Raw genomic sequence first — 121,896 nt, 5'->3', positions numbered from 1 at the left:
TTTTCCCCTCTGGTTGCACATTTAACAAGAACACTTGAGGCTGTAATCGCTGCCAAAGGTGCTTCAACAAAGTACTGCGTAAAGGGTGTGAATACAAAAAATAGCTTTGTCATTATGGGGTATTGTGTGTGTAAACTATTTTATCAATTTTAGAATAACGCTGTAACCTAACAAAATGTGGAAAAAGTCAAGGGGTTGAATACTTTCCCAATGCACTGTAAGATGACATTTGAATAAAAACAGGCCGGCCATAAGCATTGGCCACTTCTCACAGCCCCATCTCATCTCGCACCCTCATTCATGCAATATTCTACCAGACCAGTGCACCTTTGGTGTTGATCATCTGTAAAGGGAATTTGAAATGTTGTGTCCTGAATATAACCTTGGACAAATGTGTTATATCGTCGCTTGCTGCCTTTGCCTTGCATGTACAGTAGATCAGAGGCCCCCAAACATACTACATAAAAAAATCTCTCTCTCTCGCCAATGTTTTCATTTTAATTTTCACCAATCACCTTTGTAGTCTAAGCATGCAAGGACTGAACTGATAGTTTGAATTCCCCTGTGGTTTTACTGTCTGGGCCTGCTCTGCAGGGATGTAACGTTTTTGCTGATCAGACATCTGGACAGCAAAAGAGATGATTCTACTTCAAAGGCACTAAAAAGGCCCTTTCTGTTGTCTTTGATGTTACTATTATTATTTTTTATTTTTTGTTATTGCTGGATAACAATGCAAGGGAGAGGATATCAGAGCTAGACTTATACAGATGTTTGCTTGTTTGTTGAATTGTTGTGTGAGTAATTAAAAGAGATTCTGAACAATATGTTTTTTACCCTCTGTCTATGATTGGTAATGAAAAGAAACTCATCATGCCAGGCCTGATCAACAAGGGGAGTCAGAATGCTCTGCCTCTCAGTGTCTCCGAGATAACTTCCTGTGTCAGAGGTTACACTCTGGCCCTGACAGCATCCATGACCTACAACAACTTCGAGGACAATCCTATTGAGGGTGAGAACCTCATTTGTTATTACAAATATAAAACTAAGTAAGATCATTCCTACAAGTTATCATGAACATTCTCTGGAGGCCTTATACAAGTGTGTTTATGATTCTGAATTTCCTTCCCTTGTCTGTGAGGTAGCCTCCAGAGCTTCCACAGTGCTTCTCAATATCAATAATTACTTGAGCACTGTCCACGGCCTGTATTGACATAATTTAGTTAGTTTTACATAATTGCCTGTTTGTCTCTGGTTAATGTAAACTGTCTTCATTTGATGTAGGTATCTTCATTTACCCGCTGGAAGAATGCTCTACCGTGGTGGGATTTGAAGCTATGATCTCCAACCAGATAATAACCGTGCAAATCAAAGACAAGTCCAAGATTGATGATTGTTACTTTGATTGCTGCACTACAGCTAATGGCGCCCTTCAGAGTGGCAGTGGTAAGGATGGGTCTCGTGTCAAGTACTGTGGTCAGTGGTGACAATAGGAGATGTTAAGACAACACAAACAGAGACCAGGCTAGTGGTTTTGGGTCCAACTATCTCGATTCCTAGTCCAATCAATAAGGATAATATTGCTCTGAAAAATACAAAACATGACCATTTATGTGAGTTGTTCTGCTATGATATTCCAGGACATATCGTGCTGGACGAGGACTTGGAGAGGACAGTGTTGGTGGTTAACCTGGGGGTCATCCCCCCTCTGGAGACAGTCAACGTGTTGGTCAGCACCTCCTCTGAGCTGCCCACCCTGCCCAACGGGGGCATCCGGGTCACCTCACCCACTGTGTGCACCCCCAGGGTCCAGAGGACCATCAACGAGGAGCAGGGACTCTCCCCAAACTTCCAGAACAGAACGTAAGAATGCCGTGACAGTGTGTCATCATCATAACCACAACAGAATGTCACCACTGTGTCACTGCTGAATGTCAACGCTGTGTCACTGCTGAATGTCAACGCTGTGTTACTGCTGAATGTCAACGCTGTGTTACGGCTGAATGTCAACGCTGTGTCACTGCTGAATGTCAACGCTGTGTCACTGCTGAATGTCAACGCTGTGTTACGGCTGAATGTCAACGCTGTGTCACTGCTGAATGTCAACGCTGTGTTACTGCTGAATGTCAACGCTGTGTTACGGCTGAATGTCAATGCTGTGTTACTGCTGAATGTCAACGCTGTGTCACTGCTGAATGTCAACGCTGTGTCACTGCTGAATGTCAACGCTGTGTCACTGCTGAATGTCAACGCTGTCTTGTCCAAATCAAAACTCTATAGGGCCATTTTGATCTTTAAAGGCAACTTGAACTCTAATTGGTAACTTGGAAGATAAGTCATTCACAGCATGCCTGCATTAGACATCAGTTATTTCAAATGTTAAAGACAGAGAGATAGCCGATTGGTGGACAAGACTATGAATTCACTGACTGTGATTTTCTATTGTGGTATTTTCTGGCACAGGCGGGACAGCAGGCATAATTGTGCCCTGGATCCACATGAGCAGACTCCTATCACCCCCCAGCTGTACATGGCCCAGCTGCTGGAGGAAGAGGCCATCAACTCCATCGACTATGAGTTTAGCTTCCAGCTGGAGATCAGAGCCCCCTATCTCCTTGCAGGTCAGAGACACAACATACAAGCATCTACACGTTGCAGTTTATTTGTATTATAAATACAATTTATATCCCACTGACCAACAGGGATTTGCATACCGATATAGACATCCTTCCACTATGAGTACAAAGCTACCTCCACACACACAAGCAAGATTCATTTGAGTTTTTTTGTGATATCTTGCTCTTGTATTTTCATGTGATTCTACCGTTTATTCTACACTGTAGATGCTTTAGAGGTGTCTTTTTGTGCAGGTGTGGAGAGCCCCTCTCATGCCATCCGGGCCGACGCAGACCCCCTGGCCCGCTCAGCCACCAGCGTCGTCATCACACTGGCTGACAAGTACACCTACGACTGCCCTGTGGAGATCCTCATCTACCCCAGTGGTGGGTACAGTACTGTTGTAGACACACCACCCACCATTCAGCCTGCCAGGCACTACCATTACTCACGCCTATTCAAAATACAATATCACATACACAGAATAGACCAGTGTTTACATTTACGTTTTAGTCATTTAGCAGACGCTCTTATCCAGAGCGACTGGATAGCTAGGTGAGACAACAACACATCACAATCGTATCATGTACATTTTCCCTCAACAAAGTATTTATCAGCAAAGTCAATGCTAGTGGGAAAATAATTGACTATCCGCTGCAAACAATTCACCCTGTTATTTATATGTGGACAGTTAATCAGATCACACGGGAGTTTAATCATCAGCCTATCTATCTCTCTCTGCATATCTCAGGCTCCCCCGCTCTCTCTCTCTCTCTCTCTCTCTCTCTCTATATATATATATATATATATATACATACACCACCGTTCAAAGGTTTGGGGTCACTTAGAAATGTCCTTGTTTTTGAAAGAAAATGAATATTTTTGTCCATTAAAATAACATCAAATTGAAATACAGTGTAGACATTGTTAATGTTGTAAATGGCTATTGTAGCTGGAAACGGCTGATTTTTTAAAATGGAATATCTACATAGGTGTACAGAGTCCCATTATCAGCAACTATCAGGCCTGTGTTCCAATGGCACGTTGTGTTTGCTAATCCAAGTTTATCATTTTAAAAGGCTAATTGATCATTAGAAAACCCTTTTGCAATTATGTTAACACAGCTGAAAACTGTTGTGCTGATTAAAAAAGCAATACAACTGGCCTTCTTGAGATTAGTTGAGTATCTGGAGCATCAGCAATTGTGGGTTCGATTACAGGCTCAAAATGGCCAGAAACAAATAACTTTCTTCTGAAACTCGTCAGTCTATTCTTGTTCTGAGAAATGAAGGCTATTCCATGCGAGAAATTGAAACTGTCTCTAAGCAGAATAGAAAGAGGAGTGGGAGGCCCCGGTGAAAATGTTTTTTTTCAATTTACAATCTGTAGAAACAATGAGAATAGAAAGGTTCAGAACGTTTGTAAAACATCACAGTACAGTTGAAAAATATATGGCAAATAGAAATCCTATATGGATGGTGTTAAGAGATAGATGGGTGGTGTTGAATGGAGTTGAAGGATGGGACTAATAACAACTAACAACAACTAATAACAAGATAACTAATAATGTAAGCATACTGTGTCCATAATAAGTATATAGGTTGTAGGTTGGGAGCTTTTGTGAAAGAGCACAGTTAGAAAGATATGGCATATAGAAGCAAACCGGATGGACATCATGAAAATGATTGGAGAGGTTGAGAGCAGAAGAAGTTCAGGAGAAAAAACAAACAAAATATAATTATTGTAAAATTGACTGTGTCCATAAAATGTATATAGTAAGTATAAGCTGGAAGTAGAGGCCTAAGCATTGTTGTTCACTAGTTTGCTCCAATTAGGGAAAGGGTGGTGGGGTTGGAAAGTAATGAAGGGGAATATATATTTTTTAAAGGATACAGTGAGGGAAAAAAAGTATTTGATTCCCTGCTGATTTTGTACGTTTGCCCACTGACAAATAAATTATCCGTCTATAATTTTAATGGTAGGTTTTTTTGAACAGTGAGAGACAGAATAACAACAACAAAATCTAGAAAAACGCATGTCAAAAATGTTTTGCATTTTAATGAGGGAAATAAGTATTTGACCCCCTCTCAATTAGAAAGATTTCTGGCTCCCAGGTGTCTTTTATACAGGTAACGAGCTGAGATTAGGAGCACACTCTTAAAGGGAGTGTTCTTAATCTCAGCTTGTTACCTGTATAAAAGACACCTGTCCACAGAAGCAATCAATCAATCCGATTCCAAACTCTCCACCATGGCCAAGACCAAAGAGCTCTCCAAGGATGTCAGGGACAAGATTGTAGACCTACACAAGGCTGGAATGGGCTACAAGACCATCGCCAAGCAGCTTGGTGAGAAGGTGACAACAGTTGGTGCGATTATTCGCAAATGGAAGAAACACAAAAGAACTGTCAATCTCCCTCGGCCTGGGGCTCCATGCAAGATCTCACCTCATGGAGTTGCAATGATCATGAGAACGGTGAGGAATCAGCCCAGAACTACACGGGAGGATCTTGTCAATGATCTCAAGGCAGCTGGGACAATAGTCACCAAGAAAACAATTGGTAACACACTACGCCGTGAAGGACTGAAATCCTGCAGCGCCCACAAGGTCCCCCTGCTCAAAAAAGCACATATACAGTGGGGAGAACAAGTATTTGATACACTGCCTATTTTGCAGGTTTTCCTATTTACAAAGCATGTAGAGGTCTGTAATTTTTATCATAGGTACACTTCAACTGTGAGAGACGGAATCTAAAACAAAAATCCAGAAAATCACATTGTATGATTTTTAAGTAATTAATTTGCATTTTATTGCATGACATAAGTATTTGATCACCTACCAACCAGTAAGAATTCCGGCTCTCACAGACCTGTTAGTTTTTCTTTAAGAAGCCCTCCTGTTCTCCACTCATACATTACCTGTATTAACTGCACCTGTTTGAACTCGTTACCTGTATAAAAGACACCTGTCCACACACTCAATCAAACAGATTCCAACCTCTCCACAATGGCCAAGACCAGAGAGCTGTGTAAGGACATCAGGGATAAAATTGTAGACCTGCACAAGGCTGGGATGGGCTACAGGACAATAGGCAAGCAGCTTGGTGAGAAGGCAACAACTGTTGGCGCAATTATTAGAAAATGGAAGAAGTTCAAGATGACGGTCAATCACCCTCAGTCTGGGGCTCCATGCAAGATCTCACCTCGTGGGGCATCAATGATCATGAGGAAGGTGAGGGATCAGCCCAGAACTACACGGCAGGACCTGGTCAATGACCTGAAGAGAGCTGGGACCACAGTCTCAAAGAAAACCATTAGTAACACACTACGCCGTCATGGATTAAAATCCTGCAGCGCACGCAAGGTCCCCCTGCTCAAGCCAGCGCATGTCCAGGCCCGTCTGAAGTTTGCCAATGACCATCTGGATGATCCAGAGGAGGAATGGGAGAAGGTTATGTGGTCTGATGAGACAAAAATAGAGCTTTTTGGTCTAAACTCCACTCGCCGTGTTTGGAGGAAGAAGAAGGATGAGTACAACCCCAAGAACACCATCCCAACCGTGAAGCATGGAGGTGGAAACATCATTCTTTGGGGATGCTTTTCTGCAAAGGGGACAGGACGACTGCACCGTATTGAGGGAAGGATGGATGGGGCCATGTATCGCAAGATCTTGGCCAACAACCTCCTTCCCTCAGTAAGAGCATTGAAGATGGGTCGTGGCTGAGTCTTCCAGCATGACAACGACCCGAAACACACAGCCAGGGCAACTAAGGAGTGGCTCCGTAAGAAGCATCTCAAGGTCCTGGAGTGGCCTAGCCAGTCTCCAGACCTGAACCCAATAGAAAATCTTTGGAGGGAGCTGAAAGTCCGTATTGCCCAGTGACAGCCCCGAAACCTGAAGGATCTGGAGAAGGTCTGTATGGAGGAGTGGGCCAAAATCTCTGCTGCAGTGTGTGCAAACCTGGTCAAGACCTACAGGAAACGTATGATCTCTGTAATTGCAAACAAAGGTTTCTTTACCAAATATTAAGTTCTGCTTTTCTGATGTATCAAATACTTATGTCATGCAATAAAATGCAAATTAATTACTTAAAAATCATACAATGTGATTTTCTGTAAGATTCCGTCTCTCACAGTTGAAGTGTACCTATGATAAAAATTACAGCCCTCTACATGCTTTGTAAGTAGGAAAACCTGCAAAATCGGCAGTGTATGAAATACTTGTTCTCCCCACTGTGTATATATATATATATATATATATATATATATATATATATATAAACATGGGGGATTGGAAGTGATGCAGACAATTACATTGATGGAAGTTACAATCTATCTGCAATATTAAGCTGATCTACCCCCTAAATTTTTTTTGATAAAATAATAAGGGATTAAAAAAATATATATACTAATAATATTTGTTTTTTAAATACAGACGCCTAACAGGTCCTCAACTGGCAGCTTCATTCAATAGTACCCGCAAAACACCAGTCTCTAGGCAGAGTTGCAAAGAAAAAGCCAAATCTCAGACTGGCCAATAAAAATAAAATATTAAGATGGGCAGTCTGAGATATGGCTTTTTCTTTGCAACTCTGCCTAGAAGGTCAGCATCCTGGAGTCGCCTCTTCACTGTTGACGTTGAGACTGGTGTTTTGCGGGTACTATTTAATGAAGCTGCCAGTTGAGGACCTGTAAGGCGTCTGTTTCTCAAATTAGACACTAATGTATTTGTCCTCTTGCTCAGTTGTGCACCAGGGCCTCCCACTCCTCTTACTATTCTGATTAGAGACAGTTTGCGCTGTTCTGTGAAGGGAGTAGTACACAGCGTTGTACGAGATCTTCAGTTTCTTGGCAATTTCTCGCATGGAATAGCCTTCATTTATCAGAACAAGAATAGACTGACGAGTTACAGAAGAAAGTTCTTTGTTTCTGGCCATTTTGAGCCTGTAATCTAACCTACAATTGCTGATGCTCCAGATACTCAACTAGTCTCAAGAAGGCCAGTTTTATTGCTTCTTTAATCAGCACAACAGTTTTCAGCTGTGCTAACATAATTGCAAAAGGGTTTTCTAATGATCAATTAGCCTTTTAAAATGATAAACTTGGATTAGCAAACACAACGTGCCATTGGAACACAGGACTGATGGTTGCTGATAATGGGCCTCTGTACGCCTATGTAGATATTCCATAAAAATCAGCCGTTTCCAGCTACAATAGCCATTTACAACATTAACAATGTCTACACTGTATTTATGATCAATTTGAGGTTATTTTAATGGACAAAAAAATTGCTTTTCTTTCAAAAACAAGGACATTTCAAAGTGACCCCAATCTTTTGAACGGTAGTGTGTGTGTGTGTGTATATATATATATATATATATATATATATACACACTACCGGTCAAAAGTTTTAGAACACCTACTCATTCAAGGGTTTCTCTTTATTTTTACTATTTTCTACATTGTAGAATAATAGTGAAGACATCAAAACTATGAAATAACACATATGGAATCATGTAGTAACCAAAAAAGTGTTATTTATATTTGAGATTCACCTGGAATGCATTTCAATTAACAGGTGTGCCTTCTTAGGATAAGTTCATTAGAGTTACCAGCTTCAGAAATTGCAGCCCAAATAAATGCTTCACAGAGTTCAAGTAACAGACACATCTCGACATCAACTGTTCAGAGGAGACTGTGTGAATCAGGCCTTCATGGTCGAATTGCTGCAAAGAAACCACTACTAAAGGACACAAATTTGAAGAAGAGAGTTGCTTGGGCCAAGAAATACGAGCAATGGACATTAGACCGGTGGAAATCTGTCCTTTGGTCTGGAGTCCAAATTTGAGATTTTTGGTTCCAACCGCTGTGTCTTTGTGAGACGCGGTGTGGTTGAACGGATGATCTCTGCATGTGTATTTCCCACCGTAAAGCATGGAGGAGGAGGTGTTATGGTGTGGGGGTGCTTTGCTGGTGACACTGTCTGTGATTTATTTAGAATTCAAGGCACACTTAACCAGCATGGCTACCACAGCATTCTGCAGCGATATGCCATCCCATCTGGTTTGGGCTTAGTGGGTCTATCATTTGTTTTTCAACAGGACAATGACCCAACACACCTCCAGGCTGTGTAAGGGCTATTTGACCAAGAAGGAGAGTGATGGATTGCTGCATCAGATGACCTGGCCACTACAATCCCCCGACCTCAACCAAATTGAGATGGTTTGGGATGAGTCGGACCACAGAGTGAAGGAAAAGCAGCCAACAAGTGCTCAGCATATGTGGGAACTGCTTCAAACTGTTTTTAAAAGCATTCCAGGTGAAGATGGTTGAGAGAATGCCAAGAGTGTGCAAAGCTGTCATCAAGGCAAAGGGTGGCTATTTGAAGAATCTCAAATATCTGTCACGCCCTGGCTCTGGGGACACTGTTATGTTGAGCCAGGGTGTGTAATTCTATGTTTGTATTTCTATGTTGGCCTGAGTGACTCCCAATCAGAGGCAACGAGGGTCAGCTGGTTGTCTCTGATTGGGAGCCATATTTAACTGTCTGTCTTTCACTTTGTGTTTGTGGTTTCTTGTTCTTGTTCGGTTTGTGTTCAACCGTAGACATCACGTTTTCGTCTGTTGTTTTGATCGTGTGATCATTCTAATAAATATAATGTTCGCATTCAACGCTGCGCCTTGGTCTCTCCCTGACGATCGTGACAGAAGAAACCACCAAAACCGGACCAAGCAGCGTGTCCAGGAGCCATCGCTAGCAGATCTCCGTGGCAACCTCGACTGGGTCAAGCCTAGTGAGGAGCAGAGAGGGTGGACTTGGGAACAGTTGAGGAAGAGCTTCGACTGGGTCAAGCCCATTGAGGAGCTGAATAGCGGGAGTTGGAGACAGAAGAGCGAGAGTTGGGCGAGAACGATAGAGGCCTGGCCCACGGGGAGGAGAGACCCCCAGAAAATTTTTAGGGGGGGGCTCACGACGTCGGGGCAGCAGGAGGCCGCGATAGAGCGGTCCAGCGGGTTGGCAGAGGAGGCCGCCAGGTTACGGGGGCCACTGGTCGAAGAGGGGATGGAAGGTGGAGAGGCACGGCGAGAGGTACTGGGGTGTGTTACCAGTCCGGTCCGGCCCGTTCCAGATCCCGATGTAGGGCCAGTGGTGTGTGTCCCCAGTACGGTCCGGTCTGTTCCTGCTCCCCGCACCAAGTCAGTGGTGCGCTTCGTCAGCCCGGCTCGGCCCGTTCCTGCTCCCCGCACCAAGTCAGTGGTGCGCTTCGTCAGCCCGGCTCGGTCCGTTCCTGCTCCCCGCACCAAGTCAGTGGTGCGCTTCGTCAGCCCGGCTCGGCCCATTCCTGCTCCCCGCACCAAGTCTGTGGTGCGTGTCGTCAGCCCTGTCCGGCCCGTTCCTGCTCTCCGCACCAAGTCTGTGGTGCGCGTCGCCAGCCCAGTCCGGCCCATTCCTGCTCCCCGCACCAAGTCTGTGGTGCGCGTCGCCAGCCCAGTCCGGCCCATTCCTGCTCCCCGCACCAAGTCTGTGGTGCGTTTCGTCAGCCCGGCTCGGCCCGTTCCTGCTCCCCGCACCAAGTCTACGGTGCGTGTCGCCAGCCCTGTCCGGCCCGCTCCTGCTCCCCACACCAAGCCAGTGGTGTGCGTCGTCAGTCCAGCACGGCCCGTGCCTGTTCCCCACACCAAGCCAGTGGTGTGCGTCGTCGGTCCAGCACGGCCCGTGCCTGTTCCACTGGTGCCTGGTCCGGCACCGGTCAGATGCGTTACGCCGGAGCTAGAGCAATCCGCTCCATCAGTGTGCAGTCCAGCTCCGGCCAGCGGGGCCAGACCGGACCAGGGGTACTTTGGGGGGTTGGAGAGGGAGTGGGGATCAGGCCCGGAGCCGGATCCGCCGCCAAGGCGGAGTGCCCACCCGGTCCCTCCCCTGTGGTATTTAGTTGGCGCGGTCGGAGTCCGCGCCTTTAGGGGGGGGTACTGTCACGCCCTGGCTCTGGTGACACTGTTATGTTGAGCCAGGGTGTGTAATTCTATGTTTGTATTTCTATGTTGGCCTGAGTGACTCCCAATCAGAGGCAACGAGGGTCAGCTGGTTGTCTCTGATTGGGAGACATATTTAACTGTCTGTCTTTCACTTTGTGTTTGTGGTTTCTTGTTCTTGTTCGGTTTGTGTTCAACCGTAGACATCACGTTTTCGTCTGTTGTTTTGATCGTGTGATCATTCTAATAAATATAATGTTCGCATTCAACGCTGCGCCTTGGTCTCTCCCTGACGATCGTGACAATATCAAATATATTTTGATTTGTTTAACACTTTTTTGGTTACTACATGATTCCATAAGTGTTATTTCATAGTTTTGATGTCTTCACTATTATTCTACAATGTAGAAAATAGTAAAAATAAAGAAAAACCCTTGAATGAGTAGGTGTTCTAAAACTTTTGACCGGTAGTGTATATATATATATATATATATATATATATATATACATTCAGTGGGGGGGGAAAGTATTTAGTCAGCCACCAATTGTGCAAGTTCTCCCACTTAAAAAGATGAGAGAGGCCTGTAATTTTCATTACACGTCAACTATGACAGACAAAATGAGAAAAAAAAATCCAGAAAATCACATTGTAGGATTTTTAATGAATTTATTTGCAAATTATGGTGGAAAAAAAGTATTTGGTCAATAACAAAAGTTTCTCAATACTTTGTTATATACCCTTTGTTGGCAATGACACAGGTCAAACGTTTTCTGTAAGTCTTCACAAGGTTTTCACACACTGTTGCTGGTATTTTGGCCCATTCCTCCATGCAGATCTCCTCTAGAGCAGTGATGTTTTGGGGCTGTCGCTGGGCAACACGGACTTTCAACTCCCTCCAAAGATTTTCTATGGGGTTGAGATCTGGAGACTGGCTAGGCCACTCCAGGACCTTGAAATGCTTCTTACGAAGCCACTCCTTTGTTGCCCGGGCGGTGTGTTTGGGATCATTGTCATGCTGAAAGACCCAGCCACGTTTCATCTTCAATGCCCTTGCTGATGGAAGGAGGTTTTCACTCAAAATCTCACGATACATGGCCCCATTCATTCTTTCCTTTACACGGATCAGTCGTCCTGGTCCCTTTGCAGAAAAACAGCCCCAAAGCATGATGTTTCCACCCCCATGCTTCACAGTAGGTATGGTGTTCTTTGGATGCAACTCAGCATTCTTTGTCCTCCAAACACGACGAGTTGAGTTTTTACCAAAAGGTTCTATTTTGGTTTCATCTGACCATATGACATTCTCCCAATCCTCTTCTGGATCATCCAAATGCACTCTAGCAAACTTCAGACGGGCCTGGACATGTACTGGCTTAAGCAGGGGGAGACGTCTGGCGGCGCAGTGTGTTACTGATGGTAGGCTTTGTTACTTTGGTCCCAGCTCTCTGCAGGTCATTTACTACGTCCCCCCGTGTGGTTCTGGGATTTTTGCTCACCGTTCTTGTGATCATTTTGACCCCACGGGGTGAGATCTTGCGTGGAGCCCCAGATCGAGGGAGATTATCAGTGGTCTTGTATGTCTTCCATTTCCTAATAATTGCTCCCACAGTTGATTTCTTCAAACCAAGCTGCTTACCTATTGCAGATTCAGTCTTCCCAGCCTGGTGCAGGTCTACAATTTTGTTTCTGGTGTCCTTTGACAGCTCTTTGGTCTTGGCCATAGTGGAGTTTGGAGTGTGACTGTTTGAGGTTGTGGACAGGTGTCTTTTATACTGATAACAAGTTCAAACAGGTGCCATTAATACAGGTAACGAGTGGAGGACAGAGGAGCCTCTTAAAGAAGAAGTTACAGGTCTGTGAGAGCCAGAAATCTTGCTTGTTTGTAGGTGACCAAATACTTATTTTCCACCATAATTTGCAAATAAATTCATAAAAAATCCTACAATGTGATTTTCTGGATTTTTTTTCTCAATTTGTCTGTCATAGTTGACATGTACCTATGATGAAAATTACAGGCCTCTCTCATCTTTTTAAGTGGGAGAACTTGCACAATTGGTGGCTGACTAAATACTTTTTTCCCCCACTGTGTATGTATATATATATATATATATATATATATATATATATATATATATACCTTACTTTCTTCTTCTCTCCTCCCCCCTCTCTCTCTCTCTCTCTCTCTCTCTCTCTCTCTCTCTCTCTCTCTCTCTCTCTCTCTCCTCCTCTCTCTCTCTCTCTTCCCCTCTCTCTCTCTCTCTCTCTCTCTCTCTCTCAATTTCAATTCAATTTAAGGGCTTTATTGGCATGGAAAACGTATGTTAACATTGCCAAAGCAAGTGAAGTAGATAGTAAACAAAAGTGAAATAAATATTAACAGTAAACATTACACTCAGAAGTTCCAAAAGAATAAAGACATTTCAAATGTAATATTATGTATATATACAGTGTTGTAACAATGTGCAAATAGTTGAAGTACAAATGGGAAAATAAATAAACATAAATATGGGTTGTATTTACAATGGTGTTTGTTCTTCACTGGTTGCCCTTTTCTTGTGGCAACAGGTCACAAATATTTCTGCTGTGATGGCACACTGTGGTTTTTCACCCAGTAGATAAGGGAGTTTATCAAAAACTGTTGTTGTTTTTTTGAATTCTTTGTGGATCTCTGTAATCTGAGGGAAATATGTGTCTCTAATATGGTCATACATTTGGCAGGAGGTTAGGAAGTGCAGCTCAGTTTCCACCTCATTTTGTGGGCAGTGTGCACATAGCCTGTCTTCTCTTGAGAGCCAGGTCTGCCTTCGGCGGCCTTTCTCAATAGCAAGGCTATGCTCACTGAGTCTGTACATAGTCAAAGCTTTCCTTAAGTTTGGGTCAGTCACAGTGGTCAGGTATTCTGCCGCTGTGTACTCTCTGTTTAGAGCCAAATAGCATTCTAGTTTGCTCTGTTTTTTTGTTAATTCTTTCCAATGTGTCAAGTAATTCTCTTTTAGTTTTCTCATGATTTGGTTGGGTCTAATTGTGTAGTTGTTGTTGTCCTGGGGCTCTGTGGGGTCGGTTTGTGTTTGTGAACAGAGCCCCAGTACCAGCTTACTTAGGGGACTCTTCTCCAAGTTCATCTCTCTGTAGGTGATGGCTTTGTTATGGAAGGTTTGGGAATCGCTTCCTTTTAAGTGGTTATAGAATTTAACGGCTCTTTTCTGGATTTTGATAATTAGCGGGTATCGGCTTAATTCTGCTCTGCATGCATTATTTGGTGTTTTTCGTTGTACACAGAGGATATTTTTGCAGAATTCTGCATGCAGAGTCTCAATTTGGTGTTTGTCCCATTTTGTGAATTCTTGGTTGGTGAGCGGACCCCAGACCTCACAACCATAAAGGCCAATGGGTTCTATAACTGATTCAAGTATTTTTTGCCAGATCCTAATTGGTATGTCAAATTTTATGTTCCTTTTGATGGCATAGAAGGCCCTTCTTGCCTTGTCTCTCAGATCGTTCACAGCTTTGTGGAAGCTATCTCTCTCTCTCTTTCTTTTAACCCCCCCCCCCCCCCCTCTCTCTTTCTCTCTCTTAGTCCTCTCCTGGTTGTCTTAATCTCTGCGTGGGCTAGTTGTCTCCCAGAGGCAGGAATTAGTCCCCAGATTTCCTATCCAATAGGCTCTAAAGAGATGGCTTTGTCTACAAACGGACCTGGGGCCAGTTGGGCTTGCTGTGCAATTCAATTCAGCCCACTGTGGGACTGGGGTTTCAATCTCATCAAGGAGACTGCTGAGCACAACCAGATGGCCATGGCAATAAAGAGATGGAAGGAGTGCTTGCCGGAAGCAGTTTTCCCTGAGTTTTTGTATAGCGAATTCACTTAAAATGATTTTAAAAAGTGATTGTTGGACGGTTTTCATCAAAAGCTTGATTTACTAAATGGTCAATAAAAACAGCTCGCCGTGAAGGTCACTGCAGAGAGATGTATTGAGAGATGCCTGTGGAGAGAAGAATATGAGCAGAAAATAGCAAAGCACTTTCAATCACAGTAGTGGAGCTGGTAAATTGACTTGACAACAGCAGCATTTCTCTGGAATCAAAATCCAAGAGGGACCTCAGTCTGACTAATCACTCATGGACAAACTACGTAAACATAAATGGTACCGTAGATCTGTCATGATAAAACGGGATGCGTGAGTTAACAAGCAGCATTAGTTCCGGTGCTCAGGACAAATCACGATTTCGCTGGTATTAGCATTTTTTGAATTTCGGAAGTGGAGGGGACATTTGTAAGTCGCTCTGGATAAGAGCGTCTGCTAAATGACGAAAATGTAAAAATGTAAAATGTAATTTGGCCAATAGACTTTGGCTCGTAACTTGCAAAGAGAGTGGGTGGAGCTCTTCATTACGGTTCCTTTCCTCGTTCTATCTCTTCTCTTAACACCCAGAACTTAATCGAGCACCTGACCATTTACGCAAGACTTTAGTTATGGGTTAACCGAGATTAGTCTGTGACAGAAATATATACTACTTGGCCACGTCTGCCTTTTCTCTGACAGGTGTTTGCAGGAATTGTGTATTGTACCCTTCTATCAGTGTTATGGCTTACACTGAAACCTGCTTGTTGTCAAGGTGATACTGTACCATATTAGTCTAGTGCCCATTGTTTCCTGCTAGATCCTCATCTGCCACATGTGCTGATTGAGGATGGAGACATGACACTGGAGGAGTACGATGAACACCTCACAGGGAAGAGTGACTACATCAAGGCCATCAAGAAGGACTCCAGTAATGAAAAGAAAGTGAGTGCTGCATCTGATCTGATGTGATCAGCGTCTTACCAAGTAGCCTTATTGAGTGACAGCTGTCTGAGAAGACTCACATAGATTAAAGAGGCTTCGTAAAATGGCAAGATGCTGCTTATAATTAGAGCAGAAAAGCATATAGAATCATGAATATTCAATAACAACAGATAATGAGATCTCCCTTACAAGAAAATATACCAGTTTTGAAACTGCAGTAAAAGTGCAGTAACTGCAGTCGACTGTGGTATTTTGGATGCAGTAATTGCAGAATAACTGCAGTTGAACTGCAGTTATACTGCACTGTAACTGCAGTTACACTGCAAAATTACTGCAGTAAGAAAACAGTGTTATTTTGGAAGCAGTATTTGTAGCATACTGCAGTTATACTACAGTGTACTGCAGTTATACTGCACACTGACTACAGTTATACTACAGTGTACTGCAGTTATACTGCACACTGACTACAGTTATACTACAGTGAACTGCAGTTATACTGCACTCTGACTACAGTTATACAACAGTGTACTGCAGTTATACTGCACTTGTTGTGGAAATTAATCACTATACTTTATCAAAATGTCACGCCCTGACTCAGGGGACGTTTATTTGTTGAGTCAGGGTGTGTATATTCCGTGTTGTGTTTGTTCATTGTTGTAGAATCTAGTATGTCTAGATCTATGTTGGCCGGTGTGGTTCTCAATCAGAGGCAGCTGTCGCTCGTTGTCTCTGATTGGGGACAATACTTAGGCAGCCTATTGGCACTAGTGGGTTGTGGGATCTTGTTCCGTGTAAGGTATGTTGTTTGTGTGCTACCTTGGACTTCACGTTTCGTTTGCTGTTTTGTTGTGTGTTTATTCAATATAAATAAACATGTATGCATATCACGCTGCGCCTTGGTCCGTCCCGTCTATAAACGAACGTGACAGAAGATCCCACCAAACGAGGACCAAGCAGCGTGTCCAAGAGCAGACAGCCTGGACCTGGGAGGAGATACTGGACGGTAAGGGATCTTGGACTTGGGAGGAGATTCAGGCCGGGATGGATCGCCGTCCTTGGGAGGAGACAGTGGAGGCGCGGTATAGAGAGGAGCAGCGGCAACGCAGAAGGTGCCGGCCGAGGAAGAAGCCCGAGAGACAGCCCCAAGAAAAAAATTTTTGGGGGCTAAAAGGGTGGTTGGCGGAGCCTAGTGTTAGAGCAGAGCCAACTCCCCGTACTCACGCGAGGAAGCGTGTGACTGGGCAGGCTCCGTGTTATGCGGCGCTACGTACTGTGTCGCCAGTGTTCAGGCACTGTCCTGTACGTCCTGTGCTAGCACCACGCACGTGTCGTGCGAAGTTGGGCATTCAGCCAGGACGGGGTGTGACGGCTCAACGCTCCTGGTCTCCAGTACGCCTCCTCGGTCCCGCATATCCTGCGCCTGTTCTACGAGCTGTATCGTCAGTGCGCGTGCACAGCCCAGTGCATCCTGTGCCAGCGCCCCGCATGTGTAGTGCGAAAGTGGGCAGCCAGCCAGGACGGGTTGTGCCAGCTCTCCGCTCCAGACCTCCAGTCCGCCTTCGCAGTCCGGTCCGGCCCGTTCCTGCTCCTCGCACCAAACCAGTGGTGCGCGTTCCCAGCCCGGCCCGGCCTGTTCCTGCTCCTCGCACCAAGCCAGTGGTGCGCGTCGCCAGCCCAGCCCGGCCTGTTCCTGCTCCCCGCACCAGGCCAGTGGTGCGCGTCGCCAGTCCGGTACGACCCGTTCCTGCTCCCCGCACCAAGCCAGTGGTGCGCGTCGTCAGCCCGGTCCGGCCCGTTCCTGCTCCCCGCACCAAGCCAGTGGTGCGTGTGTCCAGTCCGGCACGGCCCGTGCCTGTTCCACCGGTGCCTGGTCCGGCACCGGTCAGCTGCTCCACTCCGGAGCCAGAGCAGTCCGCTCCACTGGTGCCCAGTTCAGCTCCGGTCAGCTGCTCCACTCCGGAGCCAGAGCAATCCGCTCCACCGGGGTCAGGTCCAGCTCCGGTCAGCGGATCCACTCCGGAGCCAGAGCAGTCCACTCCACCGGTGCCCAGTTCAGCTCCGGTCAGCTGCTCCACTCCGGAGCCAGAGCAATCCGCTCCACCGGGGTCCAGTCCAGCTCCGGTCAGCGGCTCCACTCCGGAGCCAGAGCAGTCCGCTCCACCGGTGTCTGATCCAGCTCCGGTCAGCGGCTCCACTCCGGAGCCAGAGCAGTTTGCTCCACCGTCGTCGGGTCCAGCTCCAGTCAGCGGTTCCAGTCCAGACCCAGACGTCAGCCTCTCTCCAGGTTCGGGGTCTCCCACACCAGGGTCCAGACAGGGCTTGGTACTTCATGGGAGGAAGGAGAGGGGAAGCAGCGCGCCGAGGTCCAGACCTGACCAGGGGCGCAACAGGGAGGCGGAGAATAGGTGGTGGTCACGCCCGGAGCCGGATCCGCCTCCGAGGCGGAAAGTCCACCTGGCCCCTACCCTGTTATGTTTCTGTGGCGCGGTCGGAGTCCGCACCTTTGGGGGGGGGGGTACTGTCACGCCCTGACTCAGGGGACGTTTATTTGTTGAGTCAGGGTGTGTATATTCCGTGTTGTGTTTGTTCATTGTTGTAGAATCTAGTATGTCTAGATCTATGTTGGCCGGTGTGGTTCTCAATCAGAGGCAGCTGTCGCTCTTTGTCTCTGATTGGGGACCATACTTAGGCAGCCTATTGGCACTAGTGGGTTGTGGGATCTTGTTCCGTGTAAGGTGTGTGCTACCTTGGACTTCACGTTTCGTTTGTTGTTTTGTTGTGTGTTTATTCGTTAAATAAACATGTTGGCATATCACGCTGCGCCTTGGTCCGTCCCATCTATAAACGATCTTGACACAAAAATCAAAGTCCTTCCAGAGTTTTTGTAGAATCAAGAGTGACTTTATTTCAATTCAACAAAGCCTGTGCTGGTCTGTAGAGTAGCCCCCCTCTCACTCTTTCTATCCCTCTATATATAGTCTCCTTCACCCACATCCTAGCTTAAAATCCCTCCCTCTTTAGTTTCCCGCTCTTTATCGCTCCGTCCACTTCCTTTGTCTATGATGGCGGCTAAATTCGACTTTCATTCAGTTCAGAATCAATAGTAATACAATCAATCAATCCCTTATCTTGCAAAAATACTCATGTTTAGTTTAAACTCTGTTCAACTCCGGCTCTCCCGGGCTTGACCTGAAGACTGATTGTTGGACATGACAGGTCCATACTTAAATCTTTCAAACATACACAAAACCCCACCCCATCATGCTTTAATCAATCAAGAAGATACCCCAGGAGAGACAAAGGTTTAGCCTGAACTCTTCCCTACCCTGGCCGCTCCTTCCGCTTTGTTTGAGGAGAGAGGCAAAAGGCCACAGTCTGGTTTCAGTCTCTCTGATAAAATAGGACAGCCATGGATTTAAGTAAGAGCGAGCAATTCGACCCTAGGTCAGATTCCCACTTTACCCCCACACACACAGTGAAATTACCCAATTAAGTTCCTGGCCCAGCAACAAAGAATTCTAACTCTATGTTCGTGATTAACCCAGTTTTATCTCATAGTCCACTAAAAAATATCCATCACACTCTGACTTCAGTTATACTACAGTGTACTGCCATTATATTGTACCCTGACTACAGTTACAGTGGGGGAAAAAAGTATTTAGTCAGCCACCAATTGTGCAAGTTCTCCCACAAAAAGATGAGAGAGGCCTGTACTTTTCATCATAGGTACACGTCAACTATGACAGACAAATTGAGGGAAAAAAATCCAGAAAATCACATTGTAGGGTTTTTAATGAATTTATTTGCAAATTATGGTGGAAAATAAGTATTTGGTCACCTACAAACAAGCAAGATTTCTGGCTCTCACAGACCTGTAACTTCTTCTTTAAGAGGCTCCTCTGTCCTCCACTCGTTACCTGTATTAATGGCACCTGTTTGAACTTGTTATCAGTATAAAAGACACCTGTCCACAACCTCAAACAGTCACACTCCAAACTCCACTATGGCCAAGACCAAAGAGCTGTCAAAGGACACCAGAAACAAAATTGTAGACCTGCACCAGGCTGGGAAGACTGAATCTGCAATAGGTAAGCAGCTTGGTTTGAAGAAATCAACTGTGGGAGCAATTATTAGGAAATGGAAGACATACAAGACCACTGATAATCTCCCTCGATCTGGGGCTCCACGCAAGATCTCACCCCGTGGGGTCAAAATGATCACAAGAACGGTGAGCAAAAATCCCAGAACCACACGGGGGGACCTAGTGAATGACCTGCAGAGAGCTGGGACCAAAGTAACAAAGCCTACCATCAGTAACACACTACGCCGCCAGGGACTCAAATCCTGCAGTGCCAGACGTGTCCCCCTGCTTAAGCCAGTACATGTCCAGGCCCGTCTGAAGTTTGCTAGAGTGCATTTGGATGATCCAGAAGAGGATTGGGAGAATGTCATATGGTCAGATGAAGCCAAAATAGAACTTTTGGGTCAAAACTCAACTCGTTGTGTTTGGAGGACAAAGAATGCTGAGTTGCATCCAAAGAACACCATACCTACTGTGAAGCATGGGGGTGGAAACATCATGCTTTGGGGCTGTTTTTCTGCAAAGGGACCAGGACGACTGATCCGTGTAAAGGAAAGAATGAATGGGGCCATGTATCATGAGATTTTGAGTGAAAACCTCCTTCCATCAGCAAGGGCATTGAAGATGAAACGTGGCTGGGTCTTTCAGCATGACAATGATCCCAAACACACCGCCCGGGCAACGAAGGAGTGGCTTCGTAAGAAGCATTTCAAGGTCCTGGAGTGGCCTAGCCAGTCTCCAGATCTCAACCCCATAGAAAATCTTTGGAGGGAGTTGAAAGTCCGTGTTGCCCAGCGACAGCCCCAAAACATCACTGCTCTAGAGGAGATCTGCATGGAGGAATGGGCCAAAATACCAGCAACAGTGTGTGAAAACCTTGCGAAGACACAGGTCAAACGTTTTCTGTAAGTCTTCACAAGGTTTTCACACACTGTTGCACACTGTTTCACACACTGTTGCAGATTTTCTATGGGGTTGAGATCTGGAGACTGGCTAGGCCACTCCAGGACCTTGAAATGCTTCTTACGAAGCCACTCCTTCGTTGCCCGGGCGGTGTGTTTGGGATCATTGTCATGCTGAAAGACCCAGCCACGTTTCATCTTCAATGCCCTTGCTGATGGAAGGAGGTTTTCATTCAAAATCTCACGATACATGGCCCCATTAATTCTTTCCTTTACACGGATCAGTCGTCCTGGTCCCTTTGCAGAAAAACAGCCCCAAAGCATGATGTTTCCACCCCCATGCTTCACAGTAGGTATGGTGTTCTTTGGATGCAACTCAGTATTCTTTGTCCTCCAAACACGACGAGTTGAGTTTTGACCCAAAAGTTATATTTTGGCTTCATCTGACCATATGACATTCTCCCAATCCTCTTCTGGATCATCCAAATGCACTCTAGCAAACTTCAGACGGGCCTGGACATGTACTGGCTTAAGCAGGGGGACACATCTGCACTGCAGGATTTGAGTCCCTGGCGGCGTAGTGTGTTACTGATGGTAGGCTTTGTTACTTTGGTCCCAGCTCTCTGCAGGTCATTCACTAGGTCCCCCCGTGTGGTTCTGGGATTTTTGCTCACCGTTCTTGTGATCATTTTGACCCCATGGGGTGAGATCTTGTGTGGAGCCCCAGATCGAGGGAGATTATCAGTGGTCTTGTATGTCTTCCATTTCCTAATAATTGCTCCCACTGTTGATTTCTTCAAACCAAGCTGCTTACCTATTGCAGATTCAGTCTTCCCAGCCTGGTGCAGGTCTACAATTTTGTTTCTGGTGTCCTTTGACAGCTCTTTGGTCTTGGCCATAGTGGAGTTTGGAGTGTGACTGTTTGAGGTTGTGGACAGGTGTCTTTTATACTGATAACAAGTTCAAACAGGTGCCATTTATACAGGTAACGAGTGGAGGACAGAGGAGCCTCTTAAAGAAGAAGTTACAGGTCTGTGAGAGCCAGAAATCTTGCTTGTTTGTAGGTGACCAAATACTTATTTTCCACCATAATTTGCAAATAAATTCATAAAAAATCCTACAATGTGATTTTCTGGATTTTCTTTTCTCAATTTGTCTGTCATAGTTGACGTGTACCTATGATGAAAATTACAGGCCTCTCTCATCTTTTTAAGTGGGAGAACTTGCACAATTGGTGGCTGACTAAATACCTTTTTCCCCCACTGTATACTACAGTGTACTGCAGTTATACTGCACTCTGACTACAGTTATACTACAGTGTACTGCAGTTATACTACACACTGACTACAGTTATACTACAGTGTACTGCAGTTATACTGCACACTAACTACAGTTATACTACAGTGTACTGCAGTTATACTGCACACTAACTACAGTTATACCACAGTGTACTGCAGTTATACTGCACACTAACTACAGTTATACTACAGTGTACTGCAGTTATACTGCACTCTGACTGCAATTTTCTTTCCGTAAGGGTGTGCATATCCACACCTTTTGCCCATTTTGCATGATTTGGTAGACCTGGTTTGGCCTGTATTAGTAGTGTTTTCCATTATTCTTGTGTCCATTATTATTATATGAAAGCAATTTATTTATTTCAACCTATCTGAGATAATTTTAAAACCACATATGAATGATACACATTGGAGATACAGTATGTTGTTTGAATGGTGAGTTTATTATTTTTCTTGAGGTGAAATCGTGTCAGTACAGATTGTACCTTATTCTCCACATGTCTGAATGGCACTACGGTGGTAGATACAATTACATCCTTAAGTGACCAGTAGACCTCAATGGGAGGGAGAGAGAGGACACTTAGCCTAAAATGATGTGTGGGATAAAAAGGGGTTACTATGGAAACCACCAATGGTCCTCAGTGTTCTGCTTGGAATTTCTACCTGCAAGAACACATGCACCAATTGATCGAGTGCCCTTTCTCTCTCAAATAATTTGGGTCCAATTTAAAACAAATTCCCAACCATAATTACCTTGAATTATACATTTTTATTTAAGAAGCATAGATGAAATCAGCTTATCAAAAACGTTCCATATGGAGAATATTTTAGTGTTAGATCTACGTATCTAATGCATCTTAGCATGAAGGAAACAGCTGTGTTGTAGAGCTATAGCTCCTTTTAATAAAACCATAATGCTTTTCTTATCAAATGTGATATGTAAGTTATGTATAAAAAAATTACATGTACAAAGTTATTGCTGAATGTGAATATGGCTCTTATTCAAAGCTTGCATGATGTGATTGGGATCTCATTCTCTTTCTTTAACCCTTTTCTTACTGCATCCTCTGACCATGTGTAGACTAGATCTCAAGCACTTCTCTCACCCTCTCATCATGTTATCCTCTGACCATGTATAGACTAGATCTCAAGCACTTCTCTCACCCTCTCATCATGTTATCCTCTGACCATGTGGCCAAGTGAAGGTGGATATCATTCGTAAGCGTCTCTACAAGGACATCCTCCACAACCCTGCGGTTATGCTCAACTTCTGCCCAGACCTCAAGTCCATGACCTCTGACCTGACGAAGGTGCATGGAGAGTTCATCTTCCTCATCGACCGCAGTGGGAGCATGAGCGGGGTCAACATCAGCTGTGTCAAGGTACTGTCATGACTTCATAACACATTCATAACCCATACGTAACCTATTCATAAGAAGTGCATAAGCATAATGAACTGAAACAGTGTAGTTAGACTTAAGGGCAACTAAATGATGAAGGAATAACGTAGTTTACTAATTAGATATGTAAGAGGCTATGCATTCATATTGTGCTATTAATGACTCAAAGACTCACTGGTCATTTGATGGAAAGGTCAATGGAAACTCATCTCATCTCAGCCTTTATTTGCCAGGGTAGTGGGTTCGATCCCCGGGACCACCCATACACAAAAATGTATGCACGCATGACTGTAAGTCGCTTTGGATAAAAGCGTCTGCTAAGTGGCATATTATTTATTTATTTATTTCCAGTGCATCTGACTGTAATGTTACCTGATTAGGCTGGGCTGAGACAGTGATGTTTGACTAACCCCTGTTGTTCTGTTACGCACAGCAGGGTAGCGTGACTCATACTCAGACATCTTCTGATTGGGGAGAGATGGGCCTCCTCTCCCTATGACATCTTGACACTTAAAGGCCCAGCCAGGTCAGACCGGTGATGATGTAATCATTTCTCCTCAGTTTCTTTAATCTGCCAGAAAGTCCCCCAAAATGCCAGGCCCCAATGTGATAGTGTCTTTGACTGAATATAAGGAGAAAGAGAGATTTCTATGACCTCAAAATGCCAGCGACCCCAAAATGCTAGCGAGCACCAATTTGATACCACCTTTGAAAATGAAGGGGGAGAAAGAGCAGTGGAGATTTTTTATGTTCACAACGACTTGAAATGGACAAAAAACATTGAACTTTCCTGTGAGCTGTCTCTCTAATCAATCTCTGGTATAACCTTCCCTATTGACTTTCTCTGTATTGCTGCATGTCATGAAGAAAGTACATTACATATAACACGTGCTTCATACGTGCATGCTTTATGACAGAGAAAATGCCATTACTGTTACTGGGTCAGAGGAGAGTTGTATTTATGTATTTTAGAGAGTAAAAGAAAGGAAATCATTTCTGTAAACTTTTTGTCATACCAACACAGAAATTACAGGATTTACTTTCTCTTCACCATTACACACTGAGTGTACAAAACATTAAGAACACCTGCTCTTTCCATGATATAGACTGGCCAGGTGAATTCAGGTGAAAGCTATGATACGTTATTGATATCACCTGTTAAATCCACTTCAATCAGTGTAGATGAAGGGGAGGAGACAGGTTAAAGAAGGATTTTTAAGCCTTGAGACAATTGAGACATGGGATTGTGAATGTGTGCCATTCAGAGGGTATTTAAGTGTCTTTGAACGGGGTATGGTAGTAGGTGCCAGGCGCACCGGTTTGAGTGTGTCAAGAACTGCAACGTTGCTGGGTTTTTCACGCTCAACAGTTTCCCGTGTGTATCAAGAATGGACCACCACCCAAAGGACATCCAGCCAACATGACTCAACTGTGGGAAGCATTGGAGTCAACATGGGCCAGCATCCCTGTAGAGTCCCTTGTAAGTCCATGCCCCAATGAATTGAGGCTGTTCTGAGGGCAAAAGGATGTGAAACTCAATACTAGGAAGGTGTTCTTAATGATTTGTGTACTCAGTGTATATATTTATATTCCGGTCGTTCTGATATTTCTTAATTTCTTTAGTTTTTTGGATTATGTGTATAGTATTATTTTATTTTATTTTATTATTGCTAGGTATTACTGCAGTGTTGGAGCTGGTAACACAAGCATTTCACTGCACCTGCGATAACATCTGCAAATCTGTTTACGCGACCAATAAATTTTGATTTGAATTGGTTTTTCCAGTCATAAATAAATAAAACTTTCACATTGAAAGGGTATTAAATACACAATATGGTGTAAAAAAAATATATACATAATACAGTGAAATATGATTACAGCCAAACTTGGAATGAATGGTTTGTAATTGAACATACTCTTTTTAATAATACACTGGCCCGCACCTCTGTCACACAGAGATAATCATAATTATATGGCACTTCTCTAGTGCACCACAAAGACGCTCTCCAGTGTATAATAACCAGCCTGCTGAGAAGATGGCTTAGAGTTGTAATCTGGTCAAACTGCTGCAGCCGAAAATGTTTGAAGGTCAAGAAGAACACTTGCAGCCAGGTGAACAAGGCTGGTTGTTAGAGAATGTCTTAAAGATTGACTGTCTTGTTCTTCTTCCTTTTATTTTCTTGCCCTCTCTCTCTCTCTCTGTCCCTCTCTCTCTCTCTCCCCCTCTCCCTCTCTCTCTCTTTCCCTCTCTCTGTCTCCATCTCTCTTTCCCTCTCTCTCCCTCCCCCCCTCTCTCTCTCCCTCTCTCTCTCTCCCTCTCTCTCTCGCTTTCCCTCTCTCTCTCTCCCTCTCTCGTTCCCTCTCTCTCGCTTTCTCTTGCTCTCTCTCTCTCCCTCCCTCTCTTTCCCTCTCCCTCTCTCTCTCCCTCTTTCTCTCTTTCCCTCTCTCTCTCCCTCTTTCTCTCTCTCCCTCTCTCTCTCCCTCTCTCTCTCTCTCTCTCTCTCCATATTTCCCCCTTTTTTCATTCTCCTCTCCTTCATCTTGACCTTCTGTTTCTGTCATGTCTGTTCTGTTCCCAGGATGCCATGGTAGTGATCCTGAAGAGCATTGTGCCTGCCAGTCTCTTCAACATCATCGGCTTCGGCTCCACATTCAAAACACTGTTTACTACCAGTCAGAGCTATGATGAGGTATGAGGCAGGCAGAACATATAGTGTTTATTTTTTCAATATTATTGAACTGCTTGTCAGTGATAAAATCTCTATTAGTAAATGCTTAATCTTGCATGCCAGATTCCACAGCTACAAGTAGTACAGGTAGGGGCGACAGGTAGCATAGCGGTTAAGAGCGTTGGGCCAGTAACCAAAATATCGCTGGTTCGAATCCCTGAGCCAACAAGGTGAAAAATCTGTCAATGTGCCCTTGAGCAAGGCACTTAACCCTAATTGCTCCTGTAAGTCGTTCTGGATAAGAGCGTCTGCTAAATGTCAAAAAATATAACTGTAAATGTAGTCGTAGTGTGAGTATAAGTCACAGACACGCTTGTCTGCCTCTGTACAAGTGTCTGTCACAAGAGACTTGAGACTAGTAAAATGCTTCTCCCCTGTCATCTCCATGCTTCAGGAAACAGTAACCATGGCTTGTGAGTACATCAGGAAGATCCGAGCTGACATGGGCGGCACCAACATCCTGGCACCACTCAACTGGATCCTGAGGCAGCCCATGCACGTGGGTCATCCACGCATGCTCTTCCTGCTCACAGATGGGGCCGTCAGCAACACAGGGAAGGTCATCGAGCTCGTCCGCAGCCATGCCCGCTACACCAGGTAAACACACCATCAACTTACTTAACTTTGTTGTCTCCAATTGCTATAGACCACCCTATTCAAAATGATGGCATTTCCATCGAAAAGAACCCATGAGCACCAACATGTGAAGTTCATAGGAGCATATAAAATTGGATGTCAAATGATAGCTAAGAGTCTATATTCTGGGGAGTACAGATCAGGTAACCATAATGTAATTCCGTTACCGTGGAATTGCCCATAGCACCTTGCATACACAGTCTCATGAGCTATACAGTTTACAGTTTTTAGCTCCAGCGCTGTTAAAAACGCTATTAACGGGAGATTACATGCACCTGCAGGCTAAACTAAGCTTGATTGAAACGAAAAACCCACAAGGATAAACCAGCAAATCAGTTGATCTGTCGTTGTTACAGTGTCTAGTGATTATGATACCAGACAGCTGGTCTAGATTCTCTACTCCCGCCCCCAATGAAATATCGACCTATCAGGAACATCGGAAGCTGTAAGGCTGATGAATGTAAAAATACTAATTAGAATATAAGTATATAGAAGTAGTAGGCCTATATTTCATTCAAACATTTCACCAATGGAAAAATTATATAATATATGCCATTTGAAATAACTTTATACACTACATTTTAATTTGATTAAAAAAATAGATTAATTTATTACATTTACATAATTTAGCAGACGCTCTTATCCAGAGCGACTTATAAATTGGTGCATTCAACTTATGATAGCCAGTGGGACATCCACCTTTTTTTTATGGGGGATGGGGGAAGGCCCTCAAAATTGTCAAAGACTCCAGCCACCCTAGTCATAGACTGTTCTCTCTGCTGCCGCACGGCAAGCGGTACCGGAGTGCCAAGTCTAGGTCCAAAAGACTTCTCAACAGCTTCTACCCCCAAGCCATAAGACTCCTGAACAGCTAATCATGGCTACCCGGACTATTTGCACTGCCCCCCCACCCCATCCTTTTTACGCTGCTGCTACTCTGTTAAGTATTTATGCATAGTCACTTTAACTCTACCCACATGTACATATTACCTCAACTACCTCAACTAGCCGGTGCCCCCGCACATTGACTCTGCAACGGTACCCCCCTGTATATATAGCCTCCCTACTGTCACTTTATTTTACTTCTGCTCTTTTTTTCTCAACACTTTTTTTGTTGTTGTTTTATTCTTACTTTTTTTGTTTAAAATAAATGCACTGTTGGTTAAGGGCTGTAAGTAAGCATTTCACTGTAATGTCTGCACCTGTTGTATTCGGCGCATGTGACCAATACAATTTGATTTGATTTGATTTGATTTGATTTGATTTGAAGATTACAGTGCATTCAGAAAGTATTCAGACACCTTGACTTTTTCCACATTTTGTTAGGTTACAGCCTTATTCTAAAATGGATTAAATAAATATAAATCCTCATCAATCTGCACACAATACCCAATAATGACAAAGCAAAAACAGGTTTTTATAAATGATTGTGTATTACAATTTTAAAAACAGAAATATCATATTTACATAAGTATTCAGACCCTTTACTCAGTACTTTGTTGAAGCACCTTTGGCAGCGATTAGAGCCTCTAGTCTTCTTGGGGATGACGCTACAAGCTTGGCACACCTATATTTGGGGGGTTTCTCCCATTCTTCTAGGCAGATCCTCTCAAGCTCTGTCAGGTTGGATGGGGAGTGTTGCTGCACAGCTATTTTCAGGTCTCTCCAGAGATGTTCGATCAGGTTCAAGTCCGGGCTCTGGCTGGGCCACTCAAGGACATTCAGATACTTGTCCCGAAGCCACTTCTGCGTTGTCTTGGCTGTGTGCTTAGGGTCGTTGTCCTGTTGGAAGGTGAACCTTTGCCCCAGTCTGAGATCCTGAGCGCTCTGGAGCAGGTTTTCATCAAGGATCTAATATAATAATATTTTAATATACTTTGCTCCATTCATCTTTCCCTCGATCCGGACTAGTCTCCCAGTCCCTGCCGCTGCAAAACATCCCCACAACATGATGCTGCCACCACCTTGCTTCACCGTAGGGATGGTGCCAGGTTTACTCCAGACGTGACGCTTGGCATTCAGGCCAAAGAGTTCAATTTTGGTGTCATCAGACCAGATAATCTTGTTTCTCATGGTCTGAGAGTCCTTTAAGTGAAGTTTGGCAAACTCCAAGTGGGCTGTCATGTGTCTTTTACTGAGGAGTGGCTTCCGTCTGGCCACTCTACCATAAAGACCTGATTGGTGGAGTGCTGCAGAGATGGTTGTCCTTCTGGAAGGTTCTCCCATCTCCACAGAGGAACTCTGGAGCTCTGTCAGAGTGACCATCGGGTTCTTGGTCACCTCCCTGACCAAGGCCCTTCTCCCCCGATTGCTCAGTTTGGCCGGGCAGCCAGCTCTAGGAAGAGTCTTGGTGGTTGCAAACATCTTCCATTTAAGAAGGATGGAGGCCACTGTGTTCTTGGGAACCTTCAATGCTGCAGAAATGTTTTGGTACCCTTCCCCAGATCTGTGCAATCCTGTCTCGGAGCTCTATGGAAAATTCCTTCAACCTCAAGGCTTGGTTTTTGGTCTGACATGCACTGTCAACTGTGGGACCTTATATAGACAGGATTGTGCCTTTCCAAATGATGTCCAATCAATTGAATTTACCACAGGTGGACTCCAATCAAGTTGTAGAAACATGGATGATCAATGGAAACAGGATGCACCTGAGCTCAATTTTGAGTCTCATAGCAAAGGGTCTGAGTACTTCTGTTTTTAATTTTTAATACATTTGCAAACATTTCTAAAAACCTGTTTTCGCTTTGATATTATGGGGTATTGTGTGTAGATTGATGAGGATTTTAAAAAAATGTAATCCATTTTTGAATAAGGCTGTAACGTAACAAAATGTCGAAAAACGGAAGGGATCTGAATACTTTCCGAATGCACTGTATGTACAGTACCAGTCAAAAATGTGGACACACCTGCTCATTCAAGGGTTTTTCTTTATTCTTTATAACTCATGAAGCTGGTTGAGAGAATGCCAAGAGTGTGCAAAGCTGTCATCAAGGCAAAGGGTGGCTACTTTGAAGAATATAAAATATATTTTGATTTGTTTAACACTTTTTTTGTTACTACATGATTCCATATGTGTTATTTCATAGTTTTAATTTTAATTTTAATTTTATTTTTATTTCACCTTTATTTAACCAGGTAAGCCAGTTGAGAAAAAGTTCTCATTTACAACTGCGACCTGGCAGTTGATGTCTTCACTATTATTCTACAATGTAGAAAAAAGTCAAAATAAAGAAAAACCCTTGAATGAGTAGGTGTGTCCAAACTTTTGACTGGTATATATTCTTTTTTTTCACGGACCCCCTGCAGTACATTCACAGACCCCTAAGGGGCCACGGACCCCTGGTTGAATACCCCTGGTTTACACCATCAACATTAGTTTTCCATTCGTACAACGTGTTGGGTAAATTGCCACAGTAGATTTGATCATGGTAAACAAGGAAATACTTTATTTCAGTTGTACGGAATGATTGTCAAATAGATAAATCACCCTTAGTCTGCTCAAAAAGTATGACTGTTGTTCCGATAATATTACCAACCAAAGGGCGAAATAGTCTTGGAAAATGTTGGCTGCAATCAAGACTAGAAGAGAATCTCGACATGGTTGCAATTGAGTTCAGCTGTGCGGGTGATTTTAGAGCATATTGATGGTTTAACAAGAGATCAGATGGCGATAATCTGGTGGCTTTCGATGGTTGCAATTAGCCCATTCAATATGATGAGGCTTGCTAATGCATGCCCCCTCTTGTTCATGCTTATTATGCTCACAGCAAATGCACAACAAGCCATTCAGACATGTAATCAAGGCTAGGGGATTGGAGGGAGCTTAAGTGCAAAACCTTGTTTTTGCTCAGTAATCCTTTTAAAATGAAGCTTGGAAATATGCACCTTATGTTTGCACAGTTCTTGATATTATTCGGTGTGACTACAATGTCATATGTTATTGGTAATGGTAATATTTTCAAACACTGCAACACGCTGACGCTCCGAACATGCCCCTGCAGAATCATAACACCAGCTGTTGATAGACCAAGAACGCCAATAACACAGTACTCTCTGCAGGGAATGGGTTATTGTTTCACTTTGGTTGTTGCATCTGCAATCTCAGTCCGCAGTCATCCTCTCCTGAACCACTCCTGATTTAATGACTTTAAGTCTTCCCCTTTTTAATGGATGAATGCCCCTAGATGATTGGATTAGATACACAGTGATCCGGCCAATCCGCCCACGCATCCAGAATGATTATGGCTCCACACTCACAAATCAGCACACCCCCGGTCAGTGGACAGAGCAAATACTAATGAATCTCTGCTACCAGGACTGCGTCCCAAATGGCACCCTATTCCCTACGTAGTGCACTACCTTTTGGGACATTTGGGACACCGCCCAGGAGTCCACGTCAGACAGGTAGCTATGCTAAAGGATGCTTTTCCTTTTTAATCCCCACTGTTTGACCTCATCAATTATGCAGAGGAGCATTGCTGGTGCATCTACTGGTGTTCAGCCATCTCTAATTCATCCTCAGTATGAGGTGTGAAGTGTAATTGACAAACCTAATGAGAAAACTGATGAGATGCAACATTAGACTGGATGATGAAAATAGACCTTCATCAGCCAAGTCCGATCATTTCTCTCTCTCCCTTTCTCTCGATCTCTCGATCTCTCTCTCTCGATCTCTCAATCTCTCTCTCTCACTCTCGCTCTCTCTTTCGGTCTCTCACTCTCTCTCTCTCTCTCTCTCTCTCTCTCTCTCTCTCTCGCTCTCGCTCTCCTTTTCAAGAAACTCACTCCCCAGGCACGTCTTGGCTTTCAAGACTGAAATACAATTTCCAGTTTGGCATCTTAGTTTTCTGCTACGATGCGCTGCAAATTACATTACTGATAAAACCCAATACTTTGAGGGGGGGCTGTTTTGTAATATAGCATCACCACTATGTACCACCAGACCATCTCAATAGGTCTGTCACTGTAAGGGAATGCATGTTTCTCTGAGAGATAAGGTGTGTGACTTTTATTAGGCTCAGATACAGATAGATCTTTTCAGGTCTTTCTCTAAGCCTGAGCTAAGGAGATGTGTATCTTGTGTTGGCAGGTGCTACACTTTCGGCATCGGTCAGAGTGCTTGCAGGAGACTGGTGACTGGACTGGCTACTGTTTCCAAAGGAACGGCACAGTTCTTGGCAGAAGGGGAGAGACTGCAGCCCAAGGTCTTAATTTCCAATGACATGTTTATCCTCCTCTCTGCGACAACCAGCTATTCTTAATGTCATAGAGGAGGGTCATTATGCAGTGGATGCAAATTATTCAGACAGAGAGCTCTCTACTGTTACCAATTACCAATTAATTTTGTTGAGCAAAACACCCATTAGAATCAGTCTGCTCCACAGCATACTTTTGAAAGAATGAATTATTCCATTCTCACAGGCTTACAGGCTTGTTTTCTCATTACCAATATGTAAAACTCAAGGCAACAGAGACATGCAGACATACAATGTCACAATTTTATTGTACAGGCAGAGGGTTACTGGGTATGTCGTAATAATTTCAATAGATCTCTATTCTATGCCATCTGTAGTCTCACGAGCCCAAACGCGGAATGCTATGTTTTTGCGATCCGTACTTAACTTCTATAACGTTGGAACTCAAGGCTATGTCACCTGCATCTCTCTGTCTATATGCGGCAGGTAGCCTAGCGGTTAGAGCGTTGGGCCAGCAACCAGATAGTTGCTAGTTTGAATCCCCGAGCCAACAAGGTGAAAAATCTGTCAATGTGCCGTTGAGCAAGGCAATTAACCCTAATTGCTCCAGGATCGTTGATAATGGCAGACCCTGGCCGTGACCCCACTCTCTGAGGGGGTCTCAGGGAGAGTTGGAATATGCAAAAAATGAATTTCCAATTCACACATGCTTATAATACACACTTGTTCATGTGTGAAATAGGACAAATATAAGCACCCACCAATGTAGTATTATTATTAACCCTCCCGTTGTCCTAGGGTCAAAATGACCCGCCACTGTGTTGAACCAACTTTATTTAATTTTTATATTTTTGGGATCATTTGTGAGAAGGAGGCAGTGAGACTTTAAAGAAAGTATCACTGCCTCCTTCTCACAAATAATCCAAAAAATATAAAAAATTAAATAAAGTTGGTTCAACACAGTGGCGGGTCATTTTGACCCTAGGACAACGGGAGGGTTAAGTCACTGAAAATAATAATTTCAATAGATCTCTCTTTCTATTCTATTTCAACTGTATATCTGTCTATTTATATTCTCCCAGATGATCAAGTCTCTGAAGAAGACCATGGCCCCAGTGCTGAGTGACATTGCCATCGACTGGTTGTTCCCTGAGACCAAGGAAGTGTTGCTTTCCCCTGTAGGCTCCACCTTCCTGTTCCCTGGGGACCGTCTGATTGGCTACAGCGTTGTCTGTGACACCACACGCTACCATCCCAACCCCAAGTCTGTAAGTAGGCCTACATCTTGACAAAAAGTGGCTATGTAATATGTATTCATATAGTGTGTTTAACATATTGAGTATTCTCAGTCCTGAATGTGACTGTATCTGTTCCCCGCTATTTCAATTCAATAGGTATTCTCTGGTTGTCACGATCGTCATAATGATTGGACCAAGGCGCAGCGTGATATGCGTACATCTTTTTAATAGTGTACTGGCAACACGATGCAAAATACAAAACAACCAAACGAAACGTGAAGTCCTCGGTTATGAACACAAACCAACACGGAACAAGATCCCACAAAACACAAGTGCACAACAGGCTGCCTAAGTATGGTTCCCAATCAGAGACAACAAGCAACAGCTGATTCTCGTTGCCTCTGATTGAGAACCACCCCGGCCAACATAGAAACACATAACCTAGAACAGAACATAGAAAACGAAACATAGACACTACACAAAGAAACTAACACCCTGGCTCAACATACAAGAGTCCCCAGAGCCAGGGCGTGACACTGGTCTCTATTTTCGGTTGGCGTTAAGGCGGCGCTAGTGTCAAACGCACATTAGTTTGCAATATCGTCATGTAAAAACTGGCGCACTGGCATTTTCTAGCCCTAACGCCAAGTTCGGCAATTTACCTGTCTAAAATCAGCACGCTTGCGCTCAGATGGGAGGGGTGGAAATATTTGAGGCGTGTCCTTAAAACATGATCCAAGTGCTAATTTCAGGCAGCGCTGGTAGGGATATTTAAGACTAACCAAAAGCTGGTTTTAGCAGTAACACAGTTGGTTATGGCATGCATTTTGACAGTGGAAACGCAGTCTATCCAGCGGTGATGAACACTGCCCAATATGTGATTTGGTGCCTGTATGCTTCGCATTCAATTAATTATTTTTTTATTTGTGTCCTGCCCAATGTAATCATGTAGGCTAGTCAAGACCACCAATAAAGTGTTTGGCTCGTCATGAGACTGCTTGGAAATACATCTTAATCACCAAAGCTTTATTAAAATATCAAGTTTGAGAGGAGCAAAACAGTGACTTGACATTTCCTTTTTATCTATGTACTGTAGGCAGGCCTACATTATTTTAGCCATGCTTTGGACGTGCATAAAAACCCCTCAATGATGTAGGCTATATGTTTCCATGCCCATCATGAAACGAGAGATGAGAACCTCTGTGTTTGTTTCCGGTTCATAAAAAAAGAAAAAAAAAGAAGCCCTCCGTAGGCCACCCTTACCCTATAAGCCTACTATAACGAAGCAATGCATCCTGTCTTTTTTTATGATGCCGATTTTATGATATCATAAAATTTTACATGTACAGTGCCTTCGGGAAAGTATTCAGACCCCTTGACTTTATCCACATTTTGTAACGTTACAGCCTTATTCTAAAATTGATTAAATATTTATTTATTCTCAGCAATCTACACACAATACCCCATACTGACAAAGCGAAAACAGGTTTTTAGAAACTTTTGCAAATTTCTTAAATTTTTTAAACAGAAATACCTTATTTACATAAGTATTCAGACCCTTTGCTATGAGACTCGAAATTGAGGTCAGGTGCATCCTGTTTCCATTGATCATCCTTGAGATGTTTCTACAACTTGATTGGAGTCCACCTGTGGTAAATTCAATTGATTGGACATGATTTGGAAAGGCACACATCTGTCTATATAAGGTTTCACAGTTGACAGTGCATGTCAGAGCAAAAACCAAGCCATGAGGTCGAAGGAATTGTCTGTAGAGCTCCGAGACAGGAGCTCCCCAAGAACACAGTGGCCTCCATCATTCTTAAATGGAAGCAGTTTGCAACCACCAAGACTCTTCCTAGAGCTGACCGCCCGGCCAAACTGAGCAATCGGGGGAGAAGGGCCTTGGTCAGGTAGGTGACCAAGAACCTGATGGTCACTCTGACAGAGCTCTAGAGTTCCTCTGTGGAGATGGGAGAACCTTCCAGAAGGACAACCATCTCTGCAGCACTCCACCAATCAGGCCTTTATGGTAGAGTGGCCAGACGGAAGCCACTCCTCAGTAAAAGGCACATGATAGCCCGCTTGGAGTTTGCCAAAAGGCACCTGAAAACTCTCAGACCATGAGAAACAAGATTATCTGGTCTGATGAAACCAAGATTGAACTCTTTGGCCTGAATGCCAAGCGTCACATCTGGAATAAACCTGGAACCATCCCTACGGTGAAGCATGGTGGTGGCAGCATCATGCTGTGGTGATGTTTTTCAGCGGCAGGGACTGGGAGACAAGTCAGGATCGAGGGAAAGATGAACAGAAAAAAGTATAGAGAGATCCTTGATGAAAACCTGCTCCAGAGCGCTCCGGACCTCAGACTGGCGCGAAGGTTCACCTTCCAACAGGACAACAACCCTAAGCACACAGCCAAGACAACGCAGGAGTGGCTTCGGGATAAGTCTCTGAATGTCCTTGAGTGGCCCAGCCAGAGCCCGGACTTGAACCCGATCTAACATCTCTGGAGAGACCTGAAAATAGCTCTGTAGCAACGCTCCCCATCCAACATGACAGAGCTTGAGAGGATCTGCAGAGAAGAATGGGAGAAATTCCCCAAATACAAGTGTGCCAAGCTTGTGGCGTCATACCCAAGAAGACTCTATGCTGTAATCGCTGCCAAAGGTGCTTCAACAAAGTACTGAGTAAAGGGTCAGAATACTTATGTAAATGTATTATTTCCGTTTTTTTATTTTCAATAAATTAGCAACACTTTCTAAAAACTTGATTTTGCTTTGTCATTATGGGGTATTGTGTGTAGATTGATGAGATTTCAATTTTTTTAAATCTATTTCAGAATAAAGCTGTAACGTAACAAAATGTGAAAAAGTCAAGGGGTCTGAATACTTTCCAAAGGTACTGTATTTATCGTTGTTGAAAAAAATGAACAGATTGCTTATTTTATGTTGAATTGTATTAAAACCAAACTTATTAGAATGATTAGTTTTATGTTGAGAATGTCGCTGGCATGCATGCAATGCAACTTCTGGAGGTGTGAAAACAATCTGTAAGATGGTTCCAATATGTACACTGAACGAAAATATAAACGCAACATGTAAAGTGTTGGTCCCATGTTTCATGAGCTGAAATATATGATCCCAGAAATGCTGGAGCTGGACTGGACATCGTAGGAGCGGATTGCTTCAGCTCCAGTGTGGAGCAGCTGACCGGTACCTGACCAGGCACCGGTGACCCAGGCACGGGTTGTGCCGGACTGACGACGCACACCCCTGGCTTGGTGCGTGGAACAGAAACGGGCCGGACCGGGCTGACGATGCGCACCCCTGGCTTGGTGCGTGGAGCAGCAACGGACCGGACCGGGCTGACGATGCGCACCCCTGGCTTGGTGCGTGGAGCAGGAACGGGCCGGACCGGGCTGACGATGCGCACCCCTGGCTTGGTGCGTGGAGCAGCTACGGGCCGGACCGGGCTGACGATGCGCACCCCTGGCTTGGTGCGTGGAGCCGGAACGGGCCGTACCGGGCTGACGACTCGCACCCCTGGCTTGGTGCGTGGAGCAGGAACGGGCCGGACCGGGCTGACGACGCACACCCCTGGCTTGGTGCGTGGAGCAGGAACAGGCCGGACCGGGCTGACGACGCGCACCCCTGGCTTGGTGCGTGGAGCAGGAACGGGCCGGACCGGGCTGACGATGCACACCCCTGGCTTGGTGCGTGGAGCAGGAACGGGCCGGACCGGGCTGACGATGCACACCCCTGGCTTGGTGCGTGGAGCAGGAACGGGCCGGACCGGGCTGACGACTCGCACCCCTGGCTTGGTGCGTAGAGCAGGAACGGGCCGGACCGGGCTGACGACTCGCACCCCTGGCTTCGTGCGTGGAGCAGGAACAGTCCGGGCCGGGCTGGCGACGCGCACCGTAGGCTTGGTGCGAGTGGCAGGAACAGGCCGGGCCGGGCTGGCGACGCGCACCGTAGGCTTGGTGCGAGTGGCAGGAACAGGCCGGGCCGGGCTGGCGACGCGCACCGTAGGCTTGGTGCGAGTGGCAGGAACAGGCTGGGCCGGGCTGGCGACGCGCACCGTAGGCTTGGTGCGAGTGGCAGGAACAGGCCGCGCCGGGCTGGCGCCGCGCACCATTAGCTTGGTGCGGGGAGCAGGAACAGGCCGGGCTGGGCTGGCGACGCACACCGTTAGCTTGGTGCGGGGAGCAGGAGCAGGCCGGGCTGGCGACGCGCACCGTAGGCTTGGTGCGGGGAGCAGGAACAGGCCGGGCTGGGCTGGCGACGCGCACCGTAGGCTTGGTGCGAGGAGCAGGAACAGACCGAGCCGGGCTGGCGACGCGCACCGTAGGCTTGGTGCGAGGAGCAGGAACAGGCCGAGCCGGGCTGGCGACGCACACCGTAGGCTTGGTGCGAGGAGTAGGAACAGGCCGGGCCGGGCTGGCGACGCGCATCATTACCTTGGTGCGGGGAGCAGGAACAGACCGGACCGTACTGGGGACACACACCACTGGCCCTACGCAGGGATCTGGAACGGGCCGGACCGGACTGGTAACACACCCCAGTACCTCTCGCCGTGCCTCTACATCTTCCTTCCCCTCTTTGACCAGTGGCCCCCGTAACCTGGCGGCCTCCTCTGCCAACCTCCCAATTCGCCCTGTGGCAGCCTCCTGCTGCCCAGTCGCCCATGCCGTGTGCCCCCCCCTAAAAATTTTTTGGGGTTGCCTCTCGTCCGTCCGACGACGACACTGTTGATGCCGTTGCTCCTCTCTCGCCAGGGCCTTAATCTTAGCCCATGGCCCTTTTCCCCCGAGCATGTCCTCCCAGGACCACACTTTGCCCACCTGGGCCATCGCCAACCTCTCCAGCTCCTTTCCCGGCGCTTCCTCCCATGTCCAGGCTGCCTGCTCCTGGACACGCTGCTTGGTCCTGGTATGGTGGGATCTTCTGTCACGATCGTTGAACTGAGTAGACCAAGGCGCAGCATGATGAACGAACATACTTCTTTTATTTAATGAATGCACGAACAACAAAACAACAAACGATAACGTGACGTCCTATGTTAAACACCACAAACACGGAACACACCGAAAGGAACAAGATCCCACAAACACTAAGGGAAAACAGACTGTTTAAATATGGCTCCCAATCAGAGACAACCAGCAACAGCTGACACTCGTTGCCTCTGATTGGGAACCACTCTGGCCAACATAGAAATACAAGAACTAGACTGTGAACATAGAACAAAACACATAGAAACTACACACCCTGGCTCAACATATAGAGTCCCCAGAGCCAGGGTGTGACACCTACACCTTCACAATAAATCCCTTATTTATTTTAGACAGGTCTAAAGAAGCATGATAGGGCGGCAGGTAGCTTAGTGGGTAAGAGCGTTGTGCCAGTAACCGAAAGGTCGCTGGTTCTAATCCCCGAGCCGACTAGGTGAAAAATCTGTCGATGTGCCCTTGAGCAAGGCACTTAACCCTAATTGCTCCTGTAAGTCGCTCTGGATAAGAGCGTCTGCTAAATGACCAAAAAAAAAAAAATAATAATAATAATAATAAATGTAGTCTATTTCAGAAGAAAAGAATAGCATACTCTGAGTTGTCCTTATGTTAGGTCCTGATGTGACTATGCCAAATGGCTGTGGGCTACACTAGTTCATTTAGCAGACAAGATTTGCTTATAATTCCATGGCTTTATTTTATATTATTTTATGGTATGAAGAATCCAATTGAACAAAGCTGAATAAAATATAAATATTTTCTCCAAATGATTTGAACGGTTAACAAATAAATAGGTACTCCTATATTCTTAATTTAGAGTTATTCATGTAACTTTAGTTGTTCTACAAACGTTGGGCTGTATGTTTTGATTTTTAATACATTGTAAGGTTGCATGATGAGACTCTAATGATGGTTTGAAAAAGTTGCTTGAAAGGCATGAGCTCTGCTTAGTTTTTTGCGCAGGCTGTACACACTCCAATAGTCTCTCATTCACAATTTGACAAGCACTTGATAATGCCTCGAATTTCACGGCGGCATCCCCTTCGTGGCCATAATGCACCCTAAAATAATCCATGCCTTTTGCGGCTGGGAGTGCTGCGTTGTGCCCTTCTCCCTGAGTGTGCTGCGCAATCCGAAGCGTCTCTCACTCTCACCGCTCTCCGTCACTTGATCGGGTCTTTCTCACAGGCTACAAGTTAAGACAGACACATCGGGGACGCAACTGTGCGCATCCTTATCCAATTCCAAGGTGCATATTGAAGATATTGGAAGAACTGTCACTTACACATTTACTTTTCGTCAGCCAACAAGATGAGTAGGCCTAACGAACAGCAAAAGCACTAGCCTATGTCAATCTACTATCCCCCATAGTACAAAAGTTGACCTATTCTATTCTGTGCGAGAAATAAATATTCCAAACATAGTCTGGGACAGTTGTGGGATGCGATAGATCCCAAATTAATAGAACCACTAGCATCAAAAAACCTTTTTTATACAATGTGGCTGACACAACAGATCAGAATGTTTAGCTTAAAATGTTGATAAACTATTAGGCTATTTCTTCACATTATAAGCGCAGCAATGCGCACATGGTAGTAGGCTATAAGCGCGAAAGTTCCATTAGCGGAAAACACCATTATCAAAAGTGACCGCAAATGCAATTATGCATGTAACGCTTTTATTATAAAGGTGCATTTTTATGGTGAAAATAATCTTCCCCCAACTTGAAACTCATGCGCTGCTTATATATGCCAGTTAGGCTCTACACCCCTTGTAAAGCGGATTAATGTGCTAAATTTTAAGAAGTTATTTGGCCACTTTAGTTGTGATACAAACCTTATTAAAACATATAGGTGTCACGGATTCAGCCGAGGCTGCTCCTCCTCCTTGCTCGGGCAGGCTTTGGCGTTCGTCGTCCCCGGAGTGCTAGCTACTGCCGATCGATGTTTCGGTGTTTGTCTTGTTTGGTCTTTATTGTTTACACCTGTTTCCCATTATGTTGGATTGTATTCCCTATATTACCCCCTTTCTCTCATTGGTTATTGTGTGTGATTGTTCTTTGTCATTCCGGCAGTTGCTTTGGTGTACGGGTTATTGTGTTTTCCTCCCTGTTTGGAGGTTTGTTGTTTTTGTACTTTTTTTACTGTGTTCAGTAAAAGTACGTTGCCAGCCGCTCTGTGTCCTGCGTTTGACTTCACTGACCACATACACGTCGCGTGACAGAATCACACACCACGACATGGAGTCAGCAGGAGCGGCGGTGCCAGCTGGATCAAAGGAGGAGCGCGTAGCACAACAAGCGGCCATGATCCAGGCTCTCGGCACCGCCATGGAACGGGTGGTGAACACCATGGAGCGATGGGAAAGAGGAGGTTTGCCCACACCTCCTCCGACGATACTACCACCATCAGCTATACCCATCGCTTCACCTCCGGGGTCCAGTGGGATTCGGCTCTCGCTCCCGAGGGCTTATGATGGCACAGCGGCCGGGTGTCAGGGTTTCCTGCTCCAAGTGGAACTCTACCTGGCAACCATCCACCCGGTGCCCTCGGGATACGAGAGCGTGTCCGCCCTCATCTCCTGTCTGTCCGGCAAGGCGCTGGAGTGGGCCAACGCTGAGTTGGGGGGAATAGACGCCGCTACGGTCAACTATGCGGAGTTCACCCGCCGCTTCAGGGCGGTGTTCGATCATTCCCCAGAGGGGAAGGCGGCGGGTGAGCGTCTGTTCCACCTCAGACATGGGAAGAGGAGCGCGCAGGAGTTCGTACTGGACTTCCGGACTCTGGCTACCAACGCGGGATGGAATGAGAGGGCCCTCATCGACCACTACAGGTGTAGCCTGAGGGAGGACATGCGTCGGGAATTGGCCTGCAGGGACACCAACCTAAGCTTCGATCAGCTGGTGGACATGTCGATTCGCCTAGATACCCTGTTGGCTACCCGCGGACGTCCGGAGTCGGGGCCGTCCATTCCATCCCCCAGCACTTCCGAGCCGAGCCCTATGGAGCTCGGGGGTGCTGGTGCTAGGGAGACCAGGAGAGAGACCAGGAGAGAGGCCGTCCCCTGCACCAACTGTGGCCGCAGAGGACACACTGCGGGTCAGTGCTGGGGAGGGTCTCCTAGGAATCGAGGCAGTAGGCAGCGCACTGATGAGTCATTCCAGGTGAGTAAGCACCCAACTCACCCAAAGCTCTCTGTTGCGCATATGTGTATTAAAGTTGTGTTTCCCGAGGTTTCTCCTCACTCCCAGCATAAGGCGCTAGTAGATTCAGGCGCAGCTGGGAATTTTATCGATCGCCAGTTCACGTATAAGTTAGGGATTCCTATTGTACCAGTTGATGTGCCCTTCCCAATCCATGCCCTAGGGGGTCGGGATTGATTAGGGAGGTCACAGCACCACTTAAGATGAAGACGCAGGAGGGCCATGAGGAGATTAAACGGTTATATTTGATTGATTCTCCTGCGTTTCCTGTGGTGTTGGGGCTTCCCTGGTTAACATCTCATGACCCCAACATTTCATGGCAACAGAGGGCTCTCAAGGGATGGTCTGATCAGTGTGTCGGGCGGTGTGTAGGTGTTTCCGTAGGGGCAACGACGGTTGAAAGCCCGAACCAAGTTCCCACCATGCACATTCCTCCTGAGTATGCCGATTTGGCACTCGCCTTCTGTAAAAAGAAGGCGACTCAATTACCACCTCATCGACAGGGGGATTGTGCGATAGACCTCCAGGTAGGCGCTGCGCTTCCTCGTAGTCATGTGTATCCTCTGTCTCAGGAGGAGACGGCGGCTATGGAGACATACGTCACCGAATCTCTGAGACAGGGATACATACGATCGTCCACTTCCCCTGCGTCCTCGAGTTTCTTTTTTGTGAAGAAGAAGGATGGGGGTTTACACCCGTGTATTGATTACCGTGGTCTCAATCAGATTACAATCAAATACAGCTATCCTCTCCCTCTGATTGCTAGTATGACGGAGTCATTACACGGGGCGCGATTCTTCACAAAATTGGATCTCAGGAGCGCGTACAACCTGGTGCGCATTAGGGAGGGAGATGAGTGGTAGACAGCATTCAGTACCACCTCGGGTCATTATGAGTACCTCGTCTTGCCATACAGTTTAATGAATGCTCCTTCAGTCTTCCAGTCGTTTGTGGACGAGATTTTCCGGGATTTGCATGGACAGGGTGTAGTGGTGTATATTGATGACATTCTAATATACTCCGCTACACGAGCCGAGCATGTGTCCCTGGTGCGTCGGGTGCTTGGTAGACTGTTGGAGCATGACCTGTATGCGAAGGCGGAGAAATGTCTGTTCTTCCAGGAGTCCATCTCCTTCCTGGGACATCGGTTGTCCGCGTCAGGGGTGGAGATGGAGATTGACCGCGTTTCAGCCGTGCGTAATTGGCAGACTCCCACCACGGTGAAGGAGGTGCAGCGGTTCTTGGGTTTTGCCAATTACTACCGGAGGTTTATCCGGGGCTTTGGACAGGTAGCAGCTCCCATCACCTCCCTGCTAAAGGGGGGCCGTGTGTGTCTGCAGTGGTCGGCTGAGGCGGACAGGGCGTTTAGACATCTGAAGGACCTGTTCACCTCGGCTCCGGTGCTGGCACATCCGGATCCCTCTTTGGCGTTCCAAGTTGAGGTGGATGCGTCCGAGGCGGGGATCGTGCTATACTGTCTCAGCGCTTGGATACGCCACCAAAACTCTGCCCCTGTGCTTTCTATTCTAAGAAGCTCAGTCCGGCGGAGCGCAATTATGATGTGGGGGACAGGGAGCTGCTAGCGGTGGTTCAAGCCCTGAAGGTGTGGAGGCATTGGCTTGAGGGGGCTAAACACCCTTTTCTCATTCTGACTGATCATCGTAACCTGGAGTACATCCGGGCAGCGAGGAGACTGAACCCTCGCCAGGCTAGGTGGGCCATGTTTCTTACCCGATTTGTATTTAAGCTCACCTATAGACCAGGGTCACAGAACGCTAAGGCAGACGCCCTGTCCCGATAATATGACACAGAGGAGAGGTCCATTGAGCCCACTCCCATACTTCCGGAGTCTTGTCTGGTGGCACCGGTGGTGTGGGAGGTCGATGCGGACATCGAACGGGCGTTACGTGCCGACCCTACTCCCCCACAGTGTCCAGAGGGACGGAAGTACGTGCCGCTCGAGGTTCGTGATCGACTGATATATTGGGCTCACACGTCACCCTCCTCTGGTCATCCTGGTATTGGTTGGACAGTGCACTGCCTTAGTGGGAAGTACTGGTGGCCCACTTTAACTAGGGACGTGAGGGTTTACGTTTCCTCCTGCTCGGTGTGCGCCCAGTGTAAGGCGCCTAGACACCTGCCCAGAGGGAAGTTACAACCCCTACCCGTTCCACAACGGCCGTGGTCTCACCTATCGGTGGATTTTGTCACGGACCTTCCCCCCTCCCAGGGGAACACTACGATCTTGGTCGTTGTGGATAGGTTTTCTAAGGCCTGCCGTCTCATTCCTATGCCAGGTCTCCCTACAGCCCTACAAACTGCCGACGCCCTGTTTACTCACGTCTTCCGGCACTACGGGGTGCCTGAGGATATAGTGTCTGATCGGGGTCCCCAGTTCACCTCTAGAGTCTGGAGGGCGTTTATGGAACGTCTGGGGGTCTCGATTAGCCTTACCTCAGGTTTTCACCCTGAGCGTAATGGGCAGGTGGAGAGAGTAAACCAGGATGTGGGTTTCTGAGGTCCTTTTGCCAGGACCGGCAGGAGGAGTGGTCGGGGTATATCCCCTGGGCAGAGATAGCCCAAAACTCACTTTGCCACTCCTCCACTAATCTTACGCCTTTTCAGTGTGTGCTGGGTTATCAGCCGGTCCTGGCACCCTGGCATCAGAGCCAGATCGAAGCCCCTGCGGTGGATGAATGGTTTCGGCGCTCGGAAGAAACATGGAACGCTGCGCATGTCCATCTGCAGCGGGCTATCAGGCGGCAAAAGGTGAGCGCCGATCGCCACCGCAGTGAGGCTCCGGTGTATGCACCGGGAGATCGGGTCTGGCTCTCGACCCGAAACCTGCCCCTTCGCCTGCCCTGCCGGAAGCTGGGTCGGCGGTTTGTGGGGCCATTTAAAGTCCTGAGGAGATTGAACGAGGTATGTTATAGGTTACAACTGCCCATTAATTTACCGCATTAACTCCTCGTTCCATGTGTCTCTCCTCAGGCCGGTGGTAGCTGGTCCACTCCAGGAGAATGAGGTACGAGAGGCTCCTCCGCTCCCACTAGACATCGAGGGGGCTCCGGCGTACTCAGTCCGTTCCATTTTGGATTCGAGGCGTCGTATGGGGGGTCTGCAGTATCTCGTGGAGTGGGAGGGGTACGGTCCGGAGGAACGGTGCTGCGTCCTTAGGAGGGACATCCTAGATCCCTCCCTGTTGAGGGATGTCCACCGGAGTCATCCGACTCGCCCTGCTCCGCATCCTCCTGGCCGTCCCCGAGGCCGGGGTCGGCGCACGGCTGGAGCCGCGCGTCAAGGGGGGGTACTGTCACGGATTCAGCCGAGGCTGCTCCTCCTCCTTGCTCGGGCAGGCTTCGGCGTTCGTCGTCCCCGGAGTACTAGCTACTGCCGATCGATGTTTCGGTGTTTGTCTTGTTGGTCTTTATTGTTTACACCTGTTTCCCATTATGTTGGATTGTATTCCTCATATTACCCCCTGTCTCTCAATGGTTATTGTGTGTGATTGTTCTTTGTCATTCCGGCAGTTGCTTTGGTGTACGGGTTATTGTGTTTTCCTTAGGGGTGTAACGATTCGTTTTAACAACGATTCGATCTGTATCACGATTCGTGGTTGTCGATACGATTCAAGGACGATATTGGTTCATTTAGAACGATACGATCCGAAACGATTCAGTGACTTGAAATCGATTCAGTAACCTTTTAGCCAAAAATTCAACCAGTGTGACTGAAATAAATACCTGGATACTGGACAGTGCAGGTGAAGTTTCCTAGATTCCTGTTTCTTGTAAGGACCGCAATGGTGGCTTGATAATTTCTCGCTCGTCGGCTTCTCCTCTGTCGTCCGTTTTGTTGTCTTGGCGCCTTTGCGCTGCTGCTGGCGCGATGACGTCACGGATAGGCAGACTGAATCGAGTAATGTTTAAAGCCTTTATCATTAAAAGTGCTAAGAAAAAACATCCATATAAAGTCTGACGTGCTTAAATCCAATGGGTTATTTCCTAGTATCGATACAATCGATTTATTACATTTTAAAACGATGTTAGATCGATATATGTTGTCCAAAAGGCCAACTCGCCGAGCACAGATCGATGTAGTTGGATCATAGGAATATAAATCGATACATCGATGTAGTAGATGGATCGTTACACCCCTAGTTTTCCTCCCTCTTTGGAGGTTTGTTGTTTTTGTACTTTTTTTACTGTGTTCAGTAAAAGTACGTTGCCAGCCGCTCTGTGTCCTGCGTTTGACTTCGCTGACCGCATACACGTCGCGTGACAATAGGCCTATGGGCTAGGCTACATGACGTGTGCGACTATGATTTGAACAAGTCGCCAAAAAAAAGGCATTGTTTCTTATGCTGGGCATCATTCACAAGTGATAATATATCATTCACAAGTGATAAGCTAATATTGTCACCCATCATACTATTCTTGATTTAATCTTGTCTTTACATATACTAAATAATAGATGTGTGAAATTTGTTTTGATTTAGAATGGACCATTATCATGCACCTGTATCGAAACAGGGGCAGCGGAAAAAAATACATGTAATCTATGCACTTAAATAGCGAATGGAGGACGCTTTTCCCCATGGTTTATTTTCAAGCCAGCCAGGTAGGCTATACTCCTGTTGTAAATATCCGCAATGTGCTTAATATTAGGAAAGTTGAGAAATAAATATGGTAGGCCTAGCCTATAGAAAGCTGATGGGATCCTCCTCTTTTTATTTGCGGCCATCACTCTGTTTTCTCCTGCAATTGCATAGCCTATAGAAATGTTGCGCAACATGAGCTCATGGGCTCTCATTAAGTGTTTGATTAGATTTTAGAATACATTTGCATTGATTTCAGAGTGTTTAGAGGGACAATAGACTGCTGAGTCCAAGGCAGTTAGCAAGTTTGGTAGGCTACTAATGACCAGCAGCAGCATCAGAGCTTGGAGAAGCCTAATTACTGTGACTAAAAGGTAATGTGGAATTTGACTGCCTTCATGACTCGTGACCACTGGTGTGGCGGTAATACGTTCACAGCAACAGTCAGAAGCCATCTCAAGGAAGCTCATCTGCGTTCTTGTTGTCCTCACCAGAGTCTTGACCTGACTGTAGTACGGTGTCGTAACCGACTTCAGTGGGCAAATGCTCACCTTTGATGGCCGCTGGCATGCTGGAGAAGTGTGCTCTTCATGGATGAATCCCGGTTTCAACTGTACCAAGCAGATGGCAGACAGTGTGTATGGCATTGTGTGGGTGAGCGGTTTGCTGATGTCAACGTTGTGAACAGAGTGCCCCATGGTGGCGGTGGGGTTATGGTATGGGCAGGCATAAGCTACGGACAACGAACACAAATGCACAGAGATACCGTGACGAGATCCTGAGGCCCATTGTCATGCCATTCATCCGCCGCCATCACCTCATGTTTCAGCATGATAATGCACGGCCCCATGTCACAAGGATCTGTACACAATTCCTGGAAGCTGAACTGGCCTGCATACTCACCAGACATGTCACCTATTGAGCATGTTTGGGATGCTCTGAATCGACGTGTACGACAGCATGTTCCAGTTCCTGCCAATATCCAGCAACTTTGCACAGCCATATTGAAGAGGAGTGGGACAACATTCCCCAGGCCACAATCAACAGCCTGATCAACTCTATGCGAAGGAGATGTGTCGCACTGCATGAGGCAAATGGTGGTCACACCAGATACTGACTGGTTTTCTGATCCACGCCCCTACCTTTTTTTTTAATGGTATCTGTGATCAACGGAGTTCTGTATTCCCAGTCATGTGAAATCCATAGATTATGGCCTAATGAATTAATTTAAATTGACTGATTTCCTTACATGAACTGTAACTCTGTAAAATCTTTGGAATTGTTGCATGTTGCGTTTATACTTTAGTTCAGTGTATATAAAACTTCATATTTAGAAGCAGTATAAAGTGGACATTCTCCCATTCTCTTTATATTGGATCTTTGTCCAGCTACTGTGAGAGGTTTGGATGTGCATAAAACCTTCCAATGATGGTGCTTGTTAGTGTATTTAGACAGCCTATTTAAAACAAGTTGTTGTTTAGAATTTGATTAGAATTATTCGCTCTCTTTTTAGGCCTTATTAATAATGAATTTAATCTTGCTTATTGACAACATTTGGCATGTCCATGCTCAGCCATAATGCAATTTACAGCAGGTCTAACCCCGAATGCTATGTATATATTTCCGCATTGAAGCTATGTAATTACTTGGAACAATGTGGACTGCAAACAGGTTCAAGTTAACATATTTAGCAAAGATGAGATAGGTCTACATTTTGTTATTTTGTTTCTGTACGCTGTTTAACAAACTATAACGGACTAAAATTGGATTTGGAGTTGATTCCAAGGCAATACATAAAAGAACGTAAATACACAACTTGAAGCAACCACATATTTAGCCATGAAGCACGTTCTGATTGGCCAGCAAGCAGCCAAGCCTCGACACACCCACAACTTGTTCATTCATCAAAACCAAGCCCTTTCGCACCAACTGCGCCGTTAATTGTGGTTGTGAAAATAGGCAAAATATTTTAGACACACCCCAGAGCATATAGCGCTACCGCCAGCGCTTAGATTGACCATTGAGTTAGGTTTGTTAAAATAGAGCCCAATATGTTAAGTGGTTCAAATGAAGGATGTCGATAATTTTTTATATATATCCTCTATGAAAATGTGTCGAAACCAATATCTTGAAATAAATGTCTCTGTCAGCAACTATCAATTACTGTCTCTCAAGTGGTGTAGATACGCAGGACTCAAACATTTTTCATTCAACTCTTCCACCAGGATAAGAGGAAGCGCTACAGTATGATGCGTTCCAATGACTCAGCCAGCTCCGTGTTCTACCACTCCCAAGAGGAGGACCCAGGGACGACCACAGGCTTCTCTGACGGTCAGGGAACCAACAGGGACATACACACCAGCCCTCTGTTTGACTCCTACCAAGACTCCATGTCAGAGAGCAGCCCTGGCCCCACAAAGCATAACGCCATGGGTAAGAATCCAGAGGTTTGAGATCATCTCTGCATTTCCACTGATTTAAATGTCATTATTGTTCAGCTTGTCCAATGCACACAATAACGATCACCCAGTCATGTTTATTTGTGCACAAAAATTATTGTAATCTTTTCACAAACCCATAGGAATGGACACTAAAACATCACCTAGAAGACGTGCGTATAGCACCAACCGGATAGTGGACTACAACCCCAACATGAAGAAGACCTACACTCCCAGTGACCCCAGCTCTGTAGAGGGGCAGAACCCACTGAGGAGAGCTAAGGTCCAGGAGCTGAATGGACAGACCAGCCCTGACTATGGAGCACAGTGGAAGAATGACTACCAGGTGAGTGCAGAGTCTTGTGGCACTGGCAACAGATCTGTCTCTCGACTCTCTCGACTGGGGTTCGATCCCTGTGTCCACTGTTCCTACTGTGTCTCTGTCTTCTTCATCTATCTACCACTCTACTTCTAACATTTACATTTACATCAATTAGCAGACGCTCTTATCCAGAGCGACTTACAAATTGGTGCATTCAACTTATGATAGCCAGTGGGACAACCACTTTTTTTTTTTTTTCATTTATGTATGGGGGGTGGTGGGGGAGTGGGGGGGGGGGGGGGGTAGAAGGATTACTTTATACTATTCCAGGTATTCCTTAAAGAGGTAGGGTTTCAAGTGACTCCGGAAGGTGGTCAGTGACTCCGCTGTCCTGGCGTCGTGGGGAGCTTGTTCCACCATTGGGGTGCCAGAGCAGCAAATAGCTTTGACTGGACTGAGCGGGAACTGTGCTTCTGGAGAGGTAGGGGAGCTAGCAGGCCAGAGGTGGATGAACACCTGAAAAACAATGACAATGAGGTGAATTCTTCTAGAAAATAGAAACATGTATAGAATACATTAAAAACATGTCTTAATATGATCCACATGGTTCATTCATTTCAATCTTCAAATGGAATCCTTTAAGGACAGTTGAATTTATTATTAGTTCTTAACCACACAAAAGCCATTTGAGAACACCACAGAATATGTAAGACATTGGAGCAAATATTAATATGCTTTCATGGGGAAAGTAAGAACCATTCTGAAAAAGGTTGGTTTTTACAGGTTGATAGCTCAGCATAAGGTGTTTTGGGTGTGCATATACACTGATATTAAAACCTAAACTCTCTTTCGTCTATGCCAGCAGCAGGACAATGATATTGTCCTTCCAATAAAACAACCCAGGCAGTCAGTGTTGATATTGCAGTGGCGGTGGAGAAGTACTAACAGGGTGGGAGAAAGCTGTCTGACCCTGGGATGAGTTGGAGTGTAATCAAGAATACAAAATAAGAAGGTGCTCTCATCACTAATGAGGGCCACAATCATTTCACGATTGACAAATTTACGGTCTGAAAGTTGCCCGAAGAGTATTGGCATAATCAAGACGAGGCTCACCTGTCTCTCACCTGTCTCTCACCTGTCTCTCCATGGTGCCTGTCCTTGTACAAATGATTTACTTGGAATTTGACATTGATCTGCAGACTGTGATAGTTACCAGTACAAGATTTGGTTCTGGGTGCTGAGATTATTGATCTGCTTATTAAGTCAAAACAGGTTTTATGGTCATCAACAGAAAGCATATAAAGAAATATAACAAAACATTTGATACAAATTGACATCAACTCATTTAAATTGTGGTGCAAGCGATATCATAACAGATAATCAGAATGTATCTGCCGTTTTCCTTGATTTAGTAAAATCAGTGGAAAGAGCAAATATCCTTTCAACTTGAATGGGCAGTGGGCAAAAGCACTACTCTGATGACTGAGTCTATCATTACTCTGCATGCATACTGCAATCACTGTAATGCTCCTTATTATAACTTGAGTGAGCCACTTGGCTGAATGGGTACATTCGCAATTAGCCAATGGTCGGGTTCACAGTTGTGGGGAGTAAGTCAATGGATATATGGCAATTATTGTGGACATAAATGAACAATGCAATAAGGTTTAGTAAGAATGTTTTTGGTCATAGTGTTTCGCTAAACATGGACCTTTATGTCTAACCCCTGACAGCCACAGCTGGTGAGCCTGTGTGCCACATCTGCCACGGACTCCAGAGGGCGCCCTACCAACGGTGCTTCTCACAGGCCCTCCCCCCAGCAGGAGGGGGCTCCCCAGGAGGCGGAGCCAGAGCAGGCCCAGTCCCCCGGCACCAAGCTGCAGACCAGAGCCACCAGGAGCTGGGCTGATCCAGAGCACGCCCTAGGAGGAGCCAGGAGCACCGGTGGGGAGGACGGCTCGTCCTCCACTGGCCCATCTGTAAGCAGCTTCGGAGACGCAGGTGGGTTCACAACCACAGCCCTCCCACTCACCCTAAAGATCATGGTAGACACATACAGTCCCTCAAATCTGAATATTCTCTTCAAGTAAAGTAGTTTTAATGATGGGTAGTTTTAATGATGGGTATTAATGATGTGTAATTATCTGATAAGCACAGTCAATTCAAATCAGCCTGACACTTGCATTTATGACTAGTAGTGACCTAATATATTCAAAAACTGATATCCAGACAAACAGCCTAACTACTCCCTATTGTTGTGTTACCAGACTGCTACCCCAATCAGCTGTGTGAGATAGAAACCCCCCAGGAGCCTCCAGCCACCCCAGACCTGACCTCAGCTCCTCAGGACAGGGAGGTAGTGAAGGGGTACTGTAAGGCTGTGGTGTCGGGCCTGCTCTGTGGGAAGCCAGTCAAGTGGGAGGTGACCTTTGACATAGACCCCTACCTGAAGGGCAGAGAGCGGGAGGAGAAGGTTCACGAGGAACTCTGGAATGAAACATTCCATCACCTGGCTGGACGTTCCATCATTCAGGACTTTGAGCACATGGTAGATCAGGAGTGTGAGATTGAGCATGGTACGTAAGAGATGGGTAATATCTCAATGCTCAAATGATATATTTTGGCGTGATTGGTGTCTTATCGTTTTGTTTTGGTAATAGTTTGCTGTATCAAATAGTGACAACCTTGTGCTAATGAAGAGGATTTCAGGCGAGAAATCAGATAGATAAATCGGATTTCTCCAAATATTTTTTATAATGGAATTTATGTAAATCATGAGATGATGAAGTGACAACAACATGTGATTTCTCAGGTTCTGGCAGAAGGTACCGGTTATATGCCATTCACACCAGCAAGGCCTGTAACATTCTCAGTAAATACACTGCCTTTGTGCCCGTTGATCTGGACACTAATGAATATTTACAGACCTCTATCGACTACATCAACCCAGGTGAGACTGTCACGCCCTGACTCTGGGGACTCTTATTTGTTGAGTCAGGGTGTGTATTTTCTATGTGGTGATTGTCTATGTTGTATATTCTAGTATTTGTATTTCTATGTTGGCCGGTGTGGTTCCCAATCAGAGGCAGCTGTCGCTCGTTGTCTCTGATTGGGGACCATACTTAGGCAGCCTATTGGCACTAGTGGGTTGTGGGATCTTGTTCCGTGTTAGGTATGTTGTTTGTGTACCTTGGACTTCACGTTTCGTTTCTTGTTTTGTCGTTGTGTTTAATAGTCAAATAAACATGTATGCATATCACTCTGCGCCTTGGTCTGACCCGTTCATGAACGAACGTGACAGAAGATCCCACCAAACGAGGACCAAGCAGCGTGCCCAGGAAGAGCGAATAGCCATGTCCCAAGTGGGCAAATTGTGGTCATGGGAAGAGATATTCGCGGGGAAAGGGCCATGGGCGAAGGTAGATGTCCAGGCAGGAGAGGAGCAACGGCAACACAGAGGACGCCGGTCGAGGAGGAAGCCCAAGAGACAGCCCCAATAACATTTTTTTGGGGGCTAAAAGGGTGGTTGGCGGAGCCTAGTGTTAGAGCAGAGCCAACTCCCCGTACTCACGCGAGGAGGCGTTGTGACTGGGCAGTCTCCGTGTTATGCGGAGCTACGTACTGTGTCGCCAGTGTGCCGGCACAGTCCTGTACGTCCTGTGCTAGCACCACGCACGTGCCGCGCGAAGATGGGCATCCAGCCAGGACGGGGTGTGCCGGCTCAACGCTCCTGGTCTCCAGTACACCTCCTCGGTCCCGCATATCCTGCGCCGGTTCTACGAGCTGTATCGCCAGTACGCGTGCACAGCCCAGTGCGTCCTGTGCCAGCGCCCCGCACGTGTAGTGCGAAAGTGGGTAGCCAGCCAGGACGGGTTGTGCCAGCTCTCCGCTCCAGACCTCCAGTCCGCCTTCGCAGTCCGGCCCGGCCTGTTCCTGTTCTCGCACCAAGCCAGTGGTGCGCGTCGCCAGCCCGGTCCGGCCTGTTCCTGTCCCTCGCACCAAGCCAGTGGTGCGCGTCGCCAGCCCGGCCTGTTCCTGCTTCTCGCACCAAGCCAGTGGTGCGTGTCGCCAGTCCGGCCCGGCCTGTTCCTGCTCCTCGCACCAAGCCAGTGGTGCATGTTCCTAGTCCAGTTCGGCCCGTGCCTGCTCCTCGCACCAGACCAGTGGTGAGTGTGTCCAGTCCGGGACGGCCTGTGCCCGTTCCACCGGTGCCTGGTCCGGCACCAGTCAGCAGCTCCAGTCCGGAGTCAGAGCAGTCCGCTCCACCAGTGCCTGATCCAGCGCCGGTAAGCTGCTCCAGTCCGGAGCCAGAGCAATCTGCTCCACCGGTGCCTGATCCAGCTCCGGTCAGCGGCTCCACTCCGGAGCCAGAGCAGTCAGCTCCACCGGTGCCTGATCCAGCTCCGGTCAGCGGCTCCACTCCGGAGCCAGAGCAGTCCGCTCCACCGGGGTCCAGTCCAGATCCGGTCAGCGGCTCCACTCCGGAGCCAGAGCAGTCCGCTCCACCAGGGTCTAGTCCAGATCCGGTCAGCGGCTCCAGTCCGGAGCCTGAGTAGTCCGCTCCACCGGTGCCCGGTCCAGCTCCGGTCAGCGGCTCCAGTCCAGACCCAGACGTCAGCCCCTCTCCTGGTTCGGGGTCTCCCACACCAGGGTCCAGACAGGGCTTGGAGTATAGTGGGAGGAAGGAGAGGGGAAGCAGCGCGCCGAGGTCCAGACCAGACCAGGGGCGCAACAGGGAGGCGGAGAATAGGTGGTGGTCACGCCCGGAGCCGGATCCGCCTCCGAGGCGGAATGCCCACCCGGCCCCTACCCTGTTAAGTAAAGGTTGTGCGGTCGGAGTCCGCACCTTTGGGGGGGGGGGGGGGTACTGTCACGCCCTGACTCTGGGGACTCTTATTTGTTGAGTCAGGGTGTGTATTTTCTATGTGGTAATTGTCTATGTTGTATATTCTAGTATTTGTATTTCTATGTTGGCCGGTGTGGTTCCCAATCAGAGGCAGCTGTCGCTCGTTGTCTCTGATTAGGGACCATACTTAGGCAGCCTATTGGCACTAGTGGGTTGTGGGATCTTGTTCCGTGTTAGGTATGTTGTTTGTGTACCTTGGACTTCACGTTTCGTTTCGTCGTCGTTGTGTTTAATAGTCAAATAAACATGTATGCATATCACGCTGCGCCTTGGTCTGACCCGTTCATGAACGAACGTGACAGAGACACTCCTGTTCATGGTATGCATACATTCACATTGTATGGCAGGGAGTTTTTTTTAAATATTTTGTATCCATTGTCATGACACTTCTGACCTTTATTAACGATAACGTAACTTTGTCCTTTAATACTACAAAAGGGTAGCGTTCTATGACCTTCTTTACATTGTTGGTCAGGAAATACATTATATCTGTGTTGAAAGCTGCTGTTGGGTGTTTCAGGTGAGGGTCTGAAGAGGGGCTCTCACACCAGTTCTCGCTCTGGGAACAGGAAGAACCGGGGTTACTCCATCGGACTGGGACGCTCCCAGTCTGGCTGCATGTCAGAGGAGGACGGACACCTGCCCACCAGTAAGACCTTCACCATACTACATACTCATAAAGATTTGTATGTGAGAGGAAGAATGTTTGAAAATGTGTGACAAGTGATAGTTTGAAGAGGTCATACGCCTGCCAAACAGAGAGATCTGACAGGTTTTAATATCCATATGCTTTGAATGTTTTACACATATAGTAAACTGTTCATGTTGTCCACAGTGATACTTTTCAAATGGCATTGACCTATCTTTTTGGTGTGTTATAGGTGTGGAAGATTGTGCCTCTCCATGCAGCACCCCCTCATCCTCTGGCTGGGAAAGATGCAGCTTTACAGATGGTGAGTTTTTATCTGTCCTGTTTTGCTTTCGAGGAAAACTACTTCCATATCGAGCAAATTATATGAATGTCTTCCTTCAACTGAGAAAAGCCCATTTGTTTTCTTATGGTCTACATTGATAACGTCTAATCAACACACACACACATACACAGCTGCTAGATTGTGTGTGTCCTCTGCTGTGGCTGCCAGGCCTCTATGGGTGTCTTTTATCTGTGATGTCTGTGGCGGTGTCGTGTGGAGTGGAGTCTTGAGCTCAGGGGAGAGAGAAAATAGCTAAATGGAAAACTAGTGTGCCCCGTCTCTCTCTCTCTCTCTCTCTCTCTCTCTCTCTCTCTCTCTCAGACTCTCAGAGAAACCTGTCGGTGACCTCAGACCAGAAGTCGGTGGAGAGCCTCTTCTCAGCCAAGTGGGTGATGGAGAGGGCCAGGCTGGAGACTGTCAGGGACAATAACATACTAACTGTACCGCTAGTGCTGTCTCATGGCCAACTGATAATAGAAAATGGGGACAGCGGAGTGGTTTTCAATTCACTGAGTTACATTGTTTTGTGTAATCGGCATACATAATACACTTTTGCAGTTATAATGATTGTTTGTATGATGAGATGTTACTTAGTGACCAACTAGATCTAATTTTAACTTCCTGTTACTATACAGTGTGCTCCAAAATTATTAGGACAGTGACACATTTTTTGTGGTTTTGGCTCTGTACGGTCGTGGTCAAAAGTTTTGAGAATGACACAAATACTAATTTTCACAAAGTCTGATGCCTCAGTTTTGATGATGGCAATTTGCATATACTCCAGAATGTCATGAAGAGTGATCAGATGAATTGCAATTAATTGTCCCTATTTGCCATGAAAATGAACTTAATCCCAAAAAAACATTTCCACTGCATTTCAGCCCTGCCACAAAAGGACCAGCTGCCATCATGTCAGTGATTCTCTCGTTAACACAGATGAGAGTGTTGACGAGGACAAGGCTGGAGATCACTCTGTCATGCTGATTGAGTTAGAATAACAGACTGGAAGCTTTAAAAGGAGGGTGGTGCTTGAAATCATTGTTCTTCCTCTGTTAACCATGGTTACCTGCAAGGAAACACGTGCTGTCATCATTGCTTTGCACAAAAAGGGCTTCACAGGCAAGGATATTGCTGCTAGTAAGATTGCACCTAAATCAACCATTTATCGGATCATCAAGAACTTCAAGGAGAGAGGTTCAATTGTTGTGAAGAAGGCATCAGGGCGCCCAAGAAAGTCCAGCAAGCGCCAGGACAGTCTCCTAAAGTTGATTCAGCTGCGGGATCGGGGCACCACCAGTGCAGAGCTTGCTCAGGAATGGCAGCAGGCAGGTGTGAGTGCATCTGCACGCACAGTGAGGCGAAGACTTTTGGAGGATGGCCTGTTGTCAAGAAGGGCAGCAAAGAAGCCACTTCTCTCCAGGAAGAACATCAGGGACAGACTGATATTCTGCAAAAGGTACAGGGATTGGACTTCTGAGGACTGGTTTAAAGTCATTTTCTCTGATGAATCCCCTTTCCGATTGTTTGGGGCATCCGGAAAACACCTTGTCCGGGGGAAGACAAGGTGAGCGCTACCATCAGTCCTGTGTCATGCCAACAGTAAAGCATCCTGAGACCATTCATGTGTGGGGTTGCTTCTCAGCCAAGGGAGTGGGCTCACTCACAATTTTGCCTAAGAACACAGCCATGAATAAAGAATGGTACCAACACATCCTCAGAGAGCAACTTCTCCCAACCATCCAAGAACAGTTTGGTGACGACCAATGCCTTTTCCAACATGATGGAGCACCTTGCCATAAGGCAAAAGTGATAACTAAGTGGCTCGGGGAACAAAACATCGAAACTTTTGACCACGACTGTACTCCAGCACTTTGCATTTGAAATGATACAATGACTATGAGGTTAAAGTGCAGACTGTCATTTTTGACTACTTTAATACACATATAAGTGAATTTGTCCCAATACTTTTGGTCCCCTAAAATGGGGGGTTATGCACCTGATATGAATGAAAATACCCTAAAATTAAAGCTCAGTCTGCACTGTCAGCTTACATTCTGGAGAGGGTACATGATAGGTTTAGTGACCACAAGTGTATTGTTATTTATTATAACAGAGGGTTTTGTGATGCAATCTCCACAGCATAAAGTCATCCATAAGATGTCTCTTATGTTAGAACAGCTATAAAATATCTAAAACTCTATAAGTGACTGTTGAGCTACACATCAATTTTAGATACTTTTAGATGAAGCACGAAAAATGTGAATGTACAGTGCCTTCGGAAAGTATTCAGACCGCTTGATTTTTTCCACATTACTTACGTTGCTGCCTTATTCTAAAATGGATTAAATAAATAAAAAATCATTAGCAATCTACACACAATACCTCATAATGACAAAGTGAAAACAGTTTTTTAGAAAATGTTGCACATTTATAAAAAATTTAAAACAGAAATACCTTATTTACATAAGTATTCAGACCCTTTGCTATGAGACTCGAAACTGAGCTCAGGTGCATCCTGTTTCCATTGATCATCCTTGAGATGTTTCTACAACTTGATTGGAGTCCACCTGTGGTAAATTCAATTGATTGGACATGATTTGGAAAGGCACACACCTGTCTATATAAGGTCCCACAGTTGACAGTGCATGTCAGAGCAAAAAACCAAGCCATGAGGTCGAAGGAATTGTCCGTAGAGCTCCGAGACAGGATTGTGTCAAGGCACAGATCTGGGGAAGGGTACCAGATACTTATGTAAATGTGATATTTCCGTTTTTTAATTTTTATAAATTAGCAAAATAATCTAAAAACCTGTTTTGGCTTTGTCATTATGGGGTATTGTGTGTAGATACATTTTAGAATAAGGCTGTAACGTAACAAAATGTGTAAAAGATCAAGGGGTCTGAATACTTTCCAAAGGCACTGTAGGTATCATTGACTTGCATTAGATTTGTGCCACAGTGATTGCGGATGATGTCACCAAGGGGAAGCATGTACAGGGGAAACGTCTGCATAGATATGACCTGAACCAGTCGAAGGCAACGCCGGAGATTCACATCCACCTCTCCTGCTGGTCAACAAGGATGTTACAGTATAATCAATAGTATAAAATGCGGCACTGAGATCCAAAATAACTAGAATATATTTCACACCGGCATCGGCAGCCAACAGAAGGTCATTACTGACTTTCAATAAATCAGTTTCTGTGCTGTGAAGTGAGTGGAAGCCCGACTGGTATTTTTCAAATAAGTTGTTCATAATCAAACAAGCCACCATTTGCTTGAAAACAACTTTTTCAAAAACCTTGGATAAAAAAAGAAGTTTAGAGTGAGGTCTATAATTACTCAGTGAGGAGGGAGAGCTTTAACAACACAGCTCAACAGACTCCTTTATATAGCTCCTTTCTTCACCTCACCCCTATATCACCTTTATCTCTCAGGCACCCATTACCACTCAGGTGCTTTGGTCCACTAGGCACCATTCATGCATTGCTCAGTGTGAGGAAAAATTCTCATTGACCACTTATCCTGGAGCGTACTTTTTGTTGTTGTGAAATGACAAACGGAAGAGGGATTTGGTGTTTATTGAGTTCAGTTGTTATTTTATTCAGCTATAGGTATGTGCTGAGAATGGCAGGGTTATGGTAGGACCATAATAAGGGCTGTGAATGCTCCTTTATGTCGCAGAGAAATTCCAATGTACAGTGGGGAGAACAAGTATTTGATACACTGCCGATTTTGCAGGTTTTCCTACTTACAAAGCATGTAGAGGTCTGTAATTTTTATCATAGGTACACTTCAACTGTGAGAGACGGAATCTAAAATAAAAATCCAGAAATTCACATTGTATGATTTTTAAGAAATTAATTTGCATTTTATTGAATGACATAAGTATTTGATCACCTACCAACCAGTAAGAATTCCGGCTCTCACAGACCTGTTAGTTTTTCTTTAAGAAGCCCTCCTGTTCTCCACTCATTACCTGTATTAACTGCACCTGTTTGAACTTGTTACCTGTATAAAAGACACCTGTCCACACACTCAATCAAACAGACTCCAACCTCTCCACAATGGCCAAGACCAGAGAGCTGTGTAAGGACATCAGGGATAAAATTGTAGACCTGCACAAGGCTGGGATGGGCTACAGGACAATAGGCAAGCAGCTTGGTGAGACGGCAACAACTGTTGGCGCAATTATTGGAAGAATAATTGCGCCAACAGAAAATGGAAGAAGTTCAAGATGACGGTCAATCACCCTCGGTCTGGGGCTCCATGCAAGATCTCACCTCGTGGGGCATCAATGATCATGAGGAAGGTGAGGGATCAGCCCAGAACTACACGGCAGGACCTGGTCAATGACCTGAAGAGAGCTGGGACCACAGTCTCAAAGAAAACCATTAGTAACACACTACGCCGTCATGGATTAAAATCCTGCAGCGCACGCAAGGTCCCCCTGCTCAAGCCAGCGCATGTCCAGGCCCGTCTGAAGTTTGCCAATGACCATCTGGATGATCCAGAGGAGTAATGGGAGAAGGTCATGTGGTCTGATGAGACAAAAATATAGCTTTTTGGTCTAAACTCCACTCGCCGTGTTTGGAGGAAGAAGAAGGATGAGTACAACCCCAAGAACACCATCCCAACCGTGAAGCATGGAGGTGGAAACATCATTCTTTGGGGATGCTTTTCTGCAAAGGGGACAGGACGACTGCACCGTATTGAGGGGAGGATGGATGGGGCCATGTATCGCGAGATCTTGGCCAACAACCTCCTTCCCTCAGTAAGAGCATTGAAGATGGGTCGTGGCTGGGTCTTCCAGCATGACAACGACCCGAAACACACAGCCAGCGCAACTAAGGAGTGGCTCCGTAAGAAGCATCTCAAGGTCCTGGAGTGGCCTAGCCAGTCTCCAGACCTGAACCCAATAGAAAATCTTTGGAGGGAGCTGAAAGTCCGTATTGCCCAGCGACAGCCCCAAAACCTGAAGGATCTGGAGAAGGTCTGTATGGAGCAGTGGGCCAAAATCCCTGCTGCAGTGTGTGCAAACCTGGTCAAGACCTACAGGAAATGTATGATCTCTGTAATTGCAAACAAAGGTTTCTGTACCAAATATTACTTATGTCATGCAATAAAATGCAAATTAATTAATTCCTACTACATGCTTTGTAAGTAGGAAAACCTGCAAAATCGGCAGTGTATCAAATACTTGTTCTCCCCACTGTATGTACTTGTACTCACAAATGTAATGAATGAAACTTCAAGTTGAACTCGAGGTACTGCATCCCTCTCCTCTCCTCTACAGGCTGACTCTCAACCGGACGAGACTCCTGACCCGGGCCGCCAGGAGCTTCATGTTTCGCTCACACAGCAAAACCAGCGACTCCGTGGGGGAGAGTGAGAACGAGAACAAAGACTACATTCCTCTGGTGCGTTGCTGCACATGTGCACCATTAGTTCTAGATAAAAGACCGTTCACTGGATCTAAATACAATCAACTGCCAATACTTTCTACATGGTTTTTCAGAAGGGTTGCTGTAATTCACCAGTGACAAAAGGGCATGTTTTTGAAAATATAAATGTTAAATGATAAACGGGGCATACTTGAACTAGTCAGTAAAAATATAAAGGAGGTGAAGGAGCCTCGAGATGAGTGACGAAAAAGCTGTGACAATGGAGAAAGAAAGAAACAAGCTAAAAGGTACAGTCAATACTATTGAAACTGACGTTAAATAACTTAAAAATGTTCCTGAGAGAAGCCTTACTTGAAATACAGACTAGATCTATGAGAGAAAATCTGTTACTTACTGGTATCAAAGAAAATGAGGGTAAAGATCCTAAGCTGTAGTAAAATAATTCTTAAAGCGCTACAGATCCCAGGCGATACTGTCGACAAAATCAAACTCGAACGTGTACATCATTTCGTACAGAGAGGACAGAGATATGAGGCGCCCAATCATTGACAAATGTGCATTCTTTAAAAATAAAATAATGTTTAAAAGACTGGGCAAAAGACCCGCTAGCACGAAAATAGTCATGAATGATCAGTTCCCGAAGGAAATTGCAGAATGGCCAAAGTTCTGTATCCACTCTTTAAGGTGAATAGATTAAAAGGGAAACGTGTAGTTCTTGTTGTCGATAAACTGTATATTGATAACCAACTGTTCCGAGACACCAAGACTACTCCATGGCTATTCTAAATATTTCAAAGTTCCCATAGAAGAGTAAAATAATGGAACACCCAATACTAACCATAGTAGGGATTTTTTTGGTGAGGAAAAACAATAAAATACAGCAATTGATAAAGAACACTATACCGTTCAAGATAGGGAATGTTGTAAAATAATTAGTATTCGACTTTCTATTTATAGTATACAGTGGGGGAAAAAAGTATTTAGTCAGCCACCAATTGTGCAAGTTCTCCCACTTAAAAAGATGAGAGAGGCCTGTAATTTTCATCATAGGTACACGTCAACTATGACAGACAATCCAGAAAATCCAGAAAATCACATTGTAGGATTTTTAAAGAATTTATTTGCAAATTATGGTGGAAAATAAGTATTTGGTCACCTACAAACAAGCAAGATTTCTGGCTCTCACAGACCTGTAACTTCTTCTTTAAGAGGCTCCTCTGTCCTCCACTTGTTACCTGTATTAATGGCACCTGTTTGAACTTGTTATCAGTATAAAAGACACCTGTCCACAACCTCAAACAGTCACACTCCAAACTCCACTATGGCCAAGACCAAAGAGCTGTCAAAGGACACCAGAAACAAAATTGTAGACCTGCACCAGGCTGGGAAGACTGAATCTGCAATAGGTAAGCAGCTTGGTTTGAAGAAATCAACTGTGGGAGCAATTATTAGGAAATGGAAGACATACAAGACCACTGATAATCTCCCTCGATCTGGGGCTCCACGCAAGATCTCACCCCGTGGGGTCAAAATGATCACAAGAACGGTGAGCAAAAATCCCAGAACCACACGGGGGGACCTAGTGAATGACCTGCAGAGAGCTGGGACCAAAGTAACAAAGCCTACCATCAGTAACACACTACGCCGCCAGGGACTCAAATCCTGCAGTGCAGACGTGTCCCCCTGCTTAAGCCAGTACATGTCCAGGCCCGTCTGAAGTTTGCTAGAGTGCATTTGGATGATCCAGAAGAGGATTGGGAGAATGTCATATGGTCAGATGAAACCAAAATAGAACTTGTTGGTAAAAACTCAACTCGTCGTGTTTGGTGGACAAAGAATGCTGAGTTGCATCCAAAGAACACCATACCTACTGTGAAGCACGGGGGTGGAAACATCATGCTTTGGGGCTGTTTTTCTGCAAAGGGACCAGGACGACTGATCCGTGTAAAGGAAAGAATGAATGGGGCCATGTATCGTGAGATTTTGAGTGAAAACCTCCTTCCATCAGCAAGGGCATTGAAGATGAAACGTGGCTGGGTCTTTCAGCATGACAATGATCCCAAACACACCGCCCGGGCAACGAAGGAGTGGCTTCGTAAGAAGCATTTCAAGGTCCTGGAGTGGCCTAGCCAGTCTCCAGATCTCAACCCCATAGAAAATCTTTGGAGGGAGTTGAAAGTCTGTGTTGCCCAGTGACAGCCCCAAAACATCAGTGCTCTAGAGGAGATCTGCATGGAGGAATGGGCCAAAATACCAGCAACAGTGTGTGAAAACCTTGTGAAGACTTACAGAAAACGTTTGACCTGTGTCATTGCCAACAAAGGGTATACAACAAAGTATTGAGAAACTTTTGTTATTGACCAAATACTTATTTTCCACCATAATTTGCAAATAAATTCATAAAAAATCCTACAATGTGATTTTCTGGATTTTTTTTCCTCATTTTGTCTGTCATAGTTGACGTGTACCTATGATGAAAATTACAGGCCTCCCTCATCTTTTTAAGTGGGAGAACTTGCAAAATTGGTGGCTGACTAAATACTTTTTTTCCCCACTGTATATAAATAGATAAAAGACAGCATTAGAAGATAATAACACAAAAGTATGCAAAAGCCTGAAATTAAGTTGTAATCAACATGATAGCAAACAGCAAACACAGCAAACAGAGGACATAGAAGGCACAGTATGTGGGTATGTGCGGGTGTATTGTGATGGAAGGTGGGGTGTGTGTTTTTGTGTTTGGAAAAGTGTGGAGGTAAGTGAGTGAAAAAGGAAAATGGTTGCAAATACCAGAGCCCATGTGTGTCTGCGAGCAGGAGTTGTGACAGAGAGAGTTTTCAATTTTGTACAGATATATGATATACATTTAAAATAAATTATAAATATAGTTTATTTATTTATTGTCCTGTCATGATGGAACGGTCCCCAACCCTATACCCGAGACACCCACCTGAGCGACCCATACACTAAGGAGAAGTCCTTATCTGTTTGATAGGCCTACTGCAAGTAGCCTATATGCAGCCAAGACAGAAAGATAAATGCGGTCAGAGACCCACTAAAGCAGCACTGCCCCCTCAAGATTCTGAGCCTGCCTGGCAGGGTTGGTCTTACAAAGCCAAAGCCCCCGAATGGGTGAGCATAATATACAAGGAATTTCTCAGAGTTGCTAATGGCGACCTTGTACCTAGCCGGTGGGAATTCCGGTGGGGTGTCCCCACCCAGGTAGTGGCAGTACTGGCAACACTAGCTGCAGTAACCCATGGGGAGGGGGTCACAACTCGGACAATCAGAGAGGGGGCAAATTATTGTGGCCCTGGTGGCACAAAATAATAAAAGGTCTGACTGCACAGAGATGCTTGGGAAAATGGTCACAACGGGGGACCAGCATGTGTGTGTTTCAGGGGAAAGGGGTGTAACTGAGCTCCATCAGCTAGGACTTGACATTGGTTAATCAAATCTCCCCTTTTTTGCTCAATTTTGCACGCCTCTCAAACCGCTACAACTGTATGTGCATTCACACATCAAGTCCTTTCTTGAGTTGGGCTCGGAGATGGCACAACTGTTGAACATCTGAGATTGTGATTGTTTGTGGGGGAAGGGTGGGGAGTGTGTGTGTGAATGTATCCCACATGTGTTGCTATGGAGTAATGATGTTAAAGACAGTATAGGATGAATCACAATAATTATTTGCCAAAATAATAATTGCTTGCCAAAAATGTAATTTTTGTAATGGCAATCCTGGTTATAGGTAACAATCCTTAGCATGAACTGCATACATTATTATGCATATCATTAGTTAATTGTGGAAATAAATTAATATAAAATCAAATCACATTTTATTTGCCACATGCGCCGAATACAACAGGTGTAGACAGTACAGAGAAATGCTTACTTACAAGCCCTTAACCAACAATGCATAAAACATATTTTTTTAAAGTGTTAAGTAAAAAAATAAAAGCAAATAACTAAAGAGCAGCAGTAAAATAAAATAACAGTAGGGAGGCTACAGTGTGGGAAAAAAGTATTTGATCCCCTGCTGATTTTGTACGTTTGCCCACTGACAAAGACATGATCAGTCTATAATTTTTATGGTATGTTTATTTGAACAGTGAGAGACAGAATAGCAACAAAATAATCCAGAAAAACGCATGTAAAAAATGTTATAAATTGATTTGCATTTTAATGAGGGAAATAAGTATTTGACCCCTCTGCAAAACATTACTTAGTACTTGGTGGCAAAACCCTTGTTGGCAATCACAGAGGTCAGATGTTTCTTGTAGTTGGCCACCAGGTTTCCACACATCTCAGGAGGGATTTTGTTCCACTCCTCTTTGAAGATCTTCTCCAAGTCATTAAGGTTTCGAGGCTGACGTTTGGCAACTCGAACCTTCAGCTCACTTCACAGATTTTCTATGGGATTAAGGTCTGCAGACTGGCTAGTCCACTCCAGGACCTTAATGTGCTTCTTATTGAGCCACTCATTTGTTGCCTTGGCCATGTGTTTTGGGTCATTATCATGCTGGAATACCCATCCATGACCCATTTTCAATGCCCTGGCTGAGGGAAGGAGGTTCTCACCCAAGATTTGACGGTACATGGCCCTGTCCATCATCCCTTTGATGCGGTGAAGTTGTCCTGTCCCCTTAGCAGAAAAACACCCCCAAAGCATAATGTTTCCACCTCCATGTTTGACGGTGGGATGGTGTTCTTGGGGTCATAGGCAGAATTCCTCCTCCTCCAAACACGGCGAGTTGAGTTGATACCAAAGAGCTCGATTTTGGTCTCATCTGACCACAACACTTTCACCCAGTTCTCCTCTGAATCATTCAGATGTTTATTGGCAAACTTCAGACGGCCCTGTATATGTGCTTTCTTGAGTAGGGGGACCTTGCGGGCGCTGCAGGATTTCAGTCCTTCACGGCGTAGTGTGTTATCAATTGTTTTCTTGGTGACTATGGTCCCAGCTGCCTTGAGATCATTGCCAAGATCCTCCCGTGTAGTTCTGGGCTGATTCCTCACCGTTCTCAATGTCATTGCAACTCCACGAGGTGAGATCTTGCATGGAGCCCCAGGCCGAGGGAGATTGACAGTTATTTTGTGTTTCTTCCATTTGCGAATAATCGCACCAACTGTTGTCACCTTCTCACCAAGCTGCTTGGCGATGGTCTTGTAGCCCATTCCAGCCTTGTGTAGGTCTACAATCTTGTCCCTGACATCCTTGGAGAGCTCTTTGATCTTGGCCATGGTGGAGAGTTTGGAATCTGATTGATTGATTGCTTCTGTGGACAGGTGTCTTTTATACAGGTAACAAACTAAGATTATGACCACTCCCTTTAAGAGTGTGCTCCTAATCTCAGCTCGTTACCTGTATAAAAGACACCTGGGAGCCAGAAATCTTTCTGATTGAGAGGGGGTCAAATACTTATTTCCCTCATTAAAATGCAAATCAATTTGTAATATTTTTTACATGCGTTTTTCTGGATTTTTTTGTTGTTATTCTGTCTCTCACTGTTCAAATAAACCTACCATTAAAATTATAGACTGATAATTTCTTTGTCAGTGGGCAAACGAACAAAATCAGCAGGGGATCAAATACACTGCTCAAAAAAATAAAGGGAACACTTAAACAACACAATGTAACTCCAAGTCAATCACACTTCTGTGAAATCAAACTGTCCACTTAGGAAGCAACACTGATTGACAATACATTTCACATGCTGTTGTGCAAATGGAATAGACAACAGGTGGAAATTATAGGCAATTAGCAAGACACCCCCAATAAAGGACTGGTTTTGCAGGTGGTGACCACAGACCACTTCTCAGTTCCTATGCTTCCTGGCTGATGTTTTGGTCACTTTTGAATGCTGGCAGTGCTTTCACTCTAGTGGTAGCATGAGACAGAGTCTACAACCCACACAAGTGGCTCAGGTAGTGCAGCTCATCCAGGATGGCACATCAATGCGAGCTGTGGCAAGAAGGTTTGCTGTGTCTGTCAGCGTAGTGTCCAGAGCATGGAGGCGCAACCAGGAGACAGGCCAGTACATCAGGAGACGTGGAGGAGGCCGTAGGAGGGCAACAACCCAGCAGCAGGACTGCTACCTCCGCCTTTGTGCAAGGAGGAGCAGGAGGAGCACTGCCAGAGCCCTGCAAAATGACCTCCAGCAGGCCACAAATGTGCATGTGTCTGCTCAAACGGTCAGAAACAGACTCCATGAGGGTGGTATGAGGGCCCGACGTCCACAGGTGGGGGTTGTGCTTTCAGCCCAACACCGTGCAGGACGTTTGGCATTTGCCAGAGAACACCAAGATTGGCAAATTCGCCACTGGCGCCCTGTGCTCTTCACAGATGAAAGCAGGTTCACACTGAGCACGTGACAGACGTGACAGAGTCTGGAGACGCCGTGGAGAACGTTCTGCTGCCTGCAACATCCTCCAGCATGACCGGTTTGGCGGTGGGTCAGTCATGGTGTGGGGTGGCATTTCTTTGGGGGGCCGCACAGCCCTCCATGTGCTCGCCAGAGGTAGCCTGACTGCCATTAGGTACCGAGATGAGATCCTCAGACCCCTTGTGAGACCATATGCTGGTGCGGTTGGCCCTGGGTTCCTCCTAATGCAAGACAATGCTAGACCTCATGTGGCTGGAGTGTGTCAGCAGTTCCTGCAAGAGGAAGGCATTGATGCTATGGACTGGCCCGCCCGTTCCCCAGACCTGAATCCAATTGAGCACATCTGGGACATCATGTCTCGCTCCATCCACCAACGCCACGTTGCACCACAGACTGTCCAGGAGTTGGCGGATGCTTTAGTCCAGGTCTGGGAGGAGATCCCTCAGGAGACCATCCGCCACCTCATCAGGAGCATGCCCAGGCGTTGTAGGGAGGTCATACAGGCACGTGGAGGCCACACACACTACTGAGCCTCATTTTGACTTGTTTTAAGGACATTACATCAAAGTTGGATCAGCCTGTAGTGTGGTTTTCCACTTTAATTTTGAGGGTGACTCCAAATCCAGAACTCCATGGGTTGATACATTTGATTTCCATTGATAATTTTTGTGTGATTTTGTTGTCAGCACATTCAACTATGTAAAGAAAAAAGTATTTAATAAGATTATTTCATTCATTCAGATCTAGGATGTGTTATTTTAGTGTTCCCTTTATTTTTTTGAGCAGTGTGTATATATATATATATAATAAGGATTATCCATGCTTTGAAAATATATATAATAATTTGTCAAGCCTACAAGCAATACAAGACTCTATTATTATGATGGGAGATTATAATACAGTTTTAAATACCTCAATGGACAGTAAAGGAAATAACACTACAAACTATCACCCTCATGCACTTAAGGAAATTTTGGTCGCAGGTTCAGGAATGGCTGAAGAATTGCAACATTTACCTGGAGCTAACTCTGCAAATAGCACTGCTGGGTGATTTGAAAAGTCATAGTCAATCGATTAATAATATTTTTTAGCAAAAATGTTGATCTTTAATTGACAATCTGTAGAAACTATGAGAATAGAAATGTTCAGAAATTTTGTGAAACATCATCACAGCACAGTTGAAAAATATAAAAACTGGATGTTCTTCAGAGATAGATGGGAGGGGTTGAGTGTAGCTGAAGGATGGGAAAAAAAAGATATGTTTCACTACTTTTATTAATCTCCCTCTCTCTGGTACAGGTGTCCTTACAGTTTGCATGTGGTGCGTTCTGCCTGGACAGCGCTCTGTGTGAGGCCATCAACGTGCCCATGGACAAGCTGAAGTGGACATCTCCCTTCACCAGCCACCGGGTCAGTCTGGGTCACCACGTCTCCCACTCAGCCAGCCGCCGCTCAGACAGCATCGCTGCAGACGACAGCCACAGGTCCACCTCTCCATCTTCGTTTCACAGCTCAGCTAAGGAGACAGAAACCAGCCTGGCAGCTCACCACCAGCACCAGCCTGGAGAGCTGGTCGTCAACTGCCACAGACAAGGGGGGCACAGCCCCTCTCACCTGGCCAGGAGTCCACGGACTGAGGGTGGGCCTGGGTCTTCTCCTTCCTTCCTGGGCGGCCCCTCCACGCCTACCTCCTCCACCTACGCCAAGCACCCTCACACCCAGACTGACAGCGGACAGGGCTTGGAGTCGGAGAGCGTGGAAACTCCCCCAGAAGCGTCCCCTGGTGTTCCGGGGTCCAGGAAGAGGCTGGATACGGAGGGCATGGTGTGGGCCACGGCTGTAGCCCTGGCCTGGCTGGAGCACAGCTCGGCCAGCTACTTCATAGAGTGGGAGCTGATAGCAGCTAAGGCTAGCATGTGGCTCAGTGCCCAGACCATCCCTGAAGGAAAGGACTTAGCCTCGGTCAAGTCTGCTGCCAACCAGCTCTTTATCATCCTCAGACACTGGGACGAGAACCTGCAGCTCAACATGCTCTGCTACAACCCCAACAGTGTCTGAGGCTGATCGCATCGCATGGACCGTCCTCCATCCGGACATATCCAACCATACTATGCTAACTGACTAATGCTTTATTTATTACTATTTGTTATTTGCCATTTTGAGTATTGCCGAATTTGTTAGTGCAGTTATTGTGAGCATTGTGTAGTTGAATTGATTCTGTTATGATAACTTCTAAACATGTCAGAAGCTTCACAGAGGCACAAACTTGCTTGTTGTCTCCCTTTGGGTGGATACAGACCATGCATTCACCAGCTATGGGTCTGATTAAACGTGATCGTATCCACATGGTGAAGGAAATCAGAAGTGTTAGAGTAAACGTACATATTAGAAAAAATATATATGTTTATGAAAATATATGTATTGTTTTATTTATGTTTAATATTTCCATCATATTGATGTCCAATGATGAGAGAATCTGCCAAAACTATTCCAACAAGAGACTTATCCAATTATTTACATTGCATCTAATGTGTTTGATCGTCACAATCATTTCAAAATCAATATTGTGATATATGAAAATTTGCCTGTCCCAGATCTGTTTGTGCTGTCTTGCCAACTATGGCCAATTCCTCTTCTCATGTTTGATGTCTTCGTATTGGTTCAGAGACGGTCCTTTTACCGCTGTTTATTTGTATTCATCAGCCATAAGTGCCTAACAATGATTAAACACAAACAAAGATTGGTTATCTGAAAAACGTATTTAGATGTTTCTGTGCTGTTATTTCTCTACAGTTATTGTTTGATATCAATTGTGTTTACATATAAAAAATGCTAAGCGTGTTTTCTTTGTAGGTGTTCTGAATAATGTGATAGAAACTTTCAATTTGGATGACAGAAATGTGAGTTTTTCTTTCCTTTGTCCTTTCCTTTCAGTTGTCTCTTTAGTAAATCATACTTTGCTCTCATATTTCCTCATAACCTTTGTTGTTTTACTCAGGTAATATTATTTTCCTCAGGCTTTGAAATTGCATCCATCCTGCTGCATGGAAAACCGATGTTTGTGTTGTAAGATGTATCAACAGTGGGAGCAAAGCAATTCCCCCACAGTCAACCTATTCTGCTGCATTTGGCCCTGGTCAAAAGTAATGCGCTATAGGGAGTCGGGTACCATTTGGAACGTACCTCTAGAAATATCGTAATTGAATTGTGATCTGTATGAACTTATAGTGATTGTGGCGGCTGGCTTTAGTTGTGTACATCTCGATTGTTGCTGTGTGTTTTGAAAATATGATTGTTGACTGTTTGAGGCTGTCTAAAGCTTCCATAGTGTCAGTTTGAGGCTGTCTAAAGCTTCCATAGTGTCAGTTTGCTAAATGTCAGTGCTATGACTATGCAACTGCATGTAATAAAATATTTCCACTCATGAAGCCGTACAAGTTTGTATCAAGACAAAGATGAAACTATTGGTCCTGTTGGTTTCACAAACAATATAACGGATGTTACCCTGCATGGTGCAATAGTGGTTTATGTCCAGTTTTATGTTCAATTAATGATGCTTGGTATTTAAACAGAATTGCACCCAAAGGCAGTACTATTCATAGCCAGAAGATTATGCACCACACTTTGAAAAACCATGAAGTTAAGAAGTTCTCTCATTGAACTAGACTAAATGAAAACAAGTTATATTTTACAGACGTTGGTGTGGTATGCCATACCTGACTCTGTCTGAGGGCCTCATTAACAACAAGTGCAGAAAGGAGCAACGGCTCAGAGAAAGCAAAGAGCCCATTAGGATAACAAAGATCTAGTCGTGCTAGTAACACCACAACCTGGAAACAGTATGTGCGAAAGGTATGAAAGAGAGGAGCGGGGAGAGAGAGTTGTAGGGATAGAGGGAGAGATTGAGGTAGGAGAGAGAGAGTTGTAGGGATAGAGGGAGAGATTGAGGTAGGGGAGAGAGAGTTGTAGGGATAGAGGGAGAGATTGAGGTAGGAGAGAGAGAGTTGTAGGGATAGAGGGAGAGATTGAGGTAGGGGAGAGAGTTGTAGGGATAGAGGGAGAGATTGAGGTAGGGGAGAGAGAGTTGTAGGGATAGAGGGAGAGATTGAGGTAGGGGAGAGAGAGTTGTAGGGATAGAGGGAGAGATTGAGGTAGGGGAGAGAGAGTTGTAGGGATAGAGGGAGAGATTGAGGTAGGGGAGAGAGAGTTGTAGGGATAGAGGGAGAGATTGAGGTAGGGGAGAGAGAGTTGTAGGGATAGAGGAAGAGATTGAGGTAGGGGAGAGAGAGTTGTAGGGATAGAGGGAGAGATTGAGGTAGGGGAGAGAGAGTTGTAGGGATAGAGGGAGAGATTGAGGTAGGGGAGAGAGAGTTGTAGGGATAGAGGGAGAGATTGAGGTAGGAGAGAGAAAGAGAGATGGAGGTAGGGGAGAGAGAGAAAGAGTAGGGGGGGGAGAGAAAGAGAGTGAGAGAGAGATGGTATGGAGAGAGAGCGTGATTGAAGAAGAACCATGGCTCATTAGTGTTGTGACGGGTGATACAGCAGCAGTCCATCTTGACCCTCCATTTATACACAGAGCTACAGATGCTCCTGTTGCTGGTACACATGGTACACACTACACAGGGCACATGGTACACTACACAGGGCACATGGTACACACTACACAGGACACATGGTACACACTACACAGGGCACATGGTACACACTACACAGGACACATGGTACACACTACACAGGGCACAAGGTACACAGGGCACATGGTTATAAACTACACAGAGCACATGGTACACACTACACAGGGCACATGGTACACACTACTCAGGGCACATGGTACACACTACACAGAGCACATGGTACACACCACACAGGGCACATGGTACACACTACACAGGGCACATGGTACACACTACACAGGGCACAAGGTACACACTACACAGGGCACATGGTACAAACTACACAGAGCACATGGTACACACTACACATGGTACACACTACACAGGGCACATGGTACACACTACACAGGGCACATGGTACACACTACACAGGGCACATGGTACACACTACACAGGGTACATGGTACACACTACACATGGTACATGGTACACACTAAACAGGGCACATGGTACACACTACACAGGGCACATGGTACACACTACACAGGGTACATGGTACACACTACACAGTGCTTTGAAGAGCAATCCTCCAAAGAGGGTACCCTACAGGGGATTAGACTGTGGCCGTCAAATCTCAGCAGCCCTTCAACTATGTTGTTATAATTTGCCACAATTCTGTGCAAGTGCAAGCCACTGACAGTGGCTTCAGAGATTGTCTTGAAATTAGATTACATGCTCCTTCCATTCTCTGACAGTAGTTAGAAGCACAACTGTGAATGACAGTTTGGTTTTCAGTTAGTTTATTGCCACTTTAGGCTTCCCCCATAATTATTTTCCTACTTTCTTAGTCAGAGAAAGGATCTGCACAAGGACTTTTGATGTTCATATTGTTACTAGGCTACTGCTTCTATATTCAGAGAAAATACCTGTGTAAGGGAGTTGTTAGAACAGATCTACCCACGTTTTCCTGTGTCTCTTCGCATGAACAAATGAACATTGTCAATAGTTAACATGGCTACTGGAGCTTCTTTCTGTTGTTTAACAAGGTTTCTGAGTCGATTGAGCAGCACTGATCAGGATCATTAGGGTCAAAAATCTAAAACTTGTAGCGTATTTGAGGTTTAAAAAGGCTTCTGCCTCCTGAGTGGCGTGGAAAATGTATCAACTCCTGCAACAATGTCCATTAATTATAATCCACAAAATAATTCACATTTCCTTTTGCTGCAGGATTATTTTTCTGCTGTCGCAAGCTGGCACAAATGAAGATCTACACCCTAATTAGGGCTAATTAGGGCCAACTCGGTGGTCATGATACTGATAGGCACATCGATAATATGACAGTTGTTCTATTCTCTATGTACAGGCCAACCAATGAATAAGCATAAGAATACTGTTTGGAAAAGGATCTAATCACCACTTATGTCACTAATGATAGCTGTAGGTCTATTGATCGAGACGTGAAAGAGCTTTAACCAGGCACTCCCATCTCAGGCAAGATTAAATATAAAGTAAGTATAGTGACATTAACAAAACTTTTATTTTGTTCTAAAAATAGTTTGCAATTCATGACAATGTACAGGATAGTGTGGCAAACGCTTCAATATGGCTACTGTATGCAGTATAAATACAATGCAGCATTCCCACATAGATATTATTAGACTGGAGGTTTTGTTCAAATGACATGATGTTGCTTTGAGAATGTATGACCCAAGGTCTTTTGGAAAAAAATACTGGTTGTCAAACTTTCTCTAATGTCTCTGCCATTGCTGTTTGGAGATTTGTCCTGTGGAATGAGTTTTCATCAACCTAGCTATTTATAAATCCTCCAAAAATATTAGATTTCTGTGAAGGCTCTTTTATATATGAGAATGGCAGTTACAGTGAGGGAAAAAAGTATTTGATCCCCTGCTGATTTTGTACGTTTGCCCACTGACAAAGAAATGATCAGTCTATAATTTTAATGGTAGGTTTATTTCAACAGTGAGAGACAGAATAACAACAACAAAATCCAGAAAAACGCATGTCAAAAATGTTATAAATTGATTTGCATTTTAATGAGGGAAATAAGTATTTGTCCCCCTCTAAATCAGAAAGATTTCTGGCTCCCATGTGTCTTTTATACAGGTAACGAGCTGAGATTAGGAGCACACTCTTAAAGGGAGTGCTCCTAATCTCAGCTTGTTGCCTGTATAAAAGACACCTGTCCACAGAAGCAATCAATCAATCAGATTCCAAACTCTCCACCATGGCCAAGACAAAAGAGCTCTCCAAGGATGTCAGGGATAAGATTGTAGACCTACACAAGGCTGGAATGGGCTACAAGACCATCGCCAAGCAGCTTGGTGAGAAGGTGACAACAGTTGGTGCAATTATTCGCAAATGGAAGAAACACAAAATAACTGTCAATCTCCCTCGGCCTGGGGCTCCATGCAAGATCTCACCTCGTGGAGTTGCAATGATCATGAGAACGGTGAGGAATCAGCCCAGAACTACACGGAAGGATCTTGTCAATGATCTCAAGGCAGCTGGGACCATAGTCACCAAGAAAACAATTGGTAACACACTATGCCGTGAAGGACTGAAATCCTGCAGCGCCCGCAAGGTCCCCCTGCTCAAGAAAGCACTTATACAGGGCCGTCTGAAGTTTGCCAATGAACATCTGAATGATTCAGAGGAGAACTGGGTGAAAGTGTTGTGGTCAGAAGAGACCAAAATCGAGCTCTTTGGTATCAACTCAACTCACCGTGTTTGGAGGAGGAGGAATGCTGCCTATGACCCCAAGAACACCATCCCCACCGTCAAACATGGAGGTGGAAACATTATGCTTTGGGGGTGTTTTTCTGCTAAGGGGACAGGACAACTTCACCGCATCAAAGGGACGATGGACGGGGCCATGTACTGTCAAATCTTGGGTGAGAACCTCCTTCCCTCAGCTAGGGCATTGAAAATGGGTCGTAGATGGGTATTCCAGCATGACAATGATCCAAAACACATGGCCAAGGCAACAAAGGAGTGGCTCAAGAAGAAGCACATTAAGGTCCTGGAGTGGCCTAGCCAGTCTCCAGACCTTAATCCCATAGAAAATCTGTGGAGGGAGCTGAAGGTTCGAGTTGCCAAACGTCAGCCTCGAAACCTTAATGACTTGGAGAAGATCTGCAAAGAGGAGTGGAACAAAATCCCTCCTGAGACATGTGCAAACCTGGTGGCCAACTACAAGAAACGTCTAACCTCTGTGATTGCCAACAAGGGTTTTGCCACCAAGTACTAGGTCATGTTTTGCAGAGGGGTCAAATACTTATTTCCCTCATTAAAATGCAAATCGTTTGCCCACTGACAAAGACATGATCAGTCTATAATTTTAATGGTAGGTTTATTTGAACAGTGAGAGACAGAATAACAACAAAAAAATCCAGAAAAACGCATGTCAAAAATGTTATAAATTGATTTGCATTTTAATTTTGTTCCACTCCTCTTTGCAGATCTTCTCCAAGTCATTAAGGTTTTGAGGCTGACGTTTGGCAACTCAACCCTTCAGCTCCCTCCACAAATTTTCTATGGGATTAAGGTCTGGAGACTGGCTAGGCCACTCCAGGACCTTAATGTGCTTCTTCTCGAGCCACTCCTTTGTTGCCTTGGATGTGTGTTTTGGGTCATTGTCATGCTGGAATACCCATCCACGACCCATTTTCAATGCCCTGGCTGAGGGAAGGAGATTCTCACCCAAGATTTGACGGTACATGGCCCCGTCCATCGTCCCTTTGATGCGGTGAAGTTGTTCTGTCCCCTTAGCAGAAAAACACCCCCTAAGCATAATGTTTCCACCTCCATGTTTGACGGTGGGGATGGTGTTCTTGGGGTCATAGGCAGCATTCCTCCTCCTCCAAACACGGCGAGTTGAGTTGATGCCAAAGACCTCGATTTTGGTCTCATCTGCCACAACACTTTCACCCAATTCTCCTCTGAATCATTCAGATGTTTATTGGCAAACTTCAGACGGGCCTGTATATGTGCTTTCTTGAGCAGGGGGACATTGCGGGCGCTGCAGGATTTCAGTCCTTCACGGCATAGTGTGTTACCAATTGTTTTCTTGGTGACTATGGTCCCAGCTGCCTTGAGATCATTGACAAGATCCTCCCGTGTAGTTCTGGGCTGATTTCTCACCGTTCTCATGATCATTGCAACTCCACGAGGTGAGATCTTGCATGGAGCCCCAGGCCGAGGGAGATTGACAGTTCTTTTGTGTTTCTTCTATTTGCGAATAATCGCACCAACTGTTGTCACCTTCTCACCAAGCTGCTTGGCGATGGTCTTCTAGCCCATTCCAGCCTTGTGTAGGTCTACAATCTTGTCCCTGACATCCTTGGAGAGCTCTTTGGTCTTGGCCATGGTGGAGAGTTTGGAATCTGATTGATGATTGCTTCTGTGGACAGGGGTCTTTTATACAGGTAACAAGCTGAGATTAGGAGCACTCCCTTTAAGAGTGTGCTCCTAATCTCAGCTCGTTACCTGTATAAAAGACACCTGGGAGCCAGAAATCTTTCTGATTGAGAGGGGGTCAAATACTTATTTCCCTCATTAAAATGCAAATCAATTTATAAAAGTTTTGAAATGCGTTTTTCTGGATTTTTTTGTTATTATTCTGTCTCTCACTTTTCAAATAAACCTACCATTAAAATTATAGACTGATCATTTCTTTGTCAGTGGGCAAACGTACAAAATCAGCAGGGGATCAAATACTTTTTTCCCTCACTGTAGTTTAACATGCCTTAGTTAAATTCAAGGCACATACTAAATATGCACACCCAGAATAAAGCACATGCGAGGGACACAAACAAACAGCCGTATCAAACCATGAAGGCAACGATGTGACTGTGGCAGCTCTGTTTGAATTAATCATTAACCATTTGGTTCCAAGGCCACGGTTGACATACAGGTCAAAGATTCTTATAACTAACTCACGATAGACCAGGGCCTGTCGTTTCCAATGGGAGCAAATTAATCATAGTGGGCCAAAAAGCAAGGTGTGCAGAGCCAAGCACAAGCTAGCGAGATCCTATTGGCGCGTTCTAGCTAGCATTTATTTGCATATTTCCGTTAGGGAACGGCTACTCTGTGAAGTGCGCGTGTGCAAAAACTCAATTCGCCCTTGCACTCCTTCTAAAGAATGCAATTTTTTGAAACTTTGGCAAAGGGTAAAGACTACAAAACTTAGTCCACTCTGTTCGTAACTGATTCTAGTTTTGGAAACAGAAAACTGTATTGAGATCAAATGTTTAATCAATGAGAAAATTTGCAGAATGTCGGCCATAATCCATCTCACCCCATCTTCTCCCACCGCCGGGCACTGGGCTTCCTCTCATCACCATATTTAGTAGTGAGTGTAAACACCAACCGGATGCTTCTCATTTATACATCCAGTGAAATATCTGGCTCATTGTTCTATCTGTGTACAGGTGTTGGATCTTAATTTGATCACCCTGTTGCAGGACAACTTTCCTGCAATGCAGGAAATCTAAAACTTGTAGTTTATTTGAGGTTTAAAATGGCTTTTGACTCCAGAGTGGTGTGGAAAATGTATCAACACCTACAAACCCCCTAAAAAATTATTAAAAAATTTGGTTGGGGGCCCTCTGGAGGTCGGGGGCCCCGGGGCACGTGCCATGCATGCCAATTCGGTAATCCGGCCCTGCAAGTGAGTACCAATGGCAGAGGTAGTGATGGCTGTCCTACAGGATGCCATGCAGCTGTAGGCAATTTACCCTGGGTTCAGCATCATTTCGGAGATAATCGTTAATTCATGGGCGTAGGGACAGTTATTTTGCTTTTCACAGGCGAAGGGCAGATGCAGTACAGTCCTCAATGATATCAGAGAATATCACCATTCACTTCATCATGTGGTACAGCTCATTGATCTTTTCAATGGTTACAATGTGCTAGTTGAAATAGGAGGACTAGGATGTGGATTTTCAAACTTTCTGGAATGTTTTTCAAACGTATTAACTGGTTTTCTATATCAGCTAGAAAAGCTATGTCCACACATACTATAGATTAATTCAATGCCACTTTATCAGTATAGCCACTTCCTGCAATAGTCTAGTTTTGGGAGATTTGTTATGTAATATAATAGTCCACTACTGAATGCAGTGCCTTGCAAAAGTATTCATCCCCCTTGGCATTTTTCCTATTTTGTTGCATTATAACCTGTAATTTAAATTGATTTTTATTTGGATTTAATGTAATGGACATACACAAAATATTCCAAATTGGTGAAGTGAAATGAAAAAAATAACTTGTTTCAAAAAATTCAAAAAAATGAATTATGGAAAAGTGGTGGGTGCATATGTATTCACCCCCTTTGCTATGATGCCCCTAAATAAGATCTGGTGCAGCCAATTACCTTCAGAAGTCACATAATTAGTTAAATAAAGTCCACCTGTGTGCAATCTAAGTGCCACATGATCTGTCACATGATCTCAGTATACATACACCTGTTCTGAAAGGCCCCAGAGTCTGCAACACCACTAAGCAAGGGGCACCACCAAGCAAGCGGCACCATGAAGACCAAGGAGCTCTCTAAACAGGTCAGGGACAAAAATGTGGAGAAGTACAGATCAGGGTTGGGTTATAAAAAATATCAGAAACTTTGAACACCCCACGGAGCACCATTAAATCCATTATTAAAAAATGGAAAGATGGCACCACAACAAACCTGCCAAGAGAGGGCCACCCACCAAAACTCACGGACCAGGCAAGGAGGGCATTAATCAGAGAGGCAACAACGAGACTGTCACGGTTTCGGCCGAGGCTGCCTCTCTTCCTTGCTCGGGCAGGCTTCGGCGGTCGTCGTCTCCGGAGTACTAGCTGCCACCGTTGAATGTTTCTATGTTCGTTTGGTTTTGTCTTTATGTTGTACACCTGTTTTCGTTTAGCGCTAATTAGTGTCCTATAAGTTCTCGTTGTGTTCGTCAGGTGTTGTGTGTGATTGTTTCGCTGTCGTGTTTGTGCGCTACTGTTGCCCGTTTGCTCTTCGTGGTTTTCCTCCTCTGTTTAGGAGGGTATTTTCGCACATGTTAGTGCGCCTTTTGGTTTACGCCTGTGTGCGTATTTTCTCGCCTCCGGGCTTTTTGGCTCGTGTATTGAGTGTGCTTTCACTAAAGTCTTTTTAGACTAATTTTCTGCGTCCTGCGCCTGATTCCTGCACCACACCCACCTACAGCACCCACTGACAGAATCACACACCTGAAGGATGGAATCAGCAGGAGCCGCAGCAGCACAGGAGTCTCTGGAGGATCGGGTCCGTGAGCAGAATGACCAGATCCTTCGTATCGGGACCGCCCTGCAGGACGTTATAAACACCCTTCAATGCTGGGAGACCAGAGGGACACCCCCAACTCCACCTCCCCTACCATCACCATCGGCCAGTCAGCCCATTCAAGCTCCGGAACCCAGGGGAATTCGACTCTCGCTCCCGAGGGCCTATGATGGGACCGCTGCCGGGTGTCAGGGCTTCCTTCTACAGGTGGAGCTATACCTGGCCACCGTGCACCCGGCGCCCTCTGGACACGAGAGCGTGTCCGCCCTCATCTCCTGTCTTACCGGCAAGGCGTTGGAATGGGCCAACGCCGAGTGGAGGAGAATAGACGCCACCACCATCACCTACTCTGAGTTCTCCCGCCGCTTCAGGGCTGTGTTTGACCATCCACCTGAGGGGAAAGCGGCGGGGGAGCGTCTGTTCTACCTCCGGCAGGGGAGGAGGAGCGCCCAGGAGTTCGCTTTAGAATTCCGTACTCTAGCGGCGGATGCAGGGTGGAATGAGCGGGCCCTCATCGATCACTACCACTGTAGTCTACGAGAGGACGTCCGTCGGGAGCTGGCCTGCAGGGATACCAGCCTCTCTTTCGATCAGTTAGTGGACATGTCCATCAGGCTGGACACCCTGCTGGCTACCCACGGACGTTCCGAGGGGGGTCCGTCCATTTCATCCTCCAGCGCCTCCGAGCCGAGCCCTATGGAGCTTGGGGGCGCTGGCGCTAGAGAGAGGAGGGGTCGGAGTACGAGGGGGGCCGTCCCCTGCACCAACTGTGGCCGTGGAGGACACACCGCGGCTAGGTGCTGGGGAGGGTCTCCTAGGGGAGAAGATGACAGGCTCCGCACTGGGGAGTCCTTCCAGGTGAGTAGGCGCCCCACTTACCCAGAGCTCTCTGTTGCGCACTTTTGTATACCTGTGCGTTTTCCACAGGTAGCACCTCATTCCCAGCATAAGGCGCTGGTAGATTCAGGCGCGGCTGGGAATTTTGTTGATAGAAAATTTTGTTTAGAATTAGGGATTCCCCTTCTTCCTGTTGACGTCCCATTCCCCGTTCATGCCCTAGATAGCCGTCCGTTGGGATCGGGCTTGATCAGGGAGGTCACGGCGCCACTTAGGATGTGTGCGCAGGGGGGTCATGAGGAGATTATCCAGCTATTTCTGATCGACTCGCCTGCGTATCCGGTGGTGCTGGGCATGCCCTGGTTGAGTATCCATAACCCGTCTATTTCGTGGCAGGAGAGGGCTCTGATGGAGTGGTCTGCCCAGTGTGTGGGTCGATGTTTAGGCGTTTCCGTGGGGGCTACCTCGGTGGAGAGTCCAAACCAGGTGCCCGCATTGCACATTCCCCCTGAGTATGAGGATTTGGCTATTGTGTTCAGTAAGTCGAGGGCGACGCAGTTGCCTCCCCATAGGCAGGGAGATTGTGCGATAGACCTCCAGGCAGGAGCTGCGCTCCCACAGAGCCATGTGTATCCTGTCTCAAGAGGAGAAGAGAGCTATGGAGACTTACATAGACGAATCTCTGAGACAAGGATACATACGGCCATCCACTTCCCCTGCGTCCTCGAGTTTCTTTTTTGTGAAGAAAAAGGATGGAGGGTTACGCCCGTGCATTGATTACCGTAGTCTCAATCAGATCACGGTGAAGTACAGTTATCCACTTCCTCTGATTGCGACCATGACGGAGTCATTGCACGGGGCGCGTTTTTTCACTAAATTAGATCTCAGGAGCGCTTACAACTTGGTGCGCATTAGGGAGGGCGATGAATGGAAGACAGCATTTAGTACCACCTCGGGGCATTACGAGTATCTTGTCATGCCATACGGGTTGATGAACGCTCCTTCAGTTTTCCAATCATTCGTGGATGAGATATTCAGGGACATGCAGGGGCAGGGGGTGGTCGTGTACATAGATGACATTCTCGTGTACTCGTCTACCCGAGTCGAGCATGTGGCCCTTGTGCGCCGAGTGTTGAGGAGGCTGTTGGAGCACGACCTGTATGTCAAGGCAGAGAAGTGTCTGTTTTTCCAGGAGTCGATCTCCTTTTTGGGTTATCAGTTGTCTGCGTCAGGGGTGAAGATGGAGGTTGACTGGGTGTCAGCCGTGCGTAATTGGCAAACTCCAACCACTGTTAAAGAGGTGCAGCAGTTTTTGGGGTTTGTGAATTACTACCGGAGGTTTATCCGGGGTTTTGGACAGGTGGCAGCTCCCATAACGTCTCTTTTAAAGGGGGGTCCGGTGCGTTTGCAGTGGTCAGCCGAGGCGGACAGGGCTTTTGGGAGGCTGAAGGACCTGTTTACTTCGGCTCCGGTGCTGGTGCATCCGGATCCCTCTTTACCATTTCAGGTAGAGGTGGACGCGTCAGAGGCCGGTATAGGAGCCGTGCTTTCGCAACGGTCCGGCACGCCACCTAAACTCCGCCCCTGTGCTTTTTATTCCAAAAAGCTCAGTCCGGCGGAGCGAAATTATGACGTAGGGGACAGGGAGCTGTTAGCCGTGGTACAGGCCCTAAAGGTGTGGAGGCACTGGCTTGAGGGGGCTCAACACCCTTTCCTCATTTTGACTGACCACCGTAACCTGGAGTACATCCGGGCAGCTAGGAGACTGAACCCTCGCCAGGCGCGGTGGAACATGTTTTTGGCCCGGTTCGTATTTAAGATCACGTACATCCCTGGGTCACAGAACGGTAAGGCAGACGCACTGTCTCGGCGGTACGACACGGAGGAGAGGTCTGTGGAGCCCACTCCCATACTGCCGGAGTCTTGTCTGGTGGCACCGGTAGTGTGGGAGGTCGATGCTGAGATCGAGCGGGCGTTGCGCACCGACCCTAGTCCTCCTCAATGCCCGGAGGGTCGGACGTACGTCCCGCTCGAGGTTCGGGATCGATTGATCTATTGGGCTCACACGTCACCCTCCTCTGGACATCCTGGTATAGGCCGGACAGTGCACTGCCTTAGTGCTAAGTACTGGTGGCCCACGTTGGCGAGGGATGTGAGGGTTTATGTCTCCTCCTGCTCGGTGTGCGCCCAGTGTAAGGCGCCTAGACATCTGCCTAGGGGTAAGTTACAACCCCTGCCCGTTCCACAATGACCATGGTCTCACCTCTCGGTGGACTTCATCACTGACCTTCCCTCCTCGCAGGGGAATACTACTATACTGGTCGTTGTGGACCGGTTCTCTAAGGCCTGTCGTTTGCTCCCTATGCCGGGCCTTCCTACTGCCCTACAGACCGCCGAAGCTCTATTCACCCATGTTTTCCGGCACTACGGGGTACCCGAGGATATTGTGTCTGATCGAGGTCCCCAATTCACCTCCAGAGTCTGGAGAGCCTTTATGGAGCGTTTGGGGTTCTCGGTGAGCCTCACCTCGGGTTACCATCCTGAGAGTAATGGGCAGGTGGAACGTGTGAACCAGGATGTGGGCAGGTTTCTTAGATCATACTGCCAGGACCGGCCGGAGGAGTGGGCACGGTACGTTCCCTGGGCAGAAATGGCCCAGAATTCCCTACGCCATTCCTCAACTAACCTAACCCCTTTCCAATGTGTGTTAGCTTACCAGCCGGTTCTGGCACCTTGGCAGCAGAGCCAGATCGAGGCTCCTGCGGTGGATGAGTGGGTGCGGCACTCGGAGGAGACGTGGAACGCTGCACACGTCCACCTGCAGCGGGCCCTCCGTCGTCAGAAGGCGAGCGCCGATCTCCACCGCAGTGAGGGGCCGGTGTACGCACCTGGTGATCGAGTCTGGCTCTCTACCAGAAACCTGCCCCTCCGCCTGCCCTGTCGGAAACTGGGTCGGCGGTTTGTGGGGCCGTTTAAAGTCCTGAGAAGATTGAACGAGGTGTGTTACAGATTACAACTGCCTATTGAGTATAAAAATATTAACCCCTCGTTCCATGTGTCTCTTCTCAGGCCGGTGATAGCTGGCCCACTCCAGGAAGATGAAATCAGGGAGACTCCTCCGCCCCCATTGGACATCGAGGGGGCACCGGCGTACTCCGTGCGGTCCATCTTGGATTCGAGACGTCGGATGGGGGGTCTCCAATATCTGGTGGAGTGGGAGGGGTACGGCCAGGAGGAACGGTGCTGGGTGCCGAGGAGAGACATTTTGAACCCGTCTCTCCTGACAGAATTCCACCGTAGTCACCCGACGCGCCCTGCTCCACGTCCTCCTGGTCGTCCCCGAGGCCGGAGTCGGCGCACGTCTGGAGCCGCGCGTCAAGGGGGGGGGTACTGTCACGGTTTCGGCCGAGGCTGCCTCTCTTCCTTGCTCGGGCAGGCTTCGGCGGTCGTCGTCTCCGGAGTACTAGCTGCCACCGTTGAATGTTTCTATGTTCGTTTGGTTTTGTCTTTATGTTGTACACCTGTTTTCGTTTAGCGCTAATTAGTGTCCTATAAGTTCTCGTTGTGTTTGTCAGGTGTTGTGTGTGATTGTTTCGCTGTCGTGTTTGTGCGCTACTGTTGCCCGTTTGCTCTTCGTGGTTTTCCTCCTCTGTTTAGGAGGGTATTTTCGCACATGTTAGTGCGCCTTTTGGTTTACGCCTGTGTGCGTATTTTCTCGCCTCCGGGCTTTTTGGCTCGTGTATTGAGTGTGCTTTCACTAAAGTCTTTTTAGACTAATTTTCTGCGTCCTGCGCCTGATTCCTGCACCACACCCACCTACAGCACCCACTGACAGAGACCAAAGATAACCCTGAAGGAGGTGCAAAGCTCCACAGCAGAGATTGGAGTATCTGTCCATAGGACCACTTTAAGCCGTACACTCTACAGAGCTGGGCTTTACGGAAGAATGGCCAGAAAAAAGCCATTGCTTAAAGAAAAAAATAAGCAAACACGTTTGGTGTTCGCCAAAAGCCATGTGGGAGACTCCCCAAACATATGGAAGAAGGTACTCTGGTCAGATGAGACTAAAATTGAGCTTTTTGGCCATCAAGGAAAACGCTATGTCTGGCGCAAACCCAACACCTTTCATCACCCCGAAAACACCATCCCCACAGTGAAGCATGGTGGTGGCAGCATCATGCTGTGGGGATGTTTTTCATCGGCAGGGACTGGGAAACTGGTCAGAATTGAAGGAATGATGGATGGCGCTAAATACAGGGAACTTCTTGAGGGAAACCTGTTTCAGTCTTCCAGAGATTTGAGACTGGGACGGAGGTTCACCTTCCAGCAGGACAATGACCCTAAGCATACTGCTAAAGCAACACTCGAGTAGTTTAAGGGGAAACATTGAAATGTCTTGGAATGGCCTAGTCAAAGCCCAGACCTAAATCCAATTGAGAATCTTTGGTATGACTTAAAGATTGCTGTACACCAGTGGAACCCATCCAATTTGAAGGAGCTGGATAAGTTTTGCCTTGAAGAATGGGCAAAAATCCTAGTGGCTAGATGTGCCAAGCTAACAGAGACATACCCCAAGAGACTTGCAGCTGTAATTGCTGCAAAAGGTGGCTCTACAAAGTATAGACCTTGGGAGGGTGAATAGTTATGCACGCTCAAGTTTTCTGTTTTTTTGTCTTATTTCTTGTTTGTTTCACCCAAACATTTTTTAGCATTTTCAAAGTGGTAGGCATGTTGTGTAAATCAAATGATACAAACCCCCCAAAAATCTATTTTAATTCCAGGTTGTAAGGCAACAAAATAGGAAAAATGCCAAGGGGGTTGAATACTTTCGCAAGCCACTCTATCAAAACAGCTTAATGTCCACCACACACACACACGCAGACACACAGACACGAAGACACATGCACACAAACACACACACACTGACCAAACCCAAGTAAGTATGGGTTTTAGCTCCACACAGCAGTCCAGAGACAGGTCTCATGGTGCAAATCTATAAAAATAAATCCTACATAGTCTCAGCTTTACAACAACAACTGCACTGGGAGCAGGAGCTAGAGGCTCTGAGCAGTTGCTAAGGCAACAGTTCTGACTTTGGCAATCCGTGGTGTGTTGTGTTTTCCCAGCTCACGGTTGTCATACCAAGAGTGCCGCCACGTGTTAGCCCAGTTTCCCAGGGAAATCACTGAACCCCAGGGTGTCTAACATGATGTTTCCTATCACATTTTAATGATATCAGCTAGAAACCTCAAGATGGAAAGCTATCCACCAGTGGACCATGTAAACAATGTATCTTACACTGTATATTGCTCGGTGGCTCACAACTTCTTCCAACAGGATTTTGTATTCATTGCTATAATTTCCCTCTAATGTTACCATAATGTGTCACTTTCATTCAATTATTAGAATAATGTGTTGATGCTTTCTGCTGTGAGGTGGAGTTAAATTATGACAGAAAAACACCATCACAATGTGGAAAGCAATGTGAACCATGATGGTGAAGATGCTTTGAATCAACTGTACTATATGTGCTGTGCATTGACACCTGAGAAACAAGCTCCCATACAAATCCTCTGCTGTTGGAGTCCAATTAAGAAACCTCTTGGTAAATGGCTCCTCTGTGGATATACATAATTCAGCAGCTCTTTTCATAGGCAGCATGTGCCTTCAGTATGAAATAGGGACTGTGAGTTTCTCTTTTCTCATCTTCTAACAAAGCCTCTGTTGGACAAAAACCTCAAGTCCTACTGATTATTGTGCACAGTTTGTATGTGTCGATTGGCGGCATATAAGAGGCTTGAAAGTGAGGTGTTGTTTTGATTATGCGTTGTGTATTTTTGTTCCTCAGTCACTTCAGTTGGAGGATGATCTTTCAAAATGAGATGCTGACTCCATTCAGTTAATGTCTATTCCTTGGAGAGCCCTAGTCGTTGCACAAATGTGTCCTATTCCAACACTAGCACACCTAATTCAAGTAGTCAACGGAACCAATCATCAAGCCCTTGATTAGTTGAAGCAGGCGTACAGTGCTGGAATAACAAATATGACATAATACTGGGTTAAAATATAAATGCTGGATTATGTGTGCCAGATGGAATTACTGTAATATATGGTAGAGTAGCTCATAGTAGGCTCTGCTATATCCTTCTAACTAACTATTATTGATGTAGACCTTGAATCCAGACCAGTGGAGGCTGGTGGGGGGAGCTATTGGAGGGCGGGCTCGTTGTAATGGCTGGAATGTAATTATTTGGAACGGAGTCAAACACATGGTTTCCATATGTTTGATGTGTTTGATACCGTTCCATTTATTCCATTCCAGCCATTACAATGAGCCCGTCCTCCTATAGCTCCTCCCACCAGCCTCCACTCCTCCACCATCCATGATTTCAGATGATCTAGCTATAGCGGCTGGCATTTCCTACTGGCCAAACAGAGATATAGACACAAACAAACTGAGCATACCACCAGACACTGACAATGTCAATATTGTTTGTCTTATGAAAACAAATTAAGTTTAATATGTATTCAAGGAAGAGACCAGTCCACCTGCTTACATAATATTATACAAACCAACCATGAGGACAGTTACAAATCTAATTGATTCATTATTTGATATGAGAAAAGGTTAACTTCTTGTATCACCTTGGTGATCATTTTTAATATTTCCCTTCCTATAGCAGTAAGGATCAACAATATCCTAAATAGGAGTTATATCCATTAATCGAATGTCAATAAAATGCCCCTAATTCAAAGCTAAAGCCACCATATACAATAACAATAGCCTAAATGAGATTCAGGATACCAATCACAGCAGGCCATTTCCGATTGTAGCCTACCTGTCACGGTTTCGGCCGAGGCTGCTCCTCCTCCTTGTTCGGGCAGGCTTCGGCGGTCATCGTCCCCGGAGTACTAGCTGCCACCGTTCGATGTTTCATGTTTGTTTGGTTTTGTCTGTTTGTACACCTGTCCCTTGTTAGTGTTTGATTTTGTTTCCTATTTAGTTATCGTGTGTTGGGGCAGGTGTTATGTGTGATTGTTATGTCAGCTGTTGCTGTTGATGGTTTTTCTCTCTCGTGTTGTTTGTGTCGAGAGTCCGCACTGCGTGCGCCTTTTCTTGTTTTACGCACTGTTGTGTGTGTGCGTAATTTGTTCATGCCTCCCGGTTGGGTTGGCTATTCACCTGTTTGGAGTTACTATTTTGGATTACTAAAGTCTGTTGACGAACACCCTTGTTCCTGCGCTTGATTCCCTGCACCACATCCCCACTCAGCGTTCTGAAAGAATCACACATCACACCATGGAATCAGCAGGAGAAACCGCGCCAACAGAGATTATGGAGGACCGTCTTCGTGGGCAGGAGGACAGGATCAACCAGATCGGTCACGCCCTGGATCGGGTGATGAACACTCTCCACCGATGGGAAAGCAGCGGGGTACCCACACCCCCACCTACCGGACCATCCCCATCGGTCAGTCCTCCTGTCCACCTTCCGGAAACCAGTGGGATTCGGCTCTCGCTCCCGAGGGCGTACGACGGCTCCGCTGCCGGGTGTCAAGGGTTCCTGCTGCAAGTAGAGCTCTACCTCGCCACCGTACACCCGGCGCCCTCGGGACACGAGAGCGTCTCCGCCCTCATCTCCTGTCTCACCGGCAAGGCGTTGGAGTGGGCCAACGCCGAATGGAGGAGAATGGACGCCGCTACCGTTACCTATGCAGAGTTCTCCCGCCGCTTCCGTGCCGTGTTTGACCATCCACCAGAAGGGAAGGCGGCGGGGGAACGTCTGTTCTACCTCCGACAGGGGATGAGGAGCGCCCAGGATTTTGCTCTGGAGTTCCGGACTCTAGCGGCAGATGCAGGGTGGAATGAGCGGGCCCTCATAGACCACTTCCGCTGCAGCCTCCGGGAGGACGTCCAGAGAGAGTTGGCGTGCAGGGATACCACGTTGTTGTTTGACCAACTGGTCGACATGGCCATTCGGCTGGACACCCTGCTCGCCACCCGTGGACGTCCCGGGTGGGGGTCGCCCATTTCACCCTCCAGCACCTCAGAGCCGAGCCCTATGGAGCTCGGGGGTGCTGGCGCTAGAGAACGGAGGAGTAGGAACCCGAGGGGGGCCGTTCCCTGCACTAACTGTGGCCGTGGAGGGCACACCGCGGCTAGGTGTTGGGGAAGGTCCCCCGGTGGAGGTGAAGGCAGGCCACGCATTGGGGAGTCCCCCCAGGTGAGTAGGCGCCCTACTTACCCAGAGCTTTCTGTCGTTCACATAACCTTGCCTGTTTGTTTTCCACAGGTTGCACCTCGTTCCCAGCATAAGGTGCTAGTAGATTCAGGCGCAGCTGGGAATTTTGTAGATCGCCAGTTCTGTGTAGAGTTAGGGATTCCTCTCCTTCCCGTTGATAAGCCTTTCCCTGTACATGCCCTAGATAGCCGTCCGTTAGGATCTGGGTTGATTAGGGAGGTCACAGCGCCCCTTAAGATGGTGGCGCAGGGGGGTCATGAGGAGACGATTCAGCTCTATCTGATTGACTCTCCTGCGTATCCGGTGGTGCTGGGGCTTCCCTGGTTGATTACCCATGACCCTACTATTTCGTGGCGAGAGAAAGCTCTTAAAGGGTGGTCTGCTCAGTGTGAGGGGCTGTGTCTGGGTGTTTCCATAGGGGCGACCTCGGTGGAAAGTCCGAATCTAATGCCAGCACTGCATATTCCCCCCGAGTATGAGGATTTGAAACTGGTGTTTAGTAAGACTAGGGCGGCGCAGCTGCCGCCTCATAGACAGGGGGATTGTGCGATAGATCTCCAGTCAGGAGCAGCCCTCCCGCGGAGCCATGTGTATCCCTTGTCTCAAGAGGAGAGGAAGGCAATGGAAACTTACATCGCCGAGTCTCTGAGACAGGGATACATACGGGCCTCCACTTCACCCGCTTCCTCAAGCTTCTTTTTTGTGAAGAAGAAAGATGGAGGTCTGCGCCCGTGTATTGATTACCGCGGTCTCAATCAGATTATGGTGAAGTACAGCTATCCACTCCCTCTGATTGCGACTATGACGGAGTCATTACACGGTGCTCAGTTCTTCACAAAATTGGATCTCAGGAGCGCATATAACTTGGTGCGCATTAGAGAGGGCGATGAATGGAAGACAGCGTTTAGCACGACCTCCGGACATTACGAGTATCTCGTCATGCCATATGGGTTAATGAATGCTCCTTTAGTCTTCCAATCCTTCGTCGATGAGATTTTCCGGGACATGCAGGGACAGGGAGTAGTCGTGTACATAGACGATATTCTGGTGTACAGTTCTACCCGAGCAGAGCATGTAGCCCTGGTGCGCCGAGTGTTGAGGAGGCTGTTGGAGCATGACCTATATGTCAAGGCAGAGAAATGTCTGTTCTTTCAGAAGTCGGTCTCCTTTTTGGGTTATCAGTTGTCTGCGTCAGGGGTGAAGATGGAGGTTGACCGGGTGTCAGCTGTGCGTAATTGGCAAACCCCAACCACTGTGAAAGAGGTGCAACAGTTCTTGGGTTTTGCGAATTATTACCGGAGGTTTATCCGGGGTTTTGGACAGGTGGCAGCTCCCATAATGTCTCTGTTGAAGGGGGGTCCGGTGCGCTTGCGGTGGTCAGCTGAGGCGGACAGGGCTTTTGGGAAACTGAAGGACCTGTTTACCTCAGCGCCGGTGTTGGCGCATCCGGATCCCGCTTTACCTTTCCAGGTAGAGGTAGACGCGTCCGAGGCCGGTACTGGGGCCGTTCTCTCACAACGGTCTGGCACACCACCTAAACTCCGCCCCTGTGCTTTTTATTCTAAGAAGCTCAGTCCGGCGGAGCGGAATTATGACGTAGGGGACAGGGAGCTGTTAGCCGTGGTACAGGCCCTAAAGGTGTGGAGGCATTGGCTTGAGGGGGCTCAACACCCTTTCCTCATTCTAACTGACCACCGTAACCTGGAATACATCCGGGCAGCTAGGAGACTGAATCCTCGCCAGGCCCGCTGGACTATGTTTCTAGCCCGGTTTGTGTTTAAAATCACTTACATCCCTGGGTCCCAGAACGGGAAGGCAGATGCACTGTCTCGGCGGTATGACACGGAGGAGAGGTCCGTTGAGCCCACTCCCATACTACCAAAGTCTTGTCTGGTTGCACCGGTGGTATGGGAGGTCGATGCCGAGATCGAGCGGGCGTTACGCACCGACCCAAGTCCTCCACAGTGTCCAGTGGGTCGGACGTACGTTCCGCTCGAGGTACGCGATCGCCTCATTTATTGGGCTCATACGTCCCCCTCCTCTGGACATCCAGGTATCGGCCGGACAGTTCACTGCCTTAGCACTAAGTACTGGTGGCCAACGTTAGCCAGGGATGTGAGGATTTATGTCTCCTCCTGTTCGGTATGTGCCCAGTGTAAGGCGCCCAGACATTTGCCCAGGGGTAAGCTACAACCCCTGCCCGTTCCACAACGACCCTGGTCCCACCTCTCGGTGGATTTTGTTGCAGACCTTCCCCCCTCACAGGGGAATACTACCATCCTGGTCGTTGTGGATCGGTTCTCGAAGGCCTGTCGTCTCCTTCCCATGCCGGGTCTACCTACTGCCCTACAGACCGCTGAGGCTCTGTTTACCCATGTCTTCCGGCATTACGGGGTACCCGAGGATATAGTGTCTGATCGAGGCCCCCAGTTCACCTCCAGAGTGTGGAGAGCGTTTATGGAACGGTTGGGGGTTTCGGTGAGCCTTACCTCGGGTTACCACCCGGAGAGTAATGGGCAGGTTGAACGTGTTAACCAGGATGTGGGTAGGTTTCTGAGGTCTTATTGCCAGGGCCGGCCGGAGGAGTGGGCGAGATACGTTCCTTGGGCCGAGATGGCACAGAACTCTCTCCGCCACTCCTCCACCCAACTAACCCCTTTCCAGTGTGTGTTAGGGTACCAGCCGGTTCTGGCACCTTGGCACGAGAGCCAGATCGAGGCCCCTGCGGTGGATGAGTGGGTGCGGCGCTCGGAGGAGACATGGAACGCTGCCCACGTTCATCTGCAGCGGGCCATCCGTCGGCATAAGACGAGCGCCGATCTCCACCGCAGTGAGGGGCCTGTGTACGCACCTGGAGATCGAGTCTGGCTCTCGACCAGAAACCTGCCCCTCCGCCTGCCCTGCCGGAAGCTGGGTCGGCGGTTTGTGGGGCCATTCAAAGTCCTGAGGAGGTTGAACGAGGTGTGTTACAGGTTAGAACTGCCTATTAATTACAGGAATATTAACCCCTCGTTCCATGTGTCTCTCCTCAGGCCGGTGGTAGCTGGTCCACTCCAGGACTATGAGATAGAAGAGACTCCTCCGCCCCCGTTGGACATCGAGGGGGCTCCGGCGTACACTGTGAGGTCCATCCTTGATTCGAGACGCCGGATGGGGGGTCTCCAATATATCGTGGAGTGGGAGGGGTACGGCCCGGAGGAGCGGTGCTGGGTGCCGAGGAGGGACATATTAGACCAGTCCCTGCTGACCGAGTTCCATCGGGGTCATCCTACGCGCCCTGCTCCGCGTCGTCCTGGTCGTCCCCGAGGCCGGGATCGGCGCACGGCTGGAGCCGCGCGTCAAGGGGGGGGTACTGTCACGGTTTCGGCCGAGGCTGCTCCTCCTCCTTGTTCGGGCAGGCTTCGGCGGTCGTCGTCCCCGGAGTACTAGCTGCCACCGTTCGATGTTTCATGTTTGTTTGGTTTTGTCTGTTTGTACACCTGTCCTTTGTTAGTGTTTGATTTTGTTTCCTATTTAGTTATCGTGTGTTGGGGCAGGTGTTATGTGTGATTGTTATGTCAGCTGTTGCTGTTGATGGTTTTTCTCTCTCGTGTTGTTTGTGTCGAGAGTCCGCACTGCGTGCGCCTTTTCTTGTTTTACGCACTGTTGTGTGTGTGCGTAATTTGTTCATGCCTCCCGGTTGGGTTGGCTATTCACCTGTTTGGAGTTACTATTTTGGATTACTAAAGTCTGTTGACGAACACCCTTGTTCCTGCGCTTGATTCCCTGCACCACATCCACACTCAGCGTTCTGACACTACCGTAATAATACAAGTACTTATACCAGTCTCTCCACCAGCCCAGATTGCACAGTGATGTCATTTCCTCTTTTGTCTCTCACCTTGAGACCTGTGAGTTAATTGGCTTCACTGGTATGTAATTACTCTCTCTCTCTCTCTCTCTCTCGCGTTCTCTCTCTGTGTCAGCCCGATTGGGCTGTATATTAGTAGATTTGAAAGGCTACAGCAATTTCTGGAGCAGTAATAATAATAATATGCCATTTAGCAGACGCTTTTATCCAAAGCGACTTACAGTCATGCGTGCATAAATTTTTTTTTTTGTGTATGGTGGTCCCGGGGATCAAACCCACTACCCTGGCGTTACAAACGCCGTGCTCTACCAGCTGAGCTACAGAGCAGTAGTAGAGATCAGGTGAATCTTTTGTTTTCAATGGATCTTTAATCCCATAGTAGTTAGAGAAACACCAAGGAACAAAAGGTGGTTTGTGAAGTAAATAGAACCTTGTTAGTAAAAGATACAGTAAGGTTGGTATGGTTACCACATTTCAGAGGCCACACTGAGAAGGATAAAATAATAGGAAGAATGCTGGTAATTATACAGTAGGTCTTCAGGAGGGAGCCTGCTGAATCAGTGAAGTTGTCTAAGTAGCTATGGTTTGTCCTTTAAGGTCCTCATAAAATGATTACCAGTGAGAGGAGGGCCATTAGGTGCCTCTTGCTTGATTACCTGAGAATAATCTGGTATCCTCAGAGAGTCAGTGAAAACATCCTCTGATGTCACAGCACCCCGAGTCTGTGTAATAACAGGGTCTACCTTATGTCATTATTGATGTATAAAACTGTAATTAACCGAGTATACCAATAATGGTTATATGTTGTAAATGGCTTGTTTAGTGGTAGAAGAGTGCAAAGTGAAGCAAATGATGGGTCAGCCAGGGAGAAGTGAAACAAGGTACACAATTCATTTTCACATTTTAATACTTGACTGTACATTACACACATAGCCCTGTTCAGTGAAAATTGGTGCAACATACACAATATTTAAATAATATATAATTGATGTTTGTCATTCCAAGTTGCAAACAATATGTATGCCAGTTAATTTTTCTGACACAGAGGCACTTCATTTCAGACTATTCCATGCAAGGGCAGATGTTGACAAAAAAGCCCTCAAAACCACATGATCAGAAATGCACATTGGACCATTGGACATTTATGTACTGGCATCTTCTGAGATATTTGGCACAGTTGTGATCATATTCCCCATGACAGCACTGTATTATAAAAATGTGTTGACTGTTACAATCACAAAACAGGAATCATTTTAGTTGTTTCATAGGTAGCTGCCTGATATTAAAATAAGCTTTTCACATTAGAATGAGCAGGCAGTTTGTAGCAACAACATAAGTACAAATAGCACAACCCAAAAGTTCATGATTAAAAAAGCTAGTCCTTCAATTGTCATTCTGTAAAAAAAAACTAGTGGTCATCACTGCCAAAAGGGTATGCAAAAGTTATTAATGTATGCTATTAAAGGTGAAAAACACAACACAGCTTTTAACATTTTGCACAAAATTATTGAAAATGTGCAAGACTGAACAGTACAGTAGCAAAATGCTCAGCCAAGATAGAGTAAAAATAAGAGCAAGTTTAGGATCTGTTTTCCCTCCACATATTATCCCATACAGTCTCCTTTGCATTTACTAGCCTTTGCATTGGGGAATAATTTCAATATCATTAATCATTTAGACTGGATCAATTAATGAAGTTCTATAACAAGTTAAGTAATTTCACAGTCCTTTTCTGTTTGCAAGCCTGGACTAATAGGTATCACTGAAAACGAGAACATTCCAAAGTGCTTTTTTTGCTTAGCAAGGATACTAGGCCTAGGCCTACAGTATTTTTGAGCTTCCAACCGTCTTTTGGGTTATTCTAGACACCGGCAGGAGTTTTTTCTGCTAGGTCTTTCAACTCATCTTCTATTCTGTCATCTTCAATGACAACTGCCGATCAGAAGAAAACACTAAATTGTGAGGATTCACACTCAGATTCTCAGTCAAACTAAGATGGTGGATTTCATACAACTCCACCTATATCTCTATTCATGGAAAGTTCATTTATACATGCTGTGTCCAGTCAAGCCACAGGAAAATATGAACATTTTCCAATGAAAGAGCCCAACTCTGTATTTTTGAACACACACACACCCTATTTTCAAAAGTGTTTATTGAATTTATTGTAATGATTATTTAAAAACATCCTTTGTTGACAATAGTCTCCACCTCGTTTACTTCTCCCAATCTGTCCGAGTTTAGGTGCTTTTAGTCTGTGCAGCACAGTATAAATTGTTGGTATCCTGCAGGCGACACGTGATGGAGACCTGTCCCACGTCGCCATCAGCACCATAATATTTCTCGTTGAAAGGCAATACTCCCGACATGTCTTCACAATACAAACTTAGTCCATAATCGATACTGAAAGACGCCGGTGAAAGACCTGATATCATAATACACTGACATTTATATCGTATAATATCGCTTACATTAAAAAGCATTTATCCAAAGTTTTCTGTCCTCTTTACGAATAAACGGGCCATGTATCGATGGAATACAGTACATTTACAGAATAAAATGACACAGTTGTAAAATATTAGGCTAAATCTTGATAAGGAGAGCGATGCAAAACATTCCCGAGAATTGGCAGAAAATATACGTCACCGACTGAGGTAACATTTTCCTGGTGCATCCACCAGTCTCACCACGACACGCTCGTTAAGTTGCTTTTTTTTTTACCTTCGCGGTTCAATGGGCATCCCCTAATAGTCAACCCATTATGAATCAATAATTAAATATTATTGTATACAGCTTCATCTCCTTTTTAATGAGAAATAACTGATTCAGTCACTTTGTTGGGTAACTTGGGGGACATACTTGATACCTTTCTTAAATTATAAAATGTTTCTATCTTGCACATGTTTTATTTCTGTACTTTCGATGCTTCATATCCAATTCTATGGTTTATGCAAACCATAAAATATCCCTGTTGAAAACATGTATGCAAGGCAGACATCACCCTCTCCTGGCAGCCATAGATATTTCCATAACTGTGAGTGGATAGTTCAGGGGTGTCAAACGTCCGGCCCGCAAACAGGTTTAATCCGGCCCGCGAGATGATTTTGTAAAGTATAAAAATGCGCTGCAATTTTTTAATAAAATAAACTGCTGTTCCAATTGCGTCCACTGGATGGCGCAATAGCAATTGTGTTAAGCAAGCAAACTGTTTATACCGGGGCAGAGCAAGTAGGTCAAGTCTGTGTTTACTCACAGCCGAGACATCAGTGACGCTGCAGTGAAAGCCAGCTACCTCATTGCTAATGAAATCGCAGTGGCTTCAAAACCATTTAGTGAGGGTGAATTTGTAAAAACATGCATGATGAAGGCAGCGGAGATTGTGTGCCCTGAAAAGCGTCAGGCTTTTGTAAATATCAGCCTGACAAGAAACACAGTTGCAGACAGGATTTCCGATCTTTCAGTGGATTTGGACAGCCAGTTGAAGCAAAAAGTAAAGTCATTAATTGCGTTTTTGGTTGCAATTGATGAAAGCACGGACATTACAGATGTTGCACAACTGGCCATTTTCATCCGCGGAGTTGATGACACATTGACCGTCACCGAGGAGTTCGTGGAGTTGGTGCCGATGACAGATACAACGACAGCAGCTGATATTTTTACCGCACTCGTCGGCGCGCTGGACAGGGTCGGAGTGGACTGGTCCCACGCTGTCAGCCTGGCTACATATTGATGCGCTGGTGAAAGCTAAAAGGTGCCAGGTATCAGGAGTCAAATAAACTATGCAACCCCACTTAAAGTGCTACATGAGACACCCTGATATAGTTCTGTGATCTGTGATATACTTCTGTGAATCACTGAGGCATTGTGTGTTTGTGTGTTCTTTGTCCTCAGAACTTTCAAATAACTTGAGGTGTTTTATGATTAATAGTGATGTTGTGCTTTTGGACACACTGTCCTCAGGCTCCAGCTTTATGTTTATATGTTTTTATGTTGATGTGCTATTGTTTTTAATTTATTTTATTTGTATATTTAACCTATTCTTGACTCTGTGGTTCTTGCACTTGTTTGGGGAACAGGATTTCATTCTTTTTATCTACATTTCTGCCTGAGAAATGACCCCCTGATATAGTTCTGTGATCTGTGAAACAGTTCTGTTAATCACTGAGGCATTGTGTGTTTGTGTTCTTTTTCTTTCGAATTTTCAAATAAACTTGACGTGTTTTATGATTAATAGTGATGTTGTGCTTGTACTATTTTGGACACACTGTCCTCAGGCTCCAGCTTTATGTTGTATGTTGATCGTATTAAAACAAAGAAAACAATCTGAAGTTGTTGTTTTTAAGTTATATATACCATGATTTTTCCGGTCCGGCCCACTTGGGAATAGATTTTCCTCCATGTGGCCCCTGAGCTAAAATGAGTTTGACACCCCTGGGATAGTTAGTATACTCCAACTTTGCAAAATAGGTTGAGGATTTGTTTTGTGTCTTTCTTTCTTTATTCAAAATGGCTTTGATGTGCTTTGGAGAAACATTGAGGTGAAGACATTCAACTGAGTTGATTCTACAACTCTCTATGGAAAAAGGACACATCTTTTCCTCAACTGATATAACTCAAATCAACATTTGCATAATGACACAGCATTACAAGTAAGCTTGATCTTTCAAGGAAACTTTAAAGCTACAAGTATCACTTAAAATTATACACAATACATTTCCTGTCACATAAAAAAAGACAATCAAACAAAAAGAAAACAAACAAATACACAGTTACATTTTCAGTGACAGTCTCTCCACCAGCCCAGATTACACAGTGATGTCATTTCCTCTTTTGTCTCTCACCTTTAGATTAGTCCAGTTTCAATTGCCATCACCACGGCATTGTCCATTAGCTGTTATAAAGCGGTACTACCCTCTCTATCGTTGCCCTGCAGATAGGGCACTTCTTTGGCTCTGGAAGAGCCTGGTAGCATTGGTCACAGGCACAGACATGCCCACACTCCAGGAACACACAGCAACGCTCCCGGCTCAGACACACCGTACAGGCACTAGGGGAAACACTAGCCTCCTCTACATTCAGCTTCCTCATCCTCTTCCTCTGATGCTCCTTGAACTCCTCCAGGACGTTCTTCTCCTTCCTCCTCTGTCTGTGGTAAACCCACTTCTTCCACAGGATGAAGAGGAGCGTCGTAGAAGCTACCACACCAAACACCGCGGTCAGGACCCTCCAGACTCTGACGCTGCTCTGTTGCTTCTCCACCAGGGAGTCATAGTTCAGTCGGCTGAGGAAGTACCTCAGGCCCTGCTTGGGAGGCTGGAGCTTCACCAGGTTGTTGTCCAGCACCAGCTCCCCGACCCCGGTCACACTCTCCCCCAGACGCAGCATCTCCTCAGTCTCGTGGATACCTATAATAATAACAAAAACAACAACATGCCATTTAGCTTTTATCTAAAGTGACTTAAAGACTTACATGCATGAATGCATTTTAGTATGGGTGGTCCCAGCGGGAATGTAACCCACAACGCTCTACTAAAGCAGTGTTGACCTTAGCCCTGGGCTTAACTGAGCAACACAGGACCACACAAAAGGACCATACCTTTAGGGCGCTCCCCGCTGATGAAGTGGCCGATGACATTGGTCAGGGACTGGACGGTGGGGTGAAAGTTCTCGTATGTGGTCTCCAGGTCTAGCTCCGAGGAGTCCAGGGGACGGATGACCCGGATGGTGGCGGCCATGGCCATGTCGTGGGATGCCAGGTCAAAGGGCACCGTGTTGGTGCGCTGGTGGATGACCTTTTCACTCTCGTTCCTGACAGGTACAAAATATTAGAGATATCTACAGAGATGTGTATCCACAAAAATATGCACTGTAGAGCATAACGTTATTATCGTCATAAAAATAAATAAAAAAAAGTGAAATGATTTTATGTTTATTTATTCATTCTAAAGGTAACACAAGAGGAACAAAAGTTAACTGTTAGGCCATCGTCAGTGTGTGAGTGTCTTCACACACAAACAATACATCCACACAAACTGAGCCTCCTAACAGCCATCAGTAAGAAAGCGTGCACGAATACATCATAGCACTTCAATGTACTTTAGCACCTACCAGAGATGAGTGGTGCGATTCCACACCATCTTCTTCTCCTTTAGAGTTAACCTCTCGATGACCCCTTTGCAGTTGTCCACAAACTGGCTGTTCAGGGTTTCTTTCACAGATCTCACAACACCTTCGATCACAGCGTACGGGACACATTTTCCTGGTGCTTCTGTCAGGATGTTCTTCAGATCCTGATCAATAGACACTTTCTTGGCTCCCTGTAAAACATAAAGCGTATTGAACAACAATCAAAAACTTCAAATGATCATTGTGATTAAGTGAAATCCCTTCCTGGTAAAACGCAAATGTCTGAACTATTGATAACATCACATTGGATTTCCGGGTGCAGTGCTACTGTATTTAAAGAGATTCTCTGATACTTTTGTATACTTTTTAGCCAGTAGTTAAGAAAGTAGTGCTCACGAGCCAAAAGTGGTCCCCAAAAATTGCGTACTACGTCACATATGTGCAGCTATGTGCATCACGTCATTGCTCACTCTCTCGCTCTGCCGTGTGTGCATCTTGCTAGCTGTCACTCAAATGGCGAGGGGCTAAAGCTCATTGGCTGGAATTCCAATTGATAAGGGGCTGGCCCACGTGGGGGAAAATGGCGCCGCGCAGCTTCCAGTAAACTGTCGCTTTCAAACTAGGGATTTCGTGGCTAATTGAGGTAACACAGTAATTCTGCTCATAGATTATGCATGTACTGTACGAACTACACATTGACAAATACAGCCCAAAGCAAGAGGTTTGAAAAATACTTACTAGACGCCAACGTTCCGGAGCATGTCTTTAAACTCCCCTCAAGATGTGTCACTTGCCAATGATTAGCCTAACCACTAAACACACTCCTAACAGATTTAATGAGATAAGGTAGATAAGAAAGATAGATGAGACAAGCCTATAATGTGATTACCTTTAATCTTGCTACTGTTGTTGTCCTCCTCCTGTACACAGAGTAGAAGACTGCAGTCAGTGCTGAGCTGGTGGTTAATAGCAGGACTTGGGCTGTGGAGGGTTTCCCACTAGAATCCATCCTGTCAGAACACAAGGGCAGTTGTATCCCCACCTGGGATGGGAGTCAGATGACAGTCTATAAAGCTATGGTCATGTGTTAGTTGGACCTTGATGGAATGTATGAATGCCATGCAATTACACTACAGAATTATACTTGGCCAGTTGGCTTGTCAGCCTAATAATCCATATTTACAGAGACTTGACTGACTGTCTGCCACCTAGTTGGGTGATTCTCATGAAACCATGTCTGTAGCACATTGAGTTACAAAACCATGATGCATCTGCAAAAATCAACTATCATTCTGAGGACTAAGATGTGTAGTTTTTGGCTTAGTGTCTTATTATAAATACCTTTTAGCCTGAATGGTGTACATTTTCACCCCAAATTCTCATTACTGAAATGCGTCCAGATTAAATTCTCTGGTAATTTTATAACATTTTACTTTAGAAAAACTTGCTTATTTGAATAAAACACAAAATATGTTGCTGTAGTTGATCCATAAATAATAAAAATTGTATACTAGTTGAAGTTTACATTAAACTATAATATGTATTACATATTGTCTGTTGGCATGTGTCTCATTACCGTAACACTTTTTCAAGTTCCTGTAAAAACTCCAATCAGTTTTGAAATAAAGTTGTATTCACCCATGATGCATCATCTAGAGGAGTAGTATAAGTTAAGGACATTTATTTGATTATATGCCTTCAGAATTAGGTTCTTATTCTCCAACAGCCCCTTTACCCCACTTGGCCTTCTCATTACCGAAATGGGTAAAAAGCTCAAATTGGGAAAAAGTCAGATTTAATTTTATTATAATTGTATAATTTCATATTAAATATTTGATCCCAGAAAAATGTAAATGTTCCATACGCACAAAAACCTTATTCTCTCAAATTCTGTGCACAAATCTGTTTACATCCCTGTTAGTGAGCATTTCTCCTTTGCCAAGATAATCCATCCACCTGACAGGTGTGGCATATCAAGAAGCTGATTAAACAGCATGATCATTATACAGGTGCATCTCGTGCTGGGAACAATAAAAGGCCACTCTAAAATGTGCAGTTTTGTCACACAACACAATGCCACAGATGTGTCAAGTTTTGAGGGAGCGTGCAATTGGCATGCTGACTGCAGGAATGTCCACCAGAGCTGTTGCCAGAGCATTGAATGTTCATTTCTCTACCATAAGCCGCCTCCAACGTCATTTAAGAGAATTTGGCAGTACGTCCATCCGGCCTCACAACTGCAGACCATGTGTATGGCGTCGTATGGGCGAGCGGTTCACTGATTTTAACATGGTAAACAGCGTGCCCCATGGTGGCGGTGGGGTTATGGTATGGGCAAGCATATGCTACGGACAACGAACAAAATTCCATTTTATCAATGGCAATTTGAATCCATAGAGATACCGTGACGAGATCTTGAGGCCCATGGTGAAGCCATTCATCCGCCGCCATCACCTCATGTTTCAGCATGATAATGCACGGCCCCATGTCGCAAGGATCTGTACACAATTCCTGGAAGCTGAAAATGTCCCAGTTCGTCCATGACCTGAATACTCACCAGACATGTCACCCATTGAGCATGTTTGGGATGCTCTGGATCGACGTAAACGACAGCATGTTCCAGTTCCCGCCAATATCCAGAAACTTCGCACAGCCATTGAAGAGGAGTGGGACAACATCACACAGGCAACAATCAACAGCCTGATCAACTCTATGTGAAGGAGATGTGTCTTGCTGCATTAGGCAAATAAATGGTGGTCACACCAGATACTGACTGGTCTTCTAATCCACGCCCAATCTTTTTTTTTTTTTAAGGTATCAGTGACCAACATATGCATATCTGTATGCCCAGTCATGTGAAATCCATAACTCAGTAAAATATTTGAAATTGTTGCGTTTATATTTTTGTTCAGTATAGATAAGTAGAGATCCTAATCTCTATGATCCAAGAGGAAATTTCGTGAATAATGACACGATTTTTTGGTCAAATTTCGTGAGAATGACCCAGCTATTATTCCTGTAGCTAACGAAATCGAGGACTCACATTTAGGGCCAGCAAAAATATATTTGGGTTGACTGACCTTCTGGAGGTGAGTGACCATTTCAAATGCTTAGCTAATGATAACAATGCAGTCGCCAAAATACAAAAAATATATATAAAATGTGGTATCGTGCAATTATACAAAATATATTGACTGAACATGAAAACCTGTCGCTAGCTAGCAAGATAGATATATTGTTGACATTGCGCTAGCTAATAGTTAACGTAGCTAGCTAAGGGCTCTGTAATTTAGCCCTGCACTGACGTAGATAGTTTGTAAACACACAGATCTCTCACCCAGCAAATTACGTTTATATTTTAAAACCTATCGATTTCCTTCCAAGATTAGATAAAAACAGCCACAAGTAGCTAGCACTCACCCTCCACTTTCTCACAGTAAACACTATTTCCGGGTTCCTTTTCTCACTTCAAAATAAAAGTTATTTCAATGTGGTCACTTGACCAGCAGGTAACAGTGTTCAATCATTTATCAAGTGAAAAGCTTCTACTTATTCTTCTACTTCTGTGGGTTTTATGGCAGACTACAACCCCAAAAGGTCTATTACCGCTACCAACTGGACGGGGTTGAAAAACCAAGGTAAAAATAAAACCCATACGTGATAGGGGAAACTAACTTAATCCACCCAAAATAAAACAATTAAAAAAACACATTGACGAAACTAAAACACCAAAACTCCCACTTCTTCCTTCCTTCAAATCTCCATGTCCCTTCTCAGGCTCTATGACCTGAGAGGGTTGTACAGCTTGTGACAATACTCCATGCAACTCCTCCGCCAAGAAGTCTTTCAGTCCCAGGAACCGTTCCGCCACATCCACAAAGATATCTATTTTCCTGGACTTCCTCTCCACCTTGGCAGTGCAATTAATCACCATAACTATAAAGAAGAACAACAAAATCAAAACAAGGCCGCCTCTCGTGATCCTCACAGCCTTCACTTTACTCAGCACCCTCTCCACCAGTTTGGATATTTCAAATGGATTCTTCAAAATTGGTAATCCAATCAGCTGCTCCTCATTAACAAAATGTACTCATACAAGATATGAAGGGACATTCTCGTCACTGTATGCTACATTTGTCACGTTCGTCGGTGAGAGATGAGGACCAAGGCGCAGCGTTGAATGTGAACATATTTATTTAATTTGATGATCACACGATCAAAACAACAAAACGATGACGTGACAGTCAATGGTCATACACAAACCAAATACGAACAAGAAACCACAAATAATGAATGCCTAACGGCTACCTAAGTATGACTCCCAATCAGAGACAACGAGCTACAGCCGTCTCTGATTGGGAGCCACCCTGGCCAACATAGATATACAACAACTAGAACATAAACAAATGAAAACTCACACCCTGGCTCAACATACTAGAGTCCCCAGAGCCAGGGCGTGACAGTACCCCACCCTAAAGGCGCGGACTCCGACCGCGCCAACCAAATACCACAGGGGAGGGATCGGGTGGGCACTCCGCCTTGGCGGCGGATCCGGCTCCGGGCATGATCTCCACTCGCTCTCCAACCCCCCAAGGTACCCCTGGTCCGGTCTGGCCCCGCTGGCCGGAGCTGGACTGCACACTGGTGGAGCGGATTGCTCTAGCTCCGGCGTGAAGCATCTGACCGGTGCCGGACCAGCCACCGGTGGAACAGGCACGGGCCGTGCCGGACTGACGACGCACACCACTGGCTTGGTGTGGGGAGCAGGAGCGGGCCGAGCCGGGCTGTCGAAGCGCACCCCTGACTTGGTGCGGGGAGCAGGAACGGGCCGAGCCGGGCTGACGAAGCGCACCACTGACTTGGTGCGGGGAGCAGGAACGGGCCGAGCCGGGCTGACGAAGCGCACCACTGACTTGGTGCGGGGAGCAGGAACGGGCCGAGCCGGGCTGACGAAGCGCACCACTGACTTGGTGCGGGGAGCAGGAACGGGCCGAGCCGGGCTGACGAAGCGCACCACTGACTTGGTGCGGGGAGCAGGAACGGGCCGAGCCGGGCTGACGAAGCGCACCACTGACTTGGTGCGGGGAGCAGGAACGGGCCGAGCCGGGCTGACGAAGCGCACCACTGGCCTGGTGCGGGGAGCAGGAACAGGCCGGACCGTACTGGGGACACACACCACTGGTCCTACGCCGGGATCTGGAATGGGCCGGACCGGACTGGTAACACACCCCAGTACCTCTCGCCGTGCCTCTACACCTTCCACCCCCTCTTCGACCAGTGGCCCCCGTAACCTGGCGGCCTCCTCTGCCAACCCGCTGGGCCGCTCTGCCGCGGTCTCCTGCTGGCCCGTCGTCCACGGCGTTAGCCCCCCCCTAAAAAATTTCTGGGCGTCTCTCCCCGTGGACCAGGCCTCCATGTCTCTCGCCAGACTCTCACCCCACTGCTCCAAAGTCCAACCTCTCTCCTCTTCGCTTGGCTTGGCCCAGTCGAGACTCTTACTCCACTGCTCCCAAGTCCATCCTCTCTCTTCTTTACGCTGCTTGGTCCTGTTATGGTGGTTTCTTCTGTCACGTTCGTCGGTGAGAGATGAGGACCAAGGCGCAGCGTTGAATGTGAACATATTTATTTAATTTGATGATCACACGATCAAAACGATGACGTGACAGTCAATGGTCATACACAAACCAAATACGAACAAGAAACCACAAATAATGAATGCCTAACGGCTACCTAAGTATGACTCCCAATCAGAGACAACGAGCTACAGCCGTCTCTGATTGGGAGCCACCCTGGCCAACATAGATATACAACAACTAGAACATAAACAAATGAAAACTCACACCCTGGCTCAACATACTAGAGTCCCCAGAGCCAGGGCGTGACAACATTACTCCACTTTCTATTATTTCGGACAATATTCCAACTCTCCTTGATTCCCCCACCATTATAGTCATGCTCCACATCAGCGTCCGCTTACGCCATCTTTCTTTCCGACCATTTGACTGACTCCCAAGTGAAAAGCACATCACAGATTCGTTATTATAGGCGTATGGGCTCTGTGATATGAAATTAGATTATATCACATGTTTATATAAAGTTTTAATGGATTGTTAGAATGATGAACAACCATTGATTTCATGACAAACAATATTGTGTAAAGGAAACATGTATTTAACTTCAAAATGTATTGCCTAGCTAGTGGTGTATAGAATAAAAGAAGCACTGAAACATAAACACTGAGAAGCCTTTTTATTCTTGGTAATCTTAATAACTCAATGTAGTCTGTTTGAAAAATACAAATAACAGAAAGGAAAATCCTAGGGTAGGTTTATGCATTGTATTGTGTGAGAGACCTTAGTATTACACAAGCATTTCACTACACCCGCAACAACATCTGCTAAATATGTGTATGCAACCAATACAATTTGATTGGATTTTGATTTGATTACAAGCAGCTACAGGAAACAACAAGGTGGGAGTTGGAGTAATTGTGTGAAGCATCACTGCACTTGTGTTGCTGCCAATGTTTTTTGTTACCTCATTCTCTTGTAAAGACGTTGGCCTACATGAATAGGTAGGGTGGCCTACATGAATAATGTAGGTAGGGTGGCCTACATGAATAGGTAGGATGGCCTACATGAAAAGGTAGGGTGGCCTATATGAATAGGTAGGGTGGCCTACATGAATAGGCAGGCTGGCCTACATGAATAGGCAGGGTGGCCTACATGAATAAGTAGGGTGGCCTACATGAATAGGTAGACTGGCCTACATGAATAGGTAGGGTGGGCTACATGAATAGGTAGGGTGACCTACATGAATAGGTCGGCTGGCCTACATGAATAGGTAGGGTGGCCTACATGAATAGGTATGGTGACCTACATGAATAGGTAGGGTGGCCTACATGAATAGGTAGGGTGACCTACATGAATAGGTAGGGTGACCTAGATGAATAGGTAGGTTGGCCTACATGAATAGGTAGGGTGGCCTACATTAATAGATAGGCTGGCCTACATGAATAGGTAGGGTGGCCTACATGAATAGGTAGGGTGGCTACATTAATAGGTAGGGTGGCTACATGAATAGGTAGGGTGACCTACATGAAAATGTAGGCTGGCCTACATTTATAGGTAGGGTGGCCTACATGAATAATGTAGGTAGGGTGGCCTACATGAATAGGTAGGGTGGCCTGCATGAATAGGTAGGCTGGCCTACATGAATAGGTAGGGTGGCCTACATGAATAGGTAGGTAGACTTACATGAATAGGTAAGGTGGCCTGCATGAATAGGTAGGGTCGGCTACATGAATAGGTAGGCTGGTCTACATGATTAGGTAGGCTGGCCTACATGAATAGGTAGGGTGCCCCTTACATTAATAGGTTGGCTGGCCTACATGAATAGGTAGGGTGGCCAACATTAATAGGTAGGGTGACCTACATGAATAGGTAGGGTGACCTAGATGAATAGGTAGGGTGGGCTACATGAATAGGTAGGGTGGCATACATGAATAGGTAGGGTGACCTACATGAATAGGTAAGGTGGGCTACATTAATAGGTAGGGTGACCTACATGAATAGGTAGGCTGGCCTACATGAATAGGTAGGGTGACCTACATGAATAGGTATGGTGACCTACATGAATAGGTAGGGTGACTGACATGAATAGGTAGGGTGGCCTACATGAATAGGTAGCGTTTCCTACATGAATAGGTAGGGTGGCCTACATGAATAATGTAGGTAGGGTGGCCTACATGAATAGGTAGACTGGCCTACATGAATAGGTAGGGTGGGCTACATGAATAGGTAGGGTGACCTACATGAATAGGTCGGCTGGCCTACATGAATAGGTAGGGTGGCCTACATGAAAATGTAGGCTGGCCTACATGAATAAGTAGGGTGGCCTAAATGAATAATGTAGGTAGTGTGGCCTACATGAATAGGTAGACTGGCCTACATGAATAGGTAGGGTGGGCTACATGAATAGGTAGGGTGACCTACATGAATAGGTCGGCTGGCCTACATGAATAGGTAGGGTGGCCTACATGAATAGGTCGGCTGGCCTACATGAATAGGTAGGGTGGCCTACATGAATAGGTAGGGTGGCATACATGAATAGGTAGGGTGACCTACATGAAAATGTAGGCTGGCCTACATGTATAGGTAGGGTGGCCTACATGAATAATGTAGGTAGGGTGGCCTACATGAATAGGTAGTGTGGCCTGCATGAATAGGTAGGCTGGCCTACATGAATAGGTAGGTAGGCCTACTTGAATAGATAGGCTGGCCTACATGAATAGGTAGGGTGGCCTACATGAATAATGTAGGTAGGGTGGCCTACATGAATAGGTAAGGTGGCCTGCATGAATAGGTAGGGTCGGCTACATGAATAGGTAGGGTGGCCTACATAATTAGGTAGGCTTGCCTACATGAATAGGTAGGGTGCCCCTTACATTAATAGGTTGGCTGGCCTACATGAATAGGTAAGGTGGCCAACATGAATAGGTAGGGTGACCTACATGAATAGGTAGGGTGACCTAGATGAATAGGTATGGTGACCTACATGAATAGGTAGGGTGACCTACATGAATAGGTATGGTGACCTACATGAATAGGTAGGGTGGCTACATGAATAGGTAGGGTGGCCTACATGAAAATGTAGGCTGGTCTACATTTATAGGTAGGGTGGCCTACATGAATAATGTAGGTAGGGTGGCCTACATGAATAGGTAGGGTGGCCTGCATGAATAGGTAGGCTGGCCTTCATGAATAGGTAGGGTGGCCTACATGAATAGGTAGGTAGGCCTACATGAATAGGTAAGGTGGCCTGCATGAATAGGTAGGGTCGGCTACATGAATAGGTAGGCTGGTCTACATGATTAGGTAGGCTGGCCTACATGAATAGGTAGGGTGCCCCTTACATTAATAGGTTGGCTGGCCTACATGAATAGGTAGGGTGGCCAACATGAATAGGTAGGGTGACCTACATGAATAGGTAGGGTGACCTAGATGAATAGGTAGGGTGGCCTACATGAATAGGTAGGGTAGCCTACTTGAATAGATAGGCTGGCCTACATTAATAGGTAGGGTGGGCTACATGAATAGGTAGGGTGGCATACATGAATAGGTAGGGTGACCTACATGAATAGGTAAGGTGGGCTACATTAATAGGTAGGGTGACCTACATGAATAGGTAGGCTGGCCTACATGAATAGGTAGGGTGACCTACATGAATAGGTATGGTGACCTACATGAATAGGTAGGGTGACTGACATGAATAGGTAGGGTGGCCTACATGAATAGGTAGCGTTTCCTACATAAATAGGTAGGGTGGCCTACATGAATAATGTAGGTAGGGTGGCCTGCATGAATAGGTAGACTGGCCTACATGAATAGGTAGGGTGGGCTACATGAATAGGTAGGGTGACCTACATGAATAGGTCGGCTGGCCTACATGAATAGGTAGGGTGGCCTACATGAAAATGTAGGCTGGCCTACATGAATAAGTAGGGTGGCCTAAATGAATAATGTAGGTAGTGTGGCCTACATGAATAGGTAGACTGGCCTACATGAATAGGTAGGGTGGGCTACATGAATAGGTAGGGTGACCTACATGAATAGGTCGGCTGGCCTACATGAATAGGTAGGGTGGCCTACATGAATAGGTCGGCTGGCCTACATGAATAGGTAGGGTGGCCTACATGAATAGGTAGGGTGGCATACATGAATAGGTAGGGTGACCTACATGAAAATGTAGGCTGGCCTACATGTATAGGTAGGGTGGCCTACATGAATAATGTAGGTAGGGTGGCCTACATGAATAGGTAGTGTGGCCTGCATGAATAGGTAGGCTGGCCTACATGAATAGGTAGGTAGGCCTACTTGAATAGATAGGCTGGCCTACATGAATAGGTAGGGTGGCCTACATGAATAATGTAGGTAGGGTGGCCTACATGAATAGGTAAGGTGGCCTGCATGAATAGGTAGGGTCGGCTACATGAATAGGTAGGGTGGCCTACATAATTAGGTAGGCTGGCCTACATGAATAGGTAGGGTGCCCCTTACATTAATAGGTTGGCTGGCCTACATGAATAGGTAAGGTGGCCAACATGAATAGGTAGGGTGACCTACATGAATAGGTAGGGTGACCTAGATGAATAGGTATGGTGACCTACATGAATAGGTAGGGTGACCTACATGAATAGGTATGGTGACCTACATGAATAGGTAGGGTGACCTACATGAATAGGTAGGGTGGCCTACATGAATAGGTAGGGTGACATACATGAATAGGTAGGGTGACCTACATGAATAGGTAGGGTGGCCTACATGAATAGGTAGGGTGACCTACATGAATAGGTAGGGTGGCCTACATTAATAGGTAGGGTGGCCTACATGAATAGGTAGGGTGACCTACATGAATAGGTAGGGTGACCTACATAAATAGGTAGGGTGACCTACATGAATAGGTAGGGTGACTGACATGAATAGGTAGGGTGACCTACATGAATAGGTAGGGTGACCTACATGAGTAGGTAGGGTGACCTACATGAGTAGGTAGGGTGACCTACATGAATAGGTAGGGTTACCTACATTAATAGGTAGGGAGGCCTACATTAATAGGTAGGGTGACCTACATGAATAGGTAGGGTGACCTACATGAATAGGTAGGGTGACCTACATGAATAGGTAGGGTGACCTACATGAATAGGTAGGGTGGCCTACATGAATAGGTAGGGTGACCTACATGAATAGGTAGGGTGGCCTACATTAATAGGTAGGGTGGCCTACATGAATAGGTAGGGTGACCTACATGAATAGGTAGGGTGACCTACATAAATAGGTAGGGTGACTGACATGAATAGGTAGGGTGACCTACATGAATAGGTAGGGTGACCTACATGAGTAGGTAGGGTGACCTACATGAGTAGGTAGGGTGACCTACATGAATAGGTAGGGTTACCTACATTAATAGGTAGGGAGGCCTACATTAATAGGTAGGGTGACCTACATGAATAGGTAGGGTGACCTACATGAATAGGTAGGGTGACCTACATGAATAGGTAGGGTGGCCTACATGAATAGGTAGGGTGACCTACATGAATAGATAGGGTGACCTACATGAATAGGTAGGGTGGCCTACATGAATAGGTAGGGTGACCTACATGAATAGGTAGGGTGACCTACATGAGTAGGTAGGGTGACCTACATTAATAGGTAGGGTGACCTACATGAGTAGGTAGGGTGACCTACATTAATAGGTAGGGTGACCTACATGAGTAGGTAGGGTGACCTACATGAATAGGTAGGGTGACCTACATGAGTAGGTAGGGTGACCTACATGAATAGGTAGGGTGACCTACATGAGTAGGTAGGGTGACCTACATGAATAGGTAGGGTGACCTACATGAGTAGGTAGGGTGACCTACATGAATAGGTAGGGTGGCTACATGAGTAGATAGGATGACCTACATGAATAGGTAGGGTGACCTACATGAATAGGTAGGGTGACCTACATGAATAGGTAATTCGCTGAAGAAGCACAAGAGGAGAATAAAATAAGAACAAAAATACTTGATATCAAACTGGGATACGTCACATGATTATTTTACTGGTTGACGCGATGAATACACTTTATATAAACTACAATGATGCAATGGAGAAGTGCAGTGGCAATAAAGATGAAGAGTATCAAATTATTCAGGGTGAAATATAGTGTCAGCATGCAGCAGTGGGAAAAGCAGCCTTCAGTTCAGAACCATTCAATTGAGCCTGATGTGCAATCTTAGTCCCATAAATCCACTGACTGACTGTCACTCACTCCGCCCAGCCCCACATACAGCAGCCATTCACTTCTTTGTAACTACGCCTGTGTCCCAAATGGCACCCTATTCCCTACATAGTTTACTATTTTTTACCAGAGCCCTATGGGCCCTAGTCAAAGTAGTACACAATAGGGAATAGGGTGCATTTGGGACGCATACTATGAGTTTTTTGGGGCAATCATAATGAATAGAGGATTAGCATAATATCTCCCTGCTTCGTCAGCTCGTTTCCACACTGAACAGTCACTGCCAATTTGTTATTCAGTTACATTGTAGTGTTTTTCAGGTTTTATGGAATGAGCTGGCAGGGCAAGTGGCCCCAGAATTGGTTTCCCAAAAATTATTTGTGGTTAAATAAGTAGTGCAATGAAATACAATATCAAATCAAATGTATTGGTCACATACACATGGTTAGCAGATGTTATTGCGAGTGTAGCGAAATGCTTGTGCTTCTAGTTCAGACAGTGCAGCAATATCTAGCAAGTAATATCTAACAGTTCCACAACAAATACCTAATACACACAAATCTAAGTAAAATAATGGAATAAGAATATATAAATATATGGATGAGCAATGTCATTATCAGAGTGGCATAGGCTAAGATGCAATAGATAGTATAAAATACAGTATATACATATGAGATGGTTAATGAAAGATATGTAAACATTATTAAGATAGTATAGAATACAGTATATACATATGAGATGGGTAATGCAAGATATGTAAACATTATTAAAGTGGAATTATTAAAGTGACTAGTGTTCCATTTATTAAATAGGCCAGTGATTTTCAAGTCTGTATGTAGGCAGCAGCCTCTCTGTGCTATTGATGGCTGTTTAACAGTCTGATGGCCTTGAGATAGAAACAGTTTTTCAGTCTCTCGGTCCCAGCTTTGATGCACCTGTAGTGACCTCGCCTTCTGGATGATAGCGGGGTGAACAGGCAGTGGCTCGGGTGGTAGTTGTCCTTGATTATCTTTTTGGCCTTCCTGTGACATCGGGTGCTGTAGATGTCCTGGAGGGCAGGTAGTTTGCCCCCGGTGATGCGTTGTGCAGACCGCACCACCCTCTGGAGAGCCCTGCGGTTGTGGGCGGTGCAGTTGCCATACCAGGCGGTGATACAGCCCGACAGGATGCTCTCAATTGTGCATCTGTAAAAGTTTGTGAGGGTTTTAGGTGACAGGCCAAATTTCTTCAGCCTCCTGAGGTTGAAGAGATGCTGTTGCGCCTTCTTCACCACACTGTCTGTGTGGGTGGACCATTTCAGTTTGTCAGTGATATGTACGCCGAGGAACTTAAAACTTTCCACCTTCTCCACTGCGGTGTCATCGATGTGGATAGGGGGGTACTCCCTCTGCTGTTTCCTGAAGTCCACAATCATCTCCTTTGATGTTGAGTGAGAGATTATTTTCCTGACACCACACTCCGAGAGCCCTCACCTCCTCCCTGTAGGCTGTCTCATCGTTGTTGGTAATCAAGCCTACTACTGTTGTGTCATCTGCAAACTTGATGATTGAGTTGGAGGCGTGCATGGCTACGCAGTCATGGGTGAACAGGGAGTACAGGAGGGGGCTGAGCACACACCCTTGTGGGGCCCCAGTGTTGAGGATCAGCGAAGTGGAGATGTTGTTGCACAGTGCGGGGTTGAGACCCAGGGCCTCAAGCTTAATGATGAGCTTGGAGGGTACTATGGTGTTGAATGCTGAGCTATAGTCAATGAACAGCATTCTTACATAGGTATTCCTCTTGTCCAGATGGGATAGGGCAGTGTGCAGTGTGATGGCGATTGCATCGTCTGTAGACCTATTGGGGCGGTAAGTAAATTGAAGTGGGTCTAGGGTGACAGGTAAGGTGGAGGTGATATGATCCTTGACTCTCAAAGCACTTCATTTAGTTCAGTTACCTTTGCATTCTTGGGTACAGGAACAATGGTGGTCATCTTGAAGCATGTGGGGACAGCAGACTGGGATAGGGAGAGATTGAATATGTCCTTAAACACACCAGCCAGCTGTTCTGGGCATGCTCTGAGGACGCGGCTAGGAATGCCGTCTGGGCCGGCAGCCTTGCGAGGGCTAACATGTTTAAATGTCTTACTCACGTCGGCCATGGAGAAGAATAGCCCACAGTCCTTGGTAGCTGGCCTCATCGGTGGCACTGTGTTATCCTCAAAGCGGGCAAAGAACTTGTTTAGCTTGTCATGCAGCAAGACGTCGGTGTCCGCGACGTGGCTGTTTTCCTATTATAGTCTGTGATTGTCTGTAGACCCTGCCACATACGTCTCGTGTCTGAGCCGTTGACTTGCGACTCCACTTTGTCTCGATATTGACGTTTTGCCTGTTTGATTGTCTTGCGGCGGGAACGACCACTCTGTTTGTATTCTGCCATATTCCCCATCACCTTGCCATGGTTAAATGCGGTGGTTCGTGCTTTCAGTTTTTCGCGAATGCTGCCATCTATCCACGGTTTCTGGTTAGGGTAGATTTAAAAAGTCACAGTGGGTACAACATCTCCTATACACTTCCTTATAAACCCACTCACCGAATCAGCGTATACGTCTATATTATTCTCAGAGGCTACCCGGAAGTCACAGGATGCAGAATGCACAAACAACGTGTGACAAGGGTGCTAGACGTACAAAGCATATGCCTGTACTTCCCTACAACATGTTGGATAAATGTGGATTTATGTATTTGAATCTCTCCATCTCTGTATGTCTGTGCTAATTGGGTGCAGCACAGAGATTTGAAAGCAGGATACGTCACAGATGGAAACAACTCTACTGTACTTTTCAAATACGTTTTTAAGATCTCTATAATGAGACAACAAGAATAATATGGGTACAACAACAAAATTCCCTCAAACACTGTATGAGAGAGTAGGCTGAATCAGTGGACTGAATCAGTAGACTGAATCAGACTTTGATATCATTCAACTGACAGCTGAAAGATTATGAGAGAACTTGGAGCTCCCAAACTCCAAATAAGGAGAGGTGTAGGCAGCATAACCTCTTCCATATCAACTCAAAAAGGGAATCGAAAATGCCTGAGGGCTTTTTCTCAATATTAATCACCTTGATGCAGTCATCTAGTTACGGTGGAAAGTGTCCCTTCCTTCCTGTAGAAAGACAGAGCCCCACCGCTCCATTGCTAACCTCTCTACCTCCCATGTCTCTGTCTGTTTTCCTAATGCCTTCCTGCACCCATCTACCCATCCACCCATCCATGTGGAGGTATAGACAGAAATAGCCCTGGCTGGCAGATGGAAGATAGAAAAGGGGAGAAACTTTGAGGGAGGAGTGCAGGGAGGCAGGGAGGGAACCAGATGAGTCCGTCTCGATGCTGTGGAGCACATCGCTGGAGGCATGGAAACATGGAGGCATGGCTATGACTGATGCAGATGTGTCTTAACGTACGTTACACCTAGTACACCTCTTCAGGATCAGATGTCACCTGAACAGACGTCACCCCAGTATGCATGCACGCACACACGCACACGTTAAAGAAAATGAGAGACTATGGAAATCTAATTTCTTAAAGCATTTTAGGTCACAATCTAATCATGCAGATTGTGACAGCATGTTGCGAGTGTTTTTGTTTGTGAATGAAATAGCAATTACATGATGATAGAATGTAATCAAATAGTTCTGGGAAATGGTTATTAGGAGAACGAGTAGTGATGTCATTGCCAATATCTCTTGTTTGCATGTTGCCAAGATTCTTTGATAGCTATACTCTCATTTAGTCCACTAAATATTTCAAACAAAATAACATGCTCTGCCATTGTGAGTGGCCTTGGTTTAGATGGGTTGCTACATAGGTCTAGCTCCAGGCCTGAATGTGTCGCCTTTTGGTTGGGAATGATGTGCGTCCTCATCTGATAGTCTAGTGTGTCCTCCTGTGCGGTCTCTGCCGTGCTTGTGAACGGTCTTTTCATGCTGTCAGTTCTCAGAGAATCTACAATATTAATCAAATCTACCAGCTCTTTGTACCTGCTCATCAAATGTAGCTAGCTACCTGCTCTTTGTACCTGCTCATCAAATGTAGCTAGCTACCTGCTCTTTCATCAAAATGTGCAAAGTAAATCTGTGTGGCGAGGAATGTTACAGAAATTGTAAAGAAGGATTCCACCATTTCTTTATCTCACATTTGTTATGATATTTCTCTCTGTTTCGCCAAAGGGGGGGATAAGGATCTTTAACTGAGACAGTGATTAACAGCCCTTGACATCTTTAAAATATTTAAATTTTGACACAGATTAAACATAGAAATCAAAGATACTATACCATGGATACATGTTGCTCTGAGCAGAGCCAGAGTGATTGTGATGTCTGCTATTTCTATTACAGTATTGTAACTACTTTACCCTTTGATGCTTGGCTATATCAAATCCGATGGACTGTACTGACTATTGACGATATTACATTGAGAAAAATGTCATATTTTATTATAGAGCACAGCTGGAGACTTGTAAACACCCGTAGAAAGCACTCAAAGCACTCACTCAAAGCTCTCACTCAAAGCACTCACACAAAGCACTCACTCTTTTTTATTTTCTCTGTACTTATTCCAAGGGCTTTGGAGTGTTTATAAAGAAATTACCCTGTTATTTCCCTCCCCTTCATATAAAAGCATGTGATCAGACAGAAACCATCTCACTTAGTAGTTAAAGATATTAAAATCAGACGGCATTCTGAGTAGGTACAGTACAGGCTGAATATTAAAAGCCTGGAGGGTTGCCTTTGAGGGTTACACCAAACAAAAGCACCCCAGGATGAATAAGGAAGCTATTTGACACAGGCGGGTTTTATGGCAGTTTTTCATTTCCTCTTCCTGTCTGTCCTTTAGAAAACTTCAAATGTGGAGAGCATTTATATACCTACATGCAGAATGCGGAATTACATAATGCATAATGCAAATGATGCTAAATCATTCCAACAGAGGTGCCATTAATCTAGCCACTGTCAGGTGTTTCAATAACAGGGTAGGGAGTGCAGGAAAATATTCTACATCTAAAGAAGCAGCGTTGAAGGATTTTTTGTATGAAGCTGTACGTTTGGTACTGTAGAACTGGGCATACTGTATGGAAGATTTGTACAAAACATCTTCTGTATACTGTACAAAACATTTGTATTAGAGTAGGCGACAGCAGTACCTTATATTGCTCATAAGGCTCTTGCGTTCAGGATATATTGAATGCAGTGAGTCAGATGTTTCTGTGACAGTTCTCTATAAATGTCATGTTTGGGAACATGATGCACATAATTTCCATAAATTCCAAACCTTCCCATAAGTTCTAAGGATGTTGCCACAACTCTTATCTTTCTTCCTATTCATTCCTTCGATCAATACCCCACTACTCCAACTAATAAATCACCTATAGCATGATGCCCATTCACTCTTAGAAAAAAGGGTTCCAAAAGGGTTCTTTGCGAACCATTTTGATCAGAATTACCCTTTTTGAAAGACAAGGGTTCTTTGTAAGGCAAAGGGTTCTAATGTATTGTCATAAATCCACTGAAAAAAATATAAACGCAACATGTAAAGTGTTGGTCCCATGTTTCATGAGCTGAAATAAAAGATCTCAGAAGTTTTCCATTTGCACAAAAAGCTTATTTTTCTCAATTATTTTGCACAAATCTGTTTACATCCCTGTTAGTGAGCATTTCTCCTTTGCCAAGATAACCTGACAGGTGTGGCTTATCAAGAAGCTGATTAAACAGCATGACCATTACACAGGTGTACCTTGTGCTGGGAACATTAAAAGGCCACTCTAAAATGTGCAGTTTTGTCACACAACACAATGCCACAGATGTCTCAAGTGTTGAGGGAGCATGCAATTGGCATGCTGGCTGCAGGAATGTCCACCAGAGCTGTTGCCAGAGAATTGAATGGTCATTTCTTTACCATAAGCCCCCTCCAACGTCATTTTAGAGAATTTGGCAGTACGTCCAACCGGCCTCACAACTTCAGACCACGTATATGGCGTCGTGTGGCGAGTGGTTTGCTGATGTCCTGATGTCAATACTGTGAACAGAGTGCACCATGGTGGCGGTGGGGTTATGGTATGGGCAGGCATAAGCTACAGACAACAAACACAATTGCATTTTATCGATGGAAATTTGAATCCATAGAGATACCGTGACAAGATCCTGAGGGTCATTGTCGTGCCATTTATCCGCCGCCATCACCTAATGTTTCAGCATGAAAATGCATGCCCCCATGTCTCAAGGATATGTACACAATTCCTGGAAGTTGAAAATGTCCCAGTTCTTCCATGGCCTGCATACTCACCAGACATGTCACCCATTGAGCATGTTTGGGATGCTCTGGATCGACGTGTACGACAACGTGTTCCTGCCAATATCCAGCAACTACGCACAGCCATTGAAGAGGATTGGGACAACATTCCACAGGCCACAATCAACAGCCTGATCAACTCTACTTGACCTCGCCATCCCCTGTGGCCATATCTATTAGTTTATTACAGGAGGAGGGACCCACTGTCCCAATGTCTTTCTGGCTCCTGCAATTCCCCTGTTCATTAAATTATGATTTGTCTAAACTTTGTTATGTAAGGGCTATGCCTATGGGGAATATATGGCACTGTACAAAGAAATGCAGCCTTTATTGATTTCCATCCCTGCTTACCTTTTTGCAGACAAAATAAATACATGTACTATACTTCTAAAAGAGTTCAGCTCTCTGGTTGATATGCTCTCTGGTTGATATGCTGTTTGCATCCCAAATGGCACCCTATTCCCTATATAGTGCACTACTTTTGACCAGAGCCATATAGGCCCTGGTCAAACGTAGTGCACAATATAGGGAAGAGGGTACAATTTGGGATGTAGCCTCTGTCTCCTCCCCGCACCCAGTCATCCCATCCCAGGCAGGCTGATTTGTATTCATTTTCTTGGTTCCTCAGCATGAAGGGTAGTTGGCTGTGGCAGTCTGATGGAGGAATAACACAGCAGCCCTGCTCTGTCATCTCTCCCTCACATTCTTTACAGTGAGCAGAGCCCTGTCTCTTATTGCATCTCTCTGCTAGCTGCCCTCATGGAGCTCCATAAATCAGACGGCAGGCAGGGGCCTCTCTCTCTCTCTCTCGTTCTCTCGCTCTCTCTATCTGTCTCTCGCTCTCTACCCCCCTGTCCCTCTCTCTACCCCCCTCTCCCTCTCTCTCTCTCTGCCAGACCCCTCTCGTTCTTTGATTACAGTCTGTAGGATAAGTGTAGCGTGCTGAAGAAGGAGCCCAATTTAATTAGCTTGCCCAGGTAGACATATGTAGCATACAGTCCCCTGGACAAGGCAAGGGCTCCTAGAACAAAGTAAAGAAAGGTAATAAGAAAGAAGAATGGGTTCCTTTCCTTTTGGATGCTGAAGAGGAAGGGGGTGCGCTCAGATAAGAGTAATTGGATTGCTATAGGAGCGGTCTGCACCTCAGGTTGGGGCGAGAACTGATAACAAATGGGTAAGGGTGCCAGAAAGAGCCAGCCGGGGCTGAAGGCTAGAGCTGAAGCTGTGCAGTACTTTTGGCCTCATAGGGCTTAAGTCAAAAGTAGTGCACTATATAGGGAATAGGATGCCATTTCAGATTTATCCTAAGGCTCCAGCTTCCTGTAAACAAACCCAAACTGCAGCTCGTTTAGCAAAGTGGATGGTTGCCTTCAATAGCAGTAGCCTACAGTACTCCCCGCTCTCTGTCACAGTCGGGTTATAATAAAGCAGTGATGTAGTTGCCAAATTTTCCTCAATTGACATTTTGTTCCAATGCTATAGTCTAATGAACAGAGTACACAAATATGTCACTACATTACACAGCGTAATGACTGTTTTTACCATGCCACGGGGACATCGCTGATTCTCCAAAACAAATTAAGCCTGTTTAGAAGTTAACATTATGGTCAAGTGCGTACAGCGGAAATAGGATGGCACATTCTGTCTTAATTATGATGCCCATCTGAATGAAAAGGGGGTAGTATTTTGACAATTCCATTCTTATTACTGTTCTCTTATTAATACAGAGGCAACACAAATCACATGGGCAAGATTGCCTGCTATTTTATAAAATAAATACATTATGCTCTCTCTCCTGGGAGTATGATTGGTGTTAGAACAGTAGAACACTAATACATTATGCTCTCTCTCCTGGGAGTATGATTGGTGTTAGAACAGTAGAACACTAATACATTATGCTTGAATCATATACTATAGCTGCAGCTACTCATTCCTCCTGTTTATTATCGTATAGAAGAACATTCAGAAGTTTGCCCTCACATACAAAATTATTTTAGAAAGATCCATTCTATGAGGCTCAGAATGAGCGTGCAATTCCGGAAACATAAAGGACTGATAGAATAAAAGGGAAATTTAACAAGGTTTAGGAGTTGATCTTCCCGCCCACATTTCCTAATTTCATTCACCGACTCTCCAATAGTGTGATAACCCTGGTGGCAGCAGATAAGTCAATACTGAACACGAGCATCCATCTCGGGAACGACCAAGCAGTGATGGATCATGGATGACTCCATAGCTGCTGCACGGTCTCTGTGTTAATCTCCTGAGGCTGAGAGGAGAAGCTGCCTCAAATCTCAACTGTGATTTATGGTTCCCCATGTGTTCTGATAAAAACACTCAGTCAAGCTCCCTTGAGACTGAATCATGAGAGACAAGGGAAGGCATGATACACACTCATATTGGGTCAGATTTCAGTAGGGCTTGCCCACTGGGCTAAAACTGGTTGAATCAACATTGTTTCCACGCCATTTCAACCCCAAAATTAAATGTGATGACGTTGAATCAATGTGGAAAACTTTATTGGATTAGAAAAAAGTCATCAACGTAAGGGAATTTTGTATTTTTTCTACCCAAATTTTAACCTAAATCCAATGCCAAGGTGAAATGTTTTGTTGATTTCACGTTGAATTCATGTTAGTTGACAACTCAACCAAATGCAAATCAAAACTAGATGTTGAACTGATGTCTGTGCCCAGTGGGTGGTTACTTGCACATTCAACTATCTATTTTGAGGTTTCAACAAAAAATCTCTTGAGCTGCTCATGAGAGCAAACTGTTAGTGTGTCTCCTATCCTAATGTATCCAGAACATCCCCATCCTCCTCCTCTCCTCTTACCATTATACTCTTAGAAAAAAGGGTTCTAAAAGGGTTATTCAGCTGTCCCCATAGGAGAACCCCTTTTGGTTCCAGGAAGAACTATTTTGGGTTCCATGTAAAAGGTTCTACATGGAACTCAAAAGGGTTCTACCTGGAACCAAAAAGGGTTCTTCAAAGTGTTCCCATATGGGGACAGCCGAATAACCCTTTTAGGTTCTAGATAGCACCTTTTTTTCTAAGAGTGTAGGTGTGAAATTGCAGTTCATTCTTTCTGAAGCTTTCTCAAACCCAAAATAAATCTAAACGTTGGTTATAGCTGTTGGCTATGGATTTGGTTTGTGTTGAAAAGGACTCTTTTCAATTGAGCGTGTCTTAGGTTGCAAAATATATACTGTAAAAAGGGGTTAGTGAATGCAGAGGGATTTTCTTCTGGATCCCCAAATAGGGCTTGTTATGATCTAAATGGCTCTTTTACTAATTGAAAAATCTAAATGAGCATTTCCTATGTTTGATCCTTTTATAGTGTCTTATTACTTTAGTCTGCTTTTAACTTAGTCATGGACCTTCTTCTCATTTACTGCGCAGTGCCCACAGGCCAAAACTAGAACTTTTGTCCATATAACTACACAGCTCATCTCTGTTTGATTCATTCTCTCACAAGAGGACTTCATCTACACATGACGAATGTAGTCCCACTCCCTGGCACCCTCAGTGGCAGATAGAAATGATGCTCACAATGATTCATTGCTAGAAAACTGTCCACCAGAAACACTGCCCTGTGATGTGCCCTCCCAATATATTAAGTCAGTTAAGCAATAGACATAGAGCACACATCCCAATAATGTCAGATAGAGGGCAATGTCATGGTCACATATGTAACATTCCTAGGTTTGCAAAGGGAGGGTATATTACTGGAAACTTGAGCAGTTTACCAGTTAACTACCAGAATTTTGGTAACTTTCAAGTTTAAAAAAATTAAATAATCAGAAGACATCGAGTGGCCTTTTTGGTAACTTCAGATTATCACAGGGGTCTGTAATAATCTCTGGCCCTCTGTGTGGCCTTATCACATGTAAAATATATAAAATAATAACTTAAGATGATTTTAAAATAAAAAATAAATGACAAAGCTGTAAAACATTATCCTAAATATGAACCATCAACTTATTGAGTACCATTGGTGTTTAATATGAGGGTTTCAGTATGAAATATTCTTACTGTTTTTCACACACTTGTATTTATGTTACTATGTCACTATGTCAATATTTGTGGTGGCAGTTGTGAAAAAAGTCAATAGTTGGAAGAGTTGCAGAGTTAATTGAAAATAATGCCATTGATGCTTTTTTTGAACTATATGGTATATCCACTAGAAACTAAATGACAATATGGACACATATATAAAAAATGAATACATTTTTAAAAAGTTATTCAAGTATAAATGAACAAAGTCACCATAGGGAACCATATAATAGCATTGGTGTGGTCATGTTGAGTCCATAGACATTCCGATGGTAATGATAATAGTTTGTTGTCATTGACACATTGTCTATGTCACTACTACCACTCTCCAAAACAAGGAAGTAAAATGAATTAGAACATCTTTCCAACCTTCGACCTCCATATCACAATGTAACAACAGGACAAATACAAATCAATCAGGGTGAACCCTCTCAGGGTACTCAGGGTTAAGACGAACATAAACACAGAAAAATCACAATCTCCATCTCAGACCTGGCCGGATGAATGAAATGGGTTGGCGAGCTATTTGGAAAGAAACAGTGAAGGAGCGAGGGAAGAGGAGGGGGGTGGGGGGTGCTGAAGCACGGGGCTGAGTCCCCAGCACTGATCAGAGCTGCATGATGCAGACAGACGAGGAGAAGGAGGGAGGGAGGAGGAGGAGGAGAGGAAGGAGGAGCGAACAGTGGAACATACTGGCTGAGGCTCGCAGCTCTCAGTCTTTCCTCTGTGCTTGGCAGAGCTGCTTCTCTCTATTTCTCTCTGCTCTCTCTCTCTTTCTCTCTGCTCTCTCGCTCATTCTCTGCTCTCTCGCTTATTCTCTCTGCTCTCTCTCTCTCCTTCGCTGACAAAAACAGACGCAGGTAGGAGGGCTCGCTCCCTCAAACTCTCCCTGCCTGCACCATGCTGCCCTGGAGAAGAAGTAAGTTTGTTCTGGTGCAGGATGAGGCCAAGACCAAGACCAAGAGCCTCATCGCTGGGCTGACCTACCAGTCCATCCTCTCCTCCCTGGTGCGCTCCTGTCCTGACCTGCTCCCCGACTTGACCCCCTTCGACTGGCTGGGCTCCGTCTTCCAGACCAAGAGGCAGAAGGTGGAACTCAACAAGGAGGAGCCCACATACACTGTACGTTACCTGGGGAGCATTGTCACCATCACGGCTAAAGGAGGAGGCTGCACACAGGACCCAGTGGCTAAGATCTGGCAAAGGAGTAACTACGGAGAGGAGAGCGTCAAGATGAGGTTAACCGTGGGACCTCAGGGCATCCAGATGGGCATCGACAAGACGGGCAAGAAGAAACCCACCCACCTCTACTCTCTGAACCGGATCACCTACTGCACAGCTGACCCCTGCCGACCCAAGATCCTAGCCTGGATCTACAGACATCAAATCAAGAACAAGGCTGTGGTTCTCAGGTGCCATGCCGTTCTGGTCAGCAAGTCGGAGAAGGCCAGGGCCATAGCACACAGTCTCTACCAGACGTCCACCTCAGCCTTCAGTGAGTTCAAGCGGCTGAAGAGGCAGAGTGATTTCAGGCACTGCCAACAGCAGCTGCTGGGGGAGGACATGGTGCCGTTGATGCCCCTGAGGAGGCTGCTCAATGGGCAGTGCCACTACCGGCCACCTGCCGACAGCCCTGGAGGCCCCAGCGGCACCTGTCTCTGCTCTATCGCAGAGGAGGAAGAAGAGGAGGAGGAGGAAGAGGAGGAAGAGGAGGAAGAGGTGGAGGATGAGAGGGATGAGGAGGTGGCGGAAGAGGGGTACGAGGCGGATGAGGAAACTCTATCGGACACTGACCCAACTCATTCATATGGGTCATGTGAGATGAACCTAGGGGACATATTTGACGGACTGGACGAGTGCTATATCAACATCAACATAAACATCAGCGACAGCAACAACAACACACTGACATTTGTCAGCTCTCTAGTGTGAGTGGACAGAACATGGATGTGGATACCATATTATCACATCATCACAGAGACACATACCTTCTCCTCTTCTTCACTGTCTGGTCCCTTTCTATCACAGGTTACATCCTCCTTTATCACAGTGTGAAGAGGATAGATTCTGTCTGTCAGGAAATTCTCCCCCACTGCTCTTTTGGGTCAAGGAACAAAGAAAATGTATTTTTACAGATGGCTCAGACAGACACTGGCTTGACAATTTCAATTGACTGTGGCAATTTTGTGAGTGTATTTATAAAGATGGCTGTTTTTTGTGAAAGTATTTACAAAGAGGGCTGCGAGAGAGTGATAATAGCACAATGAAAAGGGAATCATCTCAAAGACTATTGAGAGAACTAGCACTGACTGAGCTCGTCCTAATATTGCCATGCCAGGCGAACACAGCACCCTAAACCCAAGGTGTGTTTACTTCTGTGTTCCTTGATATAATGTAAGTACAGTAACATTAATGTTTGTTGCCATGAATGATTTTCGATTGACTTTTTTCAGAGGTTGTTTGTATGAAAAATATGTATTCTTTATACCAAGACAATCTGTATGATGTACTTTTCCACACTTGACTCTTCTGAGTGCATTTAACCCTGAGGAGAAGTTTAATAAAATTTTACTACAGCAAAACCCCGGTAGATTAATGAATTAGGCTATAATTTAGGAATCAAGCCATTAAGTTGACATGTTTATTGCTTACATTTGTT

General features: G+C 45.7%; 3 protein-coding genes across 5 annotated transcripts; 2 read left to right on the top strand and 1 right to left on the bottom strand.

Annotated features, from left to right (window-relative positions):
* Positions 1–870: 870 nt before the first annotated feature.
* Positions 871–68,145, top strand: vwa5b1 (von Willebrand factor A domain containing 5B1; the record flags this gene model as incomplete). Its single annotated transcript, XM_084185033.1, has 20 exons — positions 871–1,009; positions 1,479–1,860; positions 2,461–2,618; positions 2,868–2,999; positions 15,244–15,368; positions 22,855–23,031; positions 25,629–25,739; positions 26,173–26,375; positions 31,504–31,618; positions 32,692–32,877; positions 47,883–48,090; positions 48,239–48,441; positions 50,151–50,418; positions 50,685–50,993; positions 51,230–51,367; positions 53,844–53,972; positions 54,205–54,276; positions 54,619–54,682; positions 59,593–59,716; positions 67,387–68,145. 20 exons carry the CDS (start codon positions 871–873, stop codon positions 68,143–68,145), a joined length of 4,002 nt encoding a protein of 1,333 aa, XP_084041159.1.
* A 27,262-nt stretch (positions 68,146–95,407) lies between these two features.
* On the bottom strand, positions 95,408–100,515 carry mul1 (mitochondrial E3 ubiquitin protein ligase 1). Of its 3 annotated transcripts, none has more exons than XM_084183959.1 (6): positions 100,488–100,507; positions 99,625–99,710; positions 97,957–98,109; positions 97,050–97,258; positions 96,538–96,749; positions 95,408–96,346 (listed from the first exon to the last, which is right to left on the bottom strand). In XM_084183959.1, exons 3-6 carry the CDS (start codon positions 98,074–98,076, stop codon positions 95,829–95,831), a joined length of 1,059 nt encoding a protein of 352 aa, XP_084040085.1. In that variant the 5' UTR covers positions 98,077–98,109; positions 99,625–99,710; positions 100,488–100,507; the 3' UTR covers positions 95,408–95,828. The 3 variants fall into 3 exon arrangements, with proteins under 3 accessions (XP_084040085.1, XP_084040086.1, XP_084040087.1); XM_084183960.1 differs by having other exon boundaries at positions 100,405–100,505; XM_084183961.1 differs by lacking the exon at positions 99,625–99,710 and having other exon boundaries at positions 100,488–100,515.
* Positions 100,516–119,897: 19,382 nt separating this feature from the next.
* Positions 119,898–121,169, top strand: fam43b (family with sequence similarity 43 member B; the record flags this gene model as incomplete). Its single annotated transcript, XM_084184269.1, has 1 exon — positions 119,898–121,169. The coding sequence occupies exon 1, from the start codon at positions 120,138–120,140 to the stop codon at positions 121,167–121,169; it is 1,032 nt and encodes a 343-aa protein (XP_084040395.1). The 5' UTR covers positions 119,898–120,137.
* Positions 121,170–121,896: the final 727 nt, after the last annotated feature.

This window comes from Coregonus lavaretus, assembly GCF_964263955.1.
Source record: "Coregonus lavaretus genome assembly, chromosome: 20".
Classification (NCBI taxonomy): Eukaryota; Metazoa; Chordata; class Actinopteri; order Salmoniformes; family Salmonidae; genus Coregonus; species Coregonus lavaretus.
This window is presented reverse-complemented; position numbering and strand designations above follow the sequence as displayed.

What these genes read in the sequence shown, in the direction of transcription:
- mul1 (XM_084183961.1), bottom strand. Translation starts at nt 98,076, where the DNA reads ATGGATTCTAGTGGGAAACCCTCCACAGCCCAAGTCCTGCTATTAACC. An exon ending in CAACAGTAGCAAGATTAAAG is followed by an intron (nt 97,259 to 97,956) that starts GTAATCACATTA and finishes TATGTTTTACAG; the next exon opens with GGAGCCAAGAAAGTGTCTAT. An exon ending in AATCGCACCACTCATCTCTG is followed by an intron (nt 96,750 to 97,049) that starts GTAGGTGCTAAA and finishes TGTACCTGTCAG; the next exon opens with GAACGAGAGTGAAAAGGTCA.